Genomic DNA, 144,179 nt, shown 5'->3' on the forward strand with positions numbered 1-144,179 from the left:
ATTACAAATATTTTTTTTTCAGAAAAACACATATGTCATCAGTGATGTAATATCTGACGTCATCAGCAGAGGATTGCGGTTGCGTGAGTTATAGTTGCCTGCACTAACTATAACGGGTGAATTTCATGGGTTTTTCACGAGTGAAATGTCCTACTAACTATAACATGTGTGAAACCTATGGTTTTTTAAGTGAATTTGCAAGGTTTTTTAAATGCTAATTCCTAACTATAACGTGTGTGAAACCTATGGTTTTTTCAGTGAATTTGTACGGTTTTTTAAATGCTAAGTTATGTATTTTTTTTTTTTTTTGCCGTGCGCGCACGGTACGCGTAGTCGCGGAATCGTTACGTGAAGTTCGCGGAATTTTTCCGTTCACGCCGTGCGCGTACGCTACGCGCATTCCGCGATTTTTCAAAAAAAAATTAAAATTAATTTTTGCCCTTGGGGGTCCTTCTGGGACCCCCTGACAAAGGCTAGGGGGTCAGGAACTGTCCACCCTGCCCCCTTTTCACGTTCTCCACCTTTGTTTTTCACTCCTTCAGACTGCGAGAGACAAAATGGCGGCCGACACTTCCTGGTTTCGGCCGATTCGAATGTTTACTAAGATCTAACAAACAATCAGAATCGCGCTCGTGCACGGCGGCGTGCGCGTACGGTAAGCTTACAGTACGCGCTTGGAGCGCGCCTATAGATATATATATTGATTTAAATGCTATTTTCTCAGGAAATACTGAACAGATTTACACGAGACCTTCAAAAGGCACATCCCTGACCTGAGGGCTACCTCTCTGCCAATTTCAAGTAATTGTGTTCAGCCGTTCGGGCTGTAGCTCGGACTAAAGGTCCTATGGAAAAATGCATGGGGAAAACGCGTTTTGGGAGCCCCCCTTTTTCTCAGCCCCCGCTTGACGAATCCCCCCGAGACAGGGAAGGAGGGGAGCGGAGCGCCCCACCTATTTTGAGAATTTCGCGAGGATTCGTCAATCGGCGCCAAAGTTATTCCAAATAGAATGTTGAGGATTTTCTATGGAAACACGGTCCTAACTATAACTATCTACTGGCGACTGCCAGTAGATAATATATATATATATATGTATATATATATATATATATATATATATATATATATATATATATATATATATATATATATTACCTACTGGCGGTCGCCAGTAGGTAGTTATAGTTAGGACCACGTTTCCATAGGAAAACCTCAACATTCTATTTTGAATAACTTTGGCGCCGGTCGACGAATCCTCGCGAATTTCTCAAAATAGGTGGGGCGCTCCGCTCCGCTCCTACCCTGAAAGTCTCGGGGGGATTCGTCAAGCGGGGGCTGAGATAAAAGGGGGGTCCCAAAACGCGTTTTTCCCATGCATTTTTCCATAGGACCTTTAGAACGAGCTACAGCCCGAACGGCTGAACAGAATTACTAGAAATTTGGCAGAGAGGTAGTCCCTAGGTCAAGGAAGTGCCTTTTGTAGGTTTGGTGTAAATCTGTTCAGTAGATTCTGAGAAAATAGCCTTTAAATCAATATATATATCTGAGCCCGCTTACGGTACGCTTACCGTACGCTTACCGTACGCTTACCGTAAGCTTACGGTGGCGTGCGCGAGCGCGATTCTGATTGGCTCTTAGATCTTAGTAAACATTCGAATCGGCCGAAACCAGGAAGCGGCGTCCGCCATTTTGTCTCTCGCACTGAGTGTTGTTTATCAAACATGATGGCCAAAAACATGTTACGGGGCTGTTTTGACAACTCCCTCCCACATAGTCATGTTGAGGGAGTCCCCAAACATCCCCCAAGAGCAAAAACGGTTTTATTTTTTTTTCGGCAATTTCGCGGGATACGCTTACCGTACGCTTACCGTACGCTTACCGTAAGCTTACCGTACGCTTACGGTAAAAAAATAAAAATAAAAAAAACACTATCCACACTTACCCCACCCCCTGTGCTTTTGGTGGCCGCAGGCCACCAAATGTGCAGGGCTTATTAATAGAGAAAAAAAACGTAATTTTGGCAACATGAAATTATAAAATCGAAATAAAAAAAACACTATCCACATTGACCTCACCCCCTGTGCTTTTGGTGGCCGAAGGCCACCAAATGTACAGGGCTTATTAAAGTTGATAAAAACCGTGCACGGAACGAACTGCGTTAAGTGGGCGCGCACGCCACAAATGGCGTAAAGTAACTTAGCATTTAAAAAACCGTACAAATTCACTGAAAAAACCATAGGTTTCACACACGTTATAGTTAGGAAATAGCATTTAAAAAACCTTGCTAATTCACTGAAAAAACCATAGGTTTCACACATGTTATAGTTAGCTGGACATTTTACTGATAAAAAACCAATGAAATTCCCCCGTTATAGTTACTGTAGGCAACTATAACTCACGCGACCGTAATCCTCTGCTGATGACATATGTGTCTTTATGAAAAAAAAATATTTGTAATATATGTATAGCTAAAATTTAATGGAAGAAGATATGGGCAAATAAGTGTCTAAATACAGTATTAGCATCAGCAGAGGATTGCGGTCGCGTGAGTTATAGTTGCCTACAGTAACTATAACGGGGGAATTTCATTGGTTTTTTATCAGTAAAATGTCCAGCTAACTATAACATGTGTGAAACCTATGGTTTTTTCAGTGAATATATATATATATAAGACGTGCTTGCAAACTACTGTGAGTCAACTGTATTCTGAAAATACTACCTATATTCCCCTCTGCGTTGCTACTGTGGCGCAGTTTCTTTTACATTTTCTTCAAAGTAAGACTCTCCAGTGACACTTTCCACCTATGCTGTCTATTGATGATAGTACATCCAGGCATACATCCATTAAAGTAAACGTCCGGAGGCTGATCTTAACGTTAGGTATAACCGCGGACCGATTTGCATCTCTGAATCTTGAAGTAACAAATCGCTTGATCCCGACTTCCAAGAGGCGCGCAATTACCGCTCTCTCAATTTTTCCCTTTCGACGACTTGAAGAAAGGTAGTCCTAACCGTGAGTAGGTGGTTAGGTTTTAACACTGACCAAGGGCAGGGTACACCTTAGCGAGTGTACACCACCCGGGTCACGTTCACTGGTCCTGACGAAAACCCGGTAATAGTAACTGATGGTTGAAACATGAAGACCTTTTTTTTCACTTGTCAACTTACTACAAGATACCTTAGGTCAATTTAACCTATCATGGTATCTTCATCATTTTTAACATTGTCCAAATTGCCCTAGAATAAAATATTTTGATTGGGTTTAATTTGGCCAGTTTTTAACCTAAATTCACTATTCACCTTCACTCAAAAACCAGCTCCACTGTAGTCAGGTGTCACAGCACACCTGGATGGCACTCGGCTATCCAGGTGGGACCCCGATGATGAAGCATGTCACCAACCAGGTTGGTGAGTGAGGGGTCTTCTTAAGAAAGATAATTTCTTCCTTTGCTCTATGTTCCAATACCCTATAGACAGTTTTCTGTCCATTGGAAGTACTCCCTTGCTTTGTTTGATATTGTACTGATTAGGGGACTGGGAGTACCCCCTCCAATGGTTTTCCATTGTGAGAATCCCTTTCTCTCCATTTTTGTTTTGTAGTACATTTAATGTAGTCACATCACACCTCAATATAAATCACACAGCCTGGGGGAAGAGGGTTAGGGATTGATGAATGGTTTTGGGAAAGGTTTGACAAAGAAAAACAGACAGTATGCATGGACACAACAAAAGTAAAACACAATCTTGTAAGACAACCATGATCCATTATCAAAGAAATCAAAGTATAAAGTGAGAAAAAGGAAATGCATGCATGCTGATGAAGAGAACTTGATGGTTAATGATAATGAGTTGTACTTACTAACTACTACTACACAATTAGACAGTACAGGGCAGAAATTATTAATTTGAAATTTGCCTTGCCTGTCTGCCGCCCTCAGACCGACCCAAATTACATGCTGTACTGGGCTTACTTATATTTTTTAAGCTAGCAAAGGAAATGAAAAAATAGTTGTAGGGATCAATTACCAAACAAACCACAACACACAGTCGTAATGATTGAAGAGAAAAAAGGAATCAAATAAATTTAAAGACGAATGATGAATGATACTAAAGTTACTGTATTATCCTGGTCCAAATGTGGAGATGCATCATTCTCGTCATTCCTCTTTGTCCTTCCTTCCATGGACACTCCGCACATCAATCTTGGGTACCACTGAATGCCTGATGCGGATTGGTAAGGTAAGTGTGAGTTGTTTCTCCCACTATAGCACAGGTTAAAGGCCATCCTGTAATTTTAGATGGAAAAACAAAAGGGGTATTGAAAAATAACTGAATTAAAAAAAATAAACTCAATTACAGTGGAGTGCAAGAAGAGAAGACAAGACTCTTGAGAGAACACTTTCAGACTGAGGCAGCTTGGATAGGATACATAATGTCTACTCCCAGCCACAGAACAGCCCAACCACGGCACAGGCCAGGCACCCTACCCCCATTTACCTTAAATTTTGACCGAGCCAGACAAAAGGCATATGCACTGCAGCAACCTAGCATTTTCCAAATGAAGTGACTAAATCAATGCGCCTCTGTCCCTCATACCACCACAACACTCTACTCCATTCCACACCACTACACGGACATGTAGCCTAGGTCCGCTGTGGTTCTTGTTGAAACTGTTTACCTTTTAAGGCAGTCCATGAAACGCAGTTATTCCATCAATTATCTCCGATCTGACTGTGTGCAAAGATAGTATTGCTCAGCAGCATCATGACTGTGTGGTACGTGTTCTCCAACACCAACTCAGTCTGTAGTGACTGATTAAGTTTATAATATATTCCATATTACAAAATTGCAACGGATATTGGGCGGCACCTTCAGTGGTAGGAGTACAATGTGGTTATTAAGCAACAAGGAAACATTGACTGTCACCTGAGTCATTTTTACTTTGTAGATAAACTAGTATAGTTTGACTTCATGCACATTCACTCGTAGTCAGCAAGCATCCAATGCAATGCATGCCATCATTCACAATAATCACTCATTACCTGACTTGCTGTTCTCTTTGGCTGTCAGATCTGATGCCTGCATAGCCTTCTGACAGTCAGTGATGAGTTTCATTCGGAAACAAAACGGAATATAGCTGGAGTCACCTTTCACTTCTTATGGAGGGACTGTTAGAGGCAACATGTATTGTACTATTCTCCATCTCCATCCAATGACTGGCTTGCTTGAAATGTATTTAGGGAAAGTAAGGAAGATGGAGCAGGACTCTGAGGAGTGGAGTGGACAGTTATGCACAGACGTGCAACCCCAATAGCGAAATAAAAAGAGGAGACTGTTGATGGATTTGTTGTGATTAGATTTTGAACCAGAAAAACCGATACACAGTCACACACAAATAAAGGAAGGGAGAACAATTTGAAAGCCTAGTTGTCAGGGAAGAGGAGCTCGTCCTCAAACTCTGGTGGTTCGGACATAAGTAAGTCATGTAAGAACCCACTACTTATGTCATCGAAGTCGCTCTCCTCTTCCTGCTGTGATTCACGTATTTTGTACTCCGGTGGTATAAAGTGCTGATTCATTTTGATCATGGTTAACCTCTCCACGCTTTTGGGCGAGAGACTGGTCCTTTTCACAGTAACAATGGCACCAGCAGCACTGAAAACACGCTCTGAAGAGACCCTTGCAACAGCCAAGCCACATTCTTTATCGCCAGCCTGCTGAGCACTGGCCATTGGCTTCTTTTCCCATACCAATACACCAATGGGCTTTGCTCCATGAAGACCTCTGTTGTGTCATCTACACAGGCCTGAACCATCCGCTCAATGTTCAGGGGTGCTCCGATTTGCTTGGCCTCTTTTGCCTTTGCATCAGTAATGGACGTACAAAACCCTTTCCGTAGAAACCAATCACCTGCCGTTTTTTTAAATGTGGCTGATGATCCTGTTGGTGCTGTTGATGTTATTGCTGGCAGTGTTGTTCACTGCTGGGAGGCAAACGCACTGCTCTCGGCCTCTGAAGTAGAACTTGACTCTGGGTGCCCTGTAGTACTTTTTCTGCCCTGGGTGGCGTGCCTATAGTTAAGATCCGTTCGTTTTCAAAGTCAGTGGCTTCCTCAGCTATCAAAGTTTTGTACTTGGCAACATCCACTTCTGAAAAAGGAATTACTTCGTTACTGCTCAGCAATAATTTGTAACGTGGATCCAAAATTAAGGCAGTAATGTAATGTCGATGTGACACAATGTTATTTTGAATCCTTGTATTGTCAGATAAGCGAGCGGCTAAGGTGTCCGCCAAATAATATGCATCTACTTTGTCATCCACACCTGCGTACATTTCTGACACCTCCTTCAGCTCTTGCTCTAGCACGTACAACAATGGTATAGCTTGGCCCATAGTACAGTCCTCCTTGCTGACTTCACTTGTGAAGACCTCAAAAGGAAGTAGCATCTCTGTCAGGCATTTAACGAGGTCCCATTGGGTCATCTCAATGGTCATGCCTTTCACAGTAGGATCTCCTGACCTTTTCATGACATAAGCATTGAGTGGTATGTACTGCTCAAACAGACGCTCAAGCATGTAATAAGTTGAGTTCCAACGTGTTGGCACCTCCTGGATGAGTGCTTTGACTGGCATTTTATGCTCACGTTGAATGACCCTCAGCTGTTTCCGGGCTTTAAAAGAATGGTTGAAATGTGTGCATATTCTGCTGCAGGTGGTCAGTAAGCTGCTGAATTTGCTTTCATTTTTCAGAAAGTCTTGAACAACAATGTTAATGCAGTGTGCCAAACAAGGGACCCTGAAATAGCCACCATCTTTCATGGCCCTAACTACATTACTGCCATTGTCCGTGGCAACAAAACCAATGGTAAGCCCTCTTGGTCGCAGCCACTCAAACACCTTGCTGTTAAACTCATCCAAAATATTTGCAGCAGTATGAGATTTCTCCATAGCAAACATGGCTAAAGTTGCATGTTTGTGAGTGTCTTTAAAAATCTCAGCGGTGTCAACAACACCTTCAGAAATCTTATCTTTAACACCCGAAAAAGAGACCCAGTGTGCAGTGATGCACATGTAATCAGTGGCTTGGCAACTGGTCCACATGTCTGTTGTCAGGTGGATACTCTGAACAGCACTCTGTTTTAAGGCTTTTCCAAGCAATTCCAGCACATCGTGATGTAGTGCTGGAACAGCAACTCTTGCGAAATAGTAGCGGCTGGGAACCTTCCATTTTGGGCAGATGGTGGTCACAAATTCAAGAAAACCCACCCCTTCAACAAAAGAAAAAGGGAGAAGGTCCAGTGCTAACATTTTAGCCAGCTTCGCATTGTACAAACGTGCTATTGGGTGGTTACGTTCGTATTGCCCCTCCGGCCTAGTAAACATGATAAGAATGGTAGGCTGCTTGGTATTCCTTCCTGTGCTCAACTTCACACTTTTTTTAAAACCAGTACTCATTGGTGTCTCAGGCTGACTCTTACTCTTGTGCCACTGAGATGTGGCTGAGGATGTGGGCGTTACCACTGCAGTGCTGGGGACAGGGCTACTTTGTTTACCACTACCACAGAGAATGTCTCCCTCTTCTTCTTCTTCCTGTTCCACTGTGAGTGGACTTTCTACTCGTTTATCCCCAACAGCAATGGTTCCAGTTTTTATGCGACGAAGGTGCTCCTCCCACTGGATTGCGTGGTGTTTTTTCAGATGGGTCATTTGGCCTCCGGTACCATAGTTTGTACCAAACTTCCCACGACTAATAGAGGTATGACAAACGGAGCATTTAGCAATGTTCTCCTCCTTTCTGCTAACCGTAAAGAAGTCCCACACTGGGGAGCTTAACTTTTATCTCCTGCTGTAGGTTGTGGTAAATTTTAATTACCTAGACTTAATTTATGCGGTAAAATACAATATGAATAACTCAGTAAAAATAAGAGGCAGAATCCGTGGTATTCGAGGGTATAATAGGAAATTTATTCCTTACAAAGGAATGATGATAATGATGGTTCGAACCAGGCAATCGAGTTCCGTCACCACGAAGGTTCAGGAAGGGATCAGCAATACATTATTGACAGGTTATCATATTTATAGGACTATGCATTACAATAAAGACATATGCAGAAGGCGTTACAGTTGAGAAGAGAGATAAGAATACACATACGTAATGAAAAAGGCGTTACAATAGGCGTGCATAGAGGCGTATACTAAAAACGTCATTATGATGATGACACAAGTGGGTGGATCCATAAGAGAATCCTGCAAAGTCAGCAGAAATACAAGGCAAAGATGCGTGCGCAGCCGCATGACGTGTGATTGACGTGTAACTAGAGGGTGAAGGGAACTTGACATTTAGCCCTACATGAGGAGACAGAAGTCTGGGGTGTCAGGACAACCTAGTCCTAAATCATATCTAATATCTTGTGTTTAAGGAACTATATTATCTGGAAGGAAAGGTCTTCTCAGACAGATCCTATTCTATACTGACTGCTAGTGCGTGTACAAGCGTCTAAGTGTCTACATGAGATGCGAGGGGGCATGGGCCTACCATGGTAACGAGAGTCATGAATTACTTGCACGGAGACAGTAAGGCCGGGCCCTTTGCTCTGCAGCTGGAGGGATGTTTACCTAAGCTACTAGACAGGAATGCATTTCTTGAGGAGCGGAGCAGATAACTTGAAGGCTGAATACAGTTTTGGCAGGCAACAGGCCGGGTTAGGCACCGTTAGCCGCGCAGGAAGTAAGACAAAGTTCATGGATACAGATGCCGGTCCAGGCTGGAGCATTCAGAGGCAGAAGCAGAAAAAGCTCGATGGCAGAATTCAGGGCCTACCTTGCCAGAGCTGGAAAACGTGAAAAGTATACCATATAAAGACGGTGGCAAGGCACACTTAGGAACGGAATATCTGACCCATTCATGGCAGATCTGAAAGAGGACATATTAACGTTGGACACAATTGTATTTGCGTCTTCATAGCTTGAAGTGGAAGGAACATACATGTACTTGTAGCATGTACATGGAGCCGTTGGGGTCTAGATAGGGGACACAATTGACCATAAAAATTCATATTTCCTCATTCCCTCCTTGTCCCCTAGGACCCTCATGAAATATCAATCTTCAGGAATCCATCAATCTGTTCATGTAACATCATTTGCTCTTCTTTCTTCTTCCGGGATCTTGAATGAAAACTTGAACGTGGAATACACGATGTGGCACACAGGCCGCAAATCGCTGGTCCACATTGTAGACACAGGCAACAACTGAATACTATGAGAAGGCCAATACCTAGGAAGGATAGGACTTTCCATCCCCAGGCTGACAACACGCTCCAGAACCATGTACAACATAGCTTTTTCTCCTAGATGTGCTGGACTATGTATTGTGTTAATGATAACTTGAACCATTGAGTCGGGGAGAAACCATATAGATTTTCCCTTCGTCATCCATCCCTGATCTGTTTGGATCCCTCCTAATTCAGTCCATTTCTTTATTTCCTCTGGTGTAGCATGTGTCTGTATGTCAATTACATCAAGGGCGGGATCCTTAACTGTCATGCAGTGTGTCGGCGTCGGAACTATTGTCTTTGTCAAGTCAGTTGCATGAGTCCGATTCTGTGCTGTTTGCTTAGCTGTTCGGTCTGCTAGGTCGTTACCCTGGGAAATAATATCGGTGACTTTTGTATGGGCTTTGCACTTCATGATAGATATTGAAGTAGGTAGATGTATTGCATCTAATAAAGCTTGAATGAGGGGACCGTGTTGAATGTTGGCACCGTGAGAAGTCAAATAACCTCTCTCTCGCCAAAGGACTCCGAAGTCTTGTACGACTCCGAATGCATAACGTGAATCTGTGTATATGTTAACTTTTTTATTCTTGGCTTGAATACAGGCTTGTGTCAGAGCAATAAGCTCTGCTGCTTGAGCTGATAATGTGTCAATACAATTTGTTTCAATGACTTCGGTGTCTGTCGTGACTGCATAAGCGGCCACTAACATTCCTGTACTTGTTCTCATACATGAACCATCTACATAAAGTGTCAGGTCTGGGTCTGGTAATGGAACGTCTGTCAAGTCTTGTCTGGGTTTCGTCGTAATAGTGATGACTTCAATACAATCATGCGCCAGTGGGTCTGTTCCACTTAATGGCAAAAGTGTGGCAGGATTTAATGTACTACAACGTCTGATTTCTATGTGTGGCTGAAACAATGTGAGTTCGTAACCTGTCAGTCGTGCTATAGTCAAGTGTTGTGTCTGTGTCCGGTTCAAGAGAACTTCTACTGCGTGTGGTACTTGTACTGTCAATTGATGTCCTAATACTATGGAATCGCTTTGTCTGATCGCTAGAGCTGTTGCTGCAACTGATTTCAGACACGCAGGAAGAGCTTGAGCTACGGGATCTAATGTGCTAGAAAAGTAAGCACATGGCTTGTGTGATCCTGCTTGTTCCTGAGTGAGTACTGACAAGGCAGTACCTTCACGTTCTGTAACAAAGAGTGTAAAAGGCTTACTGTAACATGGTGTCGCTAAAACAGGTGCTTGGCATAAAGCTTTCTTTAAGTCTTCAAATGCTTGTGTATGTTCTGGAGTCCAAGGGAGGTCTGTCGATGTCGCTGCCTCCTGTGTTGTCAACTGAATGAGTGGTTTTGCTAAAAATTCATATTGGGGGATCTACTGCCTGCAGTACGAAGTGAGGCCTATGAAGGCCCGTACCTCCTTTTGGGTCTTGGGTGGTGGCATGTTTACAATTAACTGGATGCGGTCTGGTGTGAGCTGTCTCCCCCATTTGGACAGCAAGTGCCCTAGGTACACAACTTGCTGGGCACAGAATTGCAGCTTCGAAGGGGACACCTTGTGCCCCTTGTCGGCCAGAAAATGTAAAACCGTCAGTGATGCTTTTTCACATTCGGGTTCGCTTTGGGCGGTGATCAGCAGATCATCGACATACTGAAGCAGTGCAGTGTTAACAGGCATGTGGATACTGTCAAGTTGTCTTTTCAGTGCTTGGCTATAGATGCTAGGACTTTCTGTAAATCCTTGAGGTGCGCGTGTGAATTTAAAACTTCGTCCATTTAAACTGAATCCGAACAAATATTGGCTTTCCGGATCGATTGGGACGCTGAAGAAGGCGTTCTTGAGGTCAATTACAGTAAAGAACGTTGCCTCTGAATCAATAGCTGTCAGTAATGAAGAGATATCTGGGACCACGGGATATTGCGGTACAATGCATTTATTTAATTCGCATAGATCAATAACTAATCGATATACTGGGGGTGCTTTTGGATCAGTTCGTTTAAGAATCGGAATGATCGGAGAATTACATACATTGGAGTCGGTTTCTACAACCACTCCTTGTGCAATGAGCTCGTCAATGATTTGCAGTAAAGCCACTACAGCATCTGGCGGTAACTTGTATTGTCGCATTCGTGGTAATACCACTCCTGTTTTGAGTGTAACTCGATATGGTGTAATGTGCATACAACCTACATCAGTGGGGCCTTGTGCCCATAAGTGTGCAGGTAGATTCTGTAACCGGTGATCCATGTCTCTAGACACGTAGTGACCTTTAAAGTCACGCAAAAATAGTCGTACTCCGTCCGGAGAACAACATATTATGGCTCCTAGAGCTTTCAATGTTTTTATACCTAACAAGTTTTCTGGACAAGATTTTGTAAGCAATAGATCTGTAGTCCGTGTTAATGGACCGACTGTAAATGCAAGTGGTTGTGATACTTCGTTAATAGTAGGCTTTCCTGAGAAACCAAGGGAAATATTTTGTGAGCCTGAGAGGGGTGCCCCTGGGACTTCGTCCTGACTTATAGTTGTTCTGCTTGCCCCTGTATCAAGTAGAAACTTTCTGTCTTTCCCTAATACTTGACTCTGTACATAGGGACCCTCTTGATCTACAGGAACCTCAATAAGGGGTAAGCCAACTTCCCTCTCTAGGCTATTTCATGTGTATCGCTGATACTCTGGATAGTCATTTTGTGCATACTGGTACATCTGTTGTGTCGTATTTTGTGTTGCAGCAATAGGCTGTGGCTGTGGTACGGTCTGTTGTGGAACCGGCATAGGCTGTGCATGTTGAGGAGCTTGTTGTTGGATCTGGTCCTGTCTAGGCGGACGTGGTCTCTCCTTCGTTTTACCCGTAGAGATATTATGTTTCAGAACTGCACAATCGTTTATATAATGACCTGGCTGTTTACAATAGTTGCATGGCCCTTTAACGGGAACCGCTGAGTTACTGGACTGTGTCGCACCCTTTTTATGACCGTCAGCTGGAACTGACTGGGCGACAAGCATTTTCATTTTCGTGTCTTTCATACGTCTTTGTTCGTGTTCTTGTTCTTCTCTAATTCTATTCTGGTGATACTGTAACATTTGTAACATTTGTGAAGGAGTGTTAGCTTGCCAAGTGCTCTCAACTTTCAATACTCTGTTTTTAACCTGTGGCAGGGAATTCTCGACTAGTTTTGTTACAAAAAGATGTGGATATGAATCACTACTTGCTTTCAGGCCGCTATTAATGCCAAAACATTTTTCAAATCGGGAATAAAAATCACTAGTGTCTTCATCAGGTTTCTGTTTACAAGCTGAGATTGCTCCCCAATCTTCCTTTTTCGTAGTTAATAAACGTGGCAATACTTGCACTAATAATCCTGGCAATGCTTTTGTTTTGTCCCCAAGCCCTACGCCTGCAGTTCTGCTATTTTCTTCCATTTCTAATGCGGTCCAGTCAATCTTTTGGTCTCCCACCTCCCATTCTTTTTCCTTGAGTTTCTCATAAATACCGGCAGGCAATAATACTTTCAATATTTTCATAATGTCAGGATAGGTATAATCACCCATGAGTAACATGTCCTTTAGTTCACGGTGAAAACCTGCTGGATCTTTGTCATGGCTGGGCACTAATTTTTTCATTTCCAATAGTTCTATTTTGGTTATGGGCGTGTACACAAACACGCGTCTAAACGTATTGTCATCATTTCTTACTGGGTGCACTTCGCGTAAGGGATTCTGTCGGTCTATGTAATACGTTTTTCTCTCCATGGAAGGAGCTGGATCATGTTCTGGACACAAAAAGGCACTATATCTATGTCTGTATTCTAGAATTACTTTGATTAGATCGGTACCTAAACCTCTCCATTTGTTCATAAGTAGTTCTATCAATATATCAGGTAGGGGACCAGGATCGGAGTGTTGGCCTTTATATAATATAAGGAGATGTTGTATCATGTATATACTAGCTAAACGCTGTTCGTCTGGGGCGAGATTCAGAAACGTGTGTGCTAGCGCATCATCACTGTATTTTTCAGAGCTGTCAGCCCATTGTACTGCTGACCTAGCTAATTCTTGTTCATCCATAGAATCGAGCACATGGTACCCCCTTCGTTCTCGAAGTAATTTATCAGTAGCCTGGAATAAGTGTTCAGGGGTCCTTGGATTTGTGATAACTGTTTGAAAAATTCTGTTACATTCTGGACGTATCGGACGCATTGTTTTATTAAAAGATCTTCCTTTTCCTACATAAGCTATCATTTGTTTAGCTGGTAATTCAAATTGTCCTGTGTTCATTTCTGACTGTTCCTCCTCCTCCTCCTCTGATTCAGTTTTATCTGCTTCTACTCTGCTTTCATGTATTCGTTCTACTTCCTTTCTGATCCTTCGGCACATGGCTTCTATACACTTCTGTTTATCATGTCTCCCGTCTGTTATATTCTGACCCCATTTGGTAAGTGCTTGCATTTCCTCCGAATCTACCTCAGGCCTATCTCTATTTCTGATCAAGCAGTTTATGAAAAAGCGTAACAATAATTTTTGTATGTCTACTTTCTGGTATTCCATGGCTTCGGCAATACTTTCAGGACCCTGCCCTGATTGGATAAAGCGATATATTTTGTCTAGATGTTCAACCATTCCTGGTAACGTCATTAAATAGTTTGCAGCTCGTCGCAAACGTACTGAAGACAGCAACATTCTGTCGTGTTTTCCTGGCACTGGATCATATCTACAATCGGAAAGAGGCTCCTTTAATATATTGTCTGATATTCTTTGGGGTGTACGTTGGTATGCTAAATCCCTATAAGTCAATCTAGTTGTTGGCGGTGGCGTGGAAAAACCTCCTGTCGCACCTCCTGAGGTGCCAAGTCCAAAAGGATTTGTTGGGTGTAGGGTAGAGAGTGTGGGTGCAGGAAGGACTGTAGAAACAGATGGAATGGTTAGAACTTGAGTAGGAGTTTGTTGCTGCGGAGGTGGGTGCAGCTGATTTTGGGGTTGAGCGTCGTTAACGGGTGGTGTGCGTGTCTGCGCACCATTTGCATATTCGGGGGCTGCATCGTCTAAATAGGAAGAAAGGAAAACATCTTTTGCGGTCTTGGGATGTACTTTAATCGGGAGTAACGGAGGTGGCAGATCTTTTGGTACCTCCAAGGTGGCCTTAGGCAAACCCTCGGCCAGAAGAGGATACATACCATTCATAAGAGTGTTTCGTTGTCTGTCTATTTGTTCTGTTTTTACTCGGGTACCTTCGTCAGTTAATATGTTTTCTCGGGCTTTTTCTGAATCTTCCCTACTTTTCTCTTCCTTTCTGAGCGCTTTCTCTGTGCGCCTATGCGATTCTTTACGCCATAATTCAATGGCATCTTTCTGTGACTGTCTTGCTTTCTTTTTCCATAATGCTTCTTCTATTCTCATGATGCAATCTGCATCCCATGTTCCAGCAGCGGGCCATCTCTGACTCTCTGTTAAGTCCTTGGTGTAGTCCACCCATAGATCAAGATACAATACGGCATCTAGGCCATGTTTATGGTACATAAAGTACCCTGGAGTGTCCCTAGGTGGGATGGGAACAGCTTCTTCGAGTATCCCTTTTCTAGTTTTTATCTGTCTTAATTTTGAAAATAACGGCATCTTGAACCTTGCTACTTAATTCTTACTCGGTCTTGAACACAATAATTACAATAAACACAATAATGAAGATCGAACAATCACTCATACCACGACATTTAAAACATATCAAAACATTTCAGAACGAACAATAATAATTAGAATAAAACTAGTTAACTGTATAATACCAAATATACTGTATGTACTGCTAAACAGTACAGATACACTGCTAAAACAGTGCAGACCAGGTCTGTGTACCCAGACCCGTCTTGACCGGCACAAACTAATGTGCACGTCTAGATGCGTCCCCAGCAACGGTACTCACCGGGAAGCACGGAACGGAAGGCCTCGGAAGTCTGGACTGGACTAGACCAAACTGGACTGGACTCGACTCATGACTTAGCTACTTCGGAACTTCGGAATCTGGTGGGCCTCTGTATACCTCGGATCTTGCTCTCTCAGCTAGGCTCGGGTCGGGATTCTCCGCACTCCTCACCGCCTCGTCTGGGTGTTGATCGCAGCCTCAGTCGCCCCCGTTGGCCTGAGGGAGATACAGGAAATCCTGCGGGTACGCGTAATTGTCCGTCCGGCTGTGGCAGGAGACCAGGTCTGTAACGCACCTCCGGCGCGTGGGGTGTGAGAGGTGTCCCTGTTCGGGCGCCAATTATGTGGTAAATTTTAATTACCTAGACTTAATTTATGCGGTAAAATACAATACGAATAACTCAGTAAAAATAAGAGGCAGAATCCGTGGTATTCGAGGGTATAATAGGGAATTTATTCCTTACAAAGGAATGATGATAATGATGGTTCGAACCAGGCAATCGAGTTCCGTCACCACGAAGGTTCAGGAAGGGATCAGCAATACATTATTGACAGGTTATCATATTTATAGGAAAATGCATTACAATAAAGACATATGCAGAAGGCGTTACAGTTGAGAAGAGAGATAAGAATACACATACGTAATGAAAAAGGCGTTACAATAGGCGTGCATAGAGGCGTATACTAAAAACGTCATTATGATGATGACACAAGTGGGTGGATCCATAAGAGAATCCTGCAAAGTCAGCAGAAATACAAGGCAAAGATGCGTGCGCAGCCGCATGACGTGTGATTGACGTGTAACTAGAGGGTGAAGGGAACTTGACATTTAGACCTACATGAGGAGACAGAAGTCTGGGGTGTCAGGACAACCTAGTCCTAAATCATATCTAATATCTTGTGTTTAAGGAACTATATTATCTGGAAGGAAAGGTCTTCTCGGACAGATCCTATTCTATAATGACTGCTAGTGCGTGTACAAGCGTCTAAGTGTCTACATGAGATGCGAGGGGGCATGGGCCTACCATGGTAACGAGAGTCATGAATTACTTGCACGGAGACAGTAAGGCCGGGCCCTTTGCTCTGCAGCTGGAGGGATGTTTACCTAAGCTACTAGACAGGAATGCGTTTCTTGAGGAGCGGAGCAGATAACTTGAAGGCTGAATACAGTTTTGGCAGGCAACAGGCCGGGTTAGGCACCGTTAGCCGCGCAGGAAGTAAGACAAAGTTCATGGATACAGATGCCGGTCCAGGCTGGAGCATTCAGAGGCAGAAGCAGAAAAAGCTCGATGGCAGAATTCAGGGCCTACCTTGCCAGAGCTGGAAAACGTGAAAAGTATACCATATAAAGACGGTGGCAAGGCACACTTAGGAACGGAATATCTGACCCATTCATGGCAGATCTGAAAGAGGACATATTAACGTTGGACACAATTGTATTTGCGTCTTCATAGCTTGAAGTGGAGGGAACATACATGTACTTGTAGCATGTACATGGAGCCGTTGGGGTCTAGATAGGGGACACAATTGACCATAAAAATTCATATTTCCTCAAGGTGCCACTTCCAATGCCAGATGAACTGGAGGGTGTGTGTTGAATTTGACTCTGTGCAGTACACACTACCTACTTCTGCTGAAGTGGTGCTTGTGCTGGATGTAGGACGCTGCCGGCCTTTTGCTAATGTAAATATGGAAGCTGGAGGTCATGTTGGTGTTACCTGTGTTGGAGGTATGCGTGCTACATCCCTTGCAGCCATTTTGAATAGTGTAAAAATGTTGGTCTCTATCTCCTCAGGCCCAGGAGTGATGTTCGTGATGACTGGCTCATCATCATCATCATCATCATCATCCTGCTCTTCTACATCAACCTCCATAAGTGTAAGGCTTTCTGGAACCTTCCTTTTCCCATGCCTGCTCTTGTGACGTGTCTCCCTCTCACACTCAGTTTGTGGCTTCCAAGTGGCATCTAGATCATCAGAAGGGGAGCTTGGTGAAGAACTTGATGTATTAACCATCCTTTTCCCTGCTGGGGATTTACAAGACAATGGAACTTCTGAAGGAGTGGCTTCCTCTTCTTCCTCTGCATGAGGCTCAATTTTCTGAACTGCCCCTACTTCGGGAGGAACTACAGCTACTATTGCGGGCGGTGGTTGCGGCTGCTGTTGACCACTTATCTGCTGTGTTCCCTCCTGTGTTGATTGTGTACTACTTTGAGATAGCGATAAGTTTAGTTCAGGCTCAGCATCACTGCTTTCCACCATAAGGCTGGCTACCTCTTCCACACTCATCTGCTTGGGCCTGGTTTGGTGGGTTGGGCCTGCTGGAGCAGGGTTTTCTATTAAAACTTGAACTTCAGTTTATGTTCTATTTGTCATAATTAAAATTATTAAGAATTAATTACTAGATATTAATTGTTGTTGAGTGGGTTTTTACTAATCAACCTTACTAATGAGAGAATTATACGTGGGAATGCAATTGCATGGCTTAAATTAATGCGTGAACTAAGTTGGTGAGCAGATTCATTAAATATGTGTGGCTAAAGTGCTATTTGTTATGTGTTTGCGCTTTAAAATAATATACTTTAATGCTTCTTTATGTCGCAAATGGCTAGATAATTACATACACATAAGGGTATTATTGGGAATTAACACTGTATAATCAATACGATGTAGTAACGTTGTTTTGTGTTTCTTTTAATTAAGATTGTCCATTTTGGCCTATTGAAAGATGGCCAACATTTACAGCCTGCATTTGAGTAGATGAAATATGACGAGAGGCCTCGCTGAATATGGTTGAAAACCTGACCTCGGCCTCTGTCTGTGTTAAAAGTTTCCGTGAGGACAGCAGCTCTGGGCTCGTCGCCAGCTATCCTTGGAAGAGAACAGTAGCCACAATGAACTTTTTGATAAACTTGCAGTGGCTTCACTATGTTTCCAGAGAAGAGCATCCATGAATGTTGCAGATTTAGTTTGTGCTTCCTTCTTCCGTGTTTTTATTTTTGTGATATTCGAGAGCGGAGGTTTTTTATAAATGTTGCGAGCCAACATCCTTTCCTGCTCGCTCTGCTCAACGGACGTTTAGAACTTGTTTGTAACTTTTAATATGTAAGTTTTAGTATAACTATTATTAGACTAGAGAGGGTCTAAGGCCACTTCTTCCCGAACTTATGCTCGAGAGGATCGATGCTGATCAAGAGGACGGCGACTCGGGAGACTCTTTGAGAGACCTGTCCTGACCTAAATACGACATTTAGCTAGAATAGGTAACTATGAGAATAACGATTTTGCTATTGAATGACTTTTCATTTGAACTAATTTAGATAAAATAACCTCTTGTTTGAATTACAGTGTGGGGTGGTTATTTCTTTGTCATTTTATTGAGATCTCAAATGTGTTTTTATTGTTTAAATCATGACTCAAGACAAATCAATTAGGTTGCATTGACCTCAGTTTAGATGCAGATTGATTCAGGAGTTCTCTCGTATATTCAGTGTGGATAGATTATTAGAATAAATGTTGGTGTAATGGGCCCTAGCGTATGGTGAGTGTATGTGCGTATGACTGTGGAATTACTCTGTCCATGGAAGTAGGGAGAATTTATATGTTCTGATCTGCAGCAGTTTCCTGGTAGCAGTATGATGGTTTGATTATTGTCTTGATCTGATAGATTGCTTGTACATAGGCTTTTGGATTTATTGGTTTATTGATTAATGTTGATACATGTACTAATACTAAATGCTGAAGTCGTCGTATTAAGTTATATGTAGTGTGTACGGCTTCTGGAACGTAGGGAGCTGGTGACGGTTCCGTAGTAGGGCAGAGGGAAGTGAGTGCTGCTCTCGGGAAAGACGGGATTGTTGGCCCTGTACGTATGCAGGGAAAAGCGTGTGACAATTGAAGTTGCGCGTCACATTGTCTGGGTTCGGAATCAGTGACATCGCCGTGTGTTACTACTAGAGATATATTCTTTTGTATAAGAGGAGTGCGTATGGTAGCAAAGGTTATCTATGAAACTCTGGTCTTAAGTCCCAAGGATCCGTAAGGTTCGCCGTTAAAGCTTTCTGCTGGTGGAGTAATAGGTATTCTCTGAGCTTGTTTGAAGGACTGGGCAGAGGTAAGCGCTGCTTGGTTAACGTGTGTTATAATTCTGTAGCAGGACAGATTGTTCGCTGTTCTCGGGAAAGGCAGGATTCTGTGTAAATGTGCTATATTTTCTGGTGTGAAAGTGCGTGAATGTATGAGCATTTAGTTGATTGTGAGACTCTTTGGAGCATTCCGGGAGGAAGCAGTTAATGGATGCATGTTAGAAGGGCAGAGTAGAGGGATGTGCTACTGTGTCAACAAAAGTAATAATTCCGTAGTGGAGCAGAGGTAAGCGTTGTTCTAGAGGGAAGCGGGATTCTTGTGAGAAAGGTCTTTTACTATTCTGTAGTTAGCGAAACAGACAATGGAGATGTTTATATGTTGTAACTAATAGTTTTGTGGAATCTGAAACAGAGTCTACCAAGAAGGCTTTGTAAAGGAGGGGTAGACGAGTGACAGGAGACGAGAGTAGAAGCGACTGCAGCGACTACTGACGTCAGAAAGACCGCGCTGTGATTGGACAGTGGGTTAGAACGGTGCTCGCGCTGTGATTGGTGCGTTGGTGTGAGCCGCGCAGGGATTGGAAGGAGTACAGGGTGACGTAGACGCTCCAGGATTGGTGCGTTAGTGTGAGTCGCGCTGTTATTGGACAAAAGATTGTACAGTTGCAGAAGGGACTAGAGAGTTGTGGTAAACGCAAACATGTATTACCAAACGGAGGAAAAGAAGAAGAAATCCTTGTTCGGTAAAATTAAAAAGTGGTTCGACAAGGATAAAGACATAATAACTAGGGAAGGTGAATTGCTACCTCCGACAAGAACCCCTGCATCCTTCATGGTTGCGAAATATGGGTATCATACCTGTATATGGTTAGACAATTGGGCTAAGTACACTAAAGAAGATGGTGTTTTAGCATTCCCGGAACATGGTTCATTTAATTTGGCCGTGTTGAGAAATTTATGGGAAAAAATGATGTGTCTAGAGCCTAGACCAAGGCCTACACAGTTCGAGGCATTGGTAGAATGGGAAGATGAGGTGCATGAGCGAGAAAAGCAGAGGAGTGGAGGTAATTATAGGTATATTTTTGGGAGGAAATATGATCGTGAAACTCATCATGATCGAATGAGGAGATGGCGAGATGTTAGTATGTCGGAGGGACTATATCCAATGAGAACTGTTGAAGAAACGGAAGGGAAGAAAGGTACAGAAAAGGTACCTGATGCAGAATTGAGGAGGTATGGGGCTAATGACTATGAGGATGAAGTCTTAGATGACATGATCTATAAGAGACCACCTCCATATAGACCAGAACCAGAAGAGAGAACACCAGTTGCTACTCCCATAAGAGACACTTTACGAATTGTTAAAACAGAAATTGCGACACCAGATCTGAAAAGTGGTAGCTCTTTCACGGAAAGGGAGAGAGAGAGAGAGCGAGAGAGAAAGAATGCAATGGGGGATGAGAAAACAAGAGAATTAGCAAGAACCACATCTGAATTAAGAAAATAAGAGAACTGACAAAGAATCTGGAAGCTGTTACAGTACCTGTAACCATAGGTCCGGTTATGCCTATTTTTGATAAGCAAAGAATGGGTGAAAATAGTTTGACAGTTCCCTATGTAGGAAATGGTTTGGTTGGTTCTTCAGGAGAGTCAGAAATAAGGATGGAGGAAAATCATTTGAGGCAGCTGAGACATGACACATGTAGTGGAGGAACAGATGTACAGCCTAATTCAGGATTGAATACTGGTTGTTTGGGAGGATTAATTTTGGAACCACAGAGGAGGACAGAACAAGGTCTACAGAAATAACGGCTGAGGATTTGAATGATTGGTTGAAGGTTCTCCAAAAGAGAGATAAGGATTCTCAGGCAATTGATGTAGCCGGGTTGCGCATAGAATTGGAGGAACTTATTGCAGGAACAATTCCTACAGTAATGTTAAAAAATCATCATGATGGTGAGTTGTTATTCATGTGCAAGAGTATCACCTGGAGGGCTAAGAGTACACATGATAGGTTAAGAGGAATAGCGAGTGAAATGGGAGTTGATATGGATAAGGTGAAAGCTTTACAGAAGCCTTACCGAGTGGATTTTTCGGATAAGGACATTGAGAATCTAAATGATGTTGGCAGAACAGGGCAGATTAAGGAAATGATTTCCTAATTGCGAAAATGGGGTGATGTGGAAATGTGGAAGGATAGATGGTACAAGAAAAGAGAAGATTCAGTGGACAGGACTTACTCAGCATTTCCCATGAGAGATAAAAAAAAAACAGTGGATGCTTATCCTATGAGAGAGATTCCTGGAGGAGGATATGTACATGTCCCATGGACTAGACAGGATATTTTGTCATTTACGAATGATTTCCCTCGACTGAGAGAAAAGCCCTTCGAGTGGTATAGGCAGGTAGACAGGTTTGTGAAATTGTCAAAAGTGCTGTGGATTGACCTGAATAGTTTGTTTGATATAATTGTTCCAGCAGACTTATGGGCAGGGTGTAAGATAGTTGTAGATTGGCCTGCTAAAGAATACCCGAGGGATCAGAAAACAGGAGCTCCAGACCCGGAGGTAATGAAGAAATACGAGCAAGTTATTGTGTTTCTGTAAAATAAGGCACCCCCTAAAGAGACAGACTGGTTTAAGATAGACCGAACACATCAGGAAGCAAAAGAATCAGTTAATGCTTTTTATGAAAGGCTGATACTGGCTTTTAAACAGTTCAGTGGAGATGAACACCTGGGTGATAAGGATTTGAGTCATTTTGTATACAGATTTGTATATGGCTTGAGACCTGAAATTAGTGAAATGATTCGTGAGCACACAGTCGATTGGCAGAGTAAGAAGATTGATGAGATTTTGAGACATGCGAAGTACTTCAGTGATGAAATTGAGGCAAAGCAAAGAAAGCTGAAAGAGAAAGCAATGTGGGCACAGGTGAAAGTTGCAGAAAGACAAGAAGAACAGCTGGTGGAACAAGCAAATAATCCAGGAAATAGGCCAAGATATGGAACAGGAAAAGGAAAGGGGAATTTAGAGGAGGCCAAAAAGAAGTTCCCATGTCACAACTGCGGACAATTGGGGCATTGGAGATCCGAGTGTACGAATCCACCATTAGTGAGTAATGAGAATAAATCATTGAATCAACAGGTGCAGCACGAGGGGTGTAATCATCAGCAGCAACAGCAGAAGGTTGTTAAGCAGCAGAGTCAAGAGCCAAAACCGCCCTTGCCGCAGAATAGAGGGTCCCAGAAATTTAACCAGGACTCAGGATTCTACAATGATGAGCAGGTAAACAAACCGAGACGTTCAAACCCGGTACAGCAGTACTGGTTAAAGAATGAGGGGAGTGAGTCTGAAGGGGACTATTGACGGTGCCGAAGAGAGGAGGAAGAGTGCATACTTGGAGCAACTCTAGAAATAGACCAGGCAGGACCATTTGTAGATGGGAAAATAAATGGGGAAAGTGTTACTTTTTTGGTAGACACAGGAGCGACGAGATCAACTGTCAGGTCAGCAGATATAAGAAATCCACCTCTCTCGGACGAAGCAATCCAAGTGGTTGGTGTAGCTAATACACAGATTAAGACTCGTCTTACTGAACCAGTAAGGATAAGAATAGGGACATTTTCAGATATGCACAGATTTGTGGTCTGTGACACTAGTCCAGTGAATTTATTAGGTAGGGACCTATTGTGTAAAATGAATTGCACAATTTTTTGTACTCCGGATGGAATAGCTTTTGAGACACCAGATGAGGATGTCTTATACAGAATGACTCTAGATAATAGAGAAAGTGAGATTGTTGGAACATATGCTGTGTTTAATCCAGATGATTTGCCTCAAGAGTTGAGAAACACAGTAAAAGCAGCGGTCTGGGATTTTACTGGAGAGGATGTGGGATTGATGAAAAATGTAGATCCAGTAAAGATTACAGTGAAAGAGGGAATCACTTATCCTAATATCCCACAATACAGATTGACACCGGAAATAATTGAAGGAATAACACCTATCATAGATAAGATGATTCAGCAGGGTGTTTTGAGAGAGTTACTGAGTAGCCCATGTAATTCACCGATAATGGGGCTGAAGAAACCAAATGGGAAGTTCAGGATTGTACAGGATTTGAGAAAAGTTAACAAAATTGTGGTATCCTGTTGTCCCATTGTGCCAAATCCGTCAGTGATTTTGTATCAGATTCCTCATGATGCTGAATGGTACACAGTAATTGATTTGTGTCATGCTTTCTTTTCAATTCCATTGCATCATGACAGCCAGCCGATTATTGCACTTCGGTTTGGACAGCGTATTTTGGCATGGTGCCGTATCCCACAGGGGTATACAGAGAGTCCTTCAATATTCAATCAGTTGCTGAAAAAGTCTTTGGAGAGTCTGATCATGCCTGAAAGTTCAGTACTAGTACAGCATATTGATGACCCACTTATGGCATCAAAGACACGTGAAGCTTGTGAAGTAGATACCATAGCTTTACTGAATCATCTGGCAGATGGAGGGTTAAAGGTATCTCCAGCCAAATTGCAGTTTTGCAAGAAAGAAGTACATTATCTTGGACACAATATTGAAAAGGGTCTGAGAAAAGTGACCAATGACAGGATCAAAATTATCAGAGGAATGAGAGCCCCAATGACCCAGAGAGAGGTAAGAATGTTTCTGGGAATGGTGGGTTATTGTCGTCAGTGGATAAGTAATGTTTCCCTGATGGCAAAGCCACTGATTAAATTGACCAAAAGTGAGGTAAAAGACCCCTTGGAACTGAATGCAGAACAAATGGCAGCATTTGAGGAATTGAAGAGTAGATTGTGTGAAGCTCCTGCTCTGGGGATGCCAGACTATGAGAAGGAGTTTGAATTGTACTGTAGTGAGAGAAATGGATGTGCACTTTCAGTGTTAATTCAGAAACATGGACGTCTGAGAAGGCCAATTGCGTACTTCTCATCAACTCTTGACCCAGTAGCTGTGGGTTTGCCAGGTTGCCTGAAAGCAGTAGCTGCTACATGCAGAAGCTTGGAACAGAGTGAGGGTATAATAATGGGATATCCTGTAAGGGTGTTCGTACCTCATGATGTGGCAATTCGTTTGACAAGAAGCAGAACTCAATATATGTCACATAGTCGGCTGACTAAATATGAGAAAATCATTCTGGGAGCATCAAATGTGACTCTTGAGAGATGTGTGAATGTGAATCCAGCAACACTTTTGCCAGATGCTGAAAATGTGAGTGTGAGAGATGATGTTGATCATGATTGCTTGGATGTGCTTGATTACTGTACAAAACCAAGACCAGACATAAGAGATCTGCCACTACCTGAGAGTGATCATGTGTTGTTTGTGGATGGATCATGTCTGAGAACAGAAGAAGGTGTGCTGAGGGCAGCATATGCGGTGTGTAAAGTATCAGTGGTTATGGAGGCTTCATCTTTGAAAGGAGTTAGATCTGCTCAAGTGGCTGAATTGGTGGCATTGACAAAAGCTTGCAAGGTTGGGAAGAATTTGAGAGTGACCGTGATGACTGATAGTCAGTATGGATTTGGAGTGGTTCATGATTTTGGCCAACTTTGGCTACAGAGAGGTTTCTTGATGTCGAGTGGAACTCCTATAAAGAATGCTGAAGTGATTGGGAAGTTGCTTGAGGCGATACAGCTGCCTAAAGAATTAGCAGTAGTGAAATGTGCTGCTCATGGACAGGGAGATGATTTTGTTACTCTTGGTAATCGGTTCGCAAATGACATAGCACAGTATTGTGCAAAGAACAATCATTCGATTAACAAGGGAAGAGAAAAGGAGATGTCTTTTTGTTCTGTGATGTTTACTAATGTCCTGGAAACATGGGATGAGGTGAAACAGTTGCAGGATGAAGCAGGAGATGAGGAAATGAGAGATTGGATCAAAGCAGGTTGTGCACCAAGAGAGAAAGATCATGTTTGGATCTATAGGGATGGAAGACCAGTAATGCCAAATTCCATGTTGTCAACAATGGCAAGAATGTATCATGGCCAGGGACACCTGGGGAGGGATGCTATGATTAGGTCCTTTAAACAAACTTGCTACAATGCAAAGTTCAGGCTGATTGCGGAAAGCATCTGTCAAAGATGTTTGATTTGTCAGCAGTTCAATACTGGGAAGAAGACAGTGGCGAGCCTGGGAACAATAGGCAGAGAAGGAGGTCCTTTTACTAGGATGCAAATAGATTTCATTTAAATGCCCCAAGTCAATAGATTGAGGTATGTTCTTGTGGTAGTCTGTTTGTTCTCAAGGTGGGTGGAAGCATATCCAACTAGGAGAAATGATGGAATAACAGTGGCAAAGTTACTGTTGAGAGAATTGATTCCTAGGTACGGGTTCCCAGTGACAATTGAGTCAGACAGAGGGGGACACTTCTACAATGAGCTTATGGGTTTAATTTGTGAAGCATTGAGCATACAGCAGAAGCTACATTGTGCATACAGACCAGACGCTTCTGGTGTTGTTGAACAGATGAATGGCACAATCAAAAACAGAATTGGTAAGATGTGTTTAGCCACTGGAATGAAATGGCCTGATGCCTTGCCTCTAGTGCTAATGACTCATAGATCTACTCCAGATAGAACTACAGGGTTGAGTCCACATGAAATATTGATGGGACGAGCAATGAGACATGCATTCGTGCCTGTCAACAAATTGATGACAATAACTGATGACATGATTTTGGATTACTGTAAAGGCCTGGCTGACGCAGTTCATTCTGTGTTTCACCAGGTTGGAGAAGACGCCACCACACTTGAAAAGAAGCAAGCCCATGATCTAAGTCCAGGGGACTGGGTGAGAATAAAAGTGCACAGAAGAAGAAATTGCTTGGTTCCAAGGTGGGGAAGGCCAAGACAAGTCATTCTGACTACAACGACTGCTGTGAAGTGTGCTGGAGTGAAGAACTGGGTACATGCGAGTCATACTCTGAGAGTTCCAAATCCAAAGGATGGGACTGGGAAAGAGTACTTTGAAGAGTCAGATTCCAGTGATGATGCAGACACTGAAACAGTGAGAAGAAAAAAGAATCCTGAAAGGGGGGAAGGAGAAAGAGAGTCAGGTGATTCTTTTTTCTTACCAAGAGAGGCTTCGAGAGGAACATTGAGAACCCCAGGAGAGAGTTCAGATTCTGGAAAGGTGCCTGAAGTTTCAACGAGTGGTGAAAAAGAAAGAAGAGAAAAGAGCGATTCCACAGAAACTACACCTGAGTCAGATGAAGAGATTGAGAATCCACCTGAGATTACTTCTGAAGAAGTAGGGTCAGAAGAAGATAGAGAGGGACAGATTGCGGAAGAACCCTGAGGAGGTGTAGGGAACATTCCTGATAAGCTAGGTGAAGGGACAAGTAGACAGCAAGAAGATTGCGTGTCGGAGACCCGAGGAGGGACAGTAGTAGGGAAATCTCAATCGGTGGAGAAGAAGTCTGTGGAAAAAGAGAAAATCGTTGATGAACCAGAGGCAAATGAGACAGAATCGGATGAGAGTGAGAATGAGATACCAGAGGGTCGAGTTCTGAGAAAGAGAACTTGGATCGGAGAAAGAAACAATAGGGAAGTGAAACAGAAAAGAAGTGTAAAAGGAGATCTTTGGCCTAACAAGATAAAGAGGCTGAGGTATCGACTGACACAAGCGAATTCATCGAAAGCTGAACAGGTGAATGAGGTGTCGAGTCAGAATCAAGCAAAAGAGGAAGAACAAAAGAAATCAAAGGAACCAGGGGAGATCAAGAGAATCAGAAAGCCCAACCAGAAGTATAGGTCACCGGAATGGACATATGTGGCACTGTCTGAAGAGGAAGAGGCAGAGAGTCAAGGAAATCCAGAGGGGACCTTACGGGGAATGGTTGAGGAGGAGAAAACTGTTGGAGTCCTGAAAGTTATCTTGACTGACATTAGAGAAGAGTCAGATGCTCAGGATATTGAAGATCTGATACAGTTTGATGTTGCTGAAGAAGAAGTGAAAAGTGATGAAAATCCAAATTGAATGAACTGAAGGAGTCACTTGGAGAAAAGTGAAAAAGAAGAAATCTTAGATTAGCAGTTTGAAATAATCTAGTGTTCTAGAAATTCAGTAGTGGAGTAGTAGAGGCTAAGTCAAAAGACACTGCCAAAGTAATAAGATGGCTAACACAGAAAATAATCAAAGTAGATGTACCTTCTTGAAAAGATGGTGTAGAATGTGCTGCTGCTGTACAGGATTATTAATGCTACTATGGAGTGTACTTGCTTTACTAGTTACTTTTAGAGTTACAGTAGACACCTTTGGAATACATACTGAGAATATGACTAACATAGAGAAGAGTTCACAGAAAGTAGTTCCAACTAGAATTAGTAACATATACATACATAAGGATAGGTCAATTAATGATTTTTCTAGCAATGTTTTTTCAAAGTTGTTGTACGAATACGTAAAAACAATGGAAGTAAGGGATTGCTACGTCTGTATGCAATTGCCTGCATCCGTTTCAGAGGGAGTGACTTATCATCATCTTCCGCCTACGTATGGAATTTCATGTAGTGTGTTAAGTAGTGTTTTTTATCTGTTAGGGAAAATAGATTATGAGATGTCTAATAAGGATAACATTTTTGGGCAATTGCCTATGAATAAAAAACTGAATCCTGCTAAAGAAGCTAACATTTTTGGTGAGATTTTTATTGAGACAGAAGAATTAACATTAGATTACATTTTTAGAAACAATTTAACTTGCAGTTTGAAAGAAGAAGAAAAAGCTTTCCTAGATATGGTGGAGAAAAGGAGAGAGAGCATGCATGAAAAGGCAGGAGAATATAAAATGAGTGAGACAGTGTGGGACATTGAGATGGGAAAGGAGTTGAAGAGAGGGGCCAGTCCAACTTTGGCTTTAGATGCACCACTGAAGGGTAAACTATGCATTACTAGAAAGGAAATCCCAATATGATAATTATTTTGTTGGGAGTAGTGAGTGTCATGATACATACTTTATTGCAACAGGATGGGGATTCAAGGGAGGAAAAGATCCAGTTTTCCCGGGAGTGTATTATATTTGTGGGAATAAGGCTTATTACAGGTTGCCTGACCATTGGTATGGCACATGTTATGTTGGCCTGGTCTTTCCAAAGATTTTCCATATAGATAAGATAGAAGATGCAGAACAGATTAATCTACTAACACGCTTTAAAAGAGAAACTTGGTCAGAGATTGTAGGAGATATCTTTGGAGCTTTGATTCCAGCAGTGGGAATTTCATTAAATGCATATGGAATTCGGAAGCTGTCAACAGTGGTGGATCGCTTATCGACAAGCACCACTGGAGGGTTTCTATTGGTAAATACAGAGATGGTTGCCTTACGCGCCATGTCAATGCAAAATCGACTTGCCCTTGATATTCTATTGGCCAAAGAGGGTGGGGTCTGTGGAATGCTGAAAGTTCAACATTGTTGTACTTACATTCCTGACGAAAGCAAAGATCTGAAGGTCTATATAAAAAATATTACTGATTTGCATGAAGAATTAGTACCACTGGAAGCTGAAAGTATCTGGACTAAAATGGCTAATAAAATGATTGCTGTTAAGAATTTTATTGCTAAGATAGGTAGTACGATTTTTGGTAAGATATTATTTCCATTGACATGTGTGATTGTTGCTTTATTGATTCTTAGATTAGGGTGTTTATGTTGTAGATACAGGAGGAATAAAAAGAAAATAGTAAGAGAAAATACTGAAAAGAGACAAAAGAGGTCAAAAAGAGACCCACAAGAAATTGAATTAGAAGAATTTAGAGAAAGCATGTATTTGGAGACTAAAAGAGATGATGAGAAAGAAACCGGTGTGTAAGTAATGTGTGTGACACAAAAAGACAATTGAATTTCTCCTAAGAAATGGGAACTAAATTTTTTGGGTTGGATTTTTGTGGTGATGATATATCACCAAAGGGGGGATTGCTGGAGCAGGGTTTTCTATTGAAACTTGAACTTCAGTTTATGTTCTATTTGTCATAATTAAAATTATTAAGAATTAATTACTAGATATTAATTGTTGTTGAGTGGGTTTTTACTAATCCACCTTACTAATGAGAGAATTATACGTGGGAATGCAATTGCATGGCTTAAATTAATGCGTGAACTAAGTTGGTGAGCAGATTAATTAAATACGTGTGGCTAAAGTGCTATTTGTTATGTGTTTGCGCTTTAAAATATTATACTTTAATGCTTCTTTATGTCGCAAATGGCTAGATAATTACATACACATAAGGGTATTATTGGGAATTAACACTGTATAATCAATACGATGTAGTAACGTTGTTTTGTGTTTCTTTTAATTAAGATTGTCCATTTTGGCCTATTGAAAGATGGCCGACATTTACAGCCTGCATTTGAGTAGATGAAATATGAAGAGAGGCCTCGCTGAATATGGTTGAAAACCTGACCTCGGCCTCTGTCTGTGTTAAAAGTTTCCGTGAGGACAGCAGCTCTGGGCTCATCGCCAGCTATCCTTGGAAGAGAACAGTAGCCACAATGAACATTTTGATAAACTTGCAGTGGCTTCACTATGATTCCGGAGAAGAGCATCCATGAATGTTGCAGATTTAGTTTGTGCTTCCTTCTTCCGTGTTTTTATAAATGTTGCGAGCCAACATTCTTTCCTGCTCGCTCTGCTCAAAGGACATTTAGAACTTGTTTGTAACTTTTAATATGTAAGTTTTAGTATAAATATTGTTAGACTAGAGAGGGTCTAAGGCCACTTCTTCCCGAACTTATGCTCGAGAGGATCGATGCTGATCAAGAGGACGGCGACTCGGGAGACTCTTTGAGAGACCTGTCCTGACCTAAATACGACATTTAGCTAGAATAGGTAACTATGAGAATAATGATTTTGCTATTGAATGACTTTTCATTTGAACTAATTTAGATAAAATAACCTCTTGTTTGAATTACAGTGTCGGGTGGTTATTTCTTTGTCATTTTATTGAGATCTCAAATGTGTTCTTATTGTTTAAATCATGACTCAAGACAAATCAATTAGGTTGCATTGCCCTCAGTTTAGATGCAGATTGATTCCGGAGTTCTCTCGTATATTCAGTGTGGATAGAGTATTAGAATAAATGTTGGTGTGATGGGCCCTAGCGTATGGTGAGTGTATGTGCGTATGACTGTGGAATTACTCTGTCCATGGAAGTAGGGAGAATTTATATGTTCTGATCGGCAGCAGGCCCACTGATGCAGAGGTGCTGCCCCCAGCTTGGACCCCGGACACCGCTGCTGCAGGAGTCATTTTTGGTGTCCCAAAAAATGTTTTGGGTGGCACACAAGACTTAAGTGACACTTCCTTCCTCTTCTGTTCCTTCTTCTCCATGGCAACTTTCTTGGTACCAGAGGACCTGCTACCTGCTTTCTTTGGGGGCATCTTCTTCAGATGTCAGAACAGCACTCAGTTGCACAAGTTGCAGAGATGCCTGGTCATGTCACTCACACGTCACGTCGTGTACAGCAGCAGGACGTCGGTCTGGCACCACAACGGTCTATGATGATGACACAGCCCCTCTGTCTTTTGTGCACCTAAAAGCAAAAAAGCCAGAAGAACATCAGTCAAAAGATCAATAATATAATATATAACTTCTTAGTGTCTGGTGGGTGGTCACAATTATTAAATTTTATGAAATCAGTGAACAACAACAGTATAGCCATTTATGAGACTGACAAGGCCAGGGCTCCTGGTGTACTTGTACTGTGTACACTCAGGAAGAAGAATAGCAAAGAACAAAAACATAAATGTAGTGTAGCCTGTTTGCCCTAAATAAAAATGTGTGCATCTTATGGGATGGATGCAGTATCAGGGAGCAACAACAACGAACATATACACATAAAAACTAAAGGCATTTATTTACAACACCCAAAAAGTGAAATATACCCCAGAAAAAAAGTAAAGCCCACATTTTACAATTCAATCCAAAGCCATACATGATGTTGAAATTTAACGCATAACACAAAAACAGTTGTTTAACTTCCATGCACCCATGATGATTGATGAGTAGTACCCCTGGGCCTACTGTCCGACTAGGCCACAAGCTTGGAGGCCTATGGATGAAGCACAGTGGCTGGTCCCACAAAATGGCCACCACCACATGGCCAGGCCCCTCACAAAAACAAGAAAAGGTCAGGAATACAAGACAGACAATGCAGGCCTATTGCAAAAGCACAATGCCTGCCTCCACAAAATGGCCACCACCCACATGCTCAGGACACCCACTACAATAATACCAAAAAAGTGATTACAAAGGACAGGAACAGGAAGTTGTAGTCTCTGTGGAACTTACTTCCTCTCCTAAAAATATTTAAAAAAAAATAAAAGTGACTCCGTGCTCCAAAACTACAACAGAATGACAACCTGAGGAGTTTTTTTAGCAAAATGCACAAAATCAGTGTTTTCAAGAAGGATTTATGTTGCTCGCGAGAGATTGTTTGCCAGATTGCAAATGCTGCGTGTTCGGGATCGCGAACTGTATAAAAAGTCATTATCGCGCATATCGAGAGCGCAAAAATGACAAAAACTGTAAGTCCGCGTTGTCGCGCTGTGCAGAGTTACCGAAAGTACGCGCGCTGAATCCCTAGGGTTACCTACTGGCTGAAAAGCCCTATTTATTTAACACACACCCAAAAACTGCTATTCCACCCCAAAAAACACCTTTTGCAATTCAATCCAAAGCCAACCATGCTGTAAAAAAAAATCAACAGACAACACAAACTGTTTTTAATACACCAAAGATTTGAGGATGACTACCTCTGGGCCTACTGGCAGACTAGGCCACAAGCTTGGAACAGAATGGCAAAAGCAAGCACACTGCTTGGATGGCTCCACAAAATGGCCGCTACACACCCACAACAACAAGAAATGGAAGACAGACAATGTAAGCCTATGGCAAAAGCACAATGCCTGCCTTCACAAAATGGCACCACACACATGCTCTGGCCACCCACCACAATAATAACAAAAAAGTGATTACAAAGGACAGGAACAGGAAGTTGTAGTCTCTCTGGAACTTACTTCCTCTCCTAAAAATATTTTTAAAAAAATAAAAGTGACTCCGTGCTCCAAAACTATAGCAGAATGACAACCTGAGGAGTTTTTTTAGCAAAATGCACAAAATCAGCGTTTTCAAGAAGGATTTATGTTGCTCGCGAGATATTGTTTGCCAGATTGCAAATGCTGCGTGTTCGGGATCGCGAACTGTACAAAAAGTCGTTATCGCGTGCACGAACACGCATATTGAGAGCGCGAAAATGACAAAAACTGTAAGTCCGCGTTGTCACGCTGTGCAGAGTTACTGAAAGTACGCGAGCTGAATCCCTAGGGTTACCTACTGGCTGAAAAGCCCTATTTATTTAACACACACCCAAAAACTGCTATTCCACCCCAAAAAACACTTGTTGCGATTCAATCCAAAGCCATCCATGTGGTAAAAAAAATTCAAAAGACAACACAAACTATTTTTAATGCACCAAAGATTTGAGGATGACTACCTCTGGGCCTACTGGCAGACTGGGCCACAAGCTTGGAACAGAATGGCAAAAGCAAGCACACTGCTTGGATGGCTCCACAAAATGGCCGCTACACACCCACAACAACAAGAAATGGAAGACAGACAATGTAGGCCTATGGCAAAAGCACAATGCCTGCCTTCACAAAATGGCCGCCCCATAAATGCTCAGGCCTCCCACCACAATAATAACAAAAAAGTCATTACAAAGGACAGGAACAGGAAGTTGTAGTCTCTGTGGAACTTACTTCCTCTCCTAAAAATATTTTTAAAAAAATAAAAGTGACTCCGTGCTCCAAAATACAGCAGAATGACAACCTAAGGAGTTTTTTTAGCAAAATGCACACAATCAGCGTTTTTAAGAAGGATTTATGTTGCCTGCGAGATATTGTTTGCCAGACAGCAAATGCTGCGTGTTCGGCATTGCGAACTGTACAAAAAGTCGTTATCGCGTGCGCGAACACGCATATTGAGAGCGCGAAAATAACATAAACTGTAAGTCTGCGTTGTCGAGCTGTGCAGAGTTACCGAAAGTACGCAAGGTGAATCTCTAGGGTTACCTACTGGCTGAAAAGCCCTATTTATTTAACACACACCCATAAACTCCTATTCCACCCCAAAATACACCTTTTACAATTCAATCCAAAACCATCCATGTGGTAAATAAAATTCAACAGGCAACACAAACTGTTTTTAATGCACAAAAGATTTGAGGATGACTACCTCTGGGCCAACTGGCAGACTAGGCCACAAGTTTGGAACAGAATGGCAAAGGCAAGCACACTGCTTGGATGGCTCCACAAAATGGCCGCTACACACCCACAACAACAAGAAATGGAAGACAGACAATTTAAGCCTATCGCAAAAGCACAATGCCTGCCTTCACAAAATGGCCGCCACACACATGCTCAGGCCACCCACCACAATAATAACAAAAAAGTGATTACAAAGGACAGGAACAGGAAGTTGTAGTCTCTGTGGAACTTACTTCCTCTCCTAAAAATATTTTAAAATAAATTAAAGTGACTCCGTGCTCCAAAACTACAGCAGAATGACAACCTGAGGAGTTTTTTTAGCAAAATGCACAAAATCAGCGTTTTCAAGAAGGATTTATGTTGCTCGCGAGATATTGTTTGCCAGATTGCAAATGCTGCGTGTTCGGGATCGCGAACTGTACAAAAAGTCGTTATCGCGTGCGCGAACACGCATATTGAGAGCGCGAAAATGACAAAAACTGAAAGTCCGCGTTGTCACGCTGTGCAGAGTTACTGAAAGTACGCGAGCTGAATCCCTAGGGTTACCTACTGGCTGAAAAGCCCTATTTATTTAACACACATCCATAAACTCCTATTCCACCCCAAAAAACACCTTTTACAATTCAATCCAAAACCATCCAAGTGGTAAAAAAAATTCAACAGGCAACACAAACTGTTTTTAATGCACCAAAGATTTGAGGATGACTACCTCTGGGCCAACTGGCAGACTAGGCCACAAGCTTGGAACAGAATGGCAAAAGCAAGCACACTGCTTGGATGGCTCCACAAAATGTCCGCTATACACCCACAACAAAAAGAAATGGAAGACAGACAATTTAAGCCTATCGCAAAAGCACAATGCCTGCCTTCGCAAAATGGCCACCACACACATGGCCAGGACACAACAACAACAAGCATAAGCCAAGGGGAACAAAGAAAAGAAATGCAGGCCTTTATGGAAAAAGAAGCACACACTACTAAACTGCCACCACAAAATTGCCACAAGCCACATGGCCACTCACAATCACAAGAGGCCATGGAAAACAATGCACTGAAGCAGGCGTATATATGACCGGACAAAGGAGGCCTGCTAAACCACACAGCTTTAATACAAAGATGAAAATCAACAGGGCTACGAAAGGATTGGAAAGAAGTTACACATCAAGCACACACATCCAACAAAGGTATTTCACACACACACACACGCACACACAAACACACACACACACACACACACAAACAGTGAAATACACCACAGCCACATTTAGCATTTCAATCCTATGCCACCCATGCCCTACATGATGTTGAATTCAACAGACACTACAAAACATGGACACATGGGTACACTACTGGCTGAAATTGCAGAGAAAAACAACTAGGCCCCTATTGAAAGTACAGGCCACCCACAACAATAATTTTTAAAAACAATGAAAATCCCAGAAAAATGTAGGTACAAGCCCCAATGAAACAAACACACCAATTCTCCAATTTACTTGTAGTAAATTAAATCTCAAATCAAAAAGTCCTTAAAATACATCCAATCCAATGGTATGATGCAGCAGACAGACACAACAAGTGATCCTTCCAGCTCCAAATCCAAATGAAAGTGAACAGCACATGGACAAAGCACTGGGAGGAGCCTGCTGGACAGGAACAGGAAGTTGGAGACTCAGGGACACTTCCTTCCTCTTGGAAAAAAGAGTAAAAAAAATGAAAGGACTCCATACACAAAAGTCCACAGCAAAATCACAATCTGAGGAGTTTTTCTGAGCAAAATGATCATTTTAGAGAAGGTTTTATGAAGCTCGAGAGATATTCTTCACCAGATTGTACTTTTTGCATGTTCGGGATCGTGATCTTACCAAGACAGCCGCCGAAAGTCAGCTCGCGTGCCCGAATGAATGGTTCGCGTTCGCACACTATCGCGGGCTTGGGCGGCCATATTACAAATCTCGTGGCGCACAGAAAAGCGAGTTGGCGAACGCAGAATCACGGTAAGATGTTACAGCGCGCGCGAGAATGAATGTTGAGCGCGCGAGGAAGCAAAACTACTACACTACGCAGTAGATTGCATAGCAATCTGCAACTTCGCGCTCTACGCGAATCGCGAAGTTGCCTAAACTTCGCAAGCTCCGTGAACGGAGCGTAGTTAAACGCCCAGGCTTAGTCAAAATCTATACAAATTGCCACTTTGTTACACATATACTATAAATAATGTCTAAAACAAATATGCCCCAAATGCTGACATGGGGGCTTTCTGGACTGCAGTCTCAGGAGTATTAGCACATAGAACTTGGACGCTGTGGATTCTATGTTGAGACTATAACTGCATGCTTGACCAACTGTTGGATCAATCCCACCCCCATTCCCACACTCCCCCATACACCCAATAGAGCGCTTCAAAGATTGGGTCAGCCGGTGGGCACTTGCAGATACCTGCAGGTCTGTGCACCCACACTCCGAGTCCATTCATTCTATTCTGCAGCGCAGGACCTACAAGATTGCCTTGACCATAATTTATGCACTAGCTCCATCCTAGACTTGATCAGGCAAAATAATTACCAAGGTCATATCATTTCTGATCATAATGCTCGCATAGAGGAATGCCCCGGTCCCTTTGGGTCCCACAGGGTGTCTCTCCTCGGAAATCCTAGAAGAAGCCACATTTGAAGAATACCAAGAGTTACATATCATGCAATATTTTAAGGAAAACCAAGCCACTAGCTCCAATAGGATGCCTTTAAGGTTGTTGCAAGGGGGGTGTTTCTGCAGGTGGTGGCAGTGATCTGTAGGGTACTCTAGAGAGAGATCAAGGAATCTGAGAACCTTATATCCACCCTAGGAAAATCCACAGCCCATGACACCTCAGTTGGGCCATGATGACTGAGGCTAAAATGTCACATGCTACCATCCTGGAGCTGCTCCGCTGCGTCAATGTCAATGCCTACAAAGCCAGGATCCATCAGTAGGGAGACCAATTTCATCACCTCCTGTGTGGCTGGCTCAATAGGATGGCCATTTGGGCCCGATCTTCGAGATCTCCTCATCCACTGCCAGCACCGTATACACACATCTTGACATACTGAATGTGTTCTTCATGTATTATACCTCTATGGTCAAAGTGTCCGCTTCCCCAGACGCTGACGTGGTCAGTACATTTTTTAAAGAACTCGCTCTTCCCCTCGTCCCCAATGTTGCCAGAGAGGACATAGATGCCTATATTATGGTACTTTTCTAGAAATAAAACCCCGGGCCTTGGTGTGCTACTGATTGAATATTACAGCACCTTCACTACAATCATTGCACCCAGATTGGCGAAGTTGTTTAATGAGGTCTTGTGAGTCAGGGATTTTCCCCCATCCCTCCAAGTGTTGCTCCTGGTGTCCATACTGAAGCCTGATTGGGATGCAACATGGCATTGTACAGACCACTAGTCATCCTCAGCACATATTTTAAGATCTTAGGGAAGATCTTGGTTGACAGGTATGGTTAGTTAATATCAGCTTTAATTCACCCAGGCCAAAATGGTTTTGTCCCAGGGCGCAACACATCTCTAACTATTCTATGCCTGTTCCATCTGATGGATCAGGCTCCCAGGCTTGAAAAGGTTTCTAACAAACTCACATGGGATTATCTTCAAGTGTTGGTCAGGATAAGGGGTGGGTGGCCACCTCAGAGTATACGCATGAGGTGTCCACTGGGAGTCACCTGGGCCGGCTTATATCACCACCCTTTTCTGTGGGCAGAGGCACTAGGTAGGGTTGCCTCCTACACCCCCAGCTGTTAGCAATGGCTAGGGAACCCCTCGCTGCTAATTTGGCCCAGCTCAACTGGGCCAAATTACCTTTGCACCATCTCAGTTGCAGCATAGCTCCACTCTGAATTCGACTTGGGGGAATCCTACTGAACTGGAGGGGCTAAACAGTTCATTACCTTGGAGTTTACCTCTACCACTCCCAGGTCGATTTGTATGAAGGTAACCTGAGGAGAGCCCTTCTACCCTAAAATCACAGGTGTAGTTCTGGAAAAATTTGCCTTTAGCTACTGCAGGGAAAATAGCCATATCCAAAATGATAATCTTGCCCAAGCCACTCTATTATTTATTTTATTTATTATGTTCCACTTCCTGGCATCCCCCAATGAAGCCTTTTCCCCAGGACCTTGACAGCATGTTGCGGGAGCTTATTCAGGGAAACACACACCATCATATTGCACTGAAAAAGCTGCTACAACCAATAGGCAGAGGCAGACTTGAAGTCCCATTGTTTGAGTCTTTCTACTTAGTGGCGGAACTTCAGTGGGTCTCACAGGGGTTAAAAGGGTGTTTCATGATAGAGATATGCAATGGGTCCTGCCTCTTAACACCGTGTATGCTCTGAGGCTTCCTATTTGCCACATTTACCCTTCAGGTCCCATGGCTGATACAAGTCATGGTTGATCACAAATGCCTGACTAAGCTTTACCGCCATGTGTGTCACGTTCCATTGCGCACCCCTGCACTACCCCAGCAAAGCTCACAATGCTTCCCTCAATCCTATTTAGACACTTATTTGGGGTGCTGGCAAGATCAATCCTTGAACACAGTGGGTACTCTTTGCGAATGGCCACCTTATTACTTTGGATCGACTTGCCTCTGTTAAGCCCTTCCATGAAGGGTGCGTCTAACACATCGGCAGCTATGCAATACGGGCCATGTCCTCTGGTCCACACTGGACATGAAACACCAAACGCCCTCAGTCATACAGACACTATTTCACATGGAGATGGGACATCAACTGATAACATGGATATACAAAGCCATAAAGGAACACAATGGGATCCTACTGACCGCCCTAAAACGCAAATGGAAAGTTGATAGGTGCTACACAACATTGAATGTGAATAGGCTCTCGAATGACCCTAACAAGTGTCCAGAAAGGCTTAATTTAAAAGCATACAATTCTCAATTTTGCACCGAGTCTACCTGGCACCAGAACAATTCACCCGCTACTTCCCTAATGCACACCTTAGTTGCCCCTGCTGCCATTCAGCTTCTGCCAGCCTGCACCATATGTTTTGGTCTTGCCTGGCCCCGTTTTCTTATTGGCATTCAGTACATAACACATTACAGGAGGTTCCTGAGCTCACTGACATGAACACAAGGGAGGTCTGCTCCCTTGGCATTCTCAAGCATAGGACACACCAGAAGGTGAGGACACGCTTTGCCAGCATGGCTCTCCTACTTTCTAAAAGAGTCCTCACCAAAGCCCAAAGGTATCTGCATAGCATGGAGAACTACAGAAATGGGGAAGAGCCGAGGGTTAGACCTTGCTTTATAAATAAGACAGACATCTTCATGAAAAGCCAATTTCTATTGCCTGGGATGCTCTCTTAGATCACTTGAACTCCGGTATGGAAGCTCACACTACGCACATTCCACCAACCTTTCTTCCTCTCCTCCCTTTATTTCCTTTCCCCCTCCCCTGGTAAGCCTTGCTCATTCTCTATTTACTTCCCCATGGGCATCCACCCGTACCAGGCTATATCCTCTAGGCTTCCTCCACTGGGTTGTCACCTAAACCAAAAGAATCAGCCTTTACATTATTTAATACTCAATTGGTGATATGGAACCAGGATTTTGGTTCAGTGGCTGACGTTATGGCTCATGCTGATGACATAAATCCACTACTGCCTGCCAGTTCAGCCATTTTTTCAATTATCTCGCATACTTTGTAGGAGAGTAGGATCTGCTTTCACTGTTTATCAACCTTAGTCTGGCTGTGGCCCTGCTAATCAGGACCCCAGCCTAGCTGCTTCCTCTCTAAAATGGTTTCCATGTACATTAGGTACATTTCTAATTGGATTCTGAAGTGCCTTATAAGCCCCTAGTATATGGTATACTATGTACCTAGGGCATAGGTACCTCAGAGACCTACAAGGAGCTGAAGCATGCCTCCCCTGGGAAGCACTCCAAAATGACACCACAGGTCTGCTACTGCAACCTGGGTAAGGTGGTGCTTGCACCCCTTACTGTGGTATAGGCTACCTATATCACTACCATTGCACACACATATAAAACCTATAAGTCACTCCTATGGCAGGCCTTAACAATCCTGAAGGCAACGCGCTTGGTTTTTATGTGAGAGGGTGCCCCTGCATGAGCAGAGCCCCTCTGCAGTATTCTGAGTACCTACTCTGATGCTGTTTGTGGTGCAGCCTGACCATATACTCTTAAGTGCATTATAACCTCGTGGTAAATGCTAACTTTGGACTGGCTCCACAGAAACATGTTGTGTTTGGTGTCAAACACTTTGGAATACTACCCCCCACCAGTTCTGGCAGCAAGGGTAGCATTCCACCCTTCTAGAGGGAGAGACATGTTAACACTGGTCTACCCGGTAAAGACATTCTAAAGTCCTGGCATCACAAAATGGATGCCACTACCACAGACACGGATCTGGCCTCCTGCTGATGACCAAAACTCCGGCAGGGGAGGCCTGGACAATAGGTTTCCTGTCCCAGGGAGGTGTAACCACCTCCCCAGACAGGCAGATGTGTATTGGGGCTGGGCGGGAGCACTCTCTGGTGCTTTGAAGTCCTGCACTGGGGGCACACTTGGTGTTTCTGTGCATAGTCCAGTTAAAACCGGTTGCAGGGGCTACCTGCCCCTGCTCTGGTGCGAAACTGGACAAAGGAAATGGGTGTAGCCACACCTCTTTCCAAACCCTCCCATGGGTGGGTCCCTAGAGTATGTCCAACCCCCAAACTTTGCATAAGTATGGGAACCCAGTCCTTGAGACTTTAGATTACCCTGGACGAAACTCTACAACATACATCCTGGACCTTCGATGTTCTATTTCAACTAGAAGACTAGATAAATCTCCCTTGGGGTCAAGGAGTGACTCCCCTGCTTGGCAGGCACTAAAGAAGCAACTGTCCAGTCTGTAATTCTGAAGCTCCCGCCAGACGCTGAAGTCTCTGCATCCCCAGAGGTGGATTTCCAGACTTCTCCAAGGCTACCCTGAGTCCACAGCAAAGCTGAGGCCCGTGGCTCTTGTGGGTGACGTGGAACTGTGACCCCTGTACACCACGAACATTTCCAGCAACATCATCTTCCTGGTCTTCCTCGAAGTTGTGCTTTGGGCTCCGAGTAGCCCCAGCCTTGAGCACCTCCTGCACTGAAGATTTCTGGCCTCCACTCCACGAGTGATCCGTGGGCCGGTTTCAAGTGCGACCGCTTGAGGCTCCTTCGCGGTCGCTAGCCCATTGACTAGTGGGTTCCCACAAAGGCAACTCCACTTCTGATTGGGCTCCAGACGTGCCCCGACTTACCCTTGCTGGGTGAGTCCCCCAGACCTTGCTGGTCTGCACTGACGTCCTTTTCCTATTTCCACATGACTTGCCGTTGCCAAGGCTTGTTAGGTCCATCCTGGTCACCGACACCGCAGCACTCGACAGACTTTGTGGGACAGCTGAAATCCAGCTCCTGGTTGTCATCAATGCCTCCTGGACCTTGTTCCTTCCATCCTAGTTCCATGCTTGGATCTCTCCGGACACTTCTCCTCTTCACGGCAGCAGCACTTCTTTGCCAGCTTCCATTGGAAACAGCGACGCGACACGACACCAAAAGACACCTATGCACCCGGCTTCCCTGGGTGAGGTAACTCGAGTACTCTGGTGCTCCCGTGGGTGTTGGCCCTAGACACCTCTAAGTCCAAAAGGGTTCACTCGTAGTCTTCCTCTAAGTGTCCTTAAACTCTTAATTTCCAACCGCTACTTTCCCCGTAGAAGTTAACGGCGATTCACAGCTGTGTTCTCACACTGCACGCGTCCCCCGTGGGTCCCCTGTGTCACTACCTTGGGTGGGTCCTTGTGGTCCAAGCACTTCTACAGGCTCTAGGCCTTGTGTCTAGTTCAGTTGTGGTTCTTATACCATTTTTTTGGTATATGGTTTGGTACGCCCCTAAGGACCAAACGTGTATTTGTGCTTTTACTGTTGAATACTGACTTGTAACTTAAGTACTTCAAACTCCAGTCTCATAAAGAGAGTAGAGGGGTGTGTTTTATCTTAAATACATATATTTTAAATATATACCTGGTGTGGTTGTCCTTTCATTTGGTCATTCAAGAGATTATAGACTGGTAAAACAAGCTGCTTTACATTCCTTCAAGACTGAGCCTGAAGGCTGCTCTCCATAGCTACCACTTGGATAGCTTTCAATAAAGGTTGTATTTAACCTATAACCATAAGGGGTTGTTTGGACTGATACAAGGTGCCCACTATAACTAGTGGACAGCATATATCAGGCCAACTTCTCACATACTTGCATGGTAAAAAGATCTGGGAAAGGACGCAACATCCTGGGTTGGCATCTATGTGCCCTTACAGGGTTGTTTGTCTTGAGGTTGGAGGATGTCTCTGAAACACAATGTGTAAAAATGGAAGTCTAAAGTGACAAAATAATTATGATTCACATACAGTATTCATATATTATCAGACATAATGATAACCTATATGCATACACTCACATTGCAACACATATATCAATAAAACTGTCCTCTATATTTGTTAACCTAACACCAAACAGTGCTCTAATATGGCCTGTTGTAAATCAATCAGCATATATTGTGAGTGCCAGCAGTATATTAATTAACACTCACAGAAGTCCATACGTCACTTTAAAGTCAAATTATATATCTGGCATGGAGTTGTTGAACATTGCATCATTTACTTTTTTTACATTTGTATCAATTTGATTTGGCAATTTTAAATCTGCTATCCATCAACGGAGGTTTAATTTGTCCCGTGTACAGTATAGGTATAGAGTCCACTGTGGCTATTGCACATATAAAAAGTAATTGTGGAAAAAGATATTTAAAATGAATTGACATGGTTTAAGCAAAAAACGAAATAGCCATTTTAAGGTTTCCTAGGTAGTGGGGATTTGGTTTTCAGGTATTTTAAATTACAATATTGAGGGCCCCATTCACAAAAGTAATATGAGACAAAATCCTAACTTTACGACTTTCGGTATTTACAGAAGGCATTTAGGAGTACTAAAGTTAGGATTTTGTCTCAGTTAAACTTAAGTTTTGGTCTTAAGTTAATCTTAAAACAAACTTAAGTTTAACTGAGACAAAATCCTCTTTGTAAAGTTAGGATTTTGTCTCAGATTACTTTTGTGAATCGGGCCCTAAGGTGCCTGATGTCTGTGTCAAGATAAATGGAAATAGCAAATGTTGCAGATGTTACCTCCAGCAACGTACTGCACACCCATTGGTTAATGTGGGGTGATTGCTTCTAATGTTCTTAATGATTTTGCAAAACATCCATTTCCACATGTACATGTTTCAGTCAACTTTATGTTTTCCAACAGATTATCACTTGCCTCCTGCCTTTTGTAGAGTTCCATCCTCCTCTGAGTTTGCTGCTCCACCTGAACTGTTGGTGACCATGGCAGAATGTACTGGTGACAGTGCCACAGCGTCCACTCCAGATACATTGGAAATTCTAACTGATGAAGTCCTGTTGCAGTACACCCAATTCTATTGGACACTTCAGAAACAGGTCAGCAAATTATTGTTTCTATGTTCTGAATAATCCAACACTGTTTAAATTTCACATATAGCCCTATGTTCCAATTTTAAAACACAGTGGATATGTGCATTAGGTAAAATGATACTTATTCTGAAAATCATGTAGTTTGTGCTATTTAAATTGACTTTTCTCAGTTTATTTCACTTTCCCTTGGCACTTGCTTCCATAAGGGTTAATTACATGGGTTTTAAAACATGCAAGTCATACATACATATTTCAGTCTGTGTTACATGTGCTATGTAATTACAGCTGGAGTAAAGTGCATTGTTTCTATAGCAATGCATTTAGATGTGAATGGGATTCCTCACAAACCATATAAGCTTCAACCATATGTAGAAATCATAGTATATAAAATGCTATATTTCTCACCTCCCAATACAGGAGCTCCTGATACTTATCTGCACACGATTTAATCTAAACACACATTGATGGAGATTAAGGAACACACAGGCAATGCCCACTAGGAATCGATACATTTTGTTTAAGAGAACATATCAAAGGATTAATATGGAAGTGAAGTGGTAATGATGTGTATGATTAGGAGACTTAAATATTTATTGATGTAAAAATAATTTTGATGTTTATAAATTATTTCTGTTATATCCTAGATGATAAGCACAATTACATAATTTCATCAGATTTCTGGTACTTTGAGCTCCATATATGATTTCTAACACATACATTACTTATATGGGATGTGTGTATACACACATATATTTATATATATTAATGCATATATCAGTGTATATGCAGTGAAGATTTTTTGAAGTGAGACGTTTTGCACTGGATGGCCATTAATAGAGGCCAGCGATTGAGCGCGTGATACTTAAGACAGTTTGTCACTGGGATTGGACAGTGAGCTAGGACCTTTACATAAGGACTAAACACACTTTTTAGACTATGTGGTAGATTCCAAACCTTTTGAATAAGTGCTGTTCCAATTTAAGCTCACGGAGTTCACAGAATGTGCGGACTAGTATTTGCCCTGAAGAAGCCCGCATGGGCAAAACGCGTTGGCTGTTGTATGTAAAGAATTAAGAATAAAAGGATCAACAAAATTCAAAAGTGAAAGACTCAATATTTCTGTCATCGTTTTGCGCATTATCTGTGGGATCTGCTCCCTATGAACTAATACTCTTGTTTTAATGCCTCGCCCTTTCTTTTGTATTGCTATGTTGTATTTGAAACCATAATTGGTGGCTGGTTTTCAGGGAGGTGGGCATTGTTTGCTTGATTTAATATCGAATAACACGTGTAGTTTGTGCAGCAAGATATACCCTGCCGCAGTTCGCTGTATGAAGTAATATGTATATATTCACTGAAAAAACCATAGGTTTCAGGGACGTTATAGTTAGAAGTTAGCATTAAAAAAAACTCAGTAATTCACTGAAAAAACCATAGGTTTCAGGGGTGTTATAGTTAGCTGGAAATTTCACTCATACAAAACCATAGAAATTCCCCCGTTATAGTTAATTCTGCTAACTATAACTCGCGCCGCAGCAATGCACTGCTGATGACGTCACATATTACATCATTCATAACATGGTCAGTGACATCACTGATGACATCACTGATGACATCTCAAATGACATCACTGATGACATCACTGATGACATCAGCCAGTGACTGTGTGTTTCTGTAAAGTTTAAATATGTTTTATATATATGCGAAGGTGTATTGAAGAATGAGTGGGTGTATAAGTGTCTGGATGAAGGATTTAGTAGATGCGTGACTGATTGTATAAGTGAGTGATTAAATGTGTCTTACTGAACACATGGGTTAGTGACTAAACTGTCTGAATGTCTGTATCAGTATGTCTGTTGTGTGAGCTGCGGCATGTGTTACCAATGAGCTGCTTGAGTGTCTACATGGGTTATTGATTGGTTGGCTGAGTATTTGTATGGGAGACTGAGTGTGTGTGTGGGTGGGTGGGAGGTGTGTGACTCTGTGCATAGATGTGTGTGTGGTTGATTCCCTGGGTGTAAGGGTTCAAGAGTGCATGTGAAAACAGCTGTATGAGTGGGTAAGTGTGTGCATGGGTGTGTGGGTGAGAGACTGGATGTCTCAGTGGTACATGTCAAAGTAACTACATATTTAAAAGGCAGTGCATGTGAGAGTTGGAGTATATAAATGACTATACATGAGAGTCAGTGATTGTGAGAGTGGCTGTATGGATGAGTGTGTACTTGCATCAGTGATTGTATAAGAGAGTAAGTATGTGTTAGTATATGTATGAATAAGTGAGGTGGTATGTGTATAACTGTACAGGTGAGGAAATGGGTGTGTGATTGATTCTTGGCATGACTGACTAGGTGTGTGAGTAACTCCATGGATGAATGGTGGTGTGTTAGTGTCTGTATAGGTGTATGAGTGCATATGATAGTGTTATATTGATAAGTGACTGTATGTATGAGTAATTGTATGGGTGAAGGAGTGGATGTGTGTGTAGACCTAGGAATCAGTTAGTGTGTATGTAGTAACTGGTATTGGTGTGTCGTTTTTGAAAATGGTAGTCTGTATTTTACAGTGGGTGTATCAATGGCTGTATTAGAGTGTGAGGAGGTGCATCAGATTATCAGGTGGATGATGTCGTCAGTGATGTCAACAGTGATGTTATTTGAGATGTCATCAGTGATGACCATGTTATGAATGATGTAATATGTGACGTCATCAGCAGTGTATTGCTGGGGCGCGATTTATAGTTAGCAGAACTAACTAAACCGGGGGAATTTCTATGTTTTTGTACAAGTGAAATGTCCAGCTAACTATAACACCCCTGAAACCTATGTTTTTTTCAGTGAATTTCTAAAGTTTTTTAATGCTAATTTCTAACTATAATGTCCCTGAAACCTATGTTTTTTTCAGTGAATTTCAAAGATTTTAAAAGGCTAGTTTCTAAGTATAACGTCCCTGAAACCTATGTTTTTTCCAGTCAATTTCAAAGTTTTTTTAAATGCTAGTTTCTAACTATAACGTCCCTGATACCTATGTTTTTTTCAGTGAATTTCAAAGGTTTTTTAAATTCACATTTTTAAGTATAATAGTAGTTATACCTATGTGTTGGAAATACTCCACTCCCACACCGGAAAGGATGGTGGTAACAGGGTCTGTCCAGACATACACAGTGGTAGCTTGGCTCGAGTGGTCAGGAATCAGGCACCGTGCTAAGCATACGTCATACCCATAATATAACCATGCGTGCATCCGTTCCAAAAACGACTCTACACCGTAAAAAATTATGAAAATATCTCTGTTTATCTTCTTTTTCTCTTAGTTGCTGATTAAATAAATAATAACACAATCACCATATACAAGGCTTTTTCTGTGGAAGGGTACGTCAAATAAATACTGTCTTAATGATTCAATAAATAGGGGAGATCATAAATAATTAAGGCATAAATATAAGTGCATCACATACAGGCAATTAAATATTATGAGGCAATAAATACTGCAAGCCAATAAATATTGTGCGATAATAAATACTGTGGAACAATAAATACAGTGAAGCAATAAATAGGTTAAATACAATAAATACAGTGCTCTCAATAAATAATTAAAAGCTGACAGTGACACTCATAGAATCAGATCACATTTAGATTTCTATGGGCTGATTTGGCCCAGTCACAGCTTGTGGTTAGATGGATGGCTTGAGGGTGTCTACTCCCTGGCTTGGACAAGGCTGAGGCCTAAACTGAGGTAGATCAAGGGGGGGGAATTCTAGAGACCTAGCTCCCTCACTCTACACAACCCCTCTGAATTAGTCTCAGCTCACCCCTGGCACAATCAAGCTGGTTCCAGCACCTCTCTAGCCCCTAGGATAGTCTCTCAGGATTCCACAGGGCCTTAGGCGCCCTCTATTCCACTTACTGCCCTTTTTCTGAAGCTCCGACGCCGCTGGAGTCGTGTCGACGCCGTGAGGCGGTTCCGGTTCGATGTCGGCGGCCTCGGCACAATGTCAGTTCTTGACGACGCCGGTAGGCGGTTCCGGTTCGATGTCGGCGGCCTCGGCTCGATGTCGATCTCCGATTCGATGACGTCGGGCAGTCTTGGCTCGATGTCGACTCCAGGTGGCTCCGGTCCGATGGCGACCTCAGGTTCGATGACGTCGGCCGGCCTTGACTCGATGTCGACTTCCGGCGGCTCCGGAGTGCGATCCCCACTCCCGACCTCCGGTGCTCCTCTCCTCAGGTTCCGGCGACTCCGGAGTGCGACCTCCACTCCCGACCTCCGGCACGCTTCACCTCGGTCTCCGGCGACTCCGGAGGGCGGACTTCACTCCCCTGTCGACGCCGCTCACTCGACCTCGGGTGACTTCCTCCTCGACCTCTGGTACTCTCTACGACCTCCGTCGGCGCCCTCTCTCGACCTCTGGCGGCTCCGGGTACGACGTCTGCTTTTCCAGTCAGCGCCGCTTCTCCACCTCGGGCTCCGGGTCTCTAGGCTTCTCGACGTCGGACTCCAGGAAAACCAATAATCAGGTCAGGACTTTGCTGTTCTTTGCTTCTAAGGCCTGTTCCTGCTCTCCAGGTCCTTAAGATGGTTTTTCTTGCTTCTTCCCACACAGGGCTCCAGGCTGGGCTCAGTCAGTAGGCACAAGTTTCCACCCCTGCTGCCTCACTCCTTCCTCCTTCAGGTTTCTGCTGCTCTCTCTTCACCAGTCAGGTGCCAACTGCCAGCTCCAACTGCCAACTCTCTGTCTTAGCTTCCCAACATTCTAAACCGCCTCCAACTGTCACAGGGCTCTAGAATGTTGCAAAAGGTTCTAGTAGGTTCCAGTGGGTTCTGATGATGTCACAGGTGGCCACCATGTTGTGCTCCAGGCCCTCAGACAGAAGTTCCAGGGGTAGATAAAATGGCTCCCTGAATCTGCATCAATACTAAAAAGTCTGGTGGTTCCCAAAAAGGAAAAATACTAACAGGGCTTGAGGCAAAAGTGGGACAAAATAAATAATGGAGAGGAGGGACCACCCAAAGGGCTGACAGGTCTAACACGCGTCCCCCCCAGCTGAAAGTGGGGAGAGCTACCCAACCCCTTGGGAGTTCTCATCACTAAGGCGGAAATACCTTGAGAGACCATCTGCATTGGCGTGGTCCACTCCAGGCCGATGTTCCACCTGAAACTCCATTCCCTGTAGGGAAATAGACCACCTCAACAACTTGGGATTCTCCCCCTTCATCTGCATCAGCCAACGAAGGGGTCTGTGGTCGGTCTGAACCAGGAAGTGCGAGCCAAACAGGTATGGCCGCAACTTCTTCAGAGCCCATACCACTGCAAAGGCTTCACGCTCTATTGCACTCCACTTCTGTTCCCTGGGAAGTAGTCTCCGGGATAGGAAGACCACGGGTTGATCCAGACCCTCTTCATTGAGTTGCGATAACACTGCCCCAATGCCATGTTCTGATGCATCCGTCTGGACAATGAACTCCTTGGAAAAGTCTGGGGCCCTTAAGACCGGGGCCTCGCACATGGCTTTCTTCAGTCTCACTAAGGCCTGCTGACAAGCCTCCGTCCAGACTACCCGTCGAGGTTGTTTCTTGGACGTGAGCTCCGTGAGGGGGGCTACAATGGTACCGTACCCCTTCACGAAGCGGCGGTAATATCCCGTGAGGCCCAGAAAAGCTCGGACCTCAGTCTGTGTCTTGGGGGGTTCCCAGGCCATGATGGCCTCGATCTTCGCCTGGAGGGGTTGCACCGCTCCCCTACCCACCAAGTGTCCAAGGTACACTACCGACCCCTGCCCGATCTGGCACTTGCTGGCCTTGATCGTCAATCCAGCTTGTCTCAGGGCCTGGAGAACAGCTTGCAGGTGACGCAAGTGATCCTCCCAGCTGTTACTGAAGACGGCTATGTCATCCAGATAAGCAGCAGAGAAACTCTCCATTCCGGTGAGGATCTGGTTTACCAGGCGCTGAAACGTGGCAGGTGCGTTCTTGAGCCCAAAGGGCATCACACAGAACTGGTAGTGGCCATTGGGCGTGGAGAAGGCTGACCTTTCCCTTACTCCATCAGTCAAAGAGATCTGCCAGTACCCAGAAGTAAGGTCAAAGGTACTTAGATATTGGGCAGCTCCCAGCCGGTCAATCAATTCATCCGCCCTAGGGATCGGATGAGCATCAGTTTTGGTCACTGAATTCAGTCCCCGGTAGTCCACACAGAACCTCAGTTCCGGTTGGGCACCCGGTGGTGCAGCTTTTGGTACTAGTACCACCGGACTGGACCAGGGGCTGCTAGAAGGTTCGATCACTCCTAGCTCCAGCATCTTAGTGACTTCACTGTGAATGCTGGCCTTCACCTTGTCTGACATCCGGTAGATCTTGGACTTCACAGGTGGGCTGTCTCCTGTGTCCACGTCATGGACGCACAGGTGAGTCCTACCCGGGACAAGGGAGAACAACGAAGAGTACTGTCCCAGGACCTGGCGGCAGTCCTCCTGCTGTTCAGGAGTTAGAGATGGGGAGAGAATCACTCCCTCCACCGACCCATCCTTCTCTTGAGACGCAAACAAATCGGGGAGAGGCTCGCTTTCCACGTCCTCTGCTCCGTCAGTCACCATCATCAAGATGACTTCGGGCCTCTCGTGGTGGGGTTTGAGGCGGTAGGCGTGCAGCACCCATAGGGGCTGACGAGGGGTTTTAAGATCCACCAAGTAGGTAGCCTTACCCTTCTTCTCCAATACCTCAAAGGGTCCTGACCAGCGATCCTGGAGGGCGCTAAGCTCTCCTGGTTCGATCACCCACACCTTCTGGCCAGGCTCCAACTCCACCGGGTGAGCATTGTGGTCATACCACGCCTTCATCACTGCTTGGCTGGCTTCCAAGTTGTCAGAAGCTTGCTTCCACAACTTAGCCATTTGGCTCCGGAAGGCCAGCAGGTAGCTCACCACGTCCTGGGGAAGCTTTCTGGGAGTTCTTTCCCATCCGTCTCTCACCAGGTTGAGAGGTCCACGTACAGGGTGCCCATACAGAAGCTCGAAGGGGCTGAAGCCCACTCCCTTCTGTGGCACTTCCCTGTAAGAAAACAATAGACAGGGTAGGAGGACGTCCCATTTCCTCCGCAGGCTTTCAGGCAGACTTCTGATCATGCCTTTCAAGGTTTTGTTAAACCTCTCCACCAGACCATTGGTCTGGGGGTGGTAAGGAGTTGTGAACCGGTAGGTCACTCCACACTCCTTCCACATGGCCCGCATGTACGCTGACATGAAGTTGGTCCCCCTGTCGGACACAACTTCCTTGGGAAAACCCACTCGGGTAAAGATTCCCATCAGGGCCCTAGCCACAACAGGTGCTGTTATGGTCCTCAGAGGTATTGCCTCTGGGTACCGTGTGGCATGATCCACCAGAACCAGGATAAACCTGTGACCAGCTGTAGTAGGCGGATCTAACAGACCCACAATGTCGATGCCCACCCTTTCAAAGGGGGTGCTAACGACAGGAAGTGGTTCCAGGGGATCTTTCAGCTTCACCCCTGTTTTCCCACTGGCTTGGCAAGACACACATGTCCGGCAGTAGGTATCGGACGACACTTTCATTTGAGGCCAATAAAAGTGTGGGACAAGACGGGCGAAGGTCTTGTCTTGCCCCAGGTGTCCTGCCAAGGGGATCTCGTGAGACAACTCCAGAAGGAAGGCTCGATAACGTTGAGGGACTACCAAGGCTCGTGACGATCCGTGTAGGGGTGCCTTGGGTTCACTGTAGAGGAGGCCATCCTCCCAGTAAACACTGTAGTTCCCTTCAACGTTCCCTGCTGCCTGGGCTTGGGCCTGACGCCTTAGCCCCTCAAGGGTAGGGCACTCCCTCTGGCCCTGGCAGAATTCCTCCCTGGACGGGCCTCCCTCTACGTGCCACTCGGCCGGGATGGGTAGGTCCTCCAGTTTGGTAACATCCCCCACCGCAGACTCCTGGCCCACCACCTCTGGTGGCCTATCCGTCCTACGGGGTGTGGACGCCGAGGCAGGCTCCTCCTGTCCTCGGTTCTTCCCTTGACTGGCAGCTGGCTGGGCCTTTGTTCCAGGCTCCAGCCGAAACGAACTCCCTCTCCGGGTAGTCGCGGACCCTGTGCTCACACAGGCCCAGTCAGGTGTACCCAGCATCTCAGTATGAGTCCGGTATTCCACCTCCTTCCAAGCGTTGTGCTCCATGTCATTCCCCAGTAGACAATCGACTGGCACGGCAGGGCTTACGGCAACTCAAAGTGAACCTGCAACCCCCCCCATTCAAAGGGAACCTCGGCCACTGGATAGTGGCCTGTTCTGCCGTCAGCCATTGCGGCTGGGTGGAGTACATCGGGAATTACCTGCTCTGGAGACACCAGTTGACTACCTACCATAGTCATACTGGCTCCTGTGTCTCTCAGAGCCTCCCCTCTTTGGCCGTTGATGGTGACCCACTGCCCATACTTTACGGTATTTGCGGGCACCTGGATCTTAGGAACCATCTCCCGTTCTCCCAGGGACACTAAAGTGACACCCGCCCACTCCCTTCCCTTAGTTAAGGGCATCTCCTCCCCGAGCACTGCACTAGCTACTCCGGGGGTCTTTCCTCCAATTGGAGGGGGTGGTCGTTTCAGGCACTTCGGATCTCCCTTATAGTGTCCAACGCCACCGCACTCGTAGCAATGGACAACCCTTGGCTGCTGACTCTGGCCAGGATTAGGGTTTCTGGGTGGGTTAGCCCTAGGGGTGAATCCTGTTCCCTTTCCTTGGAAATTATTTTGGGGGCCTTTGGAGAACTCCTTTTTCTTTTCCCCTCCCTCTTTCTTCTGAGGGGCGCCCTGTCCGGCCTTTTGAGTATCCCCTCCAGTCCCCCTTGTGGACACCCGGGTACTAGCCCAAATGTCCGCCTCCTCAGCAAGCTTCCGGGGACTGGTCAGCTTGCTATCCACCAGGTGTTGACGCAGTTCAGGGAAACATTTCTCGAGCAGGTGTTCCTTCAGTACTAGATCAAACAACCCCTCGTAGTTCCTCACTTCACTGCCCTGAATCCAACCCTCCAGTGCCTTCTTTGCATAATCCAGGAAGTCCACCCAATTCTGTGTGCCCAGTTTGTGGCTACCCCGGAACTTCTGTCTGTATTTCTCGGGTGTTAGTCCAAACTTTCGTATGAGCGCCACTTTCATGGTGGGGTAGTGGGTCTGCTCATCCTGCTCTAGGGCCAATAATGCATCCCTACCAGCTGGAGGCATGTACCTGTACAATCCCCCTCCCCAGTACTTCTCTGGAACCCCATGGGCCCTTAACGAGACCTCATAGGCCGCTAGCCACTTGGCGATATCGTCACCCACCCCATAGCTAGCTACTATGTCCTTTGGCAGGTAGGGTTTGGGTTCCCTGGTGAACTCTCTTTCTTGGTCTTTGCTGCCACCGTTAGGAAAGGGTGTGCCCCGATTCTCAGGATCTGAAGATCTATCTCTTTCAGCCTTAGCTCATGAGCCATCCTCTGTTCCTCCTTCTCTTTCTCCAGCCTTGCTAAGTCCCATGTGAGCTGTCTTTTCTCCCTCCGGTTTGTTAACTCCACTTCAGACAAGCCACCGCTTGAGGCACTGCTGCCCTTCCTGGAAAGTGTCCTGGGCCCCGCTAACAGGTTCCCCACCTCAGGTTGGTACAAACCAGCTCCCTCACTGTCGGGCTCTCTATCCCTGTCCTCCTCCTCAGCCTTGCTTTCTCGGCGTGCCTCCCCCCAAGCCCTTAAGCTGGTTTGGAGTGCACCCTTCTTTGCTCCTGGGGGACAATACACCCCCTCCCGCTGACAAAACTCCCTGAGTTGGGCCACAGTGTACGTTTCTAAATTCTCCAGTACAAACTCCATCTTGCCCACTCAGGTCAGAGGACAGTTATTTGCAGTAACTATGCAGGGGGGTACCTTATATAATACCTCCTCCCACCACCAGAGTAAATTTGGAAAAACAAAAACTCACAATTAGGAAGGCCGCTTTGAGAAAACTCCCGGTGTAGGCCTATGGACTACCCACAGTTATTGTTGAGTATACATAGGCACAGCTCTATCCCACCACTGAACACCAATTATGTTGGAAATACTCCACTCCCACACCGGAAAGGATGGTGGTAACGGGGTCTGTCCAGACATACACAGTGGTAGCTTGGCTCGAGTGGTCAGGAATCAGGCACCGTGCTAAGCATAAGTCAAACCCATACAATAACCATGCGTGCATCCGTTCCAAAAACGACTCTACACCGTAAAAAATTATGAAAATATCTCTGTTTATCTTCTTTTTCTCTTAGTTGCTGATTAAATAAATAATAACACAATCACCATATACAAGGCTTTTTCTGTGGAAGGGTACGTCAAATAAATACTGTCTTAATGATTCAATAAATAGGGGAGATCATAAATAATTAAGGCATAAATATAAGTGCATCACATACAGGCAATTAAATATTATGAGGCAATAAATACTGCAAGCCAATAAATATTATGCGATAATAAATACTGTGGAACAATAAATACAGTGAAGCAATAAATAGGTTAAATACAATAAATACAGTGCTCTCAATAAATAATTAAAAGCTGACAGTGACACTCATAGAATCAGATCACATTTAGATTTCTATGGGCTGATTTGGCCCAGTCACAGCTTGTGGTTAGATGGATGGCTTGAGGGTGTCTACTCCCTGGCTTGGACAAGGCTGAGGCCTAAACTGAGGTAGATCAAGGGGGGGAATTCTAGAGACCTAGCTCCCTCACTCTACACAACCCCTCTGAATTAGTCTCAGCTCACCCCTGGCACAATCAAGCTGGTTCCAGCACCTCTCTAGCCCCTAGGATAGTCTCTCAGGATTCCACAGGGCCTTAGGCGCCCTCTATTCCACTTACTGCCCTTTTTCTGAAGCTCCGACGCCGCTGGAGTCGTGTCGACGCCGTGAGGCGGTTCCGGTTCGATGTCGGCGGCCTCGGCACAATGTCAGTTCTTGACGACGCCGGTAGGCGGTTCCGGTTCGATGTCGGTGGCCTCGGCTCGATGTCGATCTCCGATTCGATGACGTCGGGCAGTCTTGGCTCGATGTCGACTTCAGGCGGCTCCGGTCCGATGGCGACCTCAGGTTCGATGACGTCGGCCGGCCTTGACTCGATGTCGACTTCCGGCGGCTCCGGAGTACGATCCCCACTCCCGACCTCCGGTGCTCCTCTCCTCAGGTTCCGGCGACTCCGGAGTGCGACCTCCACTCCCGACCTCCAGCACGCTTCACCTCGGTCTCCGGCGACTCCGGAGGGCGGACTTCACTCCCCCGTCGACGCCGCTCACTCGACCTCGGGTGACTTCCTCCTCGACCTCTGGTACTCTCTACGACCTCCGTCGGCGCCCTCTCTCGACCTCTGGCGGCTCCGGGTACGACGTTTGCTTTTCCAGTCAGCGCCGCTTCTCCACCTCGGGCTCCTGGTCTCTAGGCTTCTCGACGTCGGACTCCAGGAAAACCAATAATCAGGTCAGGACTTTGCTGTTCTTTGCTTCTAAGGCCTGTTCCTGCTGTCAGGTCCTTAAGATGGTTTTTCTTGCTTCTTCCCACACAGGGCTCCAGGCTGGGCTCAGTCAGTAGGGACTAGTATCAAGGGTGGGTTTATGGACCCCACTCCAGGCACAAGTTTCCACCCCTGCTGCCTCACTCCTTCCTCCTTCAGGTTTCTGCTGCTCTCTCTTCACCAGTCAGGTGCCAACTGCCAGCTCCAACTGCCAACTCTCTGTCTTAGCTTCCCAACATTCTAAACCGCCTCCAACTGTCACAGGGCTCCAGAATGTTGCAGAAGGTTCTAGTAGGTTCCAGTGGGTTCTGATGATGTCACAGGTGGCCACCATTTTGTGCTCCAGGCCCTCAGACAGAAGTTCCAGGGGTAGATAAAATGGCTCTCTGAATCTGCATCAATACTAAAAAGTCTGGTGGTTCCCAAAAAGGAAAAATACTAACAGGGCTTGAGGCAAAAGTGGGACAAAATAAATAATAGAGAGGAGGGACCACCCAAAGGGCTGACAGGTCTAACACTATGTTTTTTGTACTGAATTTGAAGATTTTTTTAAACTGTTAATTTGTAAATATAATATCTATTAAAAAATATTATATACTTTTCGGAAAATTGTAAAAGAAAACAAAAAACTGAAATATACTATAATTATTTAGTTTTATTTTTTTATTTTAATATATTTATATTATTTTCTTTAAAAACAAAAAAATAATAATTCTGGAGTCGTGCACCCAAAGTGTACCTAACACGATGGGTGCGCGTATTAAAGCTGCCATTTTGGAAAAGTCGTGAAGGATCCATGTACGGTGTGTGACGGGTGTGTGTTTTCCACTTACGTGATATACGTATAATATTACGTGGTGTGCGCGATAGGTATGTGACCAGTGCGTATTCGCGACACATGCACATTATGGAATTACGGTATGTGACTTTTGCGCGGTGGCGGGCCCCGCGTGACGTCATATGTGGGCGTGCTGGGTGCGCGGTTCTCGCGAAAGTTTTTATATAGTAAAATGATATGTATGTGTGTTTATTGTACATATTAAGGCAAGAGATTATCTAAGGTATTCATAAAAATAATATATTTGTACTTGTAATAAAATAATATTTTTAAATATATTTTCGTGGAGTTGCATCGGGTGCGTTCTTCGTGACGGCGGGGTGCGCGACTCCCATGTGTCCTTAAAAAAAAGGATTTGATTGGTTCATAACATTTCCCACTGTAACTATCGAAGGACCCATTTTCATCATTCTTCTTGGATCATCTTCAGAGAAGCATCTCTTCTCCAAATTGAACCTGTTTGGTTTTTTTAGTTGTTTTTTTGTCAGCTCTGAACAAAAATGGCATCTGGAGAGCAGCAGCAGGTGCAACTACTTTCAGAAGAAGAAGTGTCAGAGGAAGACCCACCCAAAAAGAGACCAGAGTCAGTTGTCTGGAAGTTCTTCACTTTTTCAGATGGACAAAAGAAGGTGAATGCAACAAAGGTGACATGCTTGCTGTGTGGGAGAGTCCTGTCGCGAGGCAGTGAGAAGAATTACTCCTGTGGTACAGCAAGTTTGTACAAGCATTTGCGCACCAGTTACCCCCGGAATCTTGCTCGGGAGGAAATGAGGCGAGCAGTGGAAAATCCAGCACCAGCAGTTGCTAGCACCTCAGGAGCGTCACAACCAACACTTCCTTTGGACATAAGGGCAGAATTTGCGTTTTTGGAACAGCACTGTGTAAAGTGCAAAAAAATGACCTGCTACGGCGAGCAGTCAGTAGATGCAGTTTGTGCTGCCCAACGCAACCACCGCTGTTAATTTTTTTATTGTTTTTGTTGTTTTTGGAATGCTAACTAATTTCATCGGTTACCTGTTTACTTTGTTCATTTTTTTGTTCAGTTTTTGAAAAAACAAAAAAATACAAAATTGTTAAAAAAATACAAAAAAAATACAAAAGAAAAAAGAAGAAAAAAAAATTATTGTCAGAACTACCTTATCTGGTTAAAAAAAAGAACTATAATTCCATGGCAATGTCTGAAAGTTTGGTTGAATATATGTGTAGAGCATGATTGACGGAAAGAATGCATTAGTAGTGTATGGTGAATTTATAGGGGCAGATGTATGAGGAAGTGCTGTAGTGTGGCACCGCAAGCCCTTTTGCTGCACTGCGCTGCTGCACTTCTGAAGCACAGGGATGTGACATATTTACATGAATAGGTCGCATCTCTGTGCTTCCCTCTGCACTGGCTCACAAACTGTAGCCGTGTGCTAGCACTGGCACCCTTGCACCATTGTGCAAGGATGCCTGCATCGTGGGAAGATTGTTTTTGTGCAATCAATCACTAAAGGCATTTTCCTCCTTCAATGCGTGGGGTAGAATGCAGCATGCATTGAAAGAGGAAAAAATTAGGAGAAATGAAAACATTTCTCATCATTGCGCCTTGCTATGACACATCTAGGGTGGTGCAGCATTCACACACTTGTCCAGATTTATAATTTCTTGCAAATCTAGAGATGTGTCTTGTTCCATGGGTGTTGTGTGGGAACATACACAGCAACACTAATGGAACGCCCCTTCAACACAAAGGTCTGCATATGAAGGGGCCGTATTTACAAGGAGAGGAAAATCCATGCAGGGTGGCTTTTCCTTTCCTTGTAAATATGGAGGTGCCCCCAGCACCACCACTACGTCACAAAAAGTGATGTACTAGTGGCGCAGGGGGCTTGTAAATCTACTCCATAAGTGCTTATGTATTGGCAGAGTAATACGATAAGTACATAGTGCTGGATGGGTGATTGAGGAAGTCCATGAGACTGACAGGAGGAATCCTAGACGATATAGGTACTACTTCAGTATTTAGTGTGGTGTACCAATAGTATGTATGTGGTTAGAGGTTTGTAGGCATTGTCCATAGAATACTGTAGGTGTACTTGTGTTAGAGGCTATGCCATTCTATAAGTACATGACTTGTAACTGGAATTATTACACTGCCTCAAACAGGGTGCATGAATAATTTATAAGTGGATAGATCTTGGCAAAGTGATAGCATAAGTTGATAGTGGTGGAAGGGTTATTGGGGAACTGGATGGGACTGACACGAGGATCCCTAGTCTGCATGGGTAGTAATTGGGTGCTTGTAAGAGTGTATCAATAGTATGTATGTGGTTACAGTTCTGTATGTATACTACACAGAATATTGTAGCTGTACTTATGTTAGGAGCTAGGCCATTCCATAAGTACATGATTAGTAACTGGAATGATTACAGTGCTGCAAAGAGAGTGCTTGGAGAATTTATAAGAGCTTATGTATTGGCGGAGTGATAGTATAAGTAGATAGTGCTGGACGGGTTATTGGAGAAGTGCATGGGACTGACAGGAGGATTCTTAGCCTGCATGGGTACTAACTGGGAGTTTGCAAGAGTATATCAATAGTATGTATGTGGTTATAGCTCTGTATGTATATTGTACAGAATATTATACCTGTACTTGTGTTAGTGACTAGGCCATTCCATAAGTACATGAATAGTAACTGGAATGATTGCAGTGGTGCACACAGAGTGCATGGTGAATTTATAAGTGCTTAGGTATTGGTGAAGTGATAGGATAAGTAGATAGTGCTGGATGGGTGATTGCAGAAATGCATGGGACTGATAGGAGGATTCTTACACTGCATAAGTACTAACTAGATATTTAGAGAGGTGGACCAATACTATGTAGCTGGTTAAAGGTCTGCATGTATTGTGCAGAGAATATTGTAGGTGTACTTGTGTTACTGGCTATGCCACTCCATAAGTACATGACTAGTAATTGGAATGATTACAGTGCTGCAAAGAGAGTGCCTGGTGAATTTATAAGTGCTTAAGTATTGGCAGTGTGATAGGATAAGAAGATAGTGCTGAATGGGTGATTGAGGAAGTGCATGGGACTGACAGGAGGATTCCTAAGTTGCATAGGTAGTACCTTAGTGTTTACAAGAGTGTTATAATAGTATGTAGGTGGAAAGAGTTCTGCATACATAGTGCAGAGAATATTGTAGGTGTACTTGTGTTAGTGGCTAAGGCACTCCCTAAGCACATCACTAGTAATTGGAATGATTACAGTGCTGCAAAACGAGTGCCTGGTCAATTTATAAGTGCTTAGCTATTGGCAGATTGATAGGATAAGAAGATAGTGCTGGATGGGTGATTGAAGAAGTGCATGGGAGTAACAGGGGGATTCCTAGGGTGCATGGGTAGAAAGTGGGAATTTGCATGAATGTATAAATAGTATATATCTGGTTGGAACTCTGCATGCATACTGTACAGAATATTGGAGGTGTACTTGTGTTAGTGGCTAGGCCACTCTATAAGTACATTACTAGTAATTGGAATGATTACAGTGCTGCAAATAGAATACATGATCAATTTATGAGTGCTGAGGTATTGGCGGAGAGATAGGATAAGAAGATAGTGCTGTTATTGGCAGATTAATAGGATAAGTAGATAGTTGTGGATAAGTGATTGGAGAAGTGTATGGGATAGACAGGAGATTACCTAGACTGCATAGTTAGAGTGCTGGAAGTTGACAGCAGGGTGAGTTTATAAGTGCTTGTGTTTTGGTACAGTGATTAGATAAGGACATATTTCTACTGAATGATTAGAGTATTGCAAGGAGATCATCTGATAAAATGCAGAACTGCTTGGATACTGACAGAGGTATTGAATTAGTACATGCTAGTAGTAAATGACTTAAAAACTGCATTACCTGTAACATAGTGATTGGTGGACTGTATGGTTAGTACCTGAGGTATTTTAGACATTAATAAGCAGTTTAAAGGTGTGTATGAATAGTGCCTGGATGAATGTAGTAGTGGATGGATAGTGCGTGGATTACTTGACCTTACCTTTACAGTAGTAGATATCAAAATATTCTACATTTTATTTGCAGTTGTTTGTTATATTTTAAAGATTTAAAACATTTTAACTTTAGAATTAGGATCTGTAAAATAGAAGAAAAAATACAGCTATAACATATAATATTAACATTTTATAAATACAACATAATTTAAGCATAATTAAATTATTTTGTTTGCCTTTTTTGCTGTTTAGTGATTTCAATGTTACTCATCACATAACAGCGGGCAAAAAAAAAACAATCAAGAAGATTGTTTAAAAACAAAATCTGTGTCAAAAATATTTTCAACATAGTGAAGTATCTCAGCACATTGCATAAAATTAACATAGCATATAATACAAATCACAAATATATAAAATGCTTCTTTGTAAGAGAATTTTGCTACTACAATACGAAAGAACTGAAACGATAATTCAATCAACAATTCTTTGTAATTGCAATATACTCTAAATGATCTTCTTTAAAATGTGTGCTATCAGAATATCCCAGAAAAAGTGCTTAATTCATATTAATATATTTCCTGTAGGCCAAATGATATTTCTGAAATCCTTTATACTAAAATTGTCCGAAGTAATCGTATTAATACAGTTTAACATATTCCCAATAGGCTAAATTATGTTCTTAGAACTTTGGCTTTAAAAATATTAGGTATGAATTTGGCAATTCATTTGGCAAACGATATCTAAAAACTAAATGAGCATCATTACAAAATGTCCATCCTTTATTGCATTTTACATAGACAGTGTAATGTCCAGATGTTGTAGAAGGTCCATCGTGGAAAATAATTGCTACTGCTACAAAAGTTCTTCCTGATATTGATAGTTGACTTGCTACAAAAATTTTAATTAAAGTATCCAATTAACTTCCATCAGCTCTACAATGCTGTATCATTAAAATTATATATTGTCCACATTTTTCTATAAATAGTGTTGATAACATTTCTGATTTGCATTGGGTACACTCTATGTTTTGATTTGCTGCTTTAACTAATTTGTTGAAAGACACTGTTTTACAGTCTGGTATTGTTAAATATATCAATCTTTCAGTGTCTATGTTAGTGGTAGAAGTAAACCTACAATTTTCACATTCATGTTCCCATTTATAACAAAGTCCAAATAGATTTTCAATTTGTATTCCTTCCTCCTCTAATACTGCAAGCATATACATTAGAAAGTCTTGGCCATCCTGTTTCACATTCTGTGTGAATTGTGTAGAACTAGAACATATATCCAAAAGATTCCGAATATCAGAAACACTTTGTATTTTACTTTTATCAGTTCTCTATTTTGCAAAAATAGAACGCAACAAGGAACAAAACCTTTTTTCATGATTCTCCATAATTTGCTGTTGCAGATATTCTAGAAAACACATTTACCACTACATTAGCATAGCAGTTGATACCTGAACTATTTTCCAACTGATATCCAACAATCTCTTCAATAGTGTACTTTTTCTTTTTGCTTGGAATTTCCACATTATCCTGATTTTTTTTCTTCTCTTCAACTTCACAACAGATATTCTCATACCTTCTTTTTCAACCTACTACACGCTTTTTATATACTAGATATTCACCTAAATTGGGAGCATACAGTCTCCTTAACGGATTATACTCTCTTACACAATGTACATCTGCACTAATCTTTCTCTCATTAAAATCAATCAAATGCAATCCAGATAAGGTTCTGACTCGGGACAAAGCAACATAAGCCATACCCTCTTTAAATACGGTACTTCCAATATTTACCAAAGCACTGCCTACACTTAATCCTTGAGATTTATGATAGTCACTGCATATGCCAAAGAAAGAGGAAACTGTTTTCTACGAACATACAAATCTTTAACAAGCAAAAAACAAGCAGAACAACAAGTAATTTGTTTTACTTCTTCAATCTGATCAAATTTGATTTTCAAAAATTCAATTCCATCTTTTTTGATAATTAACAAAATCAACAACTTTTCCCATTGCTCCATTTACTAAACCTTTTTCCACATCCAAATTCTGCCATATAAAAACCCAACAGTTTACACATACATATACATTCTTTTCTAAACCAGCAGTTTTAGATATAGATTTTTTTAAAGAATCCAATTTTGTTTTCAGTTTTTCTGTCAAAATAATAGTAATTCCTTCATGCTCTATTTTATCAACGGCTTCCATTTTTATTATTTGTTCATTTTCCAGCTTTAAAAGTTCTTCATTGAATGTACAACACTCTCGCAGCGTTGGCATGAGACAGATTATAGATTTATTTTCTGCAATTTTTTTGTATATTTTTTGCTGGATCTATATTTTCATTTGGAAACAAGTTGGTATGTAGCCGACTTTGCAAAGCTTGTTTGCCATGTTCTGTCAATACTCCAATTCTTATATCTTGAAGAATGGTTCCATAATCTTCATCATTTGCTTGTCCCATATTTTTAATGAGTTCTTTGTACTCAAAATATGACCAAATGATAACATTTCCAACACTTCCCAAAGACATTCTGGTTTCTTCGTGCACAAGTGTTTTAAATACTGGTTGCCCTTTTACAGGAGTAAGTTGTAGTAGTTCACCAAAAACTATCACATGTTTTCCTCCAAATAAGACATCGTATTCTGTTTTTAAAATGTGCTGCATTCTTAAATGCACAAAGGCAAGCATTAAGTTTGAGACCATGCTCACCTCATCAATAATCAGAAGTTTTATTTTCTTTAGCACTCTTGAAACTTCATAACAAGCTTCTCCAGATAGCTTGTGATATTCCAATTTATTTTCATGTTCACAGGTAGCATTAGTAAACGATGTAATGTAATTCCTTTAATGTTGTGTGCTGCCAATCCAGTTGGAGCAGTTACAACACAAGACAAATGTGAGTCAGTTATTTTCCGTTAGTAAGTGGTCACAACTTTAATCAAGAAACATTTTCCTGTACCAGCTTGACCACTGATATACATTCGGATAGGTTGAAATGATGTGCATGTGTATTCTTTCTTTTCATGAAGAAAACCATGGTCAATCTGTTGTCTAACTTGCTGATATATTTCTTTCTGTTCAATATTTAGTTGCTCTTCCAAGTTTTCTAAGTCCATAATATCTTCTTGAGCTTGATGCATTGCTGTTTCCACTTCATTTCTGGTGATTGCTGCTTCATTTTCAAGAATTGGTTGTCCTAGTGGATCTTGACTCAGGGTACCAGAACTTTGACTGCCTTGAGAACTGTCTCTAGCAATCTCAGCTGCAATAGTAGCTTATTGATAAATTTCTTCATTCAACATTTTGAGATAATTTGCAAAAACTGGGCATTCAATGCTATCTTTACAAGCATTGAAAGAATCTTCATAGTACTGAAAATCTGCAAGTAATTCTAATTCCGTACGCCAAGGCTTGAACAGTTGCAAAAGTGCTAAATAGTAAAATTCTCTTCTATCAGCAGTATCACAACTCAGTTTCCTGTGATTAATCAGATTTCCTTTACTATGTTTCACCAAACATCCTTCTGAACCAATCACTGCATATTTTCCTTTATTTATGTTTTCTGTAGTATTTTTCCTAAAACTGTAAAATTGCAGCACTTCATAGAGACATATGTTCTCAAGACGATGACTTCTATTTGGATAATATGAACCCAACATGTTTGTTTTGACAATATCTGTACTTCCGCGTTCATTTTCTGCAAACTATTCAATTTCTTGTATAGGTTTAAGTACTCGATTTTATGTTGCAGCAAGACCTAGACTCACCCAAATGATCCTTCTTGACTTTGAATATAAACTTGCAGATGACAACCGATGCGAGCATTCGTACGCTCCAATCTCTCGATGGGATAACATCTTCAAACTAAAACTGTACAATTTCTTACTAAGACTCTTCTTGTGGGAAATTTCTTCCCACATTTCTTTCAACTTCGTCTTTTCTGATTTTGTAATGTGAGATGTTACATACCGAGCAACAGAATTGTCCGCAACATACTGGATATCCATATTAGCATTCCACATTGAGAGAATAACTGGATTATAATCATTGATATACTTTGATTCTTCACTTCTTCTCATATTGTACGTATTTTTCTGAGATTTTCTAGTGATGGTATGTCTCACTGCTGACATGAAACTGTCTACTCTTCCTTTGGATATTACTGGACGTGGAAATTCAAATCATATTTGGTATAAAACTTTTCCTTCAACTTGTATTTCCGTCGACAATATTTGCCACATCGATGACTTTGGAATCGTAACACTTGTTGCTTCAAGGTCTTTTCTTCTGTTCTTTTTGGTATAACACATGTAACATAATCTTCAATAAAAGATAAAACAGTGTCATCCGAATCAGTTCCAAATTTGGGTGCATCCTTGATCCATAACAGCATATGTATATGAGGAGCACCTCTAGCTTGATACTCCTTTCTCCAAAAGAAATCAATGACTTCTGCAAGAGGAGGATTCTTTTTATTGTAGATACAATCATAGCTTCAAACCTATAGTTGAAATATCTGCATACAGTTACAGGATCCAAAGAGCACAATTCTCCAGGTGTCTTGTATTCAATATTTTTAATATTTGAATTTGCTTCTCGAAGAAATTCAAGTAAATCATCCCAGGCGTATTCAGCATAGCTTAGGGTAACAAACCACGTAGGAGTTCCTAAGTTCCCTAGCATACATTTAAGTTCTCCATGACGATGATACCAATACTCATTAGTACCGCGCTGACATGCCATCAAATTAATCAGTTGAGGTTCTAAATGATCGTCTCTCTGATGTACTTTATCCATGAATTCCTTTGCAGAAACATTTGGAAGATGTACTCCTGTTTTTAATATGTGGTTGACTGCATATGAAAGTCCAGACAAGTCACTCTCAAACAAAAAAGATGAAATATATATGGAATAGATTGTCGAAATCTTGGATCTTCTGCATACAATATTGTTGTCCGATATTGTGAAGCAGGAATCTGTACTGATCGTTCGTCATATCATCCTCCTTTTCAAGTGGGAAAGAGCTGTAGAAAACAATGAGCTTCCAAATGTTTTTCCCATACACTCATGGGAATCCCCTTCGCTTTTTTAATTTGGAATAATTCATTGGTATTCCCCATCACTTCTTTTGAATGGAGTGGATGTACACTATAATGTTCATACATTTCTTCACTTTTGCACATGTCAACTTTTTCAATTTGACCACTTGACATTTCACTATCATCTCCTAAAACGATTGCTTCTTCTTCTGCATACACATTTTTGTAGGAATCATTGTTTTGTATAAGATATAATGTTGCCTTTTGCACTTTCCTAACATCAACTAATTCCTGCCAATTGTTCTTACTCTTAGTAGGAACACCATTAACTAGAATAACAAGTGGTTCACTTTCTACATTTGTCTACACCAATAGTTTCAATATTTTTCTTTAAATCTAGAGATGTAAATATACAACTCTTCCTTTTAATTCTCGCTGTAAATCTGTAGGAGGCAATTTACCTATTTTAGACTCCATGCGAACAATAGCCTGAAATGGGTGCCCACATTGAATCAGAATAGACTCATATGTGTTTAAATCTACCAGTTCTTGAGGAATAGTTACTAACTCGAGATTATTATGGACAGCTCTAGCAGGCATTTTATTATCGTCTAATGTGTTATAACAATATTTACAAATACGCTGATCAGTACCCAAATCAAAACAATCCTCTACCAACAAATAAGTTGCAAATTCCTTCCATTTATCATTATTTTCGCTTTCACTTTTTAAATACAGATCAACAGTCCTAGTCTGATTTCTATAGTGAGTTCGTCGGCAACAAATACAAGTGTAAGTTGGTCTTTCACACGAAATTACCTTAAACTTTGTAATTTCTTCTTCAAACTCCTCTGTACTACTATTTTCCTCATTTTCTTCAACACCTACTTCTATCAATGTCCAACTTTGCCCACTCTCTTATTCAGAACCAAAGTAACAAAACTCTATTTCATCACAAACTTTTTTAACATCTGATACTGTTCCATGCAAAAGAGCACTGTTTAAGTAATTTATAATTATTTCTGGACTTTTTGTATAATACAATCTTCTCACTAACTTCCGCATTTGAGAATGATGTACTGCTAACATTCTAAAATGATGAAAAACACTTTGACATACTTCTCTTGAAAGACAAGCCAGTGAATGACCTTGCAAACCAGTATGTTTTCTCACTCTGCAAGGATCTAGTCATTGCAACATCTTATTCGTTTGTTTAACACTTTTTTTTACTATACTCTCATAAGTAATTGCGAAAAATATCAATAGATTCCTGCCGTATACTACAAATACTACTACAATCCCAAGTATATACTGGAGCTTTAGAACGTCTCCCTAGAACTTCATCAGCTATCACTTCTTCTACATTTCTGCGAACCATCTTCTCTTTCTCAATTGGACAACCATTTCTAACCTCATAAGCTCGACCACTGGTATCAACTGCAAACAGTAATGTATTGGTTTGAAAATAACTCTCTTCATTAAAAAAAGGCTCTGAGCTTGAACTGTGTTTCCATTCACCCCAAGAAATATCACAAAAGTTACTTCTGTTAATTATTCTCTTCTTCTTACTTTTCTCCTTCATAAAATGTATTGGTTTATCAAATAATCGAATTCTGTTTAAAACTAAAATAAATAATTTCCTTTTTAATAGAAAAGCCTTCCCAACAATAGTTTCAACCTGTTTCTTCTTTTTTATAAAATGCTGATCTTCTTTTATATTTCTTCACATCTTTCAAAAAATTAGAGACAACTCTATTGTAAAACATTCTCTTTCTAATTTCATCATACTGACTCTTCCTCTTTTTACCATATATCATTTATTTAGAATGTGATTTCCCATTAGTTTCACCTTTTTTCTTCTTATTCATATTTGTTGTTAGGCATTCTTTGTACTTCCAACAATGTGTACACTGTTTCTAGGCTTTGAAAGATTTTTAATAAATTATGTTGTTCTCTTACCACAAGACTTTTTCTTTTTCCCCACATGTTGTTGTTCATCTAATTCTTGCTGTTGTCTTTTCTTCAAATAATACTCCTTTTTTTCGCTGTTTCCTCTTTTCTGTTTTTTTACCCATGGTAAGTTTTTTTTTGATGATGATGAACAATATCTGTTTAGAAAAATATATATATAATATTATTAAAATAAATCTATAAAATATACTATGGTATTAGTAAACAAACATGTTCTACATAAAAATGATTTATACACTTTGTTTTGAAATCACACTCCATTTACTGCAGTATACAGGTACTAATTGGATAATTCTAGGACTGAATAAGTGAATAAGGAGTGTTTACGTGTTTAGAGGACTGCATCAATATTGGATAGATGATTGTAATACTGTAAGCATTAGTACCTGGGTCATTGCATGAGTACATAGGTACTGACTGGATAATTAGAGTACCGCATGAAAAAAGATTGGAGAAATCATTAATTCTTGGATTTTGCACACTGATTAGATAAGGCCATGGTACTTGCTGCATAATTAGAAGACTGCACAGAGAGTGACAGTGTGATTACTGCACTTCATGAGTACTACCTGGATTTTTGCAGGAGTGAATCAGTAGTCTGCAGGGGGTTAGGGGACCGCACAGGTTGTCACATTTTACTGTACCACTGCGCATCTTAATGCCTGAGTCATTGTACAAGTGCAAGGACAGTGACTGGATAGGCAAAGTGCTGGTAGTTCACAGCAGAGCGATTACAATAGTGCTTGTGTTTCAGCACAGTGACTAGATAAGGACATGGTTCGGTCAGGATGATTGCAGGAGTACACAGAGAGTGAAAGTGTGATTGCTGACTTGCATGGCTACTACCTGGATTTTTGCAGGAGAGAATCAGTAGTCTGCGGGGGGTTAGCGGCCTGCATAGATTGTGCACATTTGACTGTAGCACAGTGTCTCTTCATGCCTGAGTCATTGTACAAGGGCATATACAGTGACTGAGTAGGTAGATTGCTGGTAGTTTACAGCAGGGTGAGTTTATAAGTGCTTGTGTTTCGGCACAGAGATTAGATAAGGACATGGTTCTGTCACGATAATTGCAAGAGTGGACAGAGAGTGTCAGTGTGATTGGGACACTGCATAAGTACTATCTGGATCATTGCAGGAGTGAATCAGTAGTCTGCAGGGGGATAGGGGCTTGCATAGATTGTGCACATTTGACTGTAGCACAGTATCTCTTCATGCCTGAATCATTGTACAAGTGCATAGACAGTGACTGAGTAGGTAGAGTGCTGGTAGTTGACAGCAGGGTGAATTTATAAGTGCTTGTGTTTCGGCACAGAGATTAGATAAGGACATGGTTCTGTCAGGATGATTGCAAGAGTGGTGAGAGTGTGACAGTGTGAATGGGCCACTGCATGAGTACTACTTAGATTATTGCAGGAGTGAATCAGTAGTCTGCAGCGGGTTAGGGGCCTGCATAGATTGTGCACATCTGACTGTAGCACAGTGTCTCCTCATGCCTGAATCATTGTACAAGTGCATAGACAGTAACTGAGCAAGTTAAGTACTGGTAGTTGACAGCAGGGTGAGTGTATAAGTGCTTGTGTTTCAGCACAGAGATTAGATAAGGACATGGTTCTGTCAGGATGATTGCAAAAGTGGTGAGAGAGAGACAGTGTGATTGGGCCACTGCATGAGTACGACTTAGATTATTGCAGGAGTGAATCATTAGTCTGCAGCGGGTTAGGGGCCTGCATAGATTGTGCACATCTGACTGTGGCACAGTGTATCCTCATGCCTGAATCATTATACTAGTGCATAGACAGTGACTGAGTAGGTAGACTGTTGGTAGTTGACAGCAGTGTGAATTTATAAGTGCTTGTGTTTCGGCACAGAAACTAGATAAGGACATAGTTATGTCAGGATGATTGCAAGACTGGACAAAGACTGATAGAGTGATTGGGGCACTGCATGAGTACTACCTAGATTATTGCAAGAGTGAATCAGTAGTTTACAGGGGGTTAGGGGCTGCAGAGATTGTGCACATTTGATTGTAGCACTGCGTGTCTTAATGCCTGAGTCATTGTACAAGCGCATAGACAGTGACTGAGTAGGTAGAGTGCTGGTAGTTTACAGCAGGGTGAGTTTATAAGTGCTTATGTCTTGGCACAGAGATTAGATAAGGACATGGTTCCGTTACGATAATTGCAAGAGTGGACAAAGAGTGACAGTGTGATTGGGGCACTGCATACGTACTATCTGGATTATTGCAGGAGTGAATCAGTAGTCTGCAGGGTGTTAGGGGCTTGCATAGATTGTGCACATTTGACTGTAGCACAGTGTCTCTTCATGCCTGAATCATTGTACAAGTCCATAGACAGTGACTGAGTAGGTAGAGTGCTGGTAGTTGCCAGCAGTGTGAGTTTATAAGTGCTTGTGTTTCGACACAGAGATTAGATAAGGACATGGTTCTGTCAGGATGATTGCAAAAGTGGTATGAGAGTGACAGTGTGATTGGGGCACTGCTTGAGTACTACCTAGATTATTGCAAGAGTGAATCAGTAGTCTACAGGGGGTTAGGGCATAGATTGTGCACATTTGACTGTAGCACAGTGTCTCTTCATGCCTGAATCATTGTACAAGTGCTTAGACAGTGACTGAGAAGGTAGACTGCTGGTAGTTGACAGCAGGGTGAGTTTATAAGTGCTTGTGTTTCGGCACAGAGATTAGATAAGGACATGATTCTGTCAGGATGATTGCAAGAGTGGAGAGAGAGTGACAGTGTGATTTGGGTACTACATGAGTACTACTTATATTATTGCAGGAGTGAATCAGTAGTCTGCACGGGGTTAGGGGCCTGCATAGATTGTGCACATTTGACTGTAGCACAGTGTCTCTTCATGCCTGAGTCATTGTACAAGTGCATAGACAGTGACTGAGGAGGTAGAGTGCTGGTAGTTGACAACAGGGTGAGTTTATAAATGTCAAATCTATATTACATAAATCTCTTAAAAGTATAACTCACCTTTTAAATAAATCTGTTGAATGAAAAATCTCACACACTCAGTCAGGATTTTCTTTTTCACTCAGCGAATGTAGATGAGCACACTCTCCAATGTAAAACCAGTAATGGCAAACTTTCCCTTTATTTTCCATACATAGACACATAACCCACAAATTACATTGCTCCCCAGTGTTTTTCAAACTGAAAAACGAATTTTCATTGGTCATAAAGAATAATACTTTTCAACTGACATCTTCACCTCTTGTCCTTAACCCCTTCAGCGCGGCGCGGATTACCGCGCTGTGCTGAAGGGTTCGTGCGCGGGGCCATGACTGAGCGGTTCCGTCATCCGCACAGCGCAACCGATGTACATGACGGAACCGCTCCGTCATGCGCATCGAAGGGGTTAATATCAGTTTCCATAGCAACAGGTCATGCAACATTCAACTTAGCTGCCAGGTCACAAGTTCACCACACAATGTTGCAAATGACAACAGCAGGTGTGGTTGGCTTTGCAAAGCATGCCCTTATCCTTTCTGCTGTACCTTAAAAAAAAATGAATAACCAATAAGAAACATTCTTTCTAAACAAAGTAAAATGTACCCTATATTTGAAAGTAGAGTGTTCTTAATCAGCCAATCAAATCTCTACTTTCTTAAAAATAGTATGTTGTCCACCATTTTAGATATATTTCATTCTACCACCTGGCTACTTCAGCTACAGACATCTTCTGATTACCTACAGAGATCCCTTCAAGATGCTTTCAATGTGGATTGTTGGGCACAGCTATGTTTTCTGGTGCAAAAGGTATGCTGAAAGCAGAGGTATTTACAAAGCCCTAGATTTGCAAAATGTAGATATTAAATGGATTGGATAGAGAGGATTGAAGTGACACCAATTGATGCCATTGGTTAAAACCTTTATGCGCCTCCAACCTCCTGACTTCATGATTGTGCACTGTGGTGGCAATGACCTAGGCACATTGACTGTGGTAGGTCTGGAAATGCTAATGAAGGACACCTCTGCAGAATTGATGTTGCTTTTCCCCAAACTGCCTTTGTCTACTCTAACATATGCCAAAGACAGAAATGGAAGTGGTCCAATCAATTTTGTCCACAGATTGAGAAAGCTAGAAAAAATGTCAATAAAGCTGTTTCTGCTTATCTCACAGACCATAGTATGGGGTCCATATACAACAACAATCTGCGTTTTAATATGGATGGCATATACAGGAGAGATGGTGTACCTTTCACAGATGAGGGAAACAGAGTCTTTCTTAACAACTTCAGACTCTGCATCGGCACTGACATGTAGCTACCATCGTCTCACAATAAAAACAAGGGCTCTTTTTAGAGCCACCCAACATCCAAACATACAACCTAGATTTTTCATAAAAAAATCTTACATTTTATTTCCTGGGAGTCGTGCACCCAGCGTGGCCAGGAGTCACGCACCACTCATGTTCACAGCAGGGGGCCGCGCTGAAAGTCACGCACCCCTCACGTTCACACTAGGGGGCCGCGCTGGGAGTCATGCACCCCTTGCGTTCACACCAGGGGGTCGCGCGGGTAGTCGCGCACCCCTCGCATTCACACCAGGGGACCGAGCTGAGCACTGTGCTGGAGACGCAACTCCAATTATTATTTTTTTTTAAATCCGGCTCCTACCACGGTCCTGCCGGCTCCCCTCGTCCTGCAAGAGCTGGCATTACTTTTCCACATGGGGAGCTACTGACATGCAGCTGCCTGTGTGGAAAAGCAATTCTGCTTTGGATGTTGGAAGAGAGAGCCGGTTTCCCTGCTCTCTCTTCCAAAATCCAAACCAGAGTTTTGCTCCTGCCCTACCATAGCAAACAGCAGTGTCCTGGGGGTGGGCACCCTAGGACACTGCAGGAGTGGGCCCTGGGGGTGGCGGTCCCCAGGGCCATCGAAGGCTCCAGGAGGGGGGCACCACGGCCCCCCTCACATCTTTTGCAAAGCCCCGGGGAGGTGGTGGTCCCCGGGGTTTGGGGGTCCAATATCAAACCCCGCATTTTAACAGTTAGTGCCCTGGGGAGGTGGTGGTCCTCGGGGCATGTGGGGGGGCTGGAACCTCCTCACACATTTTTATTTTTACATTTTATTTAAAAAATAGATCCCTAGTTTTGAAAATTTTGCGAAGATTCGTAAACCGACGCCAAAGGTATTGGGAAAAGAAAAAAATGCTTTTTGAATAGAAACAAGGTCCTAACTATAACTACCTACTGGCGACTGCCAGTAGTTTATATATATATATATATATATTATCTACTGGCGGTCGCCAGTAGATAGTTATAGTTAGGACCGAGTTTCCATAGGAAATCTCAAAATTCTATTTTGAATAACTTTGGCGCCGATTGACGAATCCTTGCGAAATTTTCAAAACTAATGGGGCGCTCCGCTCCGCTCCTACCCTGAAAGTCTCGGGGTGATTCGTCAAGCGGGGGCCGAGAAAAAGGGGGGTCCCAAAACACGTTTTCCCCATGGATTTTTCCATAGGGACTTTAGTCACAGCTACAGCCCGAACGGCTGAACAGAATTACGTGAAATTTGGCAGAGAGGTAGCCATAAGGTCCATGAAGTGCCTTTTGCAGGTTTGGTGTAAATCTGCTCAGTATTTCCAGAGAAAATAGCATTTAAATCAATATATATATCTGTACGCACGCAGCGTGCGCGCTGGGTGCGCGCACCTTGCCGTGCGCGAGCGCAATTCTGATTGGTTGTTAGATCTTAGTAAACATTCGAATCGGTCGAAACCAGGAAGTGTCGGCCGCCATTTTGTCTCTCGCACTCTGAGGGGGTGAAAAACAAATGTGGAGAATGTGAAAAGGGGGCAGGGTGGACAGTTCCTGACCCCCTAGCCGTGGTCAGGGGGTCCCAGAAGGACCCCCAAGGGCAAAAAAATGTTTTATTTTTTTTTCGAAAAATCGCCGAGTGCGCGCACCTTGCGCGCACCACCCAAACGGAAAAAATTCTGCGAAGTTCGCGCAGCGTGCGCGCACTCCATGATTTATCAAAAAAAATAAAAATGTATTTGGCCCTTGGGGGCGAAGCGCTCCGTGCCCACCGCGCGTGCACGGCACTAACTGCGAAAAGTGGGTGCACGGTGCGCGAGCGCGCGCCGAGAAAAAGTTTTGTTTAAAAAATATATTAATAAATACATAACTTAGCATTTAAAAAAACATACAAATTCACTGAAAAAACCATAGGTTTCACACACGTTATAGTTAGGAATTAGCATTTAAAAAACCTTGCAAATTCACTTAAAAAACCATAGGTTTCACACATGTTATAGTTAGCTGGGCATTTCCCTCGTAAAAAACCAATGAAATTCCCCTTTATAGTTAGTGCAGGCAACTATAACTCACGCGACCGCAATCCGCTGCTGATGATGTCAGATATTACATCACTGATGACATATGTATCTTTCTGAAAAAAAAAAAAGGAAATATATGTATAGCTAAAGATGAATGGAAGAAGACATGGGTAAATAAGTGTCTAAATACAGTGATGTAATATCTGACGTCATCAGCAGCGGATTGCGGTCGCGTGAGTTATAGTTGCCTGCACTAACTATAACGGGGAATTTCATTGGTTTTTACGAGGGAAATGCCCAGCTAACTATAACATGTGTGAAACCTATGGTTTTTTAAGTGAATATATATATATATACATATATATATGTGTGTGTGTGTGTGTATATATATATATATATATATGTGTGTCAGCAGTAGGTAGTTATAGTTATTAGTTTCCAGAGGAAAAGCATTTTTTTTACTTGCTATAACTTTGCCACTGGTTGACCAATCTTCATGAACTTTTCCAAAAAAAAGTGCCAAAGTAGGTTCGGGTTGTCATGGAAAGTTTGTGGGTGATCCGCACAGTGGAGACCGATAAATAGAGGTGCGAAAAAGGGGGCATTTGTAATGTTAATTCTAGGGCTGGGCAGAGCTCATGGAGTTTCAATCAGTGGAATTCTGTGGAGCTACCGAAAAACTCTGCGAGATTCCGCAGAGTTCCGTGAGTGGGATGAGTACTATTTCTTCTACCACATTGGCGTTCTGTCAATGATGTTGAATATTTTGAATATGCTATTCCGTTAATTGAAATAGCAACAGAGTACCGGCAAAGAAAAATTCAATAGTTTTGTCATTTCAGTGATTTCAGAAAAGCCTTCTTGCTTGTCTGATTAAAAATTGCAATCGCCCTTGCTGTCCATATTGAAAGAAAGCTATTTGCGCACAAAAAAAAAACAGCATGTTAGATTTCACCAAGTTTATTGGGTCTGTCAATGACTTGGTAGCAGAGTGTTTGAGAAAAGCAACCTCAATGGGGTAATGGCAGGGCATAAAATGTATGATATAAACAGCACTCCGCACAAGAATAGAATTAATTATGCTATGCAGGAATCTTACAAAATTAGTAACATTAATTTAAGTAATGGCTGAAGAAGCAATAAATCAACTGAATTCCTTGAAAAATTGTTTATTGAACATCTTGCAGTTTGTTAGAGAGAGGATACGGAGCCTTCGCTCTCAGCTACACTTGCCAGTGAACACCAAGTCTAACTATCATCATATCAGCTAATGTGTGGAATGTCAAGAGCAGGTCTGCTAATGCCAGCAGTGAGACAGCATGTCTGTGCACCTCCTCCGTGCCCTCTTAGTCATTCCTGCCAGCTCTACATGATGCGCGCCGCGCAGGTTCAATTTGACAGGCAGATTGGTCATGTCATAGGCTTCTTATTAAACCGATGCAACCAGGAAAATAAAGGAAAACCTTTGAAAGACCAGCTACGCATCCTCATTCTTCCGTGCTTTTCAAAAGAACTTTAGCTTATTTGCGCAGGGCTGAACAGAAGAAGCTGTGGATAGGAGGAGTTCCGGTATTGACTGTGATGTTGTTATAATAAATCTGTGCTTACAGGGCCTGTCATGGGTGCCGTAATGACGGTCAATAAGAAACTCTGCCTTAGAGAGAGCCAAACTTACACCTCTCTCCAAGGGACGAGGGGCATATCAACAAGGGCTTTATCTCTGCTTTTTTGCCTTTAAAAGCCAAAAAAGGAGAGATAAAACTAGCGCCCTATCAACAACAGGGTGCTAACATGCAAATGTGCATGTTAGCACCCTTTTACTCTACGCTTCCCCTTGCATCTCTAATGAGATGCAAAGGGGACGTTCCAGAGTAAAATAATGGGAGAAATGTCACTAAGCGACATTTCTCCTATGATCAAGAATGTCGCTAACCCTGTTAGAGACAAAAAAAGCAGCGCTAACCGCGGTTAACGCTGCTTTTTTACGTCAGGTATTTTTCTGACTTAGCCATGATATCCTATGGAAGGAGGATATCATGGCTAAGTTTGCCTGTCCCTATCAGCAAGGTAACGTGAGATTATCGCTGGGTGGGCCAACTCTGAACATCTAAAATTAAAGGGCTTGTTTGTTGTAGTGGATAACTTTCTAAGCAGAGCCTTTCCTTAATTTTCTAAATGAAGTTTGCAGAGCAAATAGGGTGGGGTGGGGGCGGGGTCATCGGATAACCACTACAGTAAAAAATTGTTGACCGCTGCACTGAATATGCTGACAATGAGGGAGATTATATGACTGTGCTCTAAAATATTCAGTGTTTCAACTTTCAAGACTGTGCATGACGATCATCCTGTGCTGCTTTTATATTACGCCTCCCAAAAGGTAGTAAGCGCTATAATGCAATTTTAATACTTTTTAAAGTACTACTACTATTATCCAGAAGCAGTAACAGCAAATGTCCACCCAACATGATTGCGTTCATGTTATCGACCTTGGTAGTTTGAAAGGCTGAATCAGCCCTCCCAAGATTCAAAACCCTGTGAAGTACTCACTGCGCCCCTCCACAGGGGCTGAGAACCCTGCATGTGATCAGACCGGAAGACAAAAGCCAGGTACGGCTGCCTCCTCTGAAACCTGCCTGGGAGAGGCAGGCAGAGCTTGGGGAAGCGATGAGTCACCTTCCTTGGAGTGAAGTTCCTCCCACCGACCTTGCCTGCTCCACACCGCCTCTCACCACCTCCCAGATATGCATGTGCAGGCGCACATCCTCCCTGACTGTGCCCTCCACAGGGACTGAGAATCCTGCATGTGCTGCCAGCCTCCCTGGGTGAGATTGGACTGGAAGACCGAGCCCAGACATGCCTGCCTCCTCTGATCTCTGCCTGGGAGAGTCAGGCAGAGCTGGGGAAGTGGTGAGAGAAGAATGCTCTCAGGAGCTGAGCATCCCCAACACAGACATGCTCCTCATCCTGCAGAAAGTTACTGTTATAATATTGTAAATCAAAGGTATCTGCAAGTCTTAAATGCCCACCAACCTCTATATTTATCAATTTAGAAGTGAAGTTTGGTGAACGTGCCTATAAACTCTGCTCCACTGGAACTCTGTCTTGCTTTGTGGATCACAGAATTGGAAACAGAATTTTGCACCCACCGTTAGTTAATTCTCATAGGAATGTCTTGTTGAACCTACAGTCCGAACCATGGGCCAGAATTTCACCAAATTTGGCAGAAAGATAGATGTTGTTTTACAGATTGTGTTTTTTGTAATTTGGTGCAAATCCATCTAGTAGTTTTTGAGAAATGTAAGCAGAATATCATAGATATATCTCTGGCTGCAGATATTTCACTGCGGTTTCGCAATGAATTGCGAATGCTAACAGCAATGCTGTATTGGGCAGGACGCAACCTGAATAGAAAGTTGCAGCCGCCGTTTTTTTATCCAGGAGCAGCTACTGGGACTGAAAATTTGTGGGACAGCTAACATAAGGGGTCAGGGTGGAGGAACTCTGACTCCATGTTTGAGAAATGGGTGTGATCATGACCCAAGTTGTGTCCAAAATGTATTTATTTTTCCCACGCAATATTCTTGAAGATGCCACAACTGCCAGCATGCCCCCCATGTACTGTCATGAGTATATTGTGAGTATTCTGACGTCCTCATGAATATTTGTGAAAATATATATTTTTTAAATCAGTAAATCATTAATATGCATTGTTATGGAGATATTGATAAATGTTTTATAGAATTATTTGGATAGGGATTTATCTAGTGTGCTGGTTAGAATTAATTATATAGTTCACATTTTTTAATGTGCTTGTGGCTATTGAATTTCTGCTTTTGTTTCCTGCTTTCGCAATGCATCCGTGGGGATCTCAATTACTGACGTCATCACGATTTCCAGCCTCACCACAAAAACGGAAAATAGGTTTTAGAAGTGGCTGTTCTAGAAACACATTTGAAAAACATGAAGTGTACTTTTATAAACCACTAGTGTGTAAAATACTGAAATTTGTGTGCATATATGTGATTCTCACCATATTGAAAAGGCGCTATCGTCGTGGTTAACGGAGTCATCGCGATTCCCCAAATTACCGTGAACAAGGAAAATAGGTCTTAAAGATGGATTTTATAAAGACTTGGTACCAAAATTTGAGTTTAAACATGTTTTTAAAGAAACATGTATATAGAAATATGTGTAGTGCAATGCTTAAAATGTATTTATTTCCTTATTATGTTTGGATGTGCTGGTGGCCGTTGAGAGTCTGCTTTTGTTATGCACTCTCGCGACGTGTCCACGACAATCGCAACGTCATTGCGAAAATCCCCAAAAACTGAAAAAATTGATCTTTTTAAAGAAAATTAACAATATTTTGGGCACTAGGTAACAAGAGCCTTTGTGTGTTTGTGACAGCTACACATAAGATGGGATGCAGAGTTTCAGGTTATTTAAAAACACTCTGTTGCCTTCATGTGTAAAGTGCAATACATAATTTCTATAAATTCTATGCATGTCAAAACGCAAATTGTTGGTACACATAAAGGCCATGCGATGGTATCTAGAGAATGCAGAAAAAGTTTTATTAACATCTTTCCTGGCTTTGTCAATCTGTGGATAGAATTGATTTGACCACTTTCATTACTGTCTTTGGCATATACTAGAGTACACCAAGACAGTGTGAGAAAAAAGCGGCATCAGTTCGGCAAAGGTTCCTTTCATTAGGATTTCCAGCCCTTCCCCAGTCAATGTGCCTAGGTCATTGCCACCACAGTGCACAATCATGAGGTGAGGAGCTTGGGAATCCACAATGGATTTAATCAAAGCCAGCAATTGATGAAACGTTAACCCTCTCTGGCCAAACCAAGTAAACTGATATTTGGCAAAACCAAGTCTCTGCCAAGACCTCTCTTTTCTGCAACCTCTTGTTGTGGTTAGAGTCTGTAAAAACCGTAGCCCCACGTGTTCTCGGCAGTGTGAGGTTGGTGATTTGTGGCAGAAGCAATAGTCTTAGATTCAACAGGCACATTGTGGTGGCTGAGAGAAGGCCTTAGACCAGGAATTTACCCACGAGGAAGGTTTTGGCCGCATTCTTAAAGCGTGCTAGAGAGGGGATTCTTCTGATGTCGGGCGGGAAGGAGTTCCAAATTCTTGGTGCTGCCCCGGAGAATGCCCTATTGTAGGTTCTTTTTTTCCGAAAATGGGCAGGTCGGAGCAGGAGGTTTCTGGCGGATCGGGAGTTCCTGCTTCCTCCAGATAACACAAGTTTCTGTGCCAGGTATGCAGGGGAGTTTGCGTATAGGGCCTTGTGTTTAATGCCTGCCAATTTCAGCTGTAGTCTGGCCTCTAGAGGGAGCCAGTTTAGAGCTTTCAAGTGTGGAGAGATGTGGTTGAATTTCCTGGTTCCGGTGAGTAGTCTGGCCACCGCGTTCAGACAGGCTTTTAGAGGTGCTAAGGAGATCTTAGGTAATCCCATGAGGGTGGAGCATCCATATTCCAGTCTGGAGATGACTAGAGCTTGGACTGCCATTTTTAAGTCAGGAGCATCGATGAAGGGTTTTAGTTTCCAAAGGTAGATCAGGTGGAATCTGGCTGATTTGGCCATTGAGTTAATGTGATCTCTCATTTTCAGGTTGCAGTCGAGGAATTTGCCCAGTGATTTGGCAGAGTCCACAATGGTCGGCGGGCAATTTAAGGCTGTAATGGCCTTGATCCACACCTGTATCTCCGGGTTGACTTTAGGGGGGGAGATCAGGAGAAATTCAGTTTTCTTTGCGTTGAGTTTTAGTTGGTTAGTGGCTAGCCACTGGACAGTTAGTTTCAGGGTCTCGTTCAGGGCGAGGATCTCCTCGAGTGATGAAATATTGATGTAAATTTGCGTATCGTCCGTGTACATATGGTGGGAGATATTAGCGGAGCGAAGAACTTCTGTGAGTGTCTCCAAGTAGAGATTGAAGAGGGTGGGTGACAGGGTGGAACCTTGGGGGACTCCAACTGTGACCGGGGTGGGAGCTGATAGGAGGAATCTCTGAGATCGGTTATGGAGGAAGGACCTGAACCATTCAAGGACAACGCCGTCCAAACCCATCCTGAGTTTAAGGCGTTCGAGTAATTTTTCATGATTGACCGTATCTAAGGCGGAAGATAGATCTAAGAGGATTAGAAGGCAGGTTTTGCCTTGGTCAAGGTCTTGGAGGGCATCGTCCACGATGTGGAGCATAGTAGTTTCCGTGCTGTGCCCCGGTCTGAATCCAGATTGAAAGTCATCGAGTAGGTGGAAGTTGTTGATGGGTTGACTTAGTTGGTGTTGTACGCACTTCTCTAAAACTTTGGCTAACAAAGGTATATTGGAGATGGATCTGAAATTGTCAGGTGAGGCAGGATCCAGCGCTGGTTTTTTTAGAACAGGGAGGACTTGGCCGGCTTTCAAGGGGTCCGGAATTGGTCCCTGCTGGAGAGAGGCGTTGATTATCGCAGTCCAGCAAGGGACAATGGCATGGGAGGCAGCAGCAAGGCAGTTGGATGGTAGTGGGTCATTGAAGTGGTTATTTGGGTTTAAGGTAGAGAGGATTTTAGCAGTGGAGTCTTCGTCATAGTATTCGAAGTCGGTCCAGCGTGCTTCATTTTTGGGTGAGGCCAGTGAGGGTAGTGCAGAAAAAGGGGGTTGTTAGGAGGGGGTTGAGAGCAAGAGGCGGTACTGAGTTCGATTCCTAGAGAAGCGATTTTATCAGCGAAGAAGGAGGAGAATTCATCCGAAGATACTAGAGACTTAGGGAATTCTTTCAGAGTTTTGGCCAGTTATTTGATTGGTGTTTGACCAGTTCAAAGAGCTTGTGGGGTCTATTCGTGGCATTCCCCAATTCCGATCTGAAGTATTCCTTTTTTGAATTGAGGATGTGCTTGTTGTAGGAGTTTCTTGCCTGACGGAGAAGTTTAAGGTGCGCAGTAGAAGGGTGCTGTCTCTAGATTCTTTCGGATTGTCGTAGGGATCTTCTCTCTGAGTTGAGGGAAGCAGAGAACCAGGGGTTTCTGTCTTTGATTTGTGTTCTTTTTCGTTTTAGTGGGGCAAGGTCGTCCAAAATGTTCGATATAGACGCCGAGTAGTGTTCCTTGAGGTTACTGACTGTAGTTATGTTCGAGGGGGGAGGAGGTCAGATTTGCAGCGAGCCTCCAGTTTCATAAGGTCAAGGTTTTTGGTGTCTCTGATCCAGCGTTTGGGAATCACCGGCTGCGGTGTCTTTGTCTTGAGTGACCCAGGTAAGATGAAGGAGATGGCGTGGGGGTCGGACCAGTCACAAGGGTCTATGGAGATAAGCTTGACTGAGGATTCCTTAGATATGATACAGTCAAGGGTGGCTCCTTTTAAGTGAGTTGGCAGAGAGCATTCTTGAGTCAGGGCTTGGTCAGTTAGAAGGTCTTTGATGGCGTTGACGTAGGGATCTTTGGGGTCATTCCAATACAAGTTGAAATCACCAAGGAAAATCTCTTTGGAATTTGAGGAAGTCTTGGATGTGATGACTTCCAGGATGTGATCGGTGAAAGAGTCATCTGACCCTGGGGGGTGGTAAAAGATGTGCAAATTGCAAAGATGTAAGGCGTTGCTGGAGATGGAGAGGGCGAGGTATTCGCAGGAGTCAGTAGTGTCCGTTCCGAGTTCCGTGACCAGGATGGAGGATCGGTAGATGCAGGCGATGCCTCCACCCTTACTGCTGGAATGCCTGTCTAGTCTAGCAATGTTGCAGTTAGGAGGGACTAATAAGTCCAGGCAAGGGGAAGAGTATTCATTGAGCCAAGATTCGGTTAGTATTACAAGGTCCAAATTTTTGTTCAGGATGAGGTCAGCGATATCGGCTGCATGTTTAACTGCCGATCGGCAATTGATTAAGAGACCAGATAGTGGGGGGTCTGGGGGAGTGTCCGGGGTCTGGACGGATAGGAGTATAGGCACAAGGTTGCTTTTAATCACATTTCTGTTATGGAGGGTAGCTGGCCTATTGGGACCGATGGTGACCGTGCTGATGGGATGTTCAGGACTCGTCTCAAGTGGGCAAGGGATGACTTGGGCAGAGTTGTGGTCATGGAGGATAGCTAGGATTTCATCTCCTGTGAGGTCCAGTGGAGTAGGGGTGGCGGTGGGGGGATTGTAGGTGAGTGCAAGAACTCGGGATTCCTCCTCAGAAAGGAAGCAGGGTTGCTTGCGCGGGCGTAGATGTCTCAGGGGAAGTGGGAGTGGGTCCTTGGGAGGCTCGGTTAACTGTGGGGGGCGGGTAGGTATGGCTTGAAGTTAGAAAGGGAGAGTTTGGCAAGGTGCAGGAGGTTAATAAGGTCCAGAATGGAGCTATGGATGTTCTGGGTTAGATTGGCCGCTCTGGAGTGCAGAGTTTCGAGATCAGTAAAGGCTGGGGGGGTTAGCGGGGAGGTTCAGGAGCCATGCTGGTGGCATATAACGGCAGCAGAGGCGACAGGTTAGCATGAGCCGACTCTAGTGTCTTTGGAGGCGTAACTGGCTCGCGGTTATTGAGGATGGCTGGTGGGGGGGGAGCAGAGGACTGGGGGTGACTCTGTTAGAAGTGCCGAGGGGCAAGCGATAGAGGTTTGGATGATCCACGTTGGGGGCCGGTGAAGGGCTAGATCGAGCTGAGTAAGGGGTCTTTGGAATAACAAAATTGAACTTCCAACTCAGTACTATGTAATAAACTGTTGTGCAGTATTTACATTTTAAAAAACTGAAGCTACGCATAGGGTTGGACTCTCATTTTTTCTGCAATTACTCCATGATGATAGCAAAAACATTGCAAACATGCGGAGACAGGAACCTCCTTTTGACAGAGAGGGAAAGGGTTAAGAGTTGCTAACCATTCACAAGTGGAGCTAGAGTTGTCTAAAAAGAAAGACATGATTTAATTTGCTGCCTTCTTCATCATCATGGAGTGAAAAGTTGAAGAGGTTGCCATTTTATAGTTGCTTTGTATGAGAGTGGAGTACAATTCTTGTTTTACAAATCTTAATAGTTTAACCCCTTCCATGCTCATGACGGAACGGTTCCGTCATGCGCATCGGTTGAGCTGTGCTCATGACGGAACCGTTCCGTCATGGCCCCGCCCGCGCTCGAACCCTTCAGCACCGCGGGGGAATCCGCGCCGCGCTGAAGGGGTTAAAAACTATTCAGAAAGAGCTAAAACAACAATATAGTCTATGAACTGAATTCACTGGTGTGTATATAAGTTTTTATTTAATTAAAAAATGCAGATTAGAAATGAAGATGTATTTGGGAGTTTGACAGAACACTGCATCACAGTGATGTGAAAAAATATATCAGATGAACTGTATCTGGCAGAGGGTATGTGTTTAAGATGTTAGTACTTTTGAAAGTTATCATGAGTAATGCCTTTAACAGATGTCTATGCATCATGTGCAGAACAGACAGATCTAAGTTATTTGCATTCTGGTACTTTTAGTCACATTGTTAAATAGGAGTAGTGTAGTCATGAATAAAACATAGGAAAATAGAATGTGCCTGTATGTGAATTATAATGTAGTAATACTTGTTAGGTATGTATTGGGAAGTGTTTGTCAATGAGGTTATTAACTTATATGAAAGGTTTGCATATGTTTAGATGGTGAGATATGTTTTTTCTGGTTGCAGATAGCTATATGTACTAAGAGACTGTTGAGTTTACTTAAAGATGCTGAGAACAATATATTTTTGTAAAGATGGCCTGAAGGTGAATATCTATTATTAAATCACATATATGTTTACATGGTGGTTTATGTTTTCCAAGGCTGTTGGAAATGTAATGTATATAGTGAGGGTGGTGTCTTTCTTTCAACATGCTCTGTCTAAAATTGGGGAGGGTTTATAGGGCAGAATGTCTTTTCAGAGTTTGTGTGCTAGCTTCACTTGGCATGTAACTTTTCTTTGAGAAATGCTGAATATATGTTTTAAAGACACAAAACATATTTGTGAAATGATATAGGTATGCCATAAAGAAGAGGTTTTGTGTGTGAGAATTGTTATTTTCAGTTTTAGACATCTGCTGATGCCTGTACACTCTGACTAAGAGAGCAATGTATACTCTTAGAGAGGCATATATGAAAGTATATATCAAGTGTTATATCTAGACCTATTCATTCACTCAGGTACTACAAATGCACTCTTCCGATCACACAAGCACTAATTATGTACTCATTGAGCTACAAAGGTGACACCCATGTGTTCATCCAATCACCAAGATAGTAGCAATATAGTTATGTGAATACACAAGCACTAACTATGCAGCTACGGAACCACTGATGTAGTTCCTACATACACAGGAAATCATGCAGGCACTACCTGTATTCTGAGGGAATCACCTAGGCACAATCTATGCACTCATCCAACCATACAGTGAGTATTGTTGTACCCAACCAGAAACACATGTATTTACAAGTATTAGTGAGGAATATGTACTCTTTTAGAACCATGTGATGAATTATATATGTAACCTGTCACACACTGTTTGCATGTACTCTGAAGAATTAGTGAGTTATATACTCTGATACAGATTAATGTGCAGATTTTTATACGCAGTGTTTCTCAAAATTTAAATCTTACACATGTAAGTAGTAAAGTATTGAAACATTAAATCTACCAGTTACTCATTGGTAGAGAGACATGGAAATAGTCTTATGTTGTGTTTTCAGATTTACAGTATTCAGATACTGTATGTACTTTTACATTTTGGTTGATGTTTACTTAAAAAATTAGTACATAAGGGATAAAGTAGTCTTTTAGCATGTATAAGTGAGAACTGAGATATGGTGCAGCTGTGTTATAGGTGAGAGTGCTATAAAATTAAAAGGTGAGCAATAAATTAAGTTTTGTGTTTTGGTGTGGGCTTGGTTCATTGAAGTAAGTGTTTGTAGTTATGAAGGTAGGTTGATTTGTAGATTTAAAACTGAAACATAGCATAAAAACTGTTTTTCTATTATTCAGACAGAATGCCTTCAAAATCCGGAGGAAAAGGAATAGAAGCAAGTACATTATCTATGCAGAACTGAGACACAAAAGGGGCAAAATGAATAAAAAGTGGTGAAAGAAAAAAGAGCTACTGGTAAGAGAACAAAGTCATTTCTTAAAACATATATGTGGCCTTTTCCAAAGATTACAAAATACTGAAAATAAAATTCAAACTATGAGAAAGAATAACAGTGGACACAACCTATATAACAAGAACAGGAAATACTGTACAAAAGATGGACACACCTTAACCAGGAGACAGAAGCAGTTCAAGACAATCAGAGCCAGGATGATTTGTAGTAGAATAGTTATAAATCTACAGAGAACTATGAAGAAGTATAGAAAAAGAAGAGAGGCACTGAAACAGAAAGAACGAGTTGAGAGAGTAGTTGATAAGGCCTTTGCTTTGAAGAGGAAGCTTTTTACTTTGAGTATAAATAGAATGAAGACTCTTGACAAAATGGTACTGTGCATGAGAAGACAACATCAGAAAATAAGGTTATTGAATAAAAGTAACTTTTGTACAGTTTTTGGTGGAGAATGTATGCATAGTTCTAGTACAGAGTTAAGGAAGAAAGCTATCTCGAGGATAATAGATCTGTTTAGGCTATTGATTATGGAGGACAAAGTTATGAAATGAAGAATGACAATCCTATAGCGAAAGAGGTCATGGTATCTACAAATGTAGAACAGGTTATTGGAGAACAGATACAAGGAAGGCGGAGTCAGGCACTCATATGGAAATGGAATAGTAATAGTGCATGTAGTAAATCCATTGATATATTAAGGAAATTTCTACATATCAACACAAAATAAGCACTTAATAAGGATTGGGTCCTTGCAAGATTAGAAAGCATACAAATTTGAAGGGACACTCACTAGCTTTTTTATCAATGAAAGTGTGCAAAAGCAACTTTCATCATTTCAATATGTTAGTTGTACACAACTCAACAATGTGAACTCTAGTTAGGAGGTTGTACTATGTGAAAACTCCTACTTTATGTTTAGGAGAAATGAATAGAGCACTTTTGTGTGGTACTGTGGCAGATACAGAAAAGGTTTGTGATGATGTGTAGTTTTGTTTCTTTGGTCCTCAGCAGGATTCTTGGAAAAATGAAGGGTTGCTATCTTAGTGACCTAAGTAAGTAACCTCCTGTCGACAATACTGAAACTTGTAAAGAGAAACCTTATGACCATAATGTGCCAAATGCAATAACAGTTTTACTGTACTGTCTTTACAACCCTGTTCCGTATCAGAAGCAGTCAATAGGTCATCAACATATTGCACCAATACATTACCCGGAGAAAGCGATTTTGACTCCAACTAGCCTTTTAATGCCTGACTATAGATACTAAGACTCTCTGTTTGGCCTTAAGGAGCGCGACAGAATCTAAAGCTTCTGTTGGCCAGGGTAAATCCAAACAAATGCATACTGTCTGGGTGGATAGGAATATTAAAAAATGCATTTTTCAAATCAATGACAGAAAAGAACTTAGCAGAAGATGGAATCATCGTTAAGAGCGTAGTGATATCAGGAACCACCGTAAACTGCGGAACTACAATTTTATTAACCTCTCGCAAATCAATCACAAAACGATAAACATCAAGAGCATCAGAGAATCCCAAAGGTGTCCTCTTAAGAATCGGAAGAATGGGACTATTACAAATGTTAGCTGATGTTTCCTCAACTACTCCCTTTTGTATCAAATCTTGAATAATCTGAAGAAGGGATGTTGGAGGCCAAGAAGCCCTCCTAGTTCTTCCTGTAATTCCTACACAGTGGAATTCCTGAGAGCTGGTCAGAGGCCCTACCCCTTCCTCCACCACTCTGCAAACGTGACTACTACTTTAAAAACCATAGCAATTCAATGAAAAAAAAACAAAGGTTACAGGGGTGTTATAGTTCGGAATTAGCATTTTAAAAAACCTGGAAATTCACTGAAAAAACAAAAGGTTACAGAGACATTATAGCTAGGGAATATAATTTTTTTTAAACTTGGAATTTCACTGAAAAAACAAAGGTTACAGGGATGTTATAGGCATACTGAAATTTCACTCTCACCAAAGCAGTGAAATTCAGCACCTTTATTACCTGAGCTAACTATAATTCACACCCCCACAATGCAATGCACAAGGGATTCCTAGCAGAAATGAGGAAACACCAATACTACATGGGCATTTCTGTATGAGTAATAATTGGCAAGTATTGGTGTGTAGCTCCTGAGAGCACTCAGATTTCTAGCATCAACTTGAGCTTTATGTTACATTATTAACCTTTTCCTGAGCATGACTCAGCAGATCCCCCTTAGCGATACTTCAAGAACAGCTATATCAACGTACCAGCTGAGCAGGGAAAAATGGCGCACACATCTGTCTCAATTTTCCATGTCAGGATGTGTGTAAGGCACACAACAAAACGTACCAGAGACTACCAAGCATTTTGATTTACCATTGTGAGTTATTGGTACACTTTTGCTCAAGTGCACACATACAAGAAATCCACAAGGTTGTTCTTTTGCAGAATAAATGTAAATGTGTCATTGCAAATATCAGAACAAGGGTAGTAAACACAAGTAAGCAGAATTTAAAGATAACAAAAGCAAACAACTAATGACAGTACAGTAGAATGGTAGATAATAAATATTTTAACGTTAAAGGTATGCTGTTTTATATGGGCGCAGACTTTAGATGTGGTCATTGTGCAATAAACCTTCATTTATTTTCCGGGCCTAAGGCTGTCTTGGAGGCTATGGTTGAATTGTGTCTCGTTTGTTACAAGATGATGGCCTTGGCTCTGTTAATCAGATATCTGCATTGCTCTATCTCCCTCTCTCATCATGTCTGCTGTGAACAGTATTCATACTGCTTGTTTTGGGAAAAATCAACCTTGTCGTTCATGATCTAAGTTGAATGAATGAATGGATGAATAAAAATTTATATCGCGCAACTAAGCCCGAAGGCATCAAGGCGCCTAGCAAAAAGGATCAAACAGACCAGGGCTACTCCTGCGGATAGGCCTTGTCAAAGAGCCACGTCTTTAACGCATTTCGGAACATAGGGAGATTCTGCTGGGATTTGATTTCAATAGGGCAGGAGTTCCATAGTTTAGGAGCTAGTGAAGAAAAGGCTCTCCCTCTCCATTTATCTTTTTGAAAGCGGGGAACTGAGAGTAGCTTCCTTCCCTGGGAACGCAGATTCCTGCTAGGGACATAGGGAGCTAACAACTCCCTCACTCCTTCTGCCCCGCTGCCAGTCAGGGCCACAAAGGTCATGCAAAGGATCTTAAAAGCAACCCTATCTTGGATAGGTAGCCAATGAAGGCTCTTTCTAGCAGCTGTGGCTGACGCAGTCCTGGGAGCGTCCAACACAAATTTTGCTGCCGCATTTTGGGCTATTTGTAAACGCCGCACAAGGCTCGTAATGATACCAGAGTAGAGGGCGTTGCAGTAGTCCAGCCGTGAAGCGACCAGTGCAAGCACAATCTGCTTGCGGGCCTGCGGCGCCAAATAGTGTCTAATTTTCTTAAGGGTTCTGATAATGCCCCAGCAGGTGGAAACCGTCCTGTTAACCTGCTGAGACATAGAAAGCACAGGATCAATCATCACCCCTAGATTACAGGCCAGGACAGTGGGTGTGGGACAGACTCCCATGGAGGGGGGCCACCACTCCGAAGACCAGATGTCCCTATTCCTGCCGAAGATGAGGACCTCGGTTTTTTCCCCGTTAAGATTTAGTGAATTATGAATCATCCACTGAGAAACTGCCTCCATGCAGTTCCTGAACCTAGGAGCAGGGGAGCTGACCGAGTGGGAAAGGGACACCATGTTCTGGGTATCATCTGCATATGACACCACTTCCAGCCCAAATGATCTTATTAACCTTGCAAGAGGGGTCACATAGATGTTAAAAAGGGTAGGGCTTAAAGCCGACCCCTGCGGCACCACACATTGCACAGGTAGGGGTGTAGATAGAAATTCCCCCAATTTGACCGTCTGCACCCTCTGATTTAAAAAAGGAGGCCAGGAGGTTCAAGACCAGTCCTTCCACCCCAATCTCCCTAAGGCGAGATATCAAAACCAAGGGAGATAGGGTGTCGAAGGCAGCTGTCAAATCCAACAGGACCAGAAGAGTGGTATGACCAGAATCAACCACCGTGCGGATGTTGTTAAGCACTACGGTAAGGGCCGATTCCGTGCAATGATGTCGCCGGAAGCCATGTTGGGACTGATCAAGACAGCCCGAACTGTCTAGGAAAGCCGTAAGATGTTCATTAAGATGTGTTTCAAGCATCTTCGCCGGAGCGTGAAGCAAGGAGATAGGACGAAAATTCTTGAGGATTTCCGGATCTAGAGAGGGCTTCTTAAGAAGGGGCTTCACGACAGCACTTTTTCACAGAGCAGGAAAAATACCCTCCTGTATAGCTTTATTCATAATGGTCAAAAGCGGAGGCAGAAGCATCTGCCGACACTCCTTAAAGATTTTAAGAGGGCAGGGATCCAGAGGGGAACCTGACCTGGTCTTACTCAACAACCTATCAAGCTGTTTCAGAGAGAGCGGAGGGAAATGGGACAAGTGCGCAGACGGAGCTCTGCCACCCTCTTCCCCGGCAGAAACAGCCGATGGGGGCAGGCTCAGCACTGCTCTCTGCAAGGCAAGGGCCGAGTAGATATCGGCTATTTTGGCATGAAAGAATTGTGCTATATTGTCACAGAGGGCCTGAGAGCTAGGAATAGGATCCGGCATTTGCAGGGTGCAAAGAGAGTCTGCAATTTTAAAAAGATCCCTGGGGGAGGTGAGAGCAGAGGTAAGTTTGGAAAAATACTCTTGTTTTTCTTTAATCACCTGAGCCTTATATCCCTTAAGGAGGAGTCTATGTTTTTCCCTCTCTTTGAAGTCCCCGCTTGCCCTCCACAATCTTTCCTGCCTCCTACAACCCTGCCTTAGCACTCTCAAAGGCTGTGAGAACCACGGGGCTGAGGGTGTCTTTCTTGCAGAGTAGCGGAGAGAAACCGGAGCCAGTCGATCCACCGCCAGAGCTATCGAGTCAGTGAGCTCACACGCCACCAGGCTAACATCCTTTACTGTGGCAGCAGATATATTAGGAATAAAAGGAGCCAACGTATCGTTAGTGATATTCCTAAAGTTACGCTTTGGTTCCCTCTTACCAGGACCTCCCAGTTGAGAGTATGGGCGAGAGGTCTGAAGCCTCAAGGGGACCGCTAGGTGATCAGACCAGACCAGCGGTATAGGAATCTCTGTCTTCAGCCTCACATCGTTGGAGAACACCCCATCAAGAATGTGACCTGCCCGATGTGTGGGGTTAGTAACTACTTGCTGAAGACCAAATGCAGACAGAGATTCAACAAGTGAGGACATCTCTCTGGAGTCCACATTGTCAAGATGGAAGTTTATGTCTCCCAGAACCGTAAGCTGGGCACAGCCAAATTAGGGTTCTAGGAGATTAAGCAGGGTATTCCCAAAGTCTGCTCTCGGGCCTGAAGGTCTGTAAATCAATATACCGGAAAAGGGAGCAGCGGAAGGAGAGGTTATCGTGAAGTATAGAGCCTGGAAGGGGTCTGCGGGGGCGGATAGAGTAGAGATCCGGCAGGAGTGGGAACTCTTATATAGAATCCCCAGACCTCCTCCCCTACGACCCACCCGGTCCAACCTGACTAACGCATAGCCCTCAGGGATAGCATCCACCAGGTCAGGCCCAGAAGAATCAGTGCCCAGGTTTCAGTGATGAAGACCCAAGACGGGTTTCTCACGGCCACAAATTCATAGAAGGCTATGTTGTTCTTTACGAGTGATCTGGCATTAATAAGAAAGCCAGTCTCACTCGATGATGAAGAGGAGGAAGCCAGATCATTGGACGTGTTGATGTTAACGACTGACTCTGTCAACGGGAACGGATGCTTGGGCAAACAACAGCAAGCAGATGTATCACAAAGGTCCTCCGGAGGGCAGGTGGAATGACATGGTACCCACGGGGGTCGATGAGCTATCATCTCCCTATAGGCATACACAAACCTACCCCTTCTGCAGCCACCTTCCCCCACACAGGTCGGGTCCGGCCCGGTCCCTAGCCCGTCCTAAGCACGGACGGGCGCAGACGGGCTGGACTCTGGCGTGACTCTGGCGCGATTACGGCGCTTCCGCTGCGCGTCAACGCTGCGCGTGTCCATGAGGGAATTTAAGTAGAGCGCTAGCACGTCAGCCGGACGACTAGAGCGCTAAACAAAATGGCGCCCGCAAAGCGTCCCTTCAAGCCCCTGAATATTCCCAAATTGCCGATACACCGCCCTGGAGGGAGACCGCTGAAACCGCGGTGCGTGAAGTCACAATTTAGGTGCAGGTATGAGGAAGTGGGCTAAAACATGAGGGAGGTTAACACACCAAAATAAACATTTTTAATAAAGCAGGCAATTTTAAAATGCACCAAAGGCGCTGAAAGCAAACGCTTGAAAATATGCAAGGTATTAAAGTGAAAAGATGCCAGGCGCTGAGCACAGTAAAAAGTAGCCTTGTCAGTTGGGAAGAGATTGAGAAATGACTTATCTACTCGTGTTAAAACCACTGTTTCCTCTAAGTATTAAACATTCAAATGAATACATGAACTAGAAGCATACTATCATATTGCATACAAAATGCAGCAGATATTGTTGTACAATAATAATCATAAAAAGCATAGGAACTGATCAAGGAATGCTAACAAATACGACCTTTTATGGCCTAAAGCAAAAGGATAAAATATGTAAATGCACAATAAAGGTGGCAACCAGTTAGCACATGATCCAAAATACATATCAGGGTAACACTCTTAAAATCGAAATGCTTGCTTGTGGGTTGACCAAAATGTGACTGACACTTAAATCTAAGTAATAGCTGAAGGAGGCTGGACCAGTGTCCCACTCCATGTATGGTAACAGTGGATTGAACCAGAAAATAATTAAACCTTCAACAAAGCAATGGCTGAAACAGCTTGGTGAGCTCCCCTTTTATATTTTATATTAATATTTTGCATTATTTTCAAAGGCCCTTGCAAACTGCTGAAACTGTCAATAGGCCTGATCTTAAAAGGGGGGAATTACATCCCTGACACAGAAAACATTAGTGCGCATGAGTATGGAGGAGAGAGAAGCTAACTGTTTGTGCAAGTGCAAAGAATGAGAAATATGCTTCAATTAACCCTGTGCCATGATTTAAAGACGACTGTTTTTCATTCAAGGTATTTACCCAAGCATTGAGCTTCATGCCCTCACTTACTGAAATGATTTTAGTGTCACCATATCTTTGGTCATAACTAACCCTGGGCGAACAACTACGCTACGCTTGTGTAGTTTGCGTAGTTTGTGCTACTTTGTGCTACTCGAATTGCACGTAGCACAGTGCAAAAACGCGTAGTATAGCGTAGTTGGCATTTTTTGCTCGCTCGCGGTCCTCAACGTCAAGTTTGCGACTGCGAGCAAGCAAAATGACATCCCGGCGAGACTTTTTCCTTTTTCCTCGTTCGCGATCAGCAACATCAAGTGGCCGATCCCAAGCTTGGAAAATAAACCTCCCGGTGAGATTCTCAACGCGGGGATGACAGGTTTCTCATTGCGAGTGGTTGCGTATGCTAGCGACCGCTCGTGATGAGAAGCTACCAGTCTGCGTTGAGAAAGCTGCCGCTCGAGTAAAAATCTACTCGAGTGGCAGAAAACGACAGCTCGCACTTTGCAAGATGCCGTTTTCAATGATTGCACAGTGCGGACAAGCACCCGGCACTGCACAATCATTGCGAACAGCGCACTACGCAGTTCGCGTAGTGCTACCCGTATCTCACGTAGTGCGAAGTGCACTTTGCATAGCTACGCGTAGCGCTACTACGTGAACTACGCCCAGGGTTAGGTATAACACCGCCCAAGACCAATCTCAACAAGATTTCCATTGTGTAGCTTTACGGTTATGAAAATGTTTAATAGTTAGGGTGTGTGTTACACTTATGGCAGTGATTATCATTAAACAAAGAATGTCATCAGAGTGATTTTAAATGAATAAAACATTTTATTTGCAAAGTCATTTTTCCTAAAAAGTTACCTTTGACAAATACAATAATAAGATGTCTTAGAAAATGATTCATCATGTGAACTTTTTGCACTGTGTCCTCTGTAATATTCTTCAATGCAATGACAGAAATACCCAAAAAAACATAAAATTAAAATAAATAAAATGATAGAGAAAGACGGAGTCAGGTGGGTCATTTGTATGCACCCACTACTAGCTTTCTTATAGACATATGTGAAACTACCACTAATGCATTGAATGCATACTATACTTTTCCATGTATATGAGCATCCAATGGTAATTCAACAGGTGTTATTTTTTCCATGTTTCTTTTTGCGATGTCTGTTTCACAAGTACAATACACACCCATTTTTCTGACCACAGGTTAAAAGGACTAAGATGTAACCTATTAAACTACTGATCGTGAAATGCATTACTTGTGTTGTATTCGAAAGAGTGCAAGGTAGACCGACAGTGTTACAGAGTGCTCATTGCATAGCACAGGTGGGCCAATGAAAGTTGTCTTATCACTTTCTATTCTTTAGAAAGAGATATATAAGCTACCTTGGAGGATGGGGAATATTGAAAACTGACCAGCCCAGGAACAGCAGATTTCTCTTTCAAACAGAAAATTTGGGAGCACAGGGTAACATGTCACTTAGCCTGGTATCTGTCACTGTCCATTTTGAATAGAATGATAAATACTCTGTGCATTACTTATTGCTGAACTGAAAATGAGTATTTATTTAGAATGACAATCATCGGGAAGGGTATCCTGTCATTGAGGGAATACTGTATACAGTTCTCCAGTGAAAAAAGAACCAAGGGGCCTATTTACGAACTTGTACCTGTAACGCAGTGCAGCGCAGTTCAGCACAGCAAGTCAACTTGCTGCGCTGCACTGTATTACAAGGAAAGGGCAGGAATGCACCATATTTAAGTCAATATGGCTCATTTCTGCCCTTCCCCCTGCACGGGGGCGCTTGTGGCAGCCTAGCGCCAATGTAGGCTCCCTTGCACCATGGTGCATGGGTGCCTCCGCTGCGTGCAGCATTGTTTTTGTGCCTGCACAAAAACAATCCTGAGAGGCATTTTACTTTTTCTTTGTATGCTGAAGAATGCAGCACACATACAAAGAGGAAGTGAAAGGGAGAAATACAGATATGCACAGTGGCCTTGCTTGACTTCGTAAATCTCATTTAGGACTTGCGTCGATCGGTGCAAGAGCGGTGCAACTCCACTCATAAATAGGCACCCAAGTCTTTAGAGCTTTCTGAAAGGCTGAATGGTTAGGAGTTAGGTACAGACTGAGCAGCAAGGAATTCCTTTGCTTTGGTGCAAAATATGAGAGGGACAGTTGAGTTGTGTTAGGCATCAGATCCGAGGAACTTAACATTGAACAAGAGAAGATCTGAGAATCCTAAGGGGCTGGTATGGAACCAATTTGTTGTGTAGGTTGGTCGATCAGGTGTTAGCAGATAGCAATATGGGCCATGTTTAGAGTCTTGAAGATGATTCCTTTGATATAGTCAGAGAGTGAAGGGAATTTCTGAAAAGAGAGATGGGGAGAATGAAATGGACGGATACTGAGGCTTCCTCTGCATTTTGTAAGTGACAGATTCCACTGTGCTCAAGAAAGGAAGAAAGTGTACATGCATTTACTTCCCTTTCAGGACCTTTATACGAAAGGGAAGTTAGAAACTAGGCCTACAATCGCTGGAGCTGGAAACATCACCAGATTTTCTTTTTTGTACAGATCCAGAGCCTGTTTTTATGAGGCTGGAACCTTTTCTTCATCTAGTGATTAATTGCAAAATGTATTTAAAGAAGGGATGATAATATGGATTGCCTGATGGGAGATGTAGCTTGGACAAGGATCAAGTGGTGACCTCGATTTAAACAATAGGTCAAGGTATTTAACTTGATCCACTTCCAAGGGTGGAAAGTCAGAAATAACAGATTGTGGATTGACCAGTGAAGGAATGGAAAAATATGTCTGATGTCACTACAAGTTTTAAAGGGGGTCGGACACAGCACTGATTTTGTTACATGTGTGCTGCGGTCCCATGTGTTAAAATCATCCATTTTGATGAGCACCTTCAAAAACAGCAGGTCCATCAATTGCACTTATGAATTAGGAAAACACGTTAAACATTACTAAATGACAAACTTTAATGAAGGAGCACTGACGAATGCGCTGGTATAGATTAGTGACATTATTGAAAATGTTCAGATTGAAAGTATTTACTCTGTCCACTACCATAGCATGCGAACTATAGTACCAGATCTTACTGAAAATGCGAATGCAGTTCTCCAAGAATACAAAGAATTATAATTATATTATTGTATAAATGAAAAGATGCAATAGCAGCCTTTATCACAGTACGCTGGGTTACTTGTGCATGATTTCACTTTCCTTCGCTGGATGCTGAAATCTATTAAAAATATCATCCAATCATTTCTACCAAAGAAGAGATAAATGTCTCGACAAAGTGTTCATGCAGATGATGAAAATGTGTACTGTTTAAATCTCTACTGGAATGTGTAAGTGATTAGGGTTTTTAATAGTAAAAGCCTCCATGCTGTCTCGGTTGTGCTCCTGCATTTAAATGCCACATTTGACAGATGACGGGTATGTTAAATAAAGGAGGGTGGCTTGAATGCTTCAGCCCCCTCTTTTTGTTCTTTTCACTGCTTCTGTTGGTTTTTAATATCATGTTATTAAATGAGTATTTGAGGCACTGGTAGCAATATATCATCTGATGGATTCACTATAAAATATAGGCCCTTCCATGCATCTGACTTCAAGTTTTATGCTAAGAGTTGCTGTAGTCATCATTCAAATGCTGCAAATTTACATGGTAATAAGCTCCAACACATCATATGCAAGCATGCTAACCATAAATTACCGTAGCCAATCTTCTTCATTTTTTACAGTTTATGACTCAAATTGTTCGGTTATGATTGCACTGTTTTTTCCTCTGCTATTTAATGTGGAACAGTACAAGAAAGTGAGTTTCAAGAAATGGCAGTGCGAGCGCATCCGAATTGAGGAACTATGAAATGATCAAAGAATGTAAACATAAGAAATGCTTATTTATGTTGTAACAATCATTGGCAAAGCCAGTAGGTAGGGCTTTAATTTATAATCAAATGCACAGGCATGCAAATATGTACATAGTCTATATGTAGTGTGTGCCTATGTCCTTATGCCTGTACCCTATTTGTTCTACATGCAGTAAATGGCTAAGATGAAGTATGAGGCAAATGCGTGACCCTTTCATGAGAATTTTGAAAACAGATGGTGAAGTTAGTTTATGCGTTTTTGTTTTGTTGCAGATTGAATGGACCTTGAAGCGGGCTATCAAAGGGAGGCTTTATTAGGGGCCATGGTAGCTACCAAGAGAGCAGTTGGTTTAGTCCTTTCATTTCGGTCTGTGTCCATGAGGAGTTATTTTGTTCCAACTACCGTGAATTATGCTGGCATTATGCCATCTGGTTTACTCCAAAAGGGTGCATTGCTGTTGTCAGGGAGGAGGGAGATTAGAAGAGGGTGAGTTAGTGGTGTTGTAGACAGTAGAGGTGGTAGGAATGAAATGGGAATTAACATCACTTAGCGACAACTTCCAGGCGATAGCGACTGGTTTGGGGCCCGCTTTGCATCAGCGATATTTATCGCTAATGACATGCAAAGTGGGCGTACCCAAACTGGTAGCGACTGAAAGAAGTTGCTAACACAGCTATCGCCTATTAGCAATACCAGCGGCACGGTAAAAAAAACGCGCTAACCACGAATAGTGCTAGGATTTTACACCTGGTAAAAACCTGACTTAGCCATAATAGTCAATGGCAGGTGGATTCTACGAGTAAGTCCCCACCTGCCTATCAGCAAGATTTTCCTTAGCGATAGGATTTTTATCGCTGGAAATCTCACGTTGAAGAGGGGATTCGCTGCTATCGCTGGATTTTTATCGCCGTTGGTAACGTTGGTAATACTGCATTATCTCCGGGATAGAATCCAGCGATAGGAGGCGCTTAAAAAAAATCAGCAAGTTGTTGCTAATATGCCCCTATGTACTATATGGTCAAGATATGGAGGATGATATCCAATGATTGACTCAATGACATTCCCCTTTTGAAAAAAGGGTAATGTGTAGCTCATATTTCTGGTAATTGTAACCTGGGATAGTACTCCCCCTATCAATTTAGCATTGGGAGAACAACTGGGTACCATAGGTGAAGCCGATGCTGGCACCATCGACGGCAAACACTGACCCAGAGTCCGTCTGGCACAAGACTGCTAGGTTTAGATACAGTCACCCTTCCCACTCATTTTCCCTGCCATTGTTTACCGGGAATTTGTCCGTCAGGCCCCCAAATGCAGGGTGTAAAGTCCCTGTGCATAGGGCCATTTGTTTTTATGGTCAAAGACTAGAAACACCTGCTTTGGATTTCACTCCACAAACCTTGAATGCAAACTGAGGTTTCTGTGCAAATCAGATTTATGTGAAAAAATCACTCTTGGTGTAAAGTAAGAATGTTTACGTTATTAAATTTTGGAGCAAAATCACATTTAGTTGTTGTTAGGTTAGGTGCAAAATAAATTTTAGGCAGAAACTTCCCCTTGGGGTAAAGTATGAACTCATTTAGGAGCAAAATCACCCTGGGTGCAAAACATGGAGGATTATAACAACACATTTATAAGCAAAATCACATTTAGGTGGAAATTCTCATTAACGTACAAAATTACATTTGGTACAATACTAGCAGTAGAAATGTTAAAGCACTTCTAGGAACACATCTACAAGCATGAATCACACTTAGGGTGATGAGAACGTTTAAATTCAAAATCGTATTCAGGTGTACAATAACCCTCGGTGCAACAACAACAGCATCATAAATATCTGCAGCTGCAAAATCACTCAGTACACAGAAGACAAGCATGATGTAGATGTGAATTACTGCACATCATATGACTGTAATGGACAGCATGTTAAGGTGCAAAATCTCCATTGGTACAACATTGGCATTACAGAGAAAAACATTTAGAATCACAAATCAATTTTAAATGCTAAATCACCATTTTTGCAGCATCAATTATGAGTGCCAGTACTTTTTACATCAAAAAGACTGATTGATCAGGTCTTTAAAGAAAAGGGCCCTACACATAAATGCGCATAATCCCAGAGAAAATGATATAAGAAATTCCACACTGGAAAAGCCACGCAAGACAAGGTTCAAAGTACAAACCGTGAAAGTTTATTTAAAGTTAAGAATCAAACCAGAGGGCAAAAAGATAATAGCCAATTCAAAATGCTCAGAAATCAAATCAATGTAAAGTATCATTGGCAGAGGAAACTGAACTCAAATCAAATTAATAGCCAGCATCAGTTATAATCGACCATATTGCAACTAGAAACCAAAGAGCATTTGCCATTAAGGCTGCTCAGTTACCAGGAGAGAAGGAACACAAAAAGTCTTCAAACTTCCGATCCAGGAAAAGCTTAGTGCAAAGTCTGTCTTCGAGGAGTGCAGGAGAATCGGTGATTCGTCTCCCAAAAGGAGAGTTTTTATGCATGTTTAACCAGAAAAAGCGTAAAGTCACTTTAGTTCAACACAGAAGATACATGTTACCACCCAATATTAAAACAGAAAACACATCACAAGGCAGTATGACTTTTACTGTACATCTGTTGAAAAATCTTGTATTATGTCCTACAACAGAAACAAAGGCACATTGAAAAATATAAACTATTTTTGGTAAAAAGAAGTAGTTTTCAATTGTATATAGTTCTAAATCAGTCATCTCCAGGAATATCAAGAACAACATGAACAGAAATGAATACATTTGAAAAGTGTTAGCGTGCTAGCAGGACCACGTAGTTTACTGAATTCTGTACAATTGAAGCTCCCCCGTACACAGGCAGGGAAAGAGAAAACACAATCACATGCTTTGCTGCTCACACACATTTTAAATGTTCAATTCCAAAACATGCCTAGGCCTAGTTAAGTCAACTTAAAACTTTTTTTATCTTAAAAACAATTTAAGCATCATATTTGAATCTCTCTAAAGTTATTTTAAATACAAAATAAGTAATTGTGGGATCTGCAGCCACGCAAGCACAAATATTCTTCCATTACAAAGGATCTATGCATCCCATTCCCTGCATTGCAATAGGATGCACTCTTTGGCCAGGTAGACTAACATACAATGAGGTTGTAACACTACACTTACCTGATCCAAAATGTGAATGACACTTTCTTCAAATAATGCCTCGAGGAGCTGACCCAAACAGACCAATACCCATCTCTGTTTATGTTTTTGATATTGATTACATGAGCTTTGCAAGACAAACAAACTTTCTATAGTGAGAACGAGAGTTATCCCAGTTAGCTTAATATTAAGCTGTCGCTCAAATCAACACTTCGGGCACATTTTCGATTAATTGTTACGTTAATGGAGACAGAAAATAAAATTGATCATTTTCTCTTGCTTAATGTATCAATATTTAATGCGCCACTGAAAATTCCTGCATGTCAACTGATGTGGTAAGCTTTCATTGTCTCATAAGAATTCCATTCACATTTTAAAATGGTTTACTTTTTACACAGGATTGTGTTTAGTGTTTCACTTTATGTGAAAAAACATTGCAAACAAAACATGGATAAAAGTGATGATATTTCGCAAACGTTGCTATGCCACTGCCTAAGAGAATAGTTGTGTGTGTTAAACTTGTTACCAACTCCAAGTTTAATTCCCAAGCATTTCCACATTACCTACTCTGACATTTTCATTGGTTATACACATAGAAATGCACACACACAAAAAGTGATGGGAGGAGTGCCTGTAATAAGTATAACCACTGGCAATCACTAAAATAGCACCATGCCACCTCAGATTAGACCCAGCCATATGCAAATTAGCCTTGGTCCTCCTCAAATAGGAACAGTACAGCCTGAACTGCCAGTACGCCTCCCAGAATGTCTAACCCTGGATAAATGTAGAAATAGTTTATATATGTTGAGTGATGGGGCTAGCATTTTTCATGTGAGCAAGACTATGGTCAACATGCATCATATTGTGGTTGTTGTGGTGTAATAAATGAATTTTGACCAAATAAACATCCTGGAGTGTCTCATTCATAGCTCTAAGTGTCAAAACAAGAGAGATTGCCCCAAGAGGCTCAGCATTAACAGCTGAGCATCACAGTAAAAAAACATTAATTTGAATATATTTGTGTGTAAATATGTGCATGTATTTATATGTATATGTGTAGATATGGCTTAACCCCTTCGATGCTCATGACGGAACGGTTCCGTCATGAGCATCGGTTGGGCTGTGCTCATGACGGAACCGTTCCGTCATGAGGACAGCCCCCGGGGGAAGCGCTGGCGCTCCCCCCCTTGTGCAGCGATCTTGCCCCCCTTTACGGGGGTGGCAGCGGAAGAGCTTCCGCTGCCACCCCCGAGCCCCCCCCGAGCCCCCCCACGCTTTCTGATGACGTCAGCGCGCACAGCGCGCGCCGGCGTCATCAGGAAGCGTTGGACGCGCTGGAATCCATTTCTTCCAGCGCGTCCAAGGGGGAAGAGGTAGGTTTTCTTGTCCGGTGGGGGCCGCGGCGGTGAAATTTGTAGTATTGAGGCATCGGGGGAGAGGAAAGAGTATTTCCTCTCCCCCGATGTCTCAATACAGGGCATTCCTGCTCCACGATCGCACACAGCGTCGCGATCGTGGAGTAGGGATGCCCCACTAGACACCAGGGATTTGTTTTTTCGAATTTGGGAAGCGACCCCTTAGGCAAGGGTCGCTTCCTTGGGGGAAAAATTTGTCGAAGTCTTTTCTGCCCCCCCTGGGGGCAGATCGGTCCGCTTTCTGCGCGTTTCTGCCCCCAGGGGGGGCAGAAAAGCCCACTAGACACCAGGGATGTTGTTTATGCTATGTAGGAAGCGACCCCTTAGGCAAGGGTCGCTTCCTTGGGGGCAAAATTTTTGGAAGTCTTTTCTGCCCCCCCCTGGGGGCAGATCGGTCCGCTTTCTGCGCGTTTCTGCCCCCAGGGGGGGCAGAAAAGCCCACTAGACACCAGGGATGTCTTTATGCTATGTAGGAAGCGACCCCTTAGGCAAGGGTCGCTTCCTTGGGGGGCCCAATAATTTGAAGACTTTTCTGCCCCCCCTGGGGGCAGATCGGTCTTCTTTCTGCCCGTTTCTGCCCCCAGGGGGGGCAGAAAAGCCCACTAGACACCAGGGATGTCTTTTATGTTATGTAGGAAGTGACCCCTTGGGCAAGGGTCACTTCCTAGGGTGGTAAAATAATTAGAAGACTTTTCTGCCCCCCCTGGGGGCAGATCGGTCGTCTTTCTGCCCGTTTCTGCCCCCAGGGGGGGCAGAAAAGCCCACTAGACACCAGGGATGTCTTTTTCTTTATGTAGGAAGCGACCCCTTGGGCAAGGGTCGCTTCCTTTGCGGCCTAATTATTTAGAATACTTTTCTGCCCCCCCTGGGGGCAGATTGGTCGTCTTTCTGTCCGTTTCTGCTCCTAGGGGGGGGGGCAGAAAAGCCCACTAGACACCAGGGATATAAATATTATTGTAGGAAGCGACCCCTTGGGCAAGGGTCGCTTCCTTGGGCCCCTAAATTTTTTGAAGACTTTTCTGCCCCCTCTGGGGGCAGATCGGTTTTATTTTTTTGCCGTTTCTGCTCTCATTGGGGGCAGAAAAGCCCACTAGACACCAGGGAATTAGTTCAATTAGAAATAGAAGTGACCCCTCGCTTCCAGGGTGCAATTTGTTATATGTATTTGGCTCACCCACCCCGGGACTGAGTAGCCTTTTTTTCCCTGCTGTTTTCTGCCCCACCTGGCACACAAACCGATTGATCATTTGGGTAGTGACATGGCATGTTATAATGTTTATTGTTATATTTTTTGTGATTTCCAATTGTAATGTTTTTTTTGTTTACTTTTTTGTTCTAGGTGAAGGCTTTTCTTCTGTTCACGTTGACGTTGTGGTACTGGTGGTTCTGCTGTTTGTGTAGTTTGGTAAGAGACTGTTTTTTTGTACAATGCAAATGTGTTTGATTTCTCTGCCTGTTTTTTTTTGCAAATGGTGTAATAATAGCAGTATGTTTGGTTTTTGAGTGTCAAAAACTTTTTGCATTGGTGCTCGATGTGTATTTTGTTGTCTTGTGAGTAATTTGTTTTTTTTTCTTCTTTCTAGTTTGATATCGTTGGTCTTTGCTGTGTCACTGCAGAGTTTGTTTCTGGTGAGTGCAGCTGTCTCTTGTAATTGGATGGTATAGTTTTTGAGTACATTGATCTTTGTGATAAAAGGTACACATTTTTTTACTTACTTGGTTTGCACATTGTTGGTTGTTGTTGACTTGTTTGTGCAGTCTTCTATCTTAGTAAGTATAATGGCTAGCCGCAGGATGACTGCTCAGCAGGTTGTTGGTTTGCTGTTTGAGTCTTCCTCTGATATTGGGTCAGAGACTGACTCTGCTTCTGAGGGAGAGGAGGCAGGGGACGATTCTGGCAGTGAGTTTTCTCTCCGTATGGGGTCATCGGATGATGAAGATACTCTTAGTGCGGATGAAGTGCCTGTGTTAGAGGAGGAGACTGATGTGCCGATAGTGCGGCAAGAGGCATCTGGGCTGCAGGCTGGGACTGCAAGGCTTCCCGTTGGTGTAGTGCGGCAAGAGGCATCTGGGCTGCAGGCTGGGGCTGCAAGCCTTTCCGTTGGTGTAGTGCGGCAAGAGACATCTGGGCTGCAGGCTGGGGCTGCAAGGCTTCCCGTTGGTGTAGTGCGGCAAGAGGCATCTGGGCTGCAGGCTGGGGCTGCAAGCCTTTCCGTTGGTGTAGTGCGGCAAGAGACATCTGGGCTGCAGGCTGGGGCTGCAAGTCTTCCCGTTGAAAGTGATGACCTCTGGGTTGCCCCTGGCATGGTGCAGCCGGAATTTCCAGAGTTTACTGGTGTTCCAGGGTCTAGAGTGAATACTGAGAACTTTTTGCCTGTAAATTTTTTTCAGTTGTTTATGGACGATGTGTTTTTGGCAGAGATTGTTGAGCAGACTAATTTGTATGCCGAACAGTTTTTGAGGGACAACAGTGCCAGTCTTAAGCCACACTCTAGAGCTACCTGGTGGACTCCCACAAATGTTGAAGAGATGAAGAAGTTCTTGGGTTTAACTTTTTTGATGGGCTTGCTAAGGAAGCCATCATTGGCTTCATATTGGTCTAGCAGTCCCTTGATGGCAACGTCTAGTTTTCCGGCAGTCATGACTCGTGACAGGTATTTGCTTCTGCTTCGGATGATGCACTTTGTTGATAATGGTTTAGCGTTGCCACGAGATCACCCTGATTGTGACCGTCTTTTTAAGATTAGGCCTGTCCTTGATCACTTTGTTGATAGATTTTCTGAGATTTATGCCCCTGGTAGAGAAATTGCAGTGGATGAGTCTTTGGTGTTGTTCAAGGGCCGCTTGGTTTTTAGGCAATACATTCCTAGTAAGAGGGCACGCTATGGAATAAAGCTGTATATGCTGTGTGACAGTAGGACTGGATATGTCTCTAATTTCAGGGTGTACACCGGTAAGGAATCTAGGTTTAACCTCCCTGGTTGTCCGTCCACTTTTGGAGTGACTGAGAAAATTGTTTGGGAACTTGGTAGAGGATTTTTTAACAAAGGCCACCATTTATATGTAGATAACTTCTACACTGGTGTGCGGTTGTTCAGGGAATTGGCCAAAGTGGACACTTTTGCTTGTGGCACAATCCGCTGTAACCGTAAAGGTTTTCCAAAAGAACTTGTTTGTCAAAAGCTTGTGCGGGGACAGTGCAGTGTGTTGCGTTGCCAGGAGCTTCTTGCTGTGAAGTTTACAGACAGGAGAGATGTCTACATGCTGACTTCCATCCATGATGAAAGCACTGCACCTGTGACTGTTTGGGGTCAGGTCGCTGAAGTGCGCAAACCTGTGTGCGTTTTATACTATAATAGGCACATGGGTGGTGTTGACAGAGTAGATCAGAGGTTGGAACCTTACGCTGCTCTTCGTAAGGCTTACATTTGGTACAAGAAGTTGGCTATCCATCTTTTCCACTTGGCAATGTTTAATGCTTTTGTTGTGTTCCAGGATTCTTGCCCTGAGTCAAAGATGACTTTTGCTAAGTTTCAGGAGTCTGTAATAGGCAGCCTTGTTGTAGTGGAACAGGCAAGTGTTCCTAGAGTTGGACTGGTGGAGGATGTTGCTAGATTGAAAGAACGCCACTTTCCAGATCACATTCCTCCCACACCCGCAAAAGATTTTCCCAGTAGGAGATGTAGAGTCTGTTGGCGAAGAGGTTTGCGGAAGGAGAGTCGTATGTACTGCCCCGATTGTCCCTCTCATCCTGCACTGTGTCTCCCTGCTTGTTTCAGAGCGTACCACACGCGAAAAAACTTTTGGGAACATTCATGAGTGGTAAAGTGAACTGGCTGGTCTGTATTCTTTGGAAAATATGATTCTGTTTCAAGGTTGGTGTTAGTGCAATGTATTTAGTTGCTGATTTTCTGTTAGAAGATTTGTATCTATTTGCAATTTGTTTGTGTTTTTATTTTTTTCTAAAAAAATCCAAAATGTGATGGCGGTGTGTGTAGGCTTGCGCTTGGCTGTTGGTGTGTGTGGACTGGCACTTGGTTGGTGGTGTGCGTGGAATGGTGCTTGGCTGACGGTGTGCGTGGACTGGCGGTGTGCATGGACTGGCGGTGTGCGTGGACTGGTGCGTGGCTGGTGGTGTGCGTGGAATGGTGCTTGGCTGGCGGTGTGCGTGGAATGGTGCTTGGCTGGCGGTGTGCGTGGAATGGTGCTTGGCTGGTGGTGTGCGTGGACTGGTACTTGGCTGGCGGTGTGTGTGGACTGGTGGTGTGTGCGGACTGGTGTTTGGCTGGTGGTGTCCGTGGACTGGAGCTTGGCTGGTGGTGTCCGTGGACTGGAGCTTGTCTGGTGGTGTGTGTGGACTGGAGCTTGGCTGGCGGTGTGCGTGGAATGGTGCTTGGCTGGCGGTGTGCGTGGACTGGTACTTGGCTGGCGGTGTGCGTGGACTGGTAGTGTGTGCGGACTGGTGCTTGTCTGGTGGTGTCCGTGGACTGGAGCTTGGCTGGCGGTGTAGGTGGATTGGCGATTGGCTGCCGGTGTGCCTGGACTGGCGATTGGATGGCGGTGTGCCTGGACTGGCGCTTGGCTAGCGGTGTGCGTGGACTGGCGTTTGGCTAGCGGTGTGTGTCGACTGGTGCTTGGCTGGCTGTGTGTGAGTAGTGACTTTCTGCTGGTCACTACACACACTGCTAGCTGAGTGCCACTCCACGCAATCCTTCAGCCTGTGTAGTTGCTGTGTCTGGATTGTGGGCGTGTGAAAGTGATGGGCCCTTGAATGGCGCTGTGTGCTGGTGTGAGTTTTGTTATGTGATGGGCCCGCGGCTGGCGGTGTGAATGGTTTTGTATGTCTCACACGTATGAAAGGTGTATGAATGGCCTGTAAAGAGGTTGGTGCCTTGTCGTGGCTTTACAGCTCACGAGCTGTGAGTCAATGGTTCAGTTTCTTGCCCTTTCAATTATTACCAGTGCATTTCATGTTTTGTGAAATCACTTGGTAATACAATTTTATCTACTGAACCATCACTCACCCTCGTGCCAAATCCAACCAGTATGTGTGTGTGCTTGCGGGTTAGATGGCTGTGCAGTAATATTTGTCTTTCTGAAGCAGGGTGTACCTTGTCCCTTTTTGGTGATTTTTGTACTGTGTTGCTTTTGTACCTGGTGGTGCGAATGGTCTTGTTTGTATCACGTATGAAAGGTGTGTGAATGGCCTGTAAAGTGGTTGGTGCCTTGACGTGGCTTTACAGCTCACGAGCTGCAAGTCATTGGTTTGGTTTTTTGTGAATTTAATTATTGACAGTGCATTTCATTTTTGTGAAATCTCTTGTTAATAAAATTTAATACACTGAACCATGACTCGCCCTCGTGCCAAATCCAACCAGTATGTGTGTGTGTTTGAGGAATAGATGGTTGTGCAGGAATCTTTGTCTTTAGTTTCTCTGCCAAGGTACACTTTCCATGTAAGAATAACCCACCAACTGTAGATATTGTCGAAAACCCTTGGGAGTTCATGGTGATGTCTCTCTAGTGATTTGAAAAATATTTTTTATCCCCATTGTCCTGTAAACCTCAAACTGTCTGCCACATTTTCTTTGCAGTATTATTCCTAAATTCTCACGCTGTAGTAACAATAGTTAATCTGGTTTTGCAAGGGGGGTTACTTTGGTTTTTTGCCCAGGGCTCGGCGGCCATCTAGGGAAACCTTTCAAACCCACGCATTTCTGAAAACTAGACACCCGGCGGCTTCCAGGGAGGTATGGCTTGCGTGGATCCCCCAACGTTTCCTTACCCAGAATCCCCTGCAAACCTAAATTTTTGCCCAAAAAATCACTTTTTTCACACATTTTGGGGTGGGAAAGTAGTGGCATCACCGGGCTCACACAAATTTACCACCACCCAGCGTTCCCCCAGGTCTCCCGGTAAAAATGGTGCCTCACTTGTGTGGGAGGCCCAAGTACCCGCGGCAGGCAAGGGCCTAAAACGCAGTGAGGTGACATCAAGATGGCCTATCGCCAAACCACCTGGTTTTTCAAGGGGGGTCTCTTTGGTTTTTGGCCTGGTGCGTGGCGGCCATCTAGGGAAACCTACCAAACCCAGGCATTTCTGAAAACTAGACACCCGGCGGCTTCCAGGGAGGTATGGCTTGCGTGGATCCCCCAACGTTTCCTTACCCAGAATCCCCTGCAAACCTCATTTTTTGCTCAAAAAATCACTTTTTTCACACATTTTGGGGTGGGAAAGTAGTGGCATCACCGGGCTCACACAAATTTACCACCACCCAGCGTTCCCCCAGGTCTCCCGGTAAAAATAAGGCCTCACTTGTGTGGGAGGCCCAAGTACCCGCGGCAGGCAAGGGCCCCAAACGTAGTGAGGCGACATCAAAATGGCCTATCGCCAAACCACCTGGTTTTGCAAGGGGGGTCACTTTGGTTTTTGGCCCGGTGCGCGGCGGCCATCTAGGGAAACCTACCAAACCCAGGCATTTTTGAAAACTAGACACCCGGCGGCTTCCAGGGAGGTATGGCTTGCGTGGATCCCCCAACGTTTCCTTACCCAGAATCCCCTGCAAACCTCATTTTTTGCTCAAAAAATCACTTTTTTCACACATTTTGGGGTGGGAAAGTAGTGGCATCACCGGGCTCACACAAATTTACCACCACCCAGCGTTCCCCCAGGTCTCCCGGTAAAAATGGTGCCTCACTTGTGTGGGAGGCCCAAGTACCCGCGGCAGGCAAGGGCCCCAAACGTAGTGAGGCGACATCAAAATGGCCTATCGCCAAACCACCTGGTTTTGCAAGGGGGGTCACGTTGGTTTTTGGCCCGGTGCGCGGCGGCCATCTAGGGAAACCTACCAAACCCAGGCATTTTTGAAAACTAGACACCCGGCGGCTTCCAGGGAGGTATGGCTTGCGTGGATCCCCCAACGTTTCCTTACCCAGAATCCCCTGCAAACCTCATTTTTTGCTCAAAAAATCACTTTTTTCACACATTTTGGGGTGGGAAAGTAGTGGCTTCACCGGGCTCACACAAATTTACCACCACCCAGCGTTCCCGCAGGTCTCCCGGTAAAAATGGTGCCTCACTTGTGTGGGAGGCCCAAGTACCCGCGGCAGGCAAGGGCCCCAAACGTAGTGAGGCGACATCAAAATGGCCTATCGCCAAACCACCTGGTTTTGCAAGGGGGGTCACTTTGGTTTTTGGCCCGGTGCGCGGCGGCCATCTAGGGAAACCTACCAAACCCAGGCATTTTTGAAAACTAGACACCCGGCGGCTTCCAGGGAGGTATGGCTTGCGTGGATCCCCCAACGTTTCCTTACCCAGAATCCCCTGCAAACCTCATTTTTTGCTCAAAAAATCACTTTTTTCACACATTTTGTGGTGGGAAAGTAGTGGCATCACCGGGCTCACACAAATTTACCACCACCCAGCGTTCCCCCAGGTCTACCGGTAAAAATGGTGCCTCACTTGTGTGGGAGGCCCAAGTACCCGCGGCAGGCAAGGGCCCCAAACGTAGTGAGGCGACATCAAAATGGCCTATCGCCAAACCACCTGGTTTTGCAAGGGGGGTCACTTTGGTTTTTGGCCCGGTGCGCGGCGGCCATCTAGGGAAACCTACCAAACCCAGGCATTTTTGAAAACTAGACACCCGGCGGCTTCCAGGGAGGTATGGCTTGCGTGGATCCCCCAACGTTTCCTTACCCAGAATCCCCTGCAAACCTCATTTTGTGCTCAAAAAATCACTTTTTTCACACATTTTGGGGTGGGAAAGTAGTGGCTTCCCGGGCTCACACAAATTTACCACCACCCAGCGTTCCCCCAGGTCTCCCGGTAAAAATGGTGCCTCACTTGTGTGGGAGGCCCAAGTACCCGCGGCAGGCAAGGGCCCCAAACGTAGTGAGGCGACATCAAAATGGCCTATCGCCAAACCACCTGGTTTTGCAAGGGGGGTCACTTTGGTTTTTGGCCCGGTGCGCGGCGGCCATCTAGGGAAACCTACCAAACCCAGGCATTTTTGAAAACTAGACACCCGGCGGCTTCCAGGGAGGTATGGCTTGCGTGGATCCCCCAACGTTTCCTTACCCAGAATCCCCTGCAAACCTCATTTTTTGCTCAAAAAATCACTTTTTTCACACATTTTGGGGTGGGAAAGTAGTGGCTTCACCGGGCTCACACAAATTTACCACCACCCAGCGTTCCCCCAGGTCTCCCGGTAAAAATGGTGCCTCACTTGTGTGGGAGGCCCAAGTACCCGCGGCAGGCAAGGACAACAAACGTAGTGAGGCGACATTTGGGATAGGCAATGTTGATGTCGCCTCACTACGTTTGTTGTCCTTGCCTGCCGCGGGTACTTGGGCCTCCCACACAAGTGAGGCACCATTTTTACCGGGAGACCTGGGGGAACGCTGGGTGGTGGTAAATTTGTGTGAGCCCGGTGATGCCACTACTTTCCCACCCCAAAATGTGTGAAAAAAGTGATTTTTTGAGCAAAAAATGAGGTTTGCAGGGGATTCTGGGTAAGGAAACGTTGGGGGATCCACGCAAGCCATACCTCCCTGGAAGCCGCCGGGTGTCTAGTTTTCAGAAATGCCTGGGTTTGGTAGGTTTCCCTAGATGGCCGCCGCGCACCGGGCCAAAAACCAAAGTGACCCCCCTTGCAAAACCAGGTGGTTTGGCGATAGGCCATTTTGAGGTCCCCTCACTACGTTTGGGGCCCTTGCCTGCCGCGGGTACTTGGGCCTCCCACACAAGTGAGGCACCATTTTTACCGGGAGACCTGGGGGAACGCTGGGTGGTGGTAAATTTGTGTGAGCCCGGTGATGCCACTACTTTCCCACCCCAAAATGTGTGAAAAAAGTGATTTTTTGAGCAAACATTGAGGTTTGCAGGGGATTCTGGGTAAGGAAACGTTGGGGGATCCACGCAAGCCATACCTCCCTGGAAGCCGCCGGGTGTCTAGTTTTCAAAAATGCCTGGGTTTGGTAGGTTTCCCTAGATGGCCGCCGCGCACCGGGCCAAAAACCAAAGTGACCCCCCTTGCAAAACCAGGTGGTTTGGCGATAGGCCATTTTGATGTCGCCTCACTACGTTTGGGGCCCTTGCCTGCCGCGGGTACTTGGGCCTCCCACACAAGTGAGGCACCATTTTTACCGGGAGACCTGGGGGAACGCTGGGTGGTGTTAAATTTGTGTGAGCCCGGTGATGCCACTACTTTCCCACCCCAAAATGTGTGAAAAAAGTGATTTTTTGAGCAAAAAATGAGGTTTGCAGGGGATTCTGGGTAAGGAAACGTTGGGGGATCCACGCAAGCCATACCTCCCTGGAAGCCGCCGGGTGTCTAGTTTTCAAAAATGCCTGGGTTTGGTAGGTTTCCCTAGATGGCCGCCGCGCACCGGGCCAAAAACCAAAGTGACCCCCCTTGCAAAACCAGGTGGTTTGGCGATAGGCCATTTTGATGTCGCCTCACTACGTTTGGGGCCCTTGCCTGCCGCGGGTACTTGGGCCTCCCACACAAGTGAGGCACCATTTTTACCGGGAGACCTGGGGGAACGCTGGGTGGTGGTAAATTTGTGTGAGCCCGGTGAAGCCACTACTTTCCCACCCCAAAATGTGTGAAAAAAGTGATTTTTTGAGCAAAAAATGAGGTTTGCAGGGGATTCTGGGTAAGGAAACGTTGGGGGATCCACGCAAGCCATACCTCCCTGGAAGCCGCCGGGTGTCTAGTTTTCAAAAATGCCTGGGTTTGGTAGGTTTCCCTAGATGGCCGCCGCGCACCGGGCCAAAAACCAAAGTGACCCCCCTTGCAAAACCAGGTGGTTTGGCGATAGGCCATTTTGATGTTGCCTCACTACGTTTGGGGCCCTTGCCTGCCGCGGGTACTTGGGCCTCCCACACAAGTGAGGCACCATTTTTACCGGGAGACCTGGGGGAACGCTGGGTGGTGGTAAATTTGTGTGAGCCCAGTGATGCCACTACTTTCCCACCCCAAAATGTGTGAAAAAAGTGATTTTTTGAGCAAAAAATGAGGTTTGCAGGGGATTCTGGGTAAGGAAACGTTGGGGGATCCACGCAAGCCATACCTCCCTGGAAGCCGCCGGGTGTCTAGTTTTCAGAAATGCCTGGGTTTGGTAGGTTTCCCTAGATGGCCGCCGCGCACCGGGCCAAAAACCAAAGTGACCCCCCTTGCAAAACCAGGTGGTTTGGCGATAGGCCATTTTGATGTCGCCTCACTACGTTTGGGGCCCTTGCCTGCCGCGGGTACTTGGGCCTCCCACACAAGTGAGGCACCATTTTTACCGGGAGACCTGGGGGAACGCTGGGTGGTGGTAAATTTGTGTGAGCCCGGTGATGCCACTACTTTCCCACCCCAAAATGTGTGAAAAAAGTGATTTTTTGAGCAAAAAATGAGGTTTGCAGGGGATTCTGGGTAAGGAAACGTTGGGGGATCCACGCAAGCCATACCTCCCTGGAAGCCGCCGGGTGTCTAGTTTTCAGAAATGCCTGGGTTTGGTAGGTTTCCCTAGATGGCCGCCGCGCACCGGGCCAAAAACCAAAGTGACCCCCCTTGCAAAACCAGGTGGTTTGGCGATAGGCCATTTTGATGTCGCCTCACTACGTTTGGGGCCCTTGCCTGCCGCGGGTACTTGGGCCTCCCACACAAGTGAGGCCTTATTTTTACCGGGAGACCTGGGGGAACGCTGGGTGGTGGTAAATTTGTGTGAGCCCGGTGATGCCACTACTTTCCCACCCCAAAATGTGTGAAAAAAGTGATTTTTTGAGCAAACATTGAGGTTTGCAGGGGATTCTGGGTAAGGAAACGTTGGGGGATCCACGCAAACCATACCTCCCTGGAAGCCGCCGGGTGTCTAGTTTTCAGAAATGCATGGGTTTGCTAGGTTTCCCTAGGTGCCGGCAGGGCTAGGGTTCAAAATCTACAGCTAGTCACTTTGCCAAAAAAAGGGTCATTTTTCGCTACAAAACCACGTTGCGTTTTGCGCCGTTTCCTGTCGCGGGCACTACGCCGACCCGCACAAGTGAGGTACCATTTTTCTCGTAGGACTTTGGGGAACGTGGGGTGGGTGGAAATTTGTGGATCCACGCAGATTCCAGAACTTTCCATCACAGAAATGTGGGGAAAATGTGTTTTTTTTGTCAATTTTTTACGTTTGCAAGGGATTCTGGGTAACAGACCATGGTGGGAGGCAGTCAAGCCACCCCATCCTGGATTCCCCTGGGTGTCTAGTTTTCAAAAATGTATAGGTTTGCTAGGTTTCCCTAGGTGCCGGCAGGGCTAGGGTTCAAAATCTACAGCTAGTCACTTTGCCAAAAAAAGGGTCATTTTGCACTGCAAAACCACGTTGCGTTTAGCACCGTTTCCTGTCGCGGGCACTATGCCGACCCGCACAAGTGAGGTACCATTTTTCTCGTAGGACTTTGGGGAACGCGGGGTGGGTGGAAATTTGTGGATCCACGCAGATTCCAGAACTTTCCATCACAGAAATGTGGGGAAAATGTGTTTTTTTTGTCAATTTTTTACGTTTGCAAGGGATTCTGGGTAACAGACCATGGTGGGAGGCAGTCAAGTCACCCCATCCTGGATTCCCCTGGGTGTCTAGTTTTCAAAAATGTATAGGTTTGCTAGTTTTCCCTAGGTGCTTGCAGGGCTAGGGTTCAAAATCTACAGCTAGTCACTTTGCCAAAAAAAGGGTCATTTTTCACTGCAAAACCACGTTGCGTTTTGCGCCATTTCCTGTCGCGGGCACTAGGCCGACCCGCACAAGTGAGGTACCATTTTTCTCGTAGGACTTTGGGGAACGCGGGGTGGGTGGAAATTTGTGGATCCACGCAGATTCCAGAACTTTCCATCACAGAAATGTGGGGAAAATGTGTTTTTTTTGTCAATTTTTTATGTTTGCAAGGGATTCTGGGTAACAGACCATGGTGGGAGGCAGTCAAGCCACCCCATCCTGGATTCCCCTGGGTGTCTAGTTTTCAAAAATGTATAGGTTTGCTAGGTTTCCCTAGGTGCCGGCAGGGCTAGGGTTCAAAATCTACAGCTAGTCACTTTGCCAAAAAAAGGGTCATTTTGCACTGCAAAACCACGTTGCGTTTTGCACCGTTTCCTGTCACGGGCACTATGCCGACCCGCACAAGTGAGGTACCATTTTTCTCGTAGGACTTTGGGGAACGCGGGGTGGGTGGAAATTTGTGGATCCACGCAGATTCCAGAACTTTCCATCACAGAAATGTGGGGAAAATTTGTTTTTTTTGTCAATTTTTTACGTTTGCAAGGGATTCTGGGTAACAGACCATGGTGGGAGGCAGTCAAGTCACCCCATCCTGGATTCCCCTGGGTGTCTAGTTTTCAAAAATGTATAGGTTTGCTAGTTTTCCCTAGGTGCTTGCAGGGCTAGGGTTCAAAATCTACAGCTAGTCACTTTGCCAAAAAAAGGGTCATTTTTCACTGCAAAACCACGTTGCGTTTTGCGCCGTTTCCTGTCGCAGGCACTAGGCCGACCCGCACAAGTGAGGTACCATTTTTCTCGTAGGACTTTGGGGAACGCGGGGTGGGTGGAAATTTGTGGATCCACGCAGATTCCAGAACTTTCCATCACAGAAATGTGGGGAAAATGTGGTTTTTTTGTCAATTTTTTACGTTTGCAAGGGATTCTGGGTAACAGACCATGGTGGGAGGCAGTCAAGTCACCCCATCCTGGATTCCCCTGGGTGTCTAGTTTTCAAAAATGTATAGGTTTGCTAGGTTTCCCTAGGTGCCGGCAGGGCTAGGGTTCAAAAACTACAGCTAGACTCTTTGCAAAAAAAGTGTAAATTTTCAGTGTGAAAATGTGGTGTGTTCACCTTAGGTTTTGAGCCACTTCCTGTCGTGGGCACTATGCCTACCCACACAAGTGAGGTACCATTTTTATCGGGAGACTTAGGGTAGTTCAAATTTGTAAAGCAACTGTTATTACCTATTGATTTTTGATGCATTTCTCCCTTCCAAATGAAAGACATTGTGTAAAAAAAAGTCATTTTGAAAAATGACCAATAATTGTCATGCAAATATGAGTATTCCCAATTTCGAAAATGTGCAAATGTGCACTGTTTCTGAACTCCGTAATTTGTTCCCATTTCAGAAATACATAGGTGACTTTCATACCGATTTTTCCATGTATACATTTTCCCACAATAATTGCTATATACCCGGACCAAAAAAAAAAAACATTACAAAATGCTGCTCATTTTTCTACTCTGGGTTCGTTGGGCTCTTGGTGAACCTACAAGTCCTATATGTCCCCACAACCAGGAAGGTCTACCGGATGTAACGGTACATTGCTTTCAAAGAGATGTCATAATTCGAAGAAGTTACAGGTAAAAACGTTGACTCAAAAGGCTGCTTTTTTCAACAAATTTTTAATTTTTCCTATATTTGCCTGTAAATTTCTATAAAGAAACCTTGATGGATCTACACAAATGACCCCTTGCTGAATTCAGAATTTTGTCTACTTTTCAAAAATGTATAGCTTTCCAGGATCCATTATTGTTTTTGTACCCATTTCTACCATTAACTGGAAGGAGGTTGAAAGCACAAAAAATAGCAAAAATAGGGTATGTCCCAGAAAAATGCCAAAACTGTGTAAAAAATGTTGGTTTTCTAACAAAATTCTGTCATTCCCTAAAAGCTGGAGAAATTGTGATTTCAGCCCCACAAACCCTTTTTTGATACCATTTGCAGAGAAAAACCCAGAAGCTTTCATTTGCAGCCCGTTTTTCACATTTTTCACACAAAAAAAAAAATTGCTGTATTTTGACTAATTTCTGGGAACCCTCTAGGAGAATCCACAAACCCTGGGTACCTTTAGAATCCCCAAGATGTTGGAAGAAAAGGACGCAAATTTGGCGTGGATACCTAATGTGGTCAAAAAGTTACAGGGGCCTAAGCGCGCACTACCTCAAATAGCCCAAAAAAGGCTTAGCACAGGAGGGGAAAAGGCCTAGCAGCGAAGGGGTTAACAAATGAGGGAGAGAGGAGGGAACTGAGGGGCTCGTTCATCTCCCCTAACAATGAACCGACAAACAAAGACAACAAGTTCAAAACGCAGCTTTGATCAGCCCTATAGTAAAGGTCAACAGTAGAGTCTCCCTTGCAGGGAACTCATTTGGTTTATAAAAGAACCCTCACCCACCAACTTAGTTGGTGGCATGCTTTATCATAGGGTTTCCACCCAGTGGGCTGAATGCCTTCTGGGTGTGCTTAGACGCCTGATTATGCTAGTTTCTGTTGTATTTGTGAGTGAGAAGTGGATATTGTGAAAGTGAGAAACTTAAAAATACCTCCAGGGTACCAAATTCTTTGTTATGCGGTCCTTGGGGTAGGATTAAAAGCCAGTCGTTTGGGTGTAAATGAAAGAGTATGGTCTTGCACGTTTCCAAAAGATTATTGAAAATAATCCAAATGAAATGGTCTACATGTTCCAGCCAATATGTTCCCAATTGATTGCTTTTCTTCAGGACCTGCGGTTCAGGGTTGAATTACCCTGAAATCGCGTGAACTATGCACACACGCTAAGGTGTGCATCGGTGTGTAAAGTGTGTAATTTACGAGTTTCACCGTCAGATTAAATAGCTTTTGAAAGAGAAAAGGAGACATAACATGATTATGAACATTAAAAGGCCCCCTGTGATGGAGACCTATCATCCATGCATGTGCCCCAAGCCAGTGTTGAATCCTTTACTGACTGATGTGACGTGTAGTGTAATGGTTGCATTGTCTAGCATGCAGCATTGAATGCAAGATAAATTACAAATTAACCTCTTGCCTGTTTTATAGGAGCTTACAGTTTGTTTAGAAAGCCCCTACATCTAAAATTGAAATTACACTTAATGTGCGATCGGGCATACAGTTGGCTCATTGCTTCTCTAATCAAGTAAACAACACATAGTGCTGGTGCATCAGATAGCTAGCAGGCAAAATGCAAGGAAGGTGCGCAATAATATCATAGTAGATTGTCACTATATACTTTGCGAAGTATGAGTAAAAATGATACCACCTACTTAAAGTATGAACATTTTTAGTATCATAAATCCCAGTGAGAGGTGGTGCCTGTTGACACACTCTGCTCATGTTAATCAGGGTAAAGAAAGGGGAAAGTGATATCAGCACAGGTAATAGCTGTCATGCCGCTCCTAGAGTGAGCAGTATTTTGCTTTTGCTACTCACTGCGTCAAGTTCCGTTTCCTGCTGAGTTACCTACTGTTTGTCTCTTCCACAATCTCGACGAAGCCTTATCTCCGGTCTATGTAGGTATAAATGAATGTCTGATTCTTCATACGTTAATGCGTGTTGGGCAGTTACGCGGGAGTAATGCTTCCGATTGGTTGCAACGGGCGAGCCCCTCTCGTGAATTAAAACTTACCTTCCCAAAAGGAATGGTGGAATATGGGCAGTTAAACAGTATGGGCCCGATTCACAGAACTAACTTAAGACAAAATCCTAAACTTACTACTTTTGGTATTCACAGAAGTTAGGATTTTGTCTTAAGTTTGTCTTAAGACAAACTTAAGACAAACTTAACACAGTCTTAAGACAGACTTAAGACAGTCTTAAGACAGACTTAAGACAAACTTAAGACAGACTTAAGACAGACTTAAGACAGACTTAAGACAGACTTAAGTTAGGATTTTGTCTTAAGTTTGTCTTAAGTCTGTCTTAAGTCTGTCTTAAGACTGTCTTAAGTCTGTCTTAAGACTGTGTTAAGTGGTCATCGAGTTTGCTGGTCGGAATGTACGCAGGGTCAGCATATGTGTAGACGAATCTCTTGGGGTCCTTCTGAAACTCCTTTATCTTACACTGGGTGAGACAATCCTTGTATTCCCCCATTTCTTTGTGCACCTCCTCCAACTTCTTTTTAAAGGAAGTAAGAGTTGCCTCCTGGCACACTGCTGCTTGGGGGTTGAAGTCCACTTTAGTCCTGAGGCCCTCGGAAGGCAAGGCGACCTTATCCCCCCACCAGTAGTGTGCCGAGAGGTGCTTTTACAGAGTGGTGGAGAAAGAGGGCATGGCCTCCGACCACCTCTCATCAATCCCACTGTGTGGAGTTTACTAGAGGTAAAAGGAAGTCTTGTTGGCCCCTAAGGACCCTTAGCAGCCAAGATGACTTCATCCCCCCAACCAGCAGAGCACCAGAAGGCGTGTTTGCATAGTGATAGAGAAAGGGGATGTGACCCATGACTGTTTTTTTCCTGATTGTTCCTCTTCAGTAGGGTGTAGCTTGGTTCATAAAGAAGGAACCTGACTTGGAAGTTTGGACTGACACATAGTACATCAAAAAGACAATGTAAAATACATGTAAGTATGTATTACTAAGACATACATTGTTTGAGGAAGCTATGATGTCATTTTACTGAACATTTTCATTGTACCTTAATTTCAACAGACTATCACACTTTGTGCTGAGTTTAGATTCACATTGGCTGCTGGGTACACAAGAAGGCATTTTTTGTCCGCAAAAAACACATGAAAATGATGTTGACAATAGAGCGTGCTCTCTCACTTGAGGATACTATTTAGGTAGTTGACCTCTTACCCTGACCCAGAGCATGGCACCAAACCTCTATAATTTAAAATATCCAAATATCATATACATAGGATTGGTATAGGAACTGAGGCATGGCGTGGGGATAAGGTCTTGTTGCAGGTGGGTGAACATCTGATCTGACCATAGGCCGACAAGAACCCAGTGAAAGTTTAATAGGGAAGCGTGCATGGTATGCACTTCCACATTTGTTTATATAATAGAAGCTCTCCTCTCACGGTTCTGCTGTCGCCATATCTACTAAATTCTATTGATCCATGTTTGATAAAATGACAAGATAGCTATGAAATATGAAAGTGCCCTGACACCAGAATGTACGTGTTTAATGGGTCTACTGAGTTCACTTATCAATAGTAGAATCGCAGAACATTCAATAATATATTTTATTGCCCATCACTGTATTCTGACTTCTCAAGACATGCTATAGAAAGAATAGGTCTATGTTCTCTCAACTAAAGTACACATGTAGCACAGCCATTCGGCCAAATGTCGTCATAAGTGGTCCGGAGAGCTGTTATAGCACAGAGCTGCTTGCAAATAACCCGTGCACACTTCTTAAAGGAATTGTCTTCCAAGTGAAACCGTGTCAACTTCCAAACGAATTATGGGGCATATTATCAAGCCTGGCGATAAAATTATCGCCGCTTTAGCGGCAGAAAACTGCCGCTAAAGCGGCGATAATGGGCTTGATAATATGCTCTATGGAATTCCAATTGAAGCCCATTTTAGATGTGAAGGACATTTAACATGGGCTTCAATTGGAATTCCATAGAGCATATTATCAAGCCCATTATCGCCGTTTTAGCGGCAGTTTTCTGCCGCTAAAGCGGCGATAATTTTATCGCCAGGCTTGATAATATGCCCCTTAGATATTTCGAACTACAAAGAATTTCAGATAAGATCATAAACATTTTACTGTTTAGATTTGGGTTCTTGTGAAGCCGGTAAAACACAGCTAACAACCCATTATGTAGAAATAAGTTAAATATCGCTGTCTTTTTATGTTCATTCCACGCCGCACACATAGATTAAAATCGTGTTACTAAGCAAAACTCAAAAACACAGAGAAGGAAATAGCAGACGACAGATTCTCGTTTAAGTCACGAAGCCCGCAGCCAGAGAAACTAGTCATTAGCATTCAGATTGCAAGTCATTTTGATTCACACACTTCATGTTAGCTAATTTGGGATGCGGCCAAATCTCTTGGAGTATGATGACAACACACCAGGCTTCGCCGCCTGCCTTTCAGTGCTAATGATTCCTTGAGTGACAGTGATGGTCTCGGCGCTCAGCACGGCACCTCGCCCTGCAGTGACCTGCGGTGTCAGATCTGCCTCGATCCTCTGCTCCATGCTGTGCAGTCTGCAGCAAGGGGAGCCAGCGGCCTCGGCGAAAGAATGGTGCAGTTGGAGAGGGCACCAAGAGCAAAGCATATTTTCCGAGCAATATGTGCGCAGCATGATGGCACCAATCGATAATTGGATGCCTTCTCTTTGCTTTTGCCCTTTCGCTTCGAGGACTTTCAATCGTCACTTCAGTGGCAGTGGCATCTATGTTTTCAAAGCGGACTGTTATTTAATCACTTCCAGATATTGTCCAAGATCTAGATTTTGTTCTCATATCCGTCATTATTCAATGGACTATGTCAGGACTGTTTTCTTAAATCAGACGTCTTTGTCCCTAGACAAACGCATTAGGTGATTATTTCTAGGGATAAAATGAGAGGCGCATTTGGGAATAAAGGCTAAATTAGCGATGAGCCAATTTCTAGTACTTCTATAAGATGAAGAGTCATCGTTTTGTTTACAGAAAAAAAAAATCCTGTACCCAATATTTATTCGGTGTTGCATGAGGTAGGGTCTTGATTTGGACATTGCATAAATAGGACAGTAAAGACATCTGGAGCAATGCAAAGATTTTGCAGCACTAAGCATACTGCTGTTTTGCGAACATCTCTCGGGCAATACGACATATTTGATGCTTTCTGGGTCAATACATTTTGACTGGTACTTAAAGTCACAAGACATGTTTTACGAATTGAAACCCAGCTTTCGCATAAACTCCTGGAAGAAGAGAGGAATAATACATTATGGGCCAGATGTATGACCGTTTTTGCATGCGCAAACGGGTATGTACAAATCCTATTTTGAGTCTCGTAATTTTTTGTGACTCGCAAAATAAGGTTTTGCAACTCGCTATTAGGAAGGGGGCGGGCCCTTCCTAATAGCGTGTGCAACTCCATGTACAGATGTTTTGTGTCCACAATTTCGGGCGCAAAATACTCGCAAATTACCACCCTCTTCCAGAGTGTGGTAATGGGGTCGCAAAAGGGAAGGGGTCCCCAGACGACCCCTTCCCCTTTGCAAACGCAGAGGAAAATATTTTTAAGGGCAGGCAGTGGTGCCAGGGACCACAGCCTGCCCTTAAAAAATGAAAAAAAACGTTTCATTTTTATTATTTAATGCATCCCATTTTCCTTTAAGGAAAGCGGGATGCATTTGAAAAAAAAACTACTTTTATTTAAAAGCAGTCCCAGACATGGTGGTCTGCTGAGCCCAGCAGGCCACCATGGCAGGGCCTGCCATTCCCAATGGGGTCGCAAATTGTGAGAGGCTCATTAATATTCATGAGCCTCTCTATTTTCGACCCCATTGGGAATTGCTAACAACACACTGTTGTACATCCTAAATAGCGTCTCGCAAATTGCGAGTCGCTATTTTGGCCGTCGTACATCTGGCCCTAAATCTGATATGCCAGTGTATGTGCTATTACAGCATCTATTTACAATGCCAGGTGTCCCAAGAGTTATGTTTCATCCAAGCTCCCCAGTCTATAGGTCTCATGCTCAAAACACATTTGTGGTGCAAAGCCTGAGGATGGCATATACAGGAATTGCGGCCTTCAAAGTGTGTTTGCTTGTACAAAACCCATTTACAAGCCAGAAAAGTATTTTTTTTTAGTTGAAATCTGTTTATTAATTTTCATTATTGGGAGGCAAAAGGCAATACATTTCTCGTGCTTTACAGTCAGATGCAAGGTTACGTATGCCCATATTGGCAATATAAGCATAATACAATGGTATACTAATGGGAGCCAATGTTAAGTTAAATATTGGCCAAGTGTACATCTGAAGGCAATTTTGAAAGAGGAAACTAGTAACTCGAACTCCCCTACCTTCCCCCTTCCCTTCCGGTGATCTTTATTATATCCGCAGCGTGAGTGGTTATATGTCTATGGGTTCTCAGGGTTGGCCTGTGGAGGAGGATTGCTCTCTGTTCCCAAGTCTGTGAGGCGCAACACTCTCAAATACTTGGGCTGGGTGATCTCATTGAATTCTTGTGATAGCAATGTCAGGAAGGGCGTCCACACCGTTTGGAATGAACTATCTGAGCTAGTGAGATAGGAAGAGATACGTTTCATTCCTAAAATGTACCAGATCCTATGGAGCCACCCGGTGTGAGTGGGAGAGGTTGGCATCCCCAATGTGTCAAAATGTTTTGCAATGCTGTTCCCAATGCAGGCCCCATCTGTCTCCCCCTTACACTTTTGAGTGGGTAAGTGATTGGGTTGGGGAGGCCCAGCACCACATACACCGGCAGACATGGAATCTGTGTGTCGAATAGTTGATCTACCTCATCTAGGATTCTGGACCAGTAGGTGGTTAGTACTGGGCATGTAGGACTTCAGTCCTGGTTGCCCCTATGTAGGCACACCGGTGTGAGATACCAGTATGTGGCTATTTTCATGGCCATTTCAATACTAGATATGTTGCGTGCTGTGTGTTTTGCCCTTTAGTATATCCCTTCCCAGTCTTTCTGTGTTAGCTCCCCACCAAATTTCCTCTCCCATCTCCTCTGGCTAGGCGTGATGTAGGGTAGCAGCGAATATCTGATCAGATCATAGACTTCTGAGATCAGTCCCTTATCATTTTGTTTAGTGAGTAGCCATGTTTCATAGCGTGTCAATTTGCAACTTACTTGTGTCCGCATCTCAGGTTGAAGCATCCAATGTCTAAATTGCATGTAATGTAGTTGTTTCGCCTCATGTATTCCATGGATTTCCCTCAGCTGTGAGAACGAAAGTATCCCTGTAAGGTCAAACAGGTGTTCCGCTGAGCGGCAAGATGTATCGTGCCATGCCTGAAATGCCAAAGGAAACGTGGTAAGGTTCCTTGCAGTTGCAGTTGCCACCATATCCCAAACTGTCAATATCGGATTTGTAATCGGCGAGCCCATTAGGCCTTGGGGTCTGTGCGCTTTTTTCAGAAAGGCAACCTTCTATAGAGGCATTCCGGCAAGTGATCTGTCTTGAAAGAGCCACCTCTTTTCAGACTCCGGCCTATTTCATTCCACCAAGTAGCGGAGCTGAGCCGCTTTGTAATAATCCAGTAGATTTGGTACCCCAAGTCCCCCCTGTTTGGGCTCCCTATAGCTTAAGTCTTTACTCATGCGTGGTCGGGCCCCCGACAAATAAAGCGATTGGCATCTCGCTGAAGTAAGGTGATCGTGCCCTCTGGTGGAGTCACTGGCAAGGTCTGAAACAAATATAGGGCTTTAAGCAAAAGGGTTAACCGCAGCCACCCTCCCCAGTAGTGACAAGCAATGTTTTCCCCAATTGCCTAGTTCCTTTTTAAACTGTCGCATTAATCTGTCATAATTTAATTTGACCGTTTGTCATATAGTTGCCGCTAACTCCAGCCCTAGATAGAGGACCGAATCAACCACCTGTATACCCGAAAGCCTCTCGCCCTCTGTGCACTGTGCCCGTCTCAGTGGGTTCAGATCAAGAATAAGCGATTTACCCACATTAACTCGAAAACCCGAGATCTGACCAAAGGCCTCCAGTTCCTCCAGGCAGACGGGCAACGAGCTCCTTATTTCGGAGAGGGCTTCTATGATATCATCATGACTAATGGGATGTGCTTCTCCCCCAAATGGAATCCTGTGAATATTAGGGTGGTCCCTGAACTTTTGTGCTAGGGGTTCAATATAGAGGGTGAACAGAAGTGGCGACAATGGGCAACCCTGCCTGGTGCCTCTTTAAATATCAAAGGGGGGCGAGGAGACACGCGGGAAAGCTGTCCAGACCCGGTGCTTTGAGTAGTTTAAGTCGCAAAATTGCGGGGATAACCTCCTTGATCCTGATGGAAGCATTCAAGGAGTTAGTTTGGTCCAGTGAAAGCGTAGCCGTATGAACTGATTGTTGGTATGCTGCCCTATCGTGATAGGTCGGGGTATCCTCCCTATAGAGTGTTTCATAAAACTCTCATAAGGTATAAGCTTATCGTCAGTGGCCTCCCGCTGTCCCTGCCTCTTCAGCGCTAGTACCTTTGCTTGCTGGCGTTGGGCCCCCAGCCTGTTAGCAAGCAGGCACCCTGTCCGGTCCCCACCTATATAGTAGGAGTGTTTTAATCTGAGTGCTGCATACTCCGTTTTATCTAGGTCTATCCCTGTGAGCTGCGCTCTTGCTGCCTTTAGCTTTCTCCACACTCTAGGTGCCCCGGTCCTGCTATGCACCCTCTCCAACTCCCGAACCTGCGTGGTCAGTTGCGCACGCAGCTCTATGAATTCACTGTTGTCGACCTCAGATATAGCTATAAGCTCCCCCCTGACCACCGCTTTCATCGCCCCCCACAATGTGGTGATGGAAATGTCAGAGGAATCATTGAATCTCAGGTACTCTTCGATACTCTTGGTAAGTTGCTGCTCCACTACTTTCTTGTGCAACATGTGTCCCTTAAGCCTCCAGCCCCCAGTTCTGTGCCGGGTTGGGGCTATCTGTAGCCGCACTGTCACCGCATTGTGATCCGAGAGAGTCATGGGTTCAATGTCTACATCTTTACTACGCTATTGACCTCGGCAGTGCCTAAGAAGTAGTCCAGCCGAGCATAAGATCTGTGTGAGTGCGAAAAAAATGAGTATTGTTTCAAAGTGGGGTGGGCCTCCCTCCAGACATCTACCAGCCCCAGTTCCCGCAGCCCCGCCTTCCCATCCCTTCATTACTCCCCTTTTGGGTGGACCGTGGCTTTGGCCTATCTTGGTCTATGTCCATCACCATATTCAGGTCTCCCCCTATCAGTGTCAAACGGACTTGTGGAGCCATAGCGTCCATCAGTGCTGTTTGGAGGAAACTCTCTTGTCCCGTATTCGGTGCAAAAATGGACCCCAGAACCATGGTATGTGTCCCAAACTGAACAGTGTATGCTAACATACGCCCTTTTATTTCGGCTACTTTCTCTATCACCTCCCCCCTGCAATGCTTAGCTATTAAGATGGCGACCCCCACTTTCTTCCCCCCGTAGAAGAGAAGAACTGCTGGGGAAAAGCCCAGGAGTGTATGCAATGCCAGTCCTTGGAGAGGAGGTGCGTTTCTTGAAGTAGACATACATCTGCCTCCGTGGACTCTAGATAGGTGAGGATTGATCATCTTTTAATGGGATTGTTGAGCCCCTTGACATTAAGCATAAGTATCTTTACTACGGCCTCATCCATCACAGGTATTGATAGTCGGTGAGCAATTGAACTACAGGGCAGAACCAACATTCTTGCTGTCCCCCTGTTCCCCCTCCCATACTCTGACCAATGCGTAATTGTTTGGGAACCACACACCATTCGCCCATTAGACACCGGAACCCCCCTCTCCCTCCTTAACCCCAACAAAGCAAACAATAAACATTCCTCAAAAATGTCCAGGGTCCGTAGAGCTCGTCCACGCACCTTTGGTAGTCCAATCTGTGGGGTGTATCTTGTGGGCAGTCCATGTCCTCCCACTCCCTGAGTTACCGCCCCCCCCGGCACCGCACATTATCACTTATCTGACCCTGGGAGCGAGTCAATCACTGTCTCTGGAGCTGGCTTCGTTAGACAAGGAGTTCAGGACAGGCATTCTCTCCTGTGCAATGGTCTCAGTGCTGGGTCTCGATGCCGTCTCCGGAAGCCTGCCTCTGCACGCCCGGCGCCACTGCTCCCCTTGTCTCTTTGTCTCACCACCCTCTAAATCGTCCTGTTGGGTGTTCTCGATCCCAAGGGTGTGATAGGCTTCCTGCAAAGACCGAATTTGATGCAATTTTCTGTTCCATCTGAAGATTATGCGGAAGGGGTGGCCCCATGGATATGAAACGCCTTGATTGCGGAGGTGTGCCGTGATCAGCCGAAAATCCCGTCGCTTTTGCAGAGTGATTGCTGCCAAGCCGTGGTAAAGAGCAATGGCATCCCCTGATAAGTCTGCGGCTGAGGTTCCCTTGCTTTCTTCAGAATGAGATCTTTAAGTTGAAAATCTTGGAGGAATGCCAAAATGTCTGGGGGTGGTGCTGGTGCTTTCCTTTGCAAGGCAACTCTTTGAACCCCGTCAATTTTAATGACAGTTTCTGAGGGTTCCTGCAAGATGTGTCGAAAGAGGCCTTGGAGGTAGCCAGTGATGTCTGCTCCTTCTTCTTTGGGCGGCACACCCCAAACACAAATGTTATTCCAGCGGGATCGGTTTTCTAAATCCTTCGCATGTGATTGTAAGTCTATCTGTTGCGCCTGGAGTCGAAGTACCTCTTGTTGTAAGTGCTCCACTTCTCCGTCCCGAGACAGCTCATGGTCCTCCATGGCAGCCATCCTCTCCCCTATCTCATCAACATCGTGACGGACATCTCCTATTTCCTTAGAGAGATCTTGTTGGAGGGCCTGTAGATCTTCATGTAAAGTTGAGAACAAGGAAGGCGCGTGTAACCGGTTCGTCTGTACTCTCTACTTCTTGCCCCCCAGAGGTGGCGGGTGAGTCGCGGTCATCAGCTCCCGTCCCCGCCATTTAAGCGAACATGTCCTTCATGTTCCTGTCCTTCTTCCCACATGTCATGGACATGGCTGGGGTGTGGTAGCGTACAGGGCAAGGAGACTGTCGTCCGACACGGGTGTGAGAGCTCTGTGCCTCTGGGTCAGCCGTCCCACGTGGGTGGGGGACAGGAGTCACTAGACGGGGTGTGCCAAGTATGTGTTTGACCAGTTGTTTCTTCACAGTCTTGCCATATCAAAGGGCCTGTGCAGGCAAACTTGAGATGCTTCAATATTCCCTGCCACTTTTCCCCAGGCAATGTGCCAAATCATGTCAAACTCTCTGGCCACCCACCACCAGCTGAAGCCCAGGTGATCTAAGCAGCCCCTTGCCCTGCAGAGTGTGGCTGCACAGCGCTTGACACCAACCAGTAGAAGACCTGCTTAGGCGCTGCTCACCACGTCCGTCGCTCCCTCCACCAGGCACAAATCATGTATCCGCCCAACGTGTAGGCTGGATCTTCTAGTGCTGCCGCACCACGAGGCTAAGCCAGGCTCCAATCCTCGTGTACCCTTTTTCCTCTGTGCTGCTGGGCAGCTCCGCATCTCATAAACGAGGCAATCTCGGGTTATCCTGCAACTCTGCACCTCTTGTGGGACTCGGCAAGCATTCGGCGAAGCATGCTCGCTGCCAACTCTTCACCCTGCGTGTAGGGCCCCCACACTCTAAGCGCCTGCTGTGCGCATCAACTGTCGGGCACTACGATCGCTCAGTGTCACTTACTTCCACACTGGCCGTAGTAATTAGTCGGAGCTGCAAAGGGAGCCCTCCTGGTTGTGGTGTGGCTGGTCGTGAAGGTCAGCCTCCCAGCGTGGGATGCACTGAAGGTGCCCTTCAGGTCCGGGAGGTGAGCGGTTCCGCCATCTTAGGTCGCCACACTCGGCGATCATCTTTTCTCAGACCAGGGTTTTCAGAGTGTTGTTGTCGGCTAACCTAAGTCCGGATTGCTCCTGCAGACTCCTGCTATCATGCTCCGTGGTCTCTGGTTAATTGAAGGTACCAAGGAGAAACGCGGTGGGCAGACGGGAACGGGGAGATGATCAGGACACATCTTACCCGCTCGCCATCTTGGCCACGCCCCCAGAAAAGTCTTTTTTGAGACTTTTTGCAACTAGCAAAAGGGGTTTTGTCACCTACTGCAATTATCAAATGGGAGGGGTATGAAAGGAACATTTCCCCCCAATATGGAATCACAATGAAACATGTCAGTGTTTAGCAATCCCAATTGTGATAGCAAACCCCAGATCAGATATTGAAATCCAACCTGGATTGGTAACTGATTTGTAAAGGGGAAACTGTGGGACAGCTTCCCCTTTCATTGCTGACATCAATTGGAGCAGAGAGTGGTCTTCCTGTTCCCCCTGACATCAATCCTGACAGGATATATTTTGTGTTAAGTAGCATTTGTCCTTTAAAGGAACATGGTCTTCTTTGAAAAGAAGCACTGACAAAACCAATATGTCTGAGTTTGGCATGATGGTGTGAGGTTAATGTTTGTTTGTTATTGCAAGTGTATGCCACAAAACTAAAAAGGAAATAAAGGAAAATATTCACTTACCTAAACGAAAGAGCCTTATGCTTACAATAACAATGTGTTAAGTGTAAAAAACATTCAGTGATGAAATTGAATTACTATAGATTTCTTAAACAAGCCTTTATTCAAGAATAAATAATTACATAACCAATTACTAAAATTGCAGATAGCTACAATGCTGCAATGTCACGTAAACACTTTATAAGATAAACTTTAAAAAAGAGCACAGGCAATATAAAAAAAGAAATTCGTTTGATAAAGCACACCCGGGACGGCTTTGCAACTGAAGAGAAAGGAACTATTTTAGGGAGATTTGATGAATGTTCACAGGCTTTGTACAGTCACTCAAAGTGCAATGAGCCAATATGCGAAAGAAATGTAAGCAACTCTTCATCAGGCCAATGGATGAATGCTGGTGACCAAATGCCCTTATATGTATATATATTTTCTATATTTCTTTTTGGGAAAACAATAGCCTGTTTTTTTTAAATATGTTTGCAAATGTAGAAATGTAGGTTCACTTTTTCTATTTGTGGTCATATTTTTTTCAGTGAATATATAGTAGGTAGTTATAGTTAGGACCTAGCTTACTTTTTTTTCAAAATTTTATTAATTGCATTTTTACACGCCAAGTAAGAGCGATCAGAACATTCTTGCAACATTTTTAATCACATGATTAGAAAATATTAAACAAACAAAAGAAGATAGTGTTTATAAGGCAGAGATCAATTAGATTAATGCATCCACAGCTAACCCAACACATTCAATACAATCAATACAGAATGTTACATCCAGTGCAGTTGCAACCAAATCTTCTCTACTTTTTTAACAGCGCTGGGTCCACGTGCCTTGGCAACTGCCCTTTCACATTCAAAGCTCTGTCGTAGTATGGCCCAGAATTCAGGTACTCCAGGCGGCATTAAATCAACCCATGGCCTAGCAATAAATTTGCGTGCACTTACTATAATGATTACAGTTAGGGACCTAAGATTCGGGTTCCCTCCGATCTTTAGACCAATTAATATTTCTTTATTGCTTAAGCAAAATTCCCCCCCACCCCAACTGTGTGGATATTACTTGGAATAAACTATTCCAAAATACTTTTAATCCTGGGCATTCCATAACCATATGGACTATATCTGCAGCAAATAGATGACATTTGGGACAATATGCCCATGACTAGTTCCTAGAAGTTGTCCATTTAATAGTGCGTTCAATTGTATAGTACAGCATGTACACCGTCTTAAATTGTTGCAGTTTAAGACTAACAGATATTTTTGCCAAATCCAGTGATTCCAGAGCCTCTTGCATTGCTGCACCAGTTACTGTCGTTGTTAGTCGTTGACTCCACTTCAATGCTACCTGTGTGTTATCATCTTTGACATGGGAAATAAACTCCTGATACATTTTAATTATATACCATTTTGGAGATAACTATAATAGCAGGTAGATTGCAGAAATCTCAAGCTCCTCATTATATTCACATTTATGAATGAGATGAAGATATTTAAAAAAAGATTGTTACAGAAGACCATATATTTCCCGAAGTTCTGTGAAGGATTGTAGTCCCTGAGTATCGTATAGCTGGCCAATATTTTGTAATCCCATATTCCCCCAAGCTTATCCCATTTTATCATGAAATATATTGGGGAATAGTTGATTAGGAGAATGGACTGTTGGTAAAGAAAATTTAATACAAATTACATGCCATATTCGGACAACGTCCCTTATCATCTTGCATCTCACCCTTTTAAAATAGTTAGGGTCCATTAGCTTATGCATTGCATACCCAATGTCTGAACCTAATGCTAATTGATACCCAACTGTACTTGTCTTAGCGCTATCTCCAACCTGTAAACTTTGAATCCAACCCATAAATGTGGCCAAGAAATAAAATGTAAAATCCGGCAGTTTAAATCTCACTCTGCTCATAGGGTAGTTTCTTATATTTAATAGCCAGTCTAGCTCTCTTATACCCCCATATAAAACCACCAATTGCCCCTTCAAAACGCCTAAAAAGCAAATTGGGGACCCGCAACAGTATAGAACATTTATTTTTATAATATTACATCTTCTCCAAATACTCAAGGGAAGCAGATGCCCTTGTCATAGATTAGTAATTACTATCTCTTAAAGCGGATAGTAGTTAAGAATGACAACATTTTCCACCTGGCTGCTAAGCCGGACTCGGAAATATATCAGATTGCCCGTGACTCCCATTAGTGGAGTGGGTGTTTTAAAATTAAGTATAATTTGCATTTTAGATAGATTAAGCTCATATCCTGAAAATATGCCAAATTCTTCTGCTTCCTTAGATATGAGATCAATAGCTATACATTGGTTATTATTAGTATACACTGCTATGTCGTCTGCATATGCCGTGATTTTCAGTTCAACCCCGTTTAATTTTAGTGGCTGTATATTCTGATTCAGCATCATGTGTTTACTCTAGGGTACTATATAGAGACCGAACGGCACTGGGGAGAGTGGACATCACTGATGCGTGCCCCTGAATATTGAAAATAGAGGGGAGGACTTACCACCCTTAAACTTTTAGCCCCCGTGGTTCTCATATAATTTCTGCACTAATGCTATAAACCTATCCCCAATTCCAAAAGCCCCCATAATCACCCAGAGTGATTTCTAGGTGACCCGGTCAAATGCCTTCTTTGCGTCCAGCATTATCATTCCCATTCGGTCCAGAGTGTGTTAGGCAACATCAAATGCTGTGATTGCAGTGCTAATGTGTGCCGTGGTATCCCTGCCAGGCACAAACCTGTGCTGTTGTTTGAAGATCAGCTCATGCATGAGAGGGACAAGGCGTGTAGCGAAAATTTTCAAATAGATTTTTGCATCTGAATTTATCAGAGATATTGGGTGGTAGGACCCCCTATCTTCAGATAGTTTGCCCTTCTTCAGAAAGATGACAATATTAGTCACCCCCCATGATCCTAGGGCTTTTCCCCCACTATAGATATAGTTTGTCAGTTCTACAAATTCTGGGACAAGGATATGCATAAATATTTCGTAAAATTCTAGAGGCATAGTATCCTCCCCTGCGCCTTTTCCAGATGACAAAGTACATACAGCCACCTTCACTTCCCCTAACCCAACCTTTGCTTATAACACAGAGCCCTCCGTAGAGATCTAACCGGGGATAGTTAGCTATGACCTGCTGCTTAATACTGTCTGGTTTACTATAAAGATTTTCATAAAAAGTAGCACATTGATCAGCCATTGGCTGTGGGCAGTTGTAGCTACCTCCGTCATCTCCTATAATACTTCAGATAGTTTTACCCGCTTTTTTATCAGCTATCAGATGCGCCAAGATGCGCTCTACTTTCTCCATACTCATACTGATACATTTTATTCTTTTGATAGCTTGCTGTCACCTTCTTAATTATCCCCCGGCTAACCTTTTGCCTGCTCTCCTTTAACTTGAGGTATATGGCCTGTTTGAGGGGGTTTCTTGTAAGAATTGACTGCACATGTTGCTGTCTAAACATTCCTTCCGTGATTCAGCCAATTCCTGTTGCATGCACCTATTCTGCTTTAAAAGAAATTGAAGTGTAACCCCTGATATATGCCTTCATACAAATCAATATGGTAGCCAAAGAGGCAGAGCCCTTGAGAATCTGAATACATTTGACTAGTAAAGTTTTTAGATATTGACGATATTCCACATTATTAAGCAAGTGTTGAGGGAACGAAAAAGATCGAACACTTGATTCTGCTTGTGGGGACCGCAGCGTTAATAATATAGCATTATGATCAGATATGATCTTAGGGCATGTCTCAATCTTTGCCCACTCTAGCATCTCCTCTCTTACAAGTATCATGTCGATACGTGAGTATTGTCAATGGAGAGAAGAATAATAAGTATTAGAGGACATAGACCTCTCCACACATCCTCTAGCCTATGTAATCTCTTCAATTCCATATTTGACGCCATAGTTTTAGTCATACAAATATTAGGAAGCCGATTAGTGGAATTAATATTATAATTCATAACACAATTAAAATCCCCCATTACTACCAACTCCCCTTCCCAATCAAGCAATTCTAAGCTAAGGTAATCCGACATATCAGGATCATCCAAATATGGGCCATAAACCACACAAATAGTGTACCTTTGAGTATGAATACACAGCTAAGCAATGGTCCATCGCTCCTTGCTATTTGTAGTGGTTTTAGTGATTTTAACTGCTAAACCCTTACATTTTGGTATAGCCACCCCCGTATAGACATTGTCTGAGATGTACAGGTAATACTATTATACCCCAATTAGCTCAGTGTCTTCCTCTCTTTATGTACTAGATGAGTTTCTGTTATACCCAAGATATGAGGTTTATAAACTGCCAATTCCTCTCGAGCTAACTGCCTTTTATGAGTTTCATTTAGCCCAGCAACATTCCAAAACATCAATTTCAACCTAGACATTGTATAATTTTGAAGAGCTTACCATACATTTTCCCCTCTTTCAATATCAAACAGTCTCCCTCACATTGCATTGCCTGACTTTTAAACCCCACCCTCCCTAAAAGTGGTTTAGTTAAAACCTCCTTTTCTCCACAAAACATAACTCCACAACTTGTGGACACTTCCACTCACCCGTACCTAGAAAAGGAATCACTCAACCCCTTACCTGCCAGCTGAAATAGCAGTCCTCTGGGAACACCCCCCCATGGAACCTCCCCATCTCCTTTATCAGCCACTAAAAAAAGACATTAGTGGCCCACAAGCTACCCCAAAACTACCATATATGATTTGTACCCTTTAAGTTACTAATTTGGGAACATCTTATCTCTCAAATCATAAGCCTAGCACCATTGGCTTAAGAATTTGGATGATTCCAGTTCAGAATGAAATATTTGCTGATGTCCATCTTTGATGACTTTAAGACGTGGGGTTCTTTCAGGAACACCTGTGCACCTACTGCCTTAAATGGATCAATTAGCTGGCGCATCTTCCAGCATCGGTCCATTGTACGTAGGTCTGATCGAGCTAGAATTGATATTGACTGTACCTTTAAGGGTTCAGCCAGCTGTGCTTTAAAGTAAATGGCCTGTCTCAACAAAAAGTTGCTAGCAAAAATGAGAATGGGGCTGGGGTGCGAAAAATGTACCTGTCTGACTTTTCTTATTGCTGGAGGTAATCTGTGAGTCCTTTGGATTTGGAAGTCCATGCCCCAATCTCACAGCAGGGAAGAGCCTTCTGCAATAAGTTCTCCACAAATGTTCTAGGGTCACTGCCTTCTCTCCCCTCGGGTGTGCCAAACAGCCTTAGATTGTTGTGCCACTGCCTGTTCGCCAAATCCTCCAGTTTGCTTTGATGAGTCGAGATGAGGCCTCCTTGTTCGTGAACTTTTTTGACAGTCACTGAAGAAACTTCTTCCACACTTATGACTCTTTGCTGTAGTTCCATCATATCAGCCGACAATACTGCCACTTTGCTAGAAACATCTGAAAGAGCTTGATGTATTGCTGCACTGTCCGCCTTAACCTGTGCATAGTGTTCTGGAGCCTCTGTCCGCTAAGTTTGCAATAACTGAAGGATTGTCAAGATGGCCGCCGACGGAGAGGAGCTCGCCTAGGAGGCTCCAGGCAGGGATAAACTTTTTTTGTTTTAAATCCGTACCTAGCCTAGCCTTTCACCACCATCACCTGCTGATTCTTCATTGGTCTAGAGATTTCGGTGCCCACGACGACTAGCCGTGCGCCCTTTGAAGAACCATCGGTGGTTGTGGAGGTCGAGCGGTACCTGATTCAAGGCTGCATTTCATCTCACAGCGTGAGGAACGGAGCAAGTGTCCCACAAAACGGCGGCGGCACCCGGAATCTCCGTTCCTGTCTCTCGCAGCGGCCACCGCGTCTCCTGGCCGCTGCTTAGATCATCTCCTGAAGAGATTTAGCAGAGGAGAGCAGCAGTGAGATCTCGGGTTTACGGGGAAGACAGGAGACGGAGTGAATGCGTGGCTGAGGGTGCCTGCCTGGGGCCGCGTGACCGTCGCCAATAGCAGAAAGCTTGATCTCCCAACAAGAGCGACCCACTCACATTTAAGAGGCCAGTCTGCGGGGCAGAGACTGCACAAATGAAATGTGGAGGTCTGGGGGGCTGAAATAAACAGCGGGGGGACTGATTGCGACTTGCCTGACTCCAATATGGCGCCCAGAAGAGACTTGTCTGACCTAAATATGGCACCCGCCATACACCAAAGCAGCATGCAGAACTGAACCTGGCTGCCCCTTTGGGTTTCCTACATTCAGGATTACTGGAGGGGGAGGGAGAGTTGGCCAGCGGCGAGTGAGAGCCACCCCCCAACGGAAAGTATGGATACCTGCCTTGGCCTTCGCAGGTGCTGATCCTAGTCCTTAGAATTGGGGAGGGGCACAAGCTTATCCCTCTTTGAAATAGTAGGTATTTCCTCCAGGAAGTAGTGAAATGACTAGTAGGAGGGAACAATGCAGGCAAAACAACACGATTAAAAAGTGTGGGCTCCTCCATACGCGTAGGGAAGAGGTGAAGGAGTTGCTTCCACCTCTCCTCTCACCACTCTTGACCGGGGGGTGAGATGGAGGACGTTGCGGACGGAACTGCCCAATAACACCAGGACCGGTGTTTTCCATTGGAACTATGACGAGGCCTACTGGGCGAATACCATAACTGTTTTTTACTTACTGCGGAGCCCGAGCAACCTTGACCGATGCCGGGTGGAGCTGTCCTATGCAGCTATAGAGGAGTCTGGCTCTGGTTCACCCCCTCAGCCATCACTTACCCAGCTGGACATCTGACATTATTTTTCTGCTTCTTCCTGCTGTATTTCCTTCCCTCTGCCGCCTCCTCCCAGCTCCACCAGTCCATCTCTGGACTCTAGACTTTTGGCCCCTTCCTGAACTCGTAATATGATGTTTCCTTATGTTAGCGCTAGACCTAGTTTTTTGGCCGATGCCTGGTAGAGCTGCCTGATAGCTATAGAGGATATGGCCCCCTTGGCTGTCACCTACCCAGCCAGACTTTGGGCAGACTTTCCTTCGTCTTGCCTACACATTCTCCCTCCCACCCCTATACCCTACCCCCTTTCCCCCTCTATGCTCCATTTTCTCGTCCCCTTCTTGATGCTCTTCTGTTGAGACCTAGCTATTTGGCCGATGCCCGGTGGAGCTACCTGATAGCTATAGAGGAGATGGGCTGTGGGCTTCCCCCTCAGCCGTCACCTACCCAGCCGGACTTTGGGCAGACTCACCGTCGTCTCTCCATCCTATTTCCCTCCTACCCCATTACCCTACCCCCTCTCCCTTCTAAGCTCCTTTTATCTCGTCTTTACGCTCTTGAAATGTTTTTCTAGAAACTGATATAACTGGTAACCGATGTAATTTTGTAACTTTGTGGAACCTTATGTAAAGCACTCTGATACCTCCGGGTCTAGCCAGCGCAATATAAAACTCAAATAAATAAATGAAAATAAAATAAAAAATAAAATAAATAAAATAATAAATTGTTGACAAAGTAGGCTCATAAGTGCCCAATGCTCCAGAACCGGTATCAATTGGGAGATCACCAGATTCCATTAAATCCAGAGAGGGCCTTCTGGGGAGGTCTGTCCTCTTGCCTGATCCATGAGAAATAGTTGAGCCAGAGTTAGAACTACTTCCGCTCAATGTGTGACTCACCTCCCTGGACAATACAGCTTGAATTTGTGCAATAGAGCTGATATTTGATAGTCTTGTTATCATAGCTTTAACCTTCCCATTAGAGGTGACCTACTTGTGTAAGGGACTCCCTTTAAACCCTGTCTTAGATCAGGTTGAAACCGTGTGATCCAACTGGATTTCGTTGCGCTGGCCATGTCCTTTCTTTTTGGCTCCTTTTATAACTTTGGCTCTAGCTTGCCTCTTATTTAGGATGTTATGATCCGATATTCCATTGTCCACAGGTGGATTGTTATTTACCCACCCTTCCAATCTCACATAATGTTCTTCATCCTTATTTTCAGACTGCCCAGGTATATTATCATTCAACACCTCCAGGTCTGTACTTTTATCTATTGTTATAGCTGTATTTGAGGAAGAAATTTCCCAGTCCTCATAGCCAACTTCAGTTCTCTCAGAAACTTGACCTCTTTTTAGGGAGTATATTACACCATTACCATTACCAATGCTGTCCATAGGGCCATGCTCCGTATTATTGGAGGGGTGGGTTCTGAAGCATGTGTAGTGCCAAAATCGGCACGCAATGATGTCCCCTCCTGAGGTGTTGTTAATATACTGTTGTCTGTAATTTTATTTAAAGTGCCATCATTATTGCATACATCTAGCTCCATCTCTAAGGCATTGTCAGTTATTAAATCTGTTCGCAGTTCATTTTCATTGATTACTTTATTGCTCTGGACTGCCTTCATGAGCACTTCCACCAAGGTTAAGTCTGTCGTTTCAGCTTCCCCAGGATTGCAAGGTTGTAGCAGTCCTGCCACATTACTGGACTACAACAATTTCATTATGGGCCGTCCAACCCGAGATTCCACTGCTTTCCTGGCCGCCTGATGCACCTCTTCACTTGCCGATGCAGCCATATTGTTGCGGCCTCCCTGACCTCCTCGCATTGCAGATCCATGGGACAGTGCCAATGCTGGTTTTCGCCCGTGGATGGAGCCGGTCTGCCAACAAACTGACAATGCTTGCTGCAGACAACCTCGCAAGATGACACAGTGCTGCCTCAGCATCAACAGTGTATCTGGCACTCCCAACACCTCCCTCTCTGCCAGTAAGATGTCAAGTCCACAGCATTGTCCACTGCTACTGCCTGGGCCGAAATCAGCCTGAATCAGGTAAGTAAGGCAGCACGGAGGTTTTACCGGGAGAGCGTTCACTGTGGCGGCCTCGGCCCACCATCTTCCTTTTCCTCTAATTAGGACATTGTTTCCATAGGAAAAACATTTTTTGATTTGCCTATACCTTTGGATCCGTGTGACCAAACTGCATGAAATTTTCCAAATAAAGTGTAACGTGTTCCCAAAAAAAAGAAAAAAAAAGATGTGGACAGGGAAGGAATAGTCTGACCCCCCAAGCCATGGTCTTGGGGTCCCCTTGGGACTACGCCACGACAAAAAAGCATTTTTTTAAACAAAAAAATTTGATGCAAAATCTCAATATTTACGAACTTGTGGCAAAACATTTTAAAAAAGGAAGCACAGACTCCTGTGCTTGCTTTTAAATAACCCAGGGTTGGCTAAGTCTGGGGGCATATACTAAATATAGGTGGGTGCCCCTCTCCTTGGGCTATTCAAAGCCACGGGAACCACCACCGACCCGGGCACTTTTCATTATGAATGTGGACGGGCACACTGGGCCTGCCTGCAGCCCTTGGACCGCCACCTCCCTGGGGCTATTTCTGATTACGTGGGGGGGGGGCCTCATGGAGATCCCTGCCCCAGGGACTGCCACCTCCCCGGGGCTAATTAACACAACATGGAAGACCTCGCGCACCCCATCAGCCCAGGGAACGTCACCTCCCCAGGGCTAATTTCTATAACATAGAGGGGGTTGTTGTCGACCCTTTTCTGCCCCGAAGACCCCCCCCCTCTCAGAGGTGCACTTTTTTGAAGTAATGCAGGGGAGGCTGTAGGGTCTCCCATGCAGCCCTTGGGACCGCCACCTACCAGGGGCTAATTCCCGCAAATGTGGGGGGACCATGCAACCCACTGCAGCCCAAGGGACTGCACCCTCCCTGGGGCTGTATCAAATAACAATGTCTTGAAAGACTCCGGCCGCCCGAGCAGCCCCAGGGACCGCCACCTCCCTCGGGCACACATGCAACAATTAAGAGGGCCCATTGCTGACCCCGACCACAGGGACCACAACCTCTCTGGGGCAAATTTGAATAAAGGAGGGTGGCCGTGCAGCCCCTATCCAGGAGCCCTACATGCCCAGGGGACGGTGATCCCCCAGGGCTGGCTTGAGCAATGTTCCGGGGTGCCCACCCCCGGGACATTACAGTTTGCTATAGCTTGGCAGGAGGACCATTCCCACCAAGCCATAGCAAACATCAGTCTGCTTGGTGCAAGTGAGAGCAGAAAAGGCTCTTGTTTACATGCTCCAAGCCATAGCAAAAGGCCTGTCTGCTTGGTACAAGTGGAAGCAGAAAATGCACTTGTTTGCATGCAGCAGAGCAGAAATGCCTTTGGACTGAGGGAGCCACATATTAGCAGCTCCCTCTGCCCAAAAGCAATGCCGGCTCCTGCAGGAGGCAGGAAGCCTCTAGGGACCATGGGGGCCTTCAGGCTTCCCCTGCCATCCCCCACGAGGTGTGCCACGCCCCTGGTGTAATATTATCCCTGGGAGGGGGGCCACGGTGGCCCCCTCCCCATTAACTTTTTTTAATGAAGGTCAGGCCCCAGGGGATGGAGTTCCGAAGGCCGAAAAAGGCCTGGGGATGGGGGCTGCAGGGTATATAGTTTCCACAAGGTAGTTATAGTTAGGTCTGCTTTTCCATAGACAGAGAATTCTTTGGTTTGCTAATAACATTGACCCCATTTGACCCATTTCCCAAAAACTTTCTAAAAAAAAGTTAATTTACCTCAGATCCTTCTTTGAACGTTTTGGGGTGATCTGTCAAGAAGGGGCAAAAAAAACAGGGAGCTCACAAAACGTTAAATCATGTTAGACTTGGCATCCCTGGCATGGTCTCCCATGACCTTTTACCTCTATCTCCTGTATTTTCGATGCTGTGGTGGATTTCATTTTGATGCCTTAGATGCTTTGGGTACTTCACTACTGCTGATCAGTGTCAAAGTGCAAGTTGTCCCTGTGTAAATTGTTATCATGACTGGTTATCCATGATTGGCATATTTGATTTCTGATCAGCCCGTAGACAGTAAAATGCATTGAGTGTGCCCTGGGCTTGTAAATCAAATGCTACTAATTTTCCTGCAGCACTGATTGTGCCACCCACACAAGTAGCCTTCTAAATGTAGCTCCAACCTACCACTGCAGTGTAAGGCACACCTATGATAGACCCAAGGTACCCCCATGGGCAGGGTGTCATGTAGGTAAAAGGTAGGACATGTGCTGGTGTGTTTTACATGCCCTGATAGTGAAATGCTGCCAGATTCATTTTTTTAATATTGAAATGTTATCTGTCCCTTTTGCTAACATGGGAGTTACTTTATAACCTCTTACAAGTATAACTTGCCATTGGGACAAGATGGAGAAGTGGAGCTTAGGCTCTCTGAAGTTAGAATTTAATAATTTAATCTTTAGGAAGATGTTTTTTTAAATTGTGTGTTTGAAAATGCCACTTTTAGAAAGTGTTCATCAACAGAATGTTCTAGCTGTCTGATTAAACTTTCATATGCTTTTAGAAAACAAGACCATTTACTCAATTATCAAGGCCCTCGCATTTATTAATTATGATTCTTTCATGCATTTTGTTGAAATTCTAATGCATTTTTAGTCAGGCAAGGGACCACAATCAATTTTTCGCATGTAGATAAACATTATTCTGTTTGTCAAATAGACCAAATTTTGAACAAAACAAATTAGAAATCAAGGAAAAGGAACAAAATTCAAAAAATAAACCAATGCATGTATGCAATGTGACAAATGCTTCTTCCAGTCATATATTCATACAATGAAACAGTAGTGTCCATAATTCCCTTAATCAACCATGGTTCTATTCTACTGTTGATAGCACTTGGTGACTGTTGACTGTTTCCAGGGTTGAAAATTCCTAACTTTTCCTAGATAGTCCAATTATTATAGTTGCTTTTCCCAAGGTATAATGCCTTGTCGACACATTTCATACCCCTTTATCATTGCACCTGAATAGTCTGTGTCTCATTTGCACAATGCTGTTCCTACCTCCTGTGGTCATGATGCACCAGAGAGGACAGAACTGGTTTGGACTGGGCTCAGAGACCCTTGCCACAAAGAGAACAAATACAAAAGGGGGTATAAGTAGTGGACATTAAATCGCGAAGAATCAGATCACTTCTGGACTCAAGGAGAAGAGCTGGAGACCTATAAGGAGGAGTACTGCCCTTTTACTGTGTCTTTGCTGGGTTGGCCTGCAGTTACTGCTTCTGTCAAGGAAGAGGACAAAGACTGGAACTTTGCTGAGAACCTGTTTGAAAAATATTCTCCAAGGGCTTGTGTGTGCTGGCCTCCTGTTCTGAAGTCTCAGGGACACAAAGTCTTCACCACCCGCTCCCCTGAACTTCACTGCTGGGAGTTCTGAACTGTCAGGAGGTGCCTGTTCTGGGCCTCTGGAGGTTGTCCCTGCTGTTAGGAGATGGAAGCAACTTAAAGAAGGCAAGAAAAACAACTTCAACTACATCAGCGATGCATCCAGAGATGCCGGGACCTGCACCAAGGTCAGGGTCACCACTCGTGAAGTGGACAACGCACAGCCCCATTTGCACCGTAGCTCCGACACCCTTCGGCATCTGTGATTTTCAGCCGTACTAACAATAACGCTCGCCCTGATGCCGCCACAGCCAGCATCTCCCAGCGCCTGCATCGCGTTATCGAGGAGCCGATAACTGACGAGGGTGTCTTTATGATCTCTTCAACTAAGCAATGCCTCACCGGAACCAACACCTTACCACCACTGTCTTTCCCTGTCCTGGACTTGACACGTCACCTCCTCGCGGATATGTCACCTCGCCTCCCCTCGAGGCAACCAGGGAACTGACCTCGGCACCGACACCTCGCCTCCATTAGGCCGTGCCTCATCCATTGACTTTCTTTTTTCAAGGTACTGTTGTTTGGGGGTCCAAGTGACTCCATTTCTGATGCTGTGAACCTCACGGTTGGCCTCACACTTTGGATTTATACAGCTCATGATGTTGTAATAGCCCCAGGTGGAGCTATTTGTTTCTACAATTACTATTTATGCAAGTAGCTGTTTTTAAGGGCTACTTTGATATATGTATGTTTGATGTATGTTTGATTCTTCTCCCTTTGGTTTTATTTGGTTTAGATAAAGATATTTTCTTTTTCTAAACTGTTGTGGTGTCCATTTGTGGTGTTTTCATTGTGGTACTGTGTGTCTTGAGTACAAATATTGTGCACATTGCCTTTGGGATAAGCCTGTCTGCTCATGCCAAGCTACCAAGGGGGTGAGCAGGGGTTATCTAAAGTGTGTACCCTGACTAGAAGCAAAGGTCCCTACTTGGACACAGGTGCATACCTTCACCAACTGGAGACCCCTATTTCTAACAAATCTCCATGGATTTGCGAATGACATCTTTAAGATAGGTGATAGAAAAAACTGCTAAACGGAATTATGCTAAATGCGGCAGGAAGCTAGATCTTGGTCCACCGATTGTACCTTCAGTTATTTGGTGTGAATCCCTTCCATCGTTTTGGGGATATTAAGGGTAAAAAAAATAAATGGTTTGGCAGCTGTGAGACCGTAAAATCAAAAATGGAGCCTGGTCGGGAGGGCTGCTTTTCCAGTGAGCCTTCACGCTTTTGCGGGCGCAAGAGGCTCGCGCGACTCCTGCAAGAGCGAGTGCTCTGATTGGTTGGCTGTGGAATGTTAGGAAAAAAATGGCCACCATTACTGTCTGCTGCAAAAAACTGGAGGTGTTGTAGAAATGACATAAACAACTATATAAGAGGGCAGCAGAAAGGCATGCTGCCCCCCCCCCCTATATTTGGAGAGAAGGTCTTCAAGGCATAGCAACTGTGATGAAAATAAACTCTCGCAGGATCGTGAAAGGTAAAAAGGAGTAGGTGATTTCTCATTTCACTCTACTGGTAGAAATACATATTGTGGTGCTTGTTGGTGTGATGAAGTGTGTACGACATGAGCACTGTGATGAGTAGAAGGTTCATTATTTTAAAAAATATTTACAATCTCGGATGGAAAAATAGGAAGGAGCAGGTAATCTTTGAATACACTCTGGCATGGGCTCTATTTACTCTAGGAAGGAGATCTAGTGGGAATGGTGTTTATCAGAGTCTACCATTTACGTCTTTCGGCTTAGGAAGAGTTCTGAGTTGAGTTATGGCTCTTTTCACACCCTACTATGCACATCTATTAGGACAGAGACCCAATCTGAAAGGAGAGGTCAGACCCTGACCCTACACTACTATACACACCTGTCATCTGGGCGTGAGGTCTAAAGGGAGAGGTCAGTCCCTCCCCACACCCTACTAAGCACACCTGTCATTTGAGAGATAGGTCTGAAAGGAGAGGCCAGTCCCTTCACACACCCTACTATGCACACCTGTCAACTGGGAGAGGGGTCTGAAAGGAGAGGCCAGTCCTTCCACACATCATACTATTCACACCTGTCATCTGAAAGAGTGGTTTGAAAGGAGACATTAGTCCTTCCCCACACCCTACTACTCACACCCTTCAACTGCGATACGGGTCTGACAAGTTTCAGCGTTCCGTCCAACATCTCCTTGTGTTTGCATATAGATGGGACTGAACTGAGGTGGCGAAGTGAGCTAAAGAATGCTGATGGATTCAACCCATATCTGTGACTGGGGTGAGTGTTTGAAAGGTTTCATCGCTCTGTCCATCATCTCCAGGGAAGACTTGGCTTGGCAGTTCGGGGTGGACTGTTCCCATGAGGAACAGGATCGAGACTGATTTGCCTATGGCTGGGTCTGAACTGGGGTGGCAAAGTAGGCTAAAGTTGATGATGGATTCAACCCAGATCTGCAACTGGGGGTGATTGTCTAAAAAGTTTCAGTGCTCCTTCCATCACCTCCTTGTGTTTACATTGTTTGCCCTAAATTGGCAGTGTTGTGTAGTTCCTATAAACCTATATAGGATCTCCACGTTTAGACAGCATAGACTGTAGGATTGGTGTTGAGACTGATCTTAGACACCCCTACCAAGTATGTTCACCTGTATACCAGCTAGCTCTCAGTTCCACTAGAAACTCCTCTTACCAAGGAGAGAATATTTCTTTGCAACTATCGAACATGACAACTCTGTCCCATCAGGGATCGTGGAAAGTGTATAATACTTTTTTCTCAGTCAGTCGTGCTCACTTTGCCGCAGAGAAATACAGAGAATAAACGGTGCAGACGTGTTCAATAAGTATTTATTGAACCAGCTTCATTCTAGTTTAAAATAGGTGTGCTGAAACAACCATTAGACAGAAACAGATGTAACTGATTAGAAGCACCAACAGAGTAAAAGGGTGGTAGATTTCTACCATAGTGCTCAAACGATGAATACAGGCAGGTTTAAAAATACATGACAATAAAATGCATACTCCTGCGATGCGACCCTAACTAGATGTACCTAAGTGTACCTAGCATGTATGTAGGTGTAAAGCCAAGTATTCCTCTAGGATAAAGTCAACCCCATTACCCGAAGGGAGAGACTGTGGGACCCCGTCTTGGTCTCGAGATAAACACCCCACAAGGGATGTCATACCAATGCGAGCTGGAGTGTCTGCATGCAGGAACCTCAGCGTCTCGTGTCAGTGTGTCATCATGGAATTCCTTTTTCTCCTCTCCTTGCCTCAGCAAAGATATGGTGTATATATACACAAAGTGGTATCCTCAGGTGTTCTACCTTGCTGTGTCATGTGGGAGTTAGGATGACGGAAGGAATGATCCTTATACATAGTTATTATGCAGGAGATGGTAGTCCTGCTGAGTTTCCAAGAATCCTCATACATAATGGATGAAGCTAGTTTTCAGAGTAAACCCCATGTCTTGTAAGCAGTACCATAACTAGGTAAAAGGTCAGTCCCAAGCACCATTAGGTAGTGTAATGGTAGGGGAGACTATAGGTGAACGGTTAGGTGACTACCTGAGCCTATATTGGGGTACCTATATGAAACATAACAGCAGAGGATGCCCAGACGTGGGTCCCTTGCTCACTTTGACACTGGATTCAAGCTAGCCTAGCTGATGTTATGCTATATAATTTGGAAAGTGCATGTCTATCCCGGCAAAGGGACGTCACAGCGCTGACAACCAAGAAAAGAGGATGGGAGAGGAAACTACCGATCGGCGAAAAGCCAGGTCTTCACCGCCCTTCTGAAGGTCAGGAGGTTGGGAAAGCTTCTGATGGAAAGGGGCAAAGAATTCCAGAGGGCTGGTGCAAACATCTTAATAGTACGCCCTCCAGCTCAGGTTCTGTGAAACCGAGAAACTCATGCCAGATGGAGGTCTGACCAGCGTAGGTCATGAGTCGGGATGTGGGGACAGCATAGATCACTCAGAATCCCAGGCTCTGAGCCTGAGAGAATTTTGTGAGCAAAGCAAAGTGCTTTAAAACAGATTCTCTGGTCTATAAGCAGCCAGTGAAGGTGACGTTGAAGGCCGTGGACCGAGCAGTGCCTAGGGAGGGCAAAGAGCATGTGGGATGCAGCATTTAGGGTATGCTGTAGCCTTTTATTCACAGACTTATTGGTGCCAAGAAGTAGTCCATTGCAATAGTCCAGCCTGGCTAGAGCAGTGGCTTAAACGGTCAGCTGGCGAGTGTGGGGGTAAAAAAAACAATATGAGTTTGAGGCCACGCAGCAAGCCAAAGCAGGTACCGGCCACAGACTTGGCATGATCTTCAAAGGGAATGGCGTTATCGACCCAAATGCCTAGATTTTTTACAACAGCTTAACACCCCTGATGAGTGGTGTTACCCTGAAACCAGTCCCAGGATGCTTGTTTCCAGTCGAGGGAAGATCTGGCTTTGCAGTTCAGGCTGGACTGTTCCCATGAGGAACAGCATCAAGACTGATTTGCATATGGCTTGGTCTTAACTGGGGGGGCGAAGTGAGCTAAAGATCATGATGGATTCAACCCAGGTCTGTGACTGGGGTGAGTGTCTGAAAAGATTCAGCGCTCTGTCCATCATCTCCTTGTGTTTGCTTTGTTCACCCTAAGGTGGCAGGGTATGCCCAGGCATGGGTCCCTTACTCACTTTGCCACTGGATTCAAGCTAGCCTGACTAATGAGTGCTGTTACCCCAAAATTGGTCCGAGGATGCTTGTTTTCAGTCCAGGGAAGACATGGCTTGGCAGTTTCATCTGGACTGTTCCCATGAACAACAGGATCAAGACTGATTTGCATATTGCAGGGTCTGAACTGGGGTGACGAAGTGAGCTTAAGAATGATGATGGATTCAACCCAGATCTGTGACTGGGGGTGAGTGTCTGAAAAGTTTCCACGCTCCATATATCATCTCATTCTGTTTGGTCTGTAAACAGAGGCCAATATCTCCCACAATCTACTATGCACAATTTCGTCACATGAGTGAGGGCTTTGAAAGGAGAGGCCAAACCTTTCCCACACCCTACTACTACTTACACCTATCATCTGAGAGAAGTATCTGAAAGGAAAGGTCAGTCCTTTCCCACACCCTACTACATATACCCGTCATCAGAGGGAGTGATCAGAAAGGAGACTCCACTCACTCCCTACATCCTACTATGCACCCATCATCTGAGAGATTGGTCTGAAAGGAGAGGTCAGTCCCTCCACACAGCCTACTATCCGCACCTATCATCTGAGAGAGGGGTTTGAAAGGAGAGGCCTCTCCCTCCCCAAACCCAATCATGCACATCCATCATTACAGTGAGAAGTCTGCAAGGAGAGTTCAGTCTTTCTACATATCCTCCTAGGCACTTTCATCATCTGAGAGAGAGGTCTGAAAGAAGAGGTCAGTTCCTCTCCACACTCTAATATGCACACCCATCATAACATAGAGCGGTCTTAAAGGAGAGGCCAGTCCCTCCACATACCCTACTAGGCACATCTATCATCTAAAAGAGAGGGCTGAATGAAGAACTGAGTCCCTCCCCAGACCTGACTACTTACACCCATCATCTGAAAGAGAGACTAGTTCCCTCACACTCTAATACACGCATTAATCATTTGAGAGAGGGGTCTGAAATAAGAAGCCAGTCCCTCCCTACACATTACTATGCTCACCCAACATCTGGGAGAGAGGCTAACGGAAATGCCAGTCCTTCTCCACAACCTAATATACATAGCCATCATCTGAGAGAGGGGTTTCAAAGGAGAGCCCAGTCACTCTCCATACCCTACTATGCATATTCATCATTATAGAGAGAGGTCTGAAAAGATAAGCCAGTCATTTTTCACACCCTACTAGGCACATTTGTGAAGAGCCAGAACCTTTTGGACCTGGCGGCGCAGGGTACGCCCTCCGTCTTCTGGGTTCACCTGCTTCGTTACACAGAGACACGGGACACTCTGTCGGCGTTAGAAGATTGGATTTATTTAGCTGCAGCTAGTACAGTTATCCTAGAAGTACACAAAGTAGGTTCTCAGGAGGCTGCCACTTTACTCTGTGGCGCATCAGGTTAAATACTATACAATACAAAATTATTAACGAAACACACTCCCCAAGCAAAGAAGAAAAGAGCCAATAGGGTAAGTGGAAAACAAAGCGGAACCAGTAAGAAAGGTTCGAAAACAAAAAGATCAGATGTCTCGGAGAGTCCGCTCCTCCAACTATATTTGTTATCCCACCCCGAACTGATTCATTAACAGAATACGATTGACTTGCAGGTGGTGAGATACGTTTGTGTGTATTGGAGGACGGGCATGACACAAGAGAATGCCAGCAGGAGACAGTGAAGGCCAGTCGATAAGATATGATCAGGAAAGAATGGTGTGAGCCTACAGATAGTTGGAACAGGGATTAGGAGAGCCAGACACGGATTAGTGTACTCGGCTAGTCCAAACACCAGCCTCGCAAACAAGGCAGAGGACGTATTTTGACACCAAGTTACGGGAGAGGCAGAATAGACTTCGTTCGCCGTTCTGCCTGAGTGTTGGCAACACAAAATGGCGGCGGGT

Source organism: Triturus cristatus, chromosome 6 (genome assembly GCF_964204655.1).
Source record: "Triturus cristatus chromosome 6, aTriCri1.1, whole genome shotgun sequence".
Taxonomy (NCBI): domain Eukaryota; kingdom Metazoa; phylum Chordata; class Amphibia; order Caudata; family Salamandridae; genus Triturus; species Triturus cristatus.